This window comes from Microcaecilia unicolor, chromosome 4 (genome assembly GCF_901765095.1).
Source record: "Microcaecilia unicolor chromosome 4, aMicUni1.1, whole genome shotgun sequence".
Lineage (NCBI taxonomy): Eukaryota > Metazoa > Chordata > Amphibia > Gymnophiona > Siphonopidae > Microcaecilia > Microcaecilia unicolor.
The window spans coordinates 310,787,887-310,932,065 of NC_044034.1; the positions used below are offsets into that span (position 1 = coordinate 310,787,887).

Sequence of the window (144,179 nt, forward strand, 5' to 3'; positions counted from 1 at the left end):
GAGGGAGGCCTGGTACTGGGTGGGAGGGAGGGAGGCCTGATGTTGGGTGCTTGGTGCTGGGTGGGAGGGAGGTCTGGTGCTTGGTGCGGGAGGCCTGGTGCTGGGTGGGTGCTGGGTGGGAGGGAGGCCTGGTGCTGGGTGCTTGGTGGGAGGGAGGGATGCCTGGAGCTGGGTGGAAGGCCTGATGCCGGGTGCTTGGTGAGAGGGAGGGATGCATGGTGCTTGGTGGGAGGCCTGCCTGGTGCTGGGAGGGCAGGGGGGAGAGGAGGATGGCTAGACACGGGTGGCTGGAGGGGAGAGGAAGGTGGCTGGACATGGGTGGAGGGCAAGAAATGAAGAAGAAAGGAGGAACGTAAAGAAATAAATGGAAAGGAAGACCTGGAAACGGAGTTAAGAGAACAGATAGAAAGCAGCAGAATCAGAGACTAGGACCAATATGAATAGAAAAACAAAATCACCAGACAACAAAGGTAGAAAAAAATCATTTTATTTTCATTTTAGTGTTTGGAATATGTTCAATTTGAGAATTTACATCTGCTGTCTTATTTTGCACTGGGTATACTGGAACTGGAGCTGTAACAGCTTACAGAAATGATTTATAATGAAAAAAATCATGTTATTTTTTTCTCCTATACTAGTATAATAGTTTCAATGATGTCTGTTTATATGCGCCATGGCTGGTGTAAGGGGTGTGGCTATCATAGGGGTGGAGTCATTTGTGTGACCCCGCCCATAATGAGTACTGGCACCTGCGATAAATAATTAGATTTTGGGTTGCTGTTTGGGCACTCAGTCTCTGAAAGGTTCGCCATCACTGCTATAAGCCATGCCTAAAGTCAGGCACGATTTATAGGATAACACTTACACTCAGGAATTGCACCTGACTTTAGGCACTGACATTTGCACAACTGAAACATGGTGCAAACATATCCCTGTTATTCTATAATAATGCGTGTTAATTTTAGGAATGCCCACATTACACCCATGACTCTCCCATTTCCTCGCCCCCTTTTTTAGGTTGTGTGTAAATTTTAGGATCAGATCCTGTGCCTAAATTTACACACGTAAATGCCAACTAAATCTAATGCCAATAATTGCTTATTAAAAAGCCAATTATTGGTATTAATGATCTCATTATTCAATTAAATTGCAGGCACAAATTGGACATGCACCCAAACTTGTGCACACAATTTTTGGAAACTTTTCTAGAATTAGGGGGTAAATGGAAGAGTTCTCATAATCTTGTTTTCCCATTTTGTGATGAAGCTGATAATAAGAACATAAGTAGTGGGCTGACCTAAGAAGCCCATAAAAAGCGATTTATTCCAATATTCTCACAAGCAATAAGAAGTGCCATATCTCGTCAGACCAAAGACCTGTCAAGCCCAATATCCTGTTTCCCACAGTGGCAGGAAATGGAAGCATTTTTCAGATTGTGTAAATTGCAGTCAATTCTTTTTGCATGGTACTTGCACAATGCATATTCTGATTTAAAACCTATGCCCCAAACATATGCACAATTTGGATCTCAGATTCTAACCACATTTATATTATACCAAAAATTCACTAGCAGCAAATACTGGGTGGTGAGAAATGCATCATGAATATGACAGTGTGCTCTGTATATGGATATGTGTAATCAGATATATGTTCCTGGATTAATACTAGCTCAGTAAAATGCATCCTATATAATAATTTGCACCTCCATCTGGATGCCTGGGTATGTAACACACTGCCCATTGGTCCACCCTGGTCCTCAAGTCACTTCACTGGCTTCCTACCTGTTTCCGCATACAGTTCAAACTCCTCTTATTGACCTATAAGAACATTCACTCTGCAGCTCCTTAGTACCTCTCCACTCTCATCTCTCCCTACATTCCTCCCCGGGAACTCTGTTCACTGGGTAAATCTCTCTTATCTGCACCCTTCTCCTCCACTGCTAACTCCAGAGTCTGTTCCTTTTATCTTGCTGCACCATATGTCTGGAATAGACTTCCTGAGCCGGTACATCAAGCTCCATCTCTGGCTGTCTTCAAATCTATGCTAAAAGCCCACCTTTTTGTTGCTGCTTTTAACTCCTAACCCTTATTCACTTGTTCAGAACCCTTATTTTTTATCATCCTCACTTTAATATTCCCTTATCTCTTGTTTGTCCTGTTTGTCTGTCCTAATTAGAGTGTAAGCTCTGTCGAGCAGGGACTGTCTCTTCAGGTTCAAGTGTACAGTGCTGCGTACGTCTAGTAGCGCTTTAGAAATGATAAGTAGTAGTATTAGTATATTATGTTTTTTAAGGGAACTGTTAGGAGAAATGATCTGTCATGATAAGTAATAATTATAATTGGGAAGGGTGTATAATGAGTAATATGCTCCAGGGGTATGAGATACGGATTGTTTTATCTTTTTTTTGTTTTATTTTAATCTTTTTTTGTGATTTTTATTTATAGTATTTTTTTTAAAGATAAAGAGTACATAGACTCCATCCATGTCCAGCATTTCTCCTCTCTTCCCTCCCCTCAATCCATGTACAGCATTTCTCCTCTCTTCTCTCCCCTCCATCCATGTGCATCTCCTTCCTAACTTCCCTCCCCTCAATCCATCCATGTCCAGCAACTCTCCATTCTCGTCTGCCCTCTCCTCTATCCACCCATATCCAGCAAATTTCCTCTCTCCGCTGCCCCCTCCATTCATCCATCCATGTCCAGCAATTCTCCTCTCTCCCTGCCCTCCCCACCATCCATCCATCCATGTCCAGCAACTCTCAATTCTCCCCTGCCCTCTCCTCCATCCATCCATGTCCAGCAATTCTCCTCTCTCTCCTGCCCTCCCCTCCATTCATCCATGTCCAGCAATTCTCCTCTGTCCCCTGCCATCCATCCATGTCCAGCAATTCTCCTCTCTCATGCCCTCCCCTCCATTCATCCATGTCCAGCAATTCTCCTCTCTCCCCTGCATCCATCCATGTCCAGCAATTCTTCTCTCTCCCCTGCCCTACCCTCCTGTCCTGTCCAGCGATCTTTTCTCCCCCTGCCCTCCTCTCCAATTCCAGCCATCGCTTCTCTCCCCCTGCCTCCCTCAGCTCCCTGACAGCCCTCCTCTCCATTCCACCCCCCATGCGTTTAACCCTTTTAGTTTCAGGTGCAGAGACGGCAGTAAAGAGGACAACACAGCTTCTCCCTTCCCTCACACTGTGTCCCGCCATCGCGGAAACAGGAAATGCATCATCGTAGAAGGGGGACACTGTGTGAGGGAAGGGAGAAGCTGGAGGCAAGCCCGCTGTGTTGTCCTCCTCACTGCTGTCGCTGCGCCTGAAAGTAAAAGGGTTGAACATGCGCAAGGGGGGGGGGGGAGGAACGGAGAGGAGAGCTGTCCAAGGAGCGGAGGAACCGTCCCAGTGCTGCCTGGCTGCAGCGCTGCTGTGCCAGGCAGCCCTGCATTTGGGGGGGGGGGGGGGGCAGCAGCCAGGGGAAGGTCACGGTTGGGCTGGGGAAGCTTAGCCTCCCCAAGCCTCTTATACAGGGCACCCATGACTGTCCTCCAATCCCATCCAATCCATGTCCATCAATTCTCCTCTGCCCTGCCCTTCCTCCCCTCGCTGCCCTGCAACTCTCTCCTCCTGACATCATCTCGCCTCCAGCTTTCCCTTCCCCCTCATTGTTCCGCCCTCTGACGTCATTAGGTTTTGCCACGAGGGCGGGGCAATGAGTGGGAATGGATGTTACCAACCCAGGCATCCAGAGGTAGAATGTTGGAGGTGCAAATTATTATATAGAATGGTTGTCCCTCTGTCACTGGAGCTGTCCAGGTTATGGTGCTGAACAGCAGCAAAAAGTGTTTTAATAACTGTTCAGCTTACTGATCCCTCTTTATTAGGTTAGTATTATTATTTTGTAATCACTGCACCTCCACAAAACTATTAATATATTATAATGGTGCAAAAATATCAGTGCAAACGCCTTAGACACGTACTCTGTGGCCAATGGTGGGCTCATCATACAGAACGTTATGGCTTTACTGCACATGGGGGATGCACACGCTTTCAAAATTGACAGAGCCCTGCAGCTTTTCCATGGTTTGTGCTGAATCTGCCAAAATAAAAAAAGGAAGTTCAATGAAATGAAATGTGATGATGGAGATGGGTAGCCCGCTGTCCGTTTGCACCAGGTCTCAGATCTGCTAGGGCGAAAAGCCTCCCTGCCACCAGCCTTCATTTGAACTTCAGTCATTGCACTAGGTAACATTCTAACTCTCTATCGACCTTCATGTTAGTCTTTTCCTGGAAGAGAAGGAGGATTCAGGATCGAAAAGATTAGAAGAAGCAGTTAGATTAATAGATTGCCTAGCAATTGCAGAACAGACAGCAGCATGCTTTGAGGCAGCCTTGAGACTGCGGTTCCCTGAAGAAGGCCTGACGCCCCTGTGGCCGGGATCCGCCGGGCTCCACAGATCCCGCATTGCTCCTCAATCCTGGCAGATCTGCAGAAGACAGGATGGTGCCCGGAAGACAGCACCTTAAAGGTACAGTAACAGGACTCTCATGCAGCCATTGAAAATGACAGGATATCTGTACGCCTTTCTAGGAAAAAAAAAACCCCTGTGGGATGATGTTCTTTCCTCACACTGCATTACCTTCCAAAATATATCCGAAATAGGATATAGCCTTGCGATCTTTGGTGCAAAACATCAGAATTATCATTGTTCTCAGCATTTGAAATACTGCGTTCAGTTATTGCACAGTCACTCTTTTTCCCCCCTAATGCTGGGCAACTGGCATTTTTCTTTTCTAAATGTTAAACTGTCAATTCATAATAGACTATTAGACCCTCATAATAGGTTCTTATAATCAAATCACATATCCGGAAAACTATTCTCCAAAAATGAAAACATAGGTCTATACAAGTGTATTTTTTTTAACAATTTAATAAAAATATAACATTTCATTTTCCATATAAGAGATCTACTGGCAGAAACGACCCCCACTTTAGTACACCCATCCTTGACATCCCCGCCATTGCTTGCTTGTTGCTAGCTTTGTGGGCAGAGGAATGATTGGATCCCCATAGGATACAGCAGAAAGAGGTAGTGGGGAGTCCAAGCGTCGAAATGACAAGGCTGGTGTCCCGATTCTCCCAGACTTCTTTTTGCAACTTGTAGGAACATGCACTATAGGAAGGGGGGGGGGAGCAAGATGATAGATTTAATTCGCCAATAGCAGAGTCGCATCATTTCCGGATCGGCTTCCAGTTCTGCAGCAGAGTTTATCCTCTGGATGCTGGGAACTTGGCGAGCTCATCCTGTGAGACGGCAGAAAGCAGAGATCATAGCCTCCTTCCCTCCCCTTCCCCCCACAACTTTTCATTTAAGAAAAATACCATAAATTGATAATCATGTTATAATAGGCTGACCAGGAAAGCGAAGCTCATTGTTTGATCTCAGCCTGCAGTTCCTTCCACTTCCTCACCCTGTTTCTTGGTTTTTTTTTTCTCTCTCTCTCTCTCTCTCTCTTTGCCTGTATTTCATAAGCAGAACTGGTTCATTCCAGGAGCCTGGAAACCTCTTGACTATGGCCGAAAGAAGAGTCTCAGGCAGGTACAATGAGGAGCAAGAGGTCCCAGCGTTTTTCAAGGGCCTGGGATCAGGGAGCCCAAAGCCCAGGCAAAAATTCTGTGGCATGTTCTGTCCAGTGGAGGGCTCTTCGGAGAACAAGACCATTGAATTCGATGCCCTGTCGTCTGGGCGCGGTTCCAGTAAAATCGTGGCCAGGCAGAGGGACATAGCCAATCTCGGCCCCGAGACCCACTCCACAAGCCTCAAACAGCAGAAGCAAAATGCCGATAGAGATCCATCTGTTGATCTCGGGAGGAAGGTGGAGATCAGGTGTGCCACGGGGAAGGAAGCCCTGCAAAATATCCACGATAAGGTATGTTGACAGCTGGAGTGCAATCAAAGTCGCGTTTAAAACATAGTTTGAGTTGATTTTGAGTTTGCATGCTTTTTTAAGGGGGAGGGGGGTCTTCTTATTACTTCCAGTTGACTTCCCTACCTTTCTTTCACTTGTAGTCCGACAGTGATCAAAAGGTTGGGCAACAACTGCAGTCCCAATTACTCTTAATTAATATAGTACTACAGAAGACCACTGCCTCGATTTAAAATAGGAGCTGGGTGTGCTTATTCCGACTGTCTTTCCCTCAGAGCTATAATAGCATGACAGCCACACCCTTATCATGCAGCTGGGATCAGAAAAAAAAAAAACACCTGCAAGTCGCCAGGCAGAAGGGGGTTCTGGATACCAGTTGCACATAATAAATCCTTGGTCATTATTTTCGAACTATATGCAAGGTTTGCCAAACACCATCAAGGTAGAATTGTTCTAAGCTATGTTTACTGAACTCATTTATAATACCGAAACATCATTTGTCCCAAAGCCACAGTACACCCGGCCCTATAATCATATTACTATCCTGTTTTACCTCTCTTTGGAAATCCAATTTTGCAGCTGGAGTTGATGTTATTAAAACAAAATGTTAGTACTTTTAAGAAATTAAGTGGAAAAGTTTTAGAGTTTTCTTTAATGCCCAAGAAGTCATGCACACTATCCTATGTGCCAGAAAAAATCCATGCCCCACATTTAATCATTTCTAAATTAAAAAAAATGAATCAGTATAATTGTTCCAAGTTATTATGTAGGATCAGAGCTTCAACTTGCATATCTGATGTATATGAGGGACTAGTATACTATGATAGGTCACATTTTTTTTTTAGTTAGGCTGCCACAAACATTCCTCAAATAATATTTTTTATTTTACAATGGGATTTTTGATATATTTGTAGCATTCCAGAAATGTGTGCCCAAGCAGCTCAAGTAGATTTCAGTACCTGATATCTGGAGTGAAGTCACTAAGGAAATCTACTGTAGCAGCTTTTAATTTTCAAAAGGGCAACTATGACAAAATGAGGAAAATGGTTACAAAGAAGCTGAAAGGATCATCCGCAAAGGTTAGGACTTTAAATCAGGTATGGACGTTGTTTAAAAATACCATCTTAGAAGCTCAGACTAGATATATTCCGCATATTAACAAAGGTGGAAAAAACAGTAAACGACAGCCAGCATGGTTAAAAGGTGAGGTGAAAGAGGCTATTAGAGCCAAAAGAACATCCTTCAAAAAATTGGAAAAGGATACAAATGAAGAAAATAAGAAGTAACATAAGCACTTTCAAGTCAGATGCAAAACATTGATAAAGAAGGCTAAAAGAGAAAATAAAGAAAAACTTGCCACAGAGATAAAAACTCATAGTAACTTTTTTTCGAGGGAATCTGTGGGACCATTAGACCAGGAAGGAGTGATCATGGAGGGCAAGGCCATAGCGGAGAGATTGAATGAATTCTTTGCTTTGGTCTTTATGGAAGAAGATGCAAGAGATCTACCTATACCAGAAATGGTTTTCAGGGGTGACGAAGCGGAGGAACTGAAAGAAATCTCAGTGAACTTGAAAGATGTACTTAGCCAAACTGACAAGTTAAAGAGTGGTAAATCATCTGGACCTGATGGCATACACTCCAAGGTATTGAAAGATCTGTCGCTAGTGATCTGTAACCTGTCGTTAAAATCATCTGTAGTACCTGAAGACCGGAGGGTGGCCAATGTGATGCCGATTTTTAAAAAGGGTTCCAGGGGTGATCTGGGATATTACAGACTGGTAAGCCTGAATTCAGTGCCGGGCAAAATAGTGGAAACTATTATAAAGAATAAAATTACAGAACACATATATAAACATGGTTTAGACAGAGTCTGCATGGATAGATTTTCAGAAAGCTTTTGACAAAGTTCCTCATGAGAGACTCAAGAGTCATTGGATAGGAGGCAATGTTCTTCTGTGGATTAAGAATTGGTAATTGGACAGAAAACAGAGGGTAGGGTTAAATGGCCATTTTTCTCAATGGAGGAGGGTGAATAGTGGATTGCCACAGGGATCTGTACTGGGACCAGTGCTATTTAACATATTTATAAATGATCTGAAAATCGGAATGACGAGTTGAGGTGATTAAATATGCAAATTTGCAGATGACACGAAACTATTCAAAGTTGTCAAAATGTGAATTGTGAAAAATTGCAGGAAGACCTTAGGAAACTGGAAGACTGCGCAACCAAATGGTAGATGAAATTTAATGTTGACAAATGCAAAGTGATGCACATTGGGAAGAATAATCCAAATCATAGTTACCTGATGCTAGGGTCCACTTCAGGAGTCAGCACTCAAGAAAAAGACCTAGGTGTCATTGTAGACAATACTCTGAAATTTGCCCAGTGTGCAGCAGCAACCAAAAAAGCAAACAGGATGCTAGGAATTATTAGGGTAGGGGTGCAAAATAACACCAAAAATATTATAATGCCTCTGTATCGCTCCATGGTGCGACCTCACCTTGAGTATTGTGTTCAATTCTGGTTGCCGTATCTCTAAAAAGTTATAGCAGAATTAGAAAAGGTTCAAAGAAGAGTGACCAGATTGATAGAGGGGATGGAACTGCTCTCATATGAGGAAATGCTAAAGAGGTTAGGGCTCTTCAGCTTGGAATAGAGCCGGCTGAGGGAGGGATATGATTGAAGTTGCCATCTGAATTGTGGGAGTTAATACTATTTTGGTATGGCAGGTTCCAAGTGTCATTTTATGTTACTTTGCAAAGTGTTTCTAGTGGAGATAAGTGTGTTCCCAAGATGACACTACAGTTATAATATATATTGTTGTATGCTGAATTATAAAGGTAATTATCCTAGCTTCATTGTTGGGAATGTGTAGTGTGTAACAGAGCTGGGAGGGCCGGGTTTATATTCTGTCCCATCCTCTATAGTCTCCAGATTTCACTCCCATATGGAATAATTCATTGAATTATTGACAGCTAATGTCAATAAATCCCAATAAATAAATACATAATAATAATAATAATAATAATACTTTTTTATTGGATGTTTGAAACTGACTAAAGGAGCTTCAAAGGCTTTTGAGACTTCTCATAGTATCTTTTACAGTCAATTTGAAGGTGGGGGGAGGGCTGTGATATGCAGAAATGTCACTGTGGGATTCAAGATGGCTGCTGCTGTGGTATGACCTATCAGTTGCTCTCTCTGATTTCCGCATTTCGGGATGCCGAAGAGACGAGGCCGCTAATCCTCCATTGCTTCTCAGCGGCAAAACCCGCCTGGTGGTAACATTCGAGTATTTTTTCAGGGAGCAACAGTCCCAACAACGTTGGAGAGGAACCTGCCAGAGAGCCCCGGAATGAATGGAGATTCCGCAACACTCGCTAGGTTAGAGCTTTTGCTCTCCCCCGACATGACAGCCCCGCCCCCGCAGCCATCTGGTGTTAGTACTCCACTAATGGCGTCTCCAGCCCTGCCGCCGAAGAGCGGTACAGGGGAAATGAGACAGGAGGAGATACAATCAATCAAAGAAATTCAACAAGTGGGAGAACAAGAATCCCTGGAGGAAACATTGTCTTTAATAACATCTACGACAACGCAGGAAAAAGGATCTGTTTGTTTGGAACAACTTTCCTCTACAAAAGAGACTGAGGTAATATCACAATTATTTTCTACTAAACCCAATGAAGTAACTTTGGATACTCTGTGGCACTCAATAGTTGACCTGGGAAAAGTTATGTATTCTCAAAATAAAATGTTAAATCAAGATTTTTCTACATTAAATTCAAAAGTTAAGGAACTGGACGATAAAGTAGAAACTTTAACACAAGCTGAAAAGGAGTCTGAGAAAGAGTTACAAAAGACTAATTCCTATCAAGCAAATATAATGAAAGATTTGGTATCCTTAAGAAGGAAAACAGAATTTCTCGAGAATGCTGCAAGAAATTATAACTTACGTTTTTTGAATTTTCCTAGAAGAGACATTGAGGCTCATTTTCAAAGCACTTAGCCTTCCAAAGTTCCATAGAAACCTATGGAACTTAGAGGCATATTTTCAAAGCACTTTGGGAGGCTAAGTTCCATAGGTTTCTATGGAACTTTGGGAGGCTAAGTGCTTTGAAAATGAGCCTCTTGGCCTCCCAAAGTGCTTTGAAAATATGCCTCATTATCTCCCCACGGGAGATGTTAAAAAAATATTTGAAAGAAATATTTGAAATAGCTGAAGAGATTATGCCTCCCTTTACCCGGATATACTATCTACCTTCTAAATCACGGCAGATTCAGAAAGGTAAAGAATTGGATGTCTCAGCATTTCTTGAAACTTCTGATATTAGTGATGTAACACCAGCGACTTTAATAGCAACGGTAACATTATTACCTGACGAAGAATGGCTAATGAAACTCTTTTTCAAAAATAAAAATAAGACCTTTTTGGGTCAGCATATCCAAATTTTCCCTGACGTCTCTAAAGAAACTCAGAAGAGACGCCAGCAGTTGTTATTGATGAAACCGGGGGTTTTACAATTAGGGGCTACTTTTTTTTTAAGGTTACCCTGTAAGTGTGTGGTTAACTATCAGTCTAACAAATTTGTTTTCTTTGAACCGTCCCAACTAACAGCCTTTATAACAGCTAGGAAAATGTAGTGAGGGCAATCTCTTGAATAAATATTAGTTGGCACTGTGATAGGTTATACCAAGTAAATTGTTCAAAAATTGTTGTTACTAATGTAGCAGGGGGTTAAAGAGGGAAGAAAAATTAAAAATAAACTTTTTATAAATAAACTTACCTGGGGTCTGAGGGGTCCTACCATTTTCGGGGGGTCCATGTTGCAGGGGGCAGAGTTGGGATGTTCAGGGCCGATTTTAGACCCATTCGGGAAGTGGGGGAGCGCTTTGGGGTTCGGGTGGCGCGGGCTCATTGATACGGCCAGAGGCGCATTGTTTTGTATGGCCGGGGACGATTGGGGACGTCCCCGGACCAGGAAAGTTGGGGTCGGGTCTGGTGGTGGGCGCAGAGGTGCCGAAGAAGCCGGCGAGGCCCGTTTTGCAGGGCCGGAATGAAGAGGAGAGGTGGGAGGAGCGAAGGAGTTCGTGCATCAGGCAGCGCGCGAAACTCCGTGAAGGCCGAAGCCGGGGGCTAAATTTTGGGCCCAGTCACGGAGGTTTTTTTTGTTTTTTCTCCGTTTTGGACTGAGGATCATCGGGACCGGAACCAGCGGGGGTCGTCGCGAAAAAGGAAATTCTTCTTTCAGGTAAGGGGTCGTTTGACTCGAAATTTTAATTTATTGAATTTTAAAATGTGGAAATAGCGTTTTTTATTTTTAAAAATTCGGGGTTTTGAGTTTTTTAAATTTGGTTTTCAGTTTTGGGGTCGGGGAATTTTTGGGGATTTTTGTGGCGGGTTAGATTTTGAATTTGCATATTTTAAGTGGGAGTTTTTGATAGGGTGCTGTTAAAAGGGGTTCTGAAAGGGTTAATTTTTTTTATTCGACGGGGTAGGTTTAGAGTGGGGAGTTTGAATTTTGGGGATATTTTTTGAATTTTGTTGGGATTTTTAAAAGGGGATTTGGGGGAAAATAGTGAGGTATGGTTAAGAAAGGGTTAAATTTAAATTTTGAAATTACAGCTAGGTAGGGAAAATAATGGGGAAATCAATAATTAAAATGGGGATTTAGCACTGCTGGCCAAGATTCCGCCGGTCAGCAGTGAAGCTCGGAATGTTGAGGGAGAGGGCTGATTGGTTGGGAAGGGCTTGGAAGGTCACTGAAAGCTCCGTATCCTTGGATACGGAGTCGTTGGCGGTTGGCAGAAGGAGTTGGGATCTGGTGAGGAGAGGGTGTGTTTTGGAGTGGCTGGTGGAGATAGGTGATTTGAGGGTGAGTGGTGTTGATTTGAGTTGGAAGAAGGGAGTGATTGGTCAGGAGGAAAATGAATAAAGAAGGATTTGGTGTTAAAGGGTGAATTAATGCTGGTGGGGCTGATTTGTATATATTTGGAGTTGAATGTGAATGTTAGGGTTGCTAGGGGGGGAAAGAGTGATTGTGGGGTGTTGTGTTGGGTTCCTGTTGATCACCTGATCGCTCCTTTATTAGTTTAGGGTCTATAATAAAATAAGGTTAGGTTTTTTTTAGACTAGGGAATTATAATTATATTTGTTTAAAAGTTAAATAGAACCAAAGTTTTGATAGTGTAATAAAGTAGTGTCATTAAGTGGGGGTACCTGAAAGGGAGAGAGGGTCTTGCCTCCTTTTTGGTTTTTAAGGGTGAGGTTAGGACGAAAACGCGCTGGAGGAGTGAAGCAACTGAGAACACGGGCCCCCACGCAAGAAAGACCAGCGACCTGCTAACAGGAGCGTAAGGAAAAGACTGCATTGCTGCACCCGTTTAGGAAAACGGGACTTTTGAAAAGGGAAAAGGGGAGGGGAATAGGATATAATAAAAAGAGTAATACTTACCTGGTTCTAGGGAAGGTTGGTCCGGGAATCCTGTAAAAGATAAAGATCACACAAAGGATCAAAATCCTTATATGAAAACAATTCTGGAAAAGAAATTGAATAATTTTCAGTTACATTGTAAGGTATAGGAATAGAGGTTAAGGATAAGGATACTTATCTGAGGCTGGGTGATGTGGAGAGAAAACCTGTGAAAGGAAAAGAGAAATAAAATTACCTATTTGATTGACATTATAAATTTTATTAAAGGTTATGCGAAATGTTACATCTGTTTAAAATAAATTCCTAATCGTTTACAATTTTATATGGTGAATTGGTGATTTGTGCTCTCAAAGTGGGAAAATCTTGAAATTAGTTTCCATTCCTCTCTTGCTTCAGAAGCAAGGGACGAGGTTAGTGATTGTTGTCTGCTCCTCACTCCTGGGAACTGGTTCCTGAAGAGTCGTCACGACTACTTCCATCAGGCTTACCAGGGTCCAGTTTATTTACACCATCCCGGGCGTGAGGGCCGATTAACACTAAGAACTCCATTTAGTTTATCTTGAATCTCCAATTGTGGACTTGAGTAAAGATGGTAGAAATGTTTGTCCTTTAGTTTTTTTTCTTTGTCCTCTGATTTAAGAGGAATATGTATTAATGATTGATGTACCAGAACTTTACTTTTCTGTACAAGTTTAATACTTGAATGTATAATGAAAATCTTATAAATAAAAAAAAAAGAAATGTCACTTTGGCATGCCTCCCCCAATACCTAGATTACCTCCCCTGTACCCCTCCCCAAATAACTTTGTTTAGTGATACCACTGCCCACTGCATGTCTGGACATGTAACTTTGCTTTGGAAAACCAGATCCAGAAGTGCATGCACATGGAGGGCAGTTCTATAAATGGGCATCAATTTGGAGCCTATTCTATAAAGGATAGTAGGTGCCCACTTTCCTTTATAGAATTCTAACCAATAAAAACAAATAGATATGCATATTTTAGGTACAACCACTTACACCAGTCATAGAGCTGGTATAAATGCTTGTGCCTAGATTGAAGTGATACATGTTTTTATTTTGCTCACACCTTTTTCAATAGTAGCTCAAGGTGAGTTCCATTCAAGTATACTGGGTATTTCCTTGTCTCTGGAGGGCTCACAGTTTAAGTTTGTATCTGAGACAATAGAGGGTTAAGTGACTTGCCCAAGATCATAAGGAGTACCAGTGGGATTTGAACCGTCACCTCTGGATGTGCTGTAACCACTAGGTCACTCCTGCACTCCATGTGATTTATAGTACACTAGCCTTTGAGCCCGTAAAAACGGGCTATTATAAGAAGGGGGGGTTGAAAGGCCCCCCCCGCGCCGCCGAGTTCGCCTCTGCCCCCCCCCCTCCGAATCCCCCCCCCCCCGGAGCCGTCGCCACCCACCTTCCACCCGGCCGGGCCCCTCCGCTATTGAAACAGCGAAGGTCCGGGAACGCAGCACTGAGCTTGGCTGAGCAGCCGACGTTGGCCTTCCTTCTTCTTCTCTGCCTGTGTTCCGCCCTCATGTGATGTAACGTCGTTGAGGGCGGGACACAGGCAGAGAAGAAGAAGGAAGGCCGACGGCAGCTCAGCAGAGCTCAGTGCTGCGTTCCCGGACCCTTGCTGTTTCAGTAGCGGAGCGAGGGCCCGACGGGTGGAAGGTGGGTGGCGGCGGCGGCGACTCCGGGTGGGGGGAGCGTTAGCGACGGCGGTGTCCCTCCCTCGCAAATGCGCAGTACAGACCCTCTCTGTTCCGCCCCCGTCATCACGTATTGGGGCGGGGCAGAGAAGGTCTCTACTGCGCATTTGCGAGTGAGTACGACACTCGCCTTTTATATATATATTGATGTTTGTGCTCCGCCCAGACTCCACCCATGTAAACGCCCACTTGTAAAGTTTCCGTTATCAAAGATAGGCACATTCTTGCTGGATTATTGTTATTTACATCCCCAAAAGCACACAGGCAAGTGGTCTGCAAGATCCAGAACAGCAGAAAAAGAAGAGCAGACTCACATAGTAAAGTCCGACAAAATGTATTCAATGCTGATAAATAAAAACAGCGTACAACTCTCCTCTAACCACCCAACATGGCCATGTTTCACCCTCCCAAGGGCTGCGTCAGGGGCTTAACAAACCTGATACAGAGCAATTTCCATATGAAACAGTTTGTCAGGCTGCAGATGTTTGGAGAGAAACAGTTTTGCTGATTGTGAGCTGTACTTCATATGTTGCTCTGTATCAACCAGACAGGGGAAACATTGATTTGATCTTGCTGGTGTGTTAACCCCCTGATGCAGGTTTGAAGAAAAAGCATCACCTGGTGGGGCTTACTAAGGGTGTAAGAGAAGATCTGAGATTGTGGCTCAGAGTGAATTGTTTTATATATCACATTCTTACAGATAGGGAAATGTAAAGCAAGATATTCTCTAGATAATGAGCATTACGAGGGGGTTGTTCAATAAGATTATTCACATATGATGGGGTTTGACCAAACAGAATTTGGTGAATGAAAATGCATAATTGGAAAGATATTCTTTCTCTTCTTGGTAAGCAATGTAGCTAATATAAAAGAGGAGTAGCTTTGGCGAAGCGAAGAGATCTACATATAAGATGAGCAGCAGTATTTTGAGCTGTTTGTCATTTTTTACAAGTCCAGCATAGATGGAATTGCAGTAGTCGAATTTGGTGAGGACAATGGATTGAACCAAAGAACGAAAGACAGATTTAGAGAAAAATGGCCTCAATCTCTTTAGCTTCCAAAGTGAGTGAAAGACACTCAAGCTCAACTTTGAGACTTGGTTTTCAAGGGTGAGGAAATGATCTATTGTGACTCCAAAGATTTTCATTGATGACTCAAGTGAATAGGTTTTGTTCTTAATAGTAAAGTTACAAAGATTCATAGGATGGTGAGGGTTAGTTGTAATTAGTTTTATCCGTATTAAGTTTTAGTTTGAAATTAGAAGGCCATGATTCCATAAGTTTTATCTCTAGACTAATCATGTGAGTTATGTCAAGTAATTCCTTAGAGAATGGGATATAAATGGTGACATCATCAGTGTCACGGTCCCAGGCTTTAAACAAACAGTCACGGACTCTGGAGCAACATGAGCCTTTGGCCTACTGTTGTCGAGCAGCAGCAGGAGGCAACCCCCCCCCCCCCCAACCAGGACTGGACAGGATTCAGGATGCACAGAGTCTTTTCATCAATAAACAAGCTTTTTAAGATTCTTGTTTCCAGAATTTGAATTTCCGTGGTCAAACATCCCACTCTCACTTACACTTGGCTGGAACAGGATTCAGGATACTCAAGCAGAATTCAGGATTCTCAAACAGGCTTGGCTGGAACAGGATTCAGGATACTCAAGCAGGATTAAGAATTCTCAAACAGGCTTGGCTGGAACAGGATTCAGGATACTCAAGCAGGATGCAGGATTCTCAAACAGGCTTGGCTGGAACAGGATTCAGGATACTCAAGCAGGATTCAGGATTCTCAAACAGGACTGGAGCTGAAGCTGAAGGTAGAGGGGACTAGAGCAAGCAAGGCAGACTAGGCAGGACACAAAGCTGACCCACACAGACAAACAGAGAAGAACAGAAGCAGAAGTGCACACAGGCACCCTAAATAAGAAATCAAGACAGAAGTGCCCACGGGCACACAGACTAGAACAAGGCAGAAGTGCTACACTGCACACGGACTAACCTGGAGACCTTTGGCATTGCAAAGGCCCTGAATGAAAGTCCACCACTTCCTTATAAACAGGACAGAGGCAGGAAGTACACTGAACACCAAAGTGAGGCTTGAAACATGCAGGAAGTGGAACCCCTACTACAGGACAGAGGTAGGAAACACATTGAACACCAAAGTGAGGCTTGAAACACACAGGAAGTGGAAACCCTACAGGACAGAGGCAGGAAACACACTGAACACCAAAGTGAGGCTTGAAACTCACAGGAAAGAAACAACAATGCAGACAGGAGCCGGCTCAGAAGCTGACCATCGGTAAATAAGGTGAGTCAAAGAGGGATCACGACCACAGTCGTGACAATCAGTATATATGTATGTTGAAAGACCATGTTTTTCCAAAGGATGACCAAGAAATATCATCATAATGTTAAACAAGATGGGGGAAAGAGGGGAACCCTGAGGGACCCCCATAGTCAGGAGACCAAGTGGAAGAAAGTACACCTGATTGTTTGACTTGATACGACTTAGATCTTAAGAAGCCAGAAAACTATTTCAGGACAACTCCACAGATTCTGTAATAATCAAGACTATTTAAAAGAATATTATGATCAACAGTATCAAAGGCACTGGAGAGATCAAATTGAAGTATCAATATTTTGTTGCCAAAACTTAATTCTCTCCTAAAGTTAGCTAAGAGGGTGGTAAGCACAGTTTCTGTACTGTCAGAGGGCCTAAAACCAGATTGTGAACTATACAAAATGGTATGAAGCTGGAGATACTCCATAAGTTGCATATGGCAAGTCCTTCCATTACTTTAACAAGAAAAGGAATTGAGGCTACTGGTCTATAGTTGGAAACTAAACTTAGGCTAGTTTGGGTATTTTTAGGTACAGGAGTCAAAATAATATTGCCATTGTCAGGGAGAAAGAAACCTTGAGACAACATCAAAGGCTAAGCCTTTTCGAAACTGTTCATCATAATTGACCCAGGCCCAACCACCATAAATCTTATAGGCCCACAGGATTACATCAGAATATTTCAAGAGACCTGGATACAACACCGGTTTAGCTGCCCCAAGGACACTAGCATAAACATGAAAACCTAACATCCATTTCAAAATGGTTTTTGGAACACTATTTCTTTTCTTCTTCCACTCCTCTTTACCCTCATCTTTCTTCTTCTGAACTTCATCCTTTTCTTTTGCTAAAAATTCAAAAAAATCAACATATTTCCCTTTAAAAATCCTTTGATGCCATTTCTTTAAAATGATACAATCGAGGAGAGTGATTTCACATAACATATGACCCACTGGTGATAAATGAGAGACACTATTTCCAGCCCCAGAAGCAGGAGGCACTCTACTATCATCAACTAAATCCCTTCTCTCATCCTATGAAGAAGAAACAGACCCAGAAGATTCAGAAGAGTCCCATTAGTCAGATGACTCCCAAACTTGCATAAGGTCCCCTAAAGCACCCCTACGTTTATACTTTTCGCATCCAATCTTTTTACCACATGCTTCAAGCGACAAAGGAATTTACAGTCATGCAAGTGCTGACCTAAAGACTTATGCTTTCCTCTGAAATCCTGACGTCTGGTCCTCAGTGCTCCACACACTCTCCCCACTCAATGCACCCACCACCCACCTCCTGCATCCCAACCTGGCCAGAATATCCTCCCACTTTCTTAATGACTCACCAGCATTCTCCATAGCTACAGCTCTCAATTCCTGCACTTCATGGGTCAGTCCATTATTTTCAGGTCCCTCCAAACTGCGACTACCATGCTGTCTGCAACTTCCCAATCCAGACAGACCAGCCATAGCATCATTATAACCAACCTCACCTGCATTACAGTTTTGTACAAGAACCTTTCTCTTAGCACTGTTACCAGATTTTAACATTTGCAAAGCTTCAGACAATCTTTTTCCAGCTTCTCAATTCCTTTATCCAAAGATTTCTTAGCTTTGCCTTTACCTTTCCTCTACCAGCACTTTTATCCTTCCCCTCAATACTCCCTTCAGCATTACCAACTTTTTTTTGAAGCCATTTGCTAAATCACATTTATTTCATGAAATTAACAGAATTACTTACATTACAGAAGTAAACAGCAACTTTTACAGCACAACACAGTTTATTACAGATTGTTTAACTGCCCTTAGGTTTCGCCTTTGGATTTAACAAGCAATGCCATGTGCATGTAAGGGCTAGATAAACAAATTAAAACAATCAAAATTTAAATCAAATGCCCATAATGTGTAATACTTGGTAGCAATAATGAAGCAGTGATGGAATTTCCACATAGCAGGCAGCCAACAGATTTATTTTCCACTGAAGAGACGGCTGAGGGGAGATATGATAGAAGTGTATAAAATAATGAGTGGAATGGATCAGGTGGATGTGAAGCGACTGTTCACGCTATCCAAAAATACTAGGACTAGAGGGCATGAGTTGAAGCTACAGTGTGGTAAATTTAAAACGAATCGGAGAAAGTTTTTCTTCATCCAACGTGTAATTAGACTCTGGAATTCGTTGCCGGAGAACGTGGTACGGGCGGTTAGCTTGACGGAGTTTAAAAAGGGGTTAGATAGATTCCTAAAGGACAAGTCCATAGACCGCTATTAAATGGAAAAATTCCGCATTTTTAGGTATAACTTGTCTGGAATGTTTTTACGTTTGGGGAGCGTGCCAGGTGCCCTTGACCTGGATTGGCCACTGTCGGTGACAGGATGCTGGGCTAGATGGACCTTTGGTCTTTCCCAGTATGGCACTACTTATGTACTTATGTACTTATGTACCTTTGTATGAACTTGGCGGCTATTAGTGTGCTGAACTGGACAATGTTTCTTTGCTAAAGAAAAACAACCTTGACCAGGACAAACTTGAAAGTTACCAGCCAGTATCCAACATCCCATAACTAGGAAAACTTATAGCACAAACAATCTGTGTTCAACTCATTGATAAGCTAGAAGAGAGAAACTGGATAGATCCATGTCAATATGGATTCAGACACAATTGTGGAACAGAAAAGGTCCTTGTATCCTTACTAGATGATCTTCTCAGAAACCACGAGAAGGTATTTGCCTCAGTGCTAGTACTGCTAGATTTCTCAGCAGCTTTTGACACTTTGGATCATGATATCATACTAGTATGACTGGCAGAAACAGGTATCAATGGAACAGTACTTGTTTGGTTCAGATCCTATCAGACAGGCAATAGTCCATAATGTTTGGCAGCACCTCATCACCACCATGGGTACCACAAGGATCGATATTGTCACCTATTTTGTTCAATATCTACCTCAAGCCACTAGCCGAGCTGATTCAGTCAATGGACACTAAATTCTACATCTATGCGGTTGATGTGCAGTTACTCATACCCATTGAACCTGACTTTCCTACATCTCTAAATAAACTGATTGCCTGATTAACATCAATTCAAGAATGGGCTAAACACAACAAACTTTGCCTGAATCCAAGTAAAACTGAGCTTCTCTGGGTCCCTAACACAAGCGGGCACATATCTGACATCAAAATCTCTTCTGGGAAGTTTGAACTCCCCCTCAAATCACAAGTCAGGAACCTTGGAATACAGTTAGATTCAACACTTACTCTGATTCCCCAAATCCAAAGAAACTTCAAAAGCTGCTTCTACTATTTGTGACAATTACGCTGCCTCTCTCCTTACATTGAGAAGGCAAATCTTATCCCAGTTGTGCATGCCATGATAACATCAAGACTGGATTACTGTAATGCACTCTACACTAGTCTGACTACAAAGGGTCTATACCAGCTCCAACTGATTCAGAATGCTGCAGCAAGATTAATAGAAGGTTGCAAGCAATGTGACCACATCACACCATTTTTGCAAAAACTTCATTGGCTTCCAGTACAATACAGGGCTAAATTTAAAACTCTATCTGATCTTTAAGGCCCTTAAAGGAAATGGTCCAGAGTAACTGAAAAACAGGATCACCCTCTTCATACCTCCAAGGACCCTAAGGTCCTACCAAGGCGTATCCCTAACCACACCCTCTCCAAAGACATTGCAAAATGTGATACCCACAAGCGAGCCTTCTCTAGAGTAGCCCCCACACTCTGGAATGCACTCCCTTAAAGGCTCCGCTTAAGACTATCTCTACTTCAGGAAGCAGGTGAAAGCTTGGCTCTTCAACCAGGCTTTTAATGGAAGAAGTATCTGACTTGTTAGTCTCACACATGCACACAAGGAGTGACACGGGCTGTATATAATGCAGCAGGACATTTTTATCCACTTCTACCTTACCTGAGACAATATTTAATCACCTCTCTGACCTCATGTGCAACTTTCTTTGAATTAGTTCCTTTATTTTCTAACTCCTTTTACTCTCTTACCTATCTATATATTCCATCCTTGCTTATACCCTACGTTGGTTATGAAAATGTTTTATTATGTATTGTGTTGACATAAGTAGTATACTATCCAGCTTATAATCGAAAGAGAAAAACGCCTATATTGCGACCCAAATCGGGAGATGGGTGTCTTTCTCCCGTGGGCACCCAAATCGGTATAATTGAAAGCCAATTTTGGGCGTTTCCACCTGCAATCCGTCGTGGAAACGGGTAAAGTTGACGGGGACGTGTCGGAGGCGTGGTGAAGGTGGAACTGGGGCGTGGTTATCGGCCGAGGAGAGATGGGCGTCTTTAGCTAATAATCGAAGAAAAAAAAGGTGTTTTACCGCGATTTTGGGTCACTTTTTTATACCCTTTTTTTTCACGAACAGGTCCCAAAAAAGTGCCTCAACTGACCAGATGACCACTGGAGGGAATCGGGGATCACCTCCCCGGACTGCCCCAGTGGTCACTAACCCCCTCCCACCAAAAACAACCCACTTTAAAAACTTTTTTTTCCAGCCTGTATGCCAGCCTCAAATGCCATACCCACCTCCATGACAGCAGAATGTGTTTGATCCTCTCAAAGCCTTTCCCTGGGTCAGATGTGGCTCTCGGGTGCACTATAGGGTCACATCAGCATTGCATTGTGGTGGGTGTAGGGTATTGGGCTCCGTGATTTCATTAGCTTGTGTTACAGTCTCACGATGTTGGTAGTTGGTAGGCTCTTCTCCCATGGTGCTTTTCCCCCTGCCTACTGAGTCAGAGTGTGCCCTGTTGTATTTCCTGTTGTAGTCCATGCGGTAGTGGCCATTTTTGTAAGCCAGTTTTAGTTCCCTTTCCTGTGTTAGCCACGTTACAGAACTTAGTTCTTACCTTGAATGTGGCTGAAAGAGGGCATTGTACAGCATTCTGCCAGCTCTGACCTACTGCTAATCTCAGTACCAGGGAGACTCGTTGCCAGTGGGGCACAACCTCTGATCTGTAGTTAACTGTGAGTAAAGGCAGTTATTCCAATATAGGACGTTTTCGGAGAGATTAGTCTTCAGGTTTCAACTGGTGTGCCAATGTTATACAGCAGCAACCAGTCCTAGAGGCCTGCATGTATGCAGGTCCCTGGAGCACCTTTAGTGGGTACCGCAGTGCACTTCAGCCAGGTGGACCCAGGCCCATCCCCCCCTACCTGTAACACTTGTGCTGGTAAATGGGAGGCCTCCAAAACCCACTGTACCCACATGTAGGTGCCCCCTTCACCCCTAAGAGCTATGGTAGTGTTGTACATTTGTGGGTAGTGGGTTTTGGGGGAGGGGGGTTGGGGGCTCAGCACCCGTGGTAAGGGAGCTATGCATGTGGGAGCGTTGTCTGAAGTCCACTACACTGACCTCAAGGGTGCCCAGTTGGTGTCCTGGCATGTCATGGGGGCGAGTGTACTACAAATCGTGGCCCCTCCCACGACCAAATGGCTCGGATTAGGACATTTTTGAGCTGGGCGTGTTTAGTTTCCATTATCGCTAAAAAAAAAAGAACACCCAGCTCAAAAACGTCCATTTTTCCGAAAATACGGTTCGGCCCGCTCTTTCATGGACCCATTCTCGGAGATAAACGCCCATGGAGATAGGCGTTTCCGTTCGATTATGTATGCCATACTTTGTATTGTTATTTGAATATTTTTACTACCGTAATTGTCTATTGTTTTTGTTTGATTTATTGTTACTGTACACTGCCTTGAGTGAATTTGTTCAAAAAAGCAGTAAATAAATTCTGGCACATTTAGATTTATTCTGGACAGAATTTCTGTATGAAGAAACCCTTTCTCTCATTATTCAGTACCCTCCTGTGAAATAGTAGTCATAAAAAAGGCAAGTGCATTTGTATAATACCACTACATTCCACAAAACAAAAGTAGCAAGTTCCCACATGCCATCTTTAACCTAATTAATGTTTTTTTTAATTGTACTTATAAATAGTCTTATTGTTAAGCATCTGATTTTCATAACATGTTTTGGTGGCCTTTTACTAGGTAAAAACATCTCTGCACGAATACAGGGAGTCCCTATAACCAGCTCCTCCGAATGACACAATGATTTACAATTTATAACTAATTACTACTCGGATGAAACCAATAATTCCTCTGTGTACATATGTATGCTGCATAAACCACCATATTTGAAAATATAAGTGAAATCAAATAAAAATGCTACCAAAAATAAAGAATGACAACGTGGATAGAGCAACAGATAGGTTTGCTTGCTTTGTTTTGGGTGAATGGGGAGGACGGCTGTGTGGAGGAAAGGGAAAGGGAGACTAACCTAACTAGCTTCAGCTTTTTGATGTAATGCCATCTATTCTCCTTGTATCTAGTCCATTATGTGAGCTGAAGCCAGTAGGCAGATCTTTCTTGCTGCTATTTTAGTTCACCCAAAACAATAGCACATGCTCTTGAAAACAATAGCATAAGATTTTTAGAAATAAGGGACTGCCTATGCATGGTCCAGCTGTAAAAAGTCTAAAGCTGTTCCAGTTGTATAGACAGTGCCTTAAAAGGAGGAGGATTAGGGTTACCATTTTTTGTTCTTATAAAAAGAGGACACTTGCCCCGCCCCTTTCACGTCCCCTGCCCTGCCCCTTTCACGCACTCGCCCCGCTCCTGATACATATTCACCTTCCCCGGTCACCCCCTCCTCCCCCCATCACCTTCCCTCCCCCGTCATCTCCACTGCCCCTGTCACCTCCCCTCCCCTTACTCTACTATCCCTGGTGGTCTAGAGGTACCTCTTCAGGGCAGGAAAGAAGAGCCCCCTCTTTCCTGCCCGGAGTGCTGCTGCCAGCTGCCCTGCATCCTGTGAGTCCTGCTCTCGGTGTTTCAAAATGGCCACCGAGAGTTGAAGTCTCGCGAGGCTGCTTCAACTCTCGGCGGCCATTTTTAAATGCCGAGAGCCGGACTCACAGTATGCAGGGCAGCTAGCAGCAGTTCTCCGGGCAGGAAAGAGGGGGCTTTTTCCTGCCCCGAAGATGAAGAGGTACCTCTAGACCACCAGGGATAGTAGAGTAGAGTAGGGGAGAGGAGTTCCGCGCCCGCCAGCCCGCCCGTTTGTCCAGAAATCCGGACAAATGGGCAGGCTGGCCAAATCCGTCCGGACGCCCGGACATGTCCTCAAAAAGAGGACAACAACTCCTAGAGTTGTTGTGACATTCCACCTTCTCCGGATACTGAAAGATGTTCAGGTGAAGAACTTGGAGTCCCCTCTGTCGGTCCTTGTCCTGCCCAAAAAGATAGACACCATGTATTGGATCCAGAGTCCCCAGGGTTGACAAGCCTCAGTTGTCTCATCATTCCCTGGTGATGGAATTCATGCTGAAGAGAGCCAGGAGTTTTAGAGACTATGCTTCGGTGCCCCTTGGCAGGGAAGCTAGAACCCTGGATTCTTTTGGGCAGAAGATGTATCAGGCCTCTATGCTCATCTCCCGTTTTCAATCTAAATGAGCCTATACTTGTGGAACTTGGTGTGCAGCATGTCTGATTTGGCAGATTCACTCCCACAGGAGTAGGTGAATCTCTTCGCCAGTTGGTAAAGTAGCAGAAGGCATGTAGAAAGTTCTTGGCTAGAGGTGCCTATGACACCTTTAATGTTGCATCCAGGATCTCTACCCAGAGTATAGAAATGCGTAGACTCTCATGGCTGAGTATCTCTAACTTGGACCTTCCTTATGGCCCAGCAGAGGTTAGTGGATGCCACATGATGGAGAAACAACCTTTTTGGAGACAAAGTGGAGGAGGTCACTGACACCATTGATACTCCCTTCACTGGGCAAGTTGAAGAGGGGTCCCTACTACTATCAGAGATGTAGGTACATTCCTTCTTCTCCAGACTCAGCAGGCTCAGTCCCAGCATGCTCATTCTTTTCAACAGCCTGCTCCCAAGGCTCAGCCAGCTCCCTAGTCAAAGTCATGGACGAGCTTTTGACTGGCTCCAGCAGAGCACAGCCGCAGTCAAAGTGACCATCCCGGATGACCTACCAGTTGGGGGAGAGGCTCAGTTTTTTCAAGAAAGGTGGCACCTTTTAAGATCCAACCAATGGGTTCTCCAAATAGACTGTCTCAGTTATGCCCTGTGTTGGCATCAACGACCACCAAATTGCCCACTGAGAGCATCTCACTTCAGCTCTCAGCACAAGCAGGTACTTGCAGGTGAACTCTCCGCCCTTCTAAGGGCCAAAGCAGTTCAGCCTGTTCCACCAGGGGAAGAAGGGCATGGATTCTATTCCAGGTACGTTCTTGTGCCCAAGAATACAGGGGGGATGCGTTCCATCCTAGATCTAAGGACCATGAACAAATTCCTGGTCAAAGAAAAATTTAGGATGGTTTCCCTGGGCAGCCTTATGATTCAGGAAAATGATTGGCTATGCTCTCTGGACTTAAAGGATGCTTACACTCATATCCCAATACTTCCAGATCACAGGAAGTATCTTTGGTTTCAGCTGGGAACACATCTCTTCCAGTACTGTGTGTTGACCTTTGGCATCACGTCAACTCCCAGGGTATTCACTAAGTATGTTTCAGTAGTCGCTATGTCGCTTCACAGACTGGGAGTCCGAGTGTTCCTCTATCTGGATGATTGGCTGGTGAACAGCACATTAAGGGACAGTGCTTAGGATTCCATTCCGAGAGCTATTCGGGTTTTGGAGCTACTAGGGTTTGTAAGTCCCATGTCCATACCATTCAATCAGAGTTCACTTGAGCCCTGCTAGACATGCAGCAAGCACAGGCTTTTCTCCCTGTGCTGAGGGTGGACACTGTTGTCATTCTTGCCACTCAGATCTGAGCCAGCTGGCAGGTCACAGCTCAGATCTTGAGATTATTAGGCCAAATAGCCTTCATTGTCCATGTCACACCCACAGCACAACTTCACATGAAAACTGCTTGGTGGAGCCTAGCTTCCCAGTAGTGCCAAGCCTCAGGGAACCTAGCGGATATCATCCGAGTAACACCAGAATTGATTCAATCTCTCCTTTGGTGAACAATTTGATCTAATTTGACTGTGGGACTTCCATTCCAAATTCCTCAGCCCCAGAAGGTGCTGACGACGGATACATGCCACATGGAGTGGGGAGTTCATGTGGATGGGCTTCACACCCAGGGTGCTTGGTCAGCTGAGGAATCAGATCTTCAGATCAACCTCCTGGAGCTACGGGCAATCTGGAACACTCTAAAGGCTTTCAGAGGTTGGCTATCTAACCATATAACATAGTAACATAGTAGATGACGGCAGAAAAAGACCTGCACGGTCCATCCAGTCTGCCCAAGAAATGTGCCAATTTTTTGTGCATACCTTACCTTGATTTGTACCTGTCTTTTTCAGGGCACAGACCGTACAAGTCTGCCCAGCATTATCCCCGCATCCCACCATCGGCTCTGGCACAGACCGTATAAGTCTGCCCAGCACTATCCCCGCCTCCCAACCACCAGCCTCACCTCCCAGTACCGGCTCTGTTATCCAATCTCGGCTAAGCTCCTGAGGATCCATTCCTTTTGAACAGGATTCCTTTATGTTTATCCCACGCATGTTTGAATTCCGTTACCGTTTTCATCTCCACCACCTTCCGCGGGAGGGCATTCCAAGCATCCACCACTCTCTCCGTGAAAAAATACTTCCTGACATTTTTCTTGAGTCTGCCCCCCTTCAATCTCATTTCATGTCCTCTCGTTCTACCGCCTTCGTATCTCCGGAAAAGGTTCGTTTGCGGATTAATACCTATCTAACCATATTTTACTCATTAAGACAGTCAGGTTGCAAAGTACTACACCAAAAAGCAGGGGGGTACCAGATCATGCCCACTGTGTCAGGATGCCATCCGAATATGGCACTGGCCAGACCAGCATGGGATGCTCCTCAAGGCCACTTACCTGGTGGGGAAATCCAACAGCCTGGTCGACAGGCTGAACAGGGTCCTGCGACTGCATGAGTGGTCAATCAACATGGGTATTGCCTGCGAGATCTTCTGAGCATGAAGCTACTATTACTACTTATCATTTTTTTTGTTTTTTTTGTTACATTTGTACCCCGCGCTTTCCCACTCATGGCAGGCTCTATGCGGCAGGAAATGGAGAGTTAAGTGACTTGCCCAGAGTCACAAGGAGCTCCCTGTGCCGGGAATCGAACTTAGTTCCTCAGTTCCCCAGGACCAAAGTCCACCACCCTAACCACTAGGCCACTCCTCCACTATAGCATTACTAGATGTACGCAGCACTCTACACTTGAAAATGTAAGAGACAGTCCCTGCTTGACAGAGCTTACAATTTAGATTGTAAGCAGGGACAGAAAAACAGGACAAATAAGGGATAAGAGAAATACTTAAGGTGGGAATGAGACAACAGACATAGGTACTGAACAAGTGAATAGGGGTTAAGAGTTAAAAGCAGGTTCAAAAAATGGACTTTTAGCCTAGATTTGAAGACGGCCACAGATGGAGCTTGATGTACTGACTCAGGCAGTCTATGCCAGGTGTATGGTGCAGCTAGGTAAAAGGAACGGAGTCTGGAGTTGGAAGTGGAGGAGAAGGGTACAAATAAGAGAGATTTACTCAATGAATGGAGTTCCCGGGGAGGAGTGTAGGGATACTGAGGAGCTGCAGAGTGAATGCACTTGTAAGTCAGTAAGAGGAGTTTGAAACGTATGCGGAAAACAGATAGGGAGCCAATGAAATGACTTGAGGAGAGGGCTAATATGAGCATAGCAACACTGGCGGAATATAAGTCATGCATCAGAATTTTGAACAGATTGAAGGGGAGAGAGTTGGAGACCTGTGAAAAGTAAGTTGAAGTAGTCTAAGCGAGAGGTGATAAGAGAGTGTATAAGGGTTTTGGTAATGTACTCAGAAAGGAAGTGACAAATTTTCGTGATATTATAGAGAAAGAAATGACAGGTTTTAGCAGTCTGTTGGATATATGCAGAGAAAGAGAGAGGAGTCAAAGATGACTCCAAAGTTACGAGCTGATGAGACAGGGAGGATGAGAGTGTTATCCACAGAGATAAAGAACGGGGGAAGAGGAGAGGTGGGTTTAGGAGGAAAGGTAAGAAGCTCAGTCTTGGTCATGTTTAGTTTTAGATGGCGGTGAGACATCCAAACAGCAATGTCAGACAGACAGGCTGATACTTGGTCCTGGATTCCTGCTAAAATTTCTGGTGTGGAGAAGTAGATCTGGGAGTCATCAGAATAAAGGTGATACTGAAAACCATGGGATGAGGTCAGAGCACCAAGGGAAGAAGTATAGATGGAGAAAAGAAGAGGTCTCAGGAAAGATCCCTGAGGTACACCTACAGATAGTGGGATACAGATGGAGAAGGATTCACCAGAGCATACACTAAAAGTGTGGTGAGAGATATAAGAAAAAACCAGGAAAGAACAGAGCCCTGAAATCCAAGTGAGGATAGCATATCAAAGAGTAGGTGGTGATCAACAGTGTCAAAAGCAGCAGATAGATCAAGAAGGATGAGGATAGAATAGAGACCTTTGGATCTGTCCAGGTCATTGGAGACTTTAGCAAGGGCTGTTTCAGTTGAATGAAGAGGGTGAAAGCCAGATTGAAGAGGATCAAAAGCAGCTTCATTTGAAAGAAAGTCAAGATAATGTTGATGAACAGCACATTCAAGTAGCTTGGATAGGAAAGGGAGGAGGGAGATGGGGTGATAGTGGAAGGGCAGGTAGAGTCCAATGAAGGTTTTTTGTGGAGTGGTGTAACTACGCATGTTTGTAAGCATCAGGAACAGTTGCAGTGGAAGTGAAAGACTGAGGATATGACAGATAGAAAGGATGACAGTAGGAGAGATAGTGCTGAGTAGATGGGTGGGAATAGGATCAAAGGGACAGGTAATCAGTTTGGAGGAGGAAAGAAAATGTGCAGTTTCCCCTTCAGTGATTTCAGAGAAGGAAGAAAAGAAGGTACGGGTTGAAGGAGCAATTACAGAATGAACTGGGGGAAGGAGAGGTGGAGGTGACTTGGTTGAGAACTCAAGGTTAATCTTGTGAACCTTATCATGAAAGTAGTTAGACTCCTCCTGAATGGATCTCTTTGCCACTCAATTCAATCAAAAAGTCCCTCAGTTCAGTTTCAGCAGGGCCGTGCCTAGGGTCTCTGGCGCCCCCCTGCAGACTATCAGTTGGCGCCCCCCCCTGCAGACTATCAGTTGGCGGCGGCGCCTCTCCGCCCCCCGTGAAAATGATCGCTCACCACTTGCCACACTGACAGGAATTGTCAGCAATATTCTTAGAAACAAATTGCTATACATTGCAAAATAAGATAGCAGATGTAAATTCTCAAAGTGGACATATTCCAAACACTAAAATGAAAATAAAATGATTTTTTTTTCTACCTTTGTTGTCTGGTGACTTTCTTTTTCTGATCATGCTGGCCCAGTATCTGATTCTGCTGCTATCTGTCCTCTTAATTCCGTTTTCAGGGCTTCCTTTCCATTTATTTCTTTCCTTTCCTCCTTTCTTCTTCATTTCTGGTCCTCAGCTTCTGCCTATTTTCTTCATCCATGTGCAGTTTTTCTCCTCTCTTCCTTTTCCCTCATTTCATCTCCTTCATCTCTCTTCCCTCCCCTCTATGTCCAGCAATTTCTCCTCTCTCCCTGAGCCCTGCCCTCCCATCTATGCTCCTCTGTCCCCTGTCCCCTGCCCCCTCCATTCATTCCTATCCAGCAATTCCCCTCTCTCCCTGAGCCCTGCCCTCCCATCCATGCTCCTCTGTCCCCTCCATTCATCCCTAATTCCCTATCCAGCAATTCCCCTCTCTCCCTGAGCCCTGCCCCTCCCATCCATGCTCCTCTGTCACCCTCCATTAATCCCTATCCAGCAATTCCCCTCTCTCCCTTCCATGACCCCCCCTCGCATCCATGCTCCTCTCTGCCCTGTCCTCCCGCTCCCATCATGTCCCAGTTGGCCTGGCCTGCCCTCTTCTCCCCCCCCTTCGCATCCATGCTCCTCTCTCCCCTGCCCTCCCGCTCCCATTGTTCAACTGCCCGCCCTCTTCTCCCCCCCAACATCCCTTTTCTTTTTTTTTCTTTTTAAATTTACCTCTGTGGTGGTCCAGCAGCGCAGCGTCAGTGAAGGAGGCGGCGCTTCCGACGTCTCTAGCCTTCCCTTCGCTGTGTTCCGCCTTCTTCTGACGTCAAGGAAATGACGTCAGAAGAAGGCGGAACACAGCGAAGGGAAGGCTAGAGACATCGGGAGCGCCGCCTCCTTCACTGACGCTGCGCTGCTGGACCGCCACAGAGGTAAATTTAAAAAGAAAAAAAAAGAAAAGGGATGTTGGGGCGGGGGGGGGGGAAGAAGAGGGCGGGCAGTTGAACAATGGGAGCAGGAGGGCGAGCGAGGTGAGCATGGTGCGGCGGCGCCCCCCAGAGGGGGGCGCTCCCTGCCATGCTTACCCCGCTTACCGTGTTGGCACGGCCCTGAGTTTCAGGTTCCAGACCCACAACAGACTAGCGTCGAATGCCTTCCTCCTTCATTGGGGGACAGGTCTTCTGTATGCGTATCCTCCCATCCCTCTTGTGGGGAGGACTTTGCTGAAACTCAAGCAAGACTGAGGAACCATGATCCTGATTGTTGCATACTGACCCAGGCAGATCTGGTTCCCTTTTCTTCTTGAGTTGTCCTCAAAAGAACCTTGGAGATTGGAGTGTTTTCTGACTCTCATCACACAAAATGAGGGATCTCTTCTGCATCCCAGCCTCCAGTCTCTGGCCCTCACAGCTTGGATGTTGAGAGCTTAGAAATTGTTTTCTTGCATCTTCCTGAGGGTATCTCCCAGGTCTTGCTGGTTTCCAGGAGAGATTCCACTAAGAGATGTTACTCTTTCAAGTGGAGGAGGTTTGCTGTCTGGTATGAGGGCAAGGCCTTAGATCCCCTTTCTTGCCCTATACAAACCCTGCTTAAATACCTTTTACATCTTTCTGAGTTTGGTCTCAAGACCAACTCTGTAAGGGTTCACCTTAGTGCAATTAGTGTTTACCATTGCCATGTAGAGGGTAGGTCCACCTCTGGACAGCCTTTAGTTGTTCATTTCATGAGAGGTTTGCTTTTGACAAAGCCCCCTGTCCCTCTGCCTGTGTCAAAGGACCTCAACATCATCCTCACCCAGCTGATGCAAGCTCCTTTCGAGCCACTAGATTCTTGTCATCTGAAGTACTTGGCCTGGAAGGTCCTGGTTTTGGTGGCTGTTACTTCAGCTAGCAGGGTCAGTGAGCTTCAGGCCATAGTGGTGGATCCAACTTACACTAAATTTCATCATAACAAAGTAGTTCTGTGCATGCACCCTAAGTTCCTGCTTAAGGTTATGTCGGAGTTCCATTTGAACCAGTCGATTGTCCTTCTAACATTCTTTCCCAAATCACATGCCCAACCTGGCGAAACTTGTGGAACTTGCACACCTTGGACTGCAAGCAAGCATTGGCCTTTTACTTGGAGTGGACTAGACCCTACAGACATTCCACTCAGCTCTTAGTTTCTTTTGATCCTAACAGGATGGGGGTTGCCATCGCCAAATGTACAAGGGCCCCTTTTACTAAGGTGTGCTGAAAATGGCCTGCGGTAGTGTAGATGCGTGTTTTGGATGCGTGCAGAATAATTTTTCAGCACGCCTGTAAAAAATGCCTTTTTAAAATTTTTGCCGAAAATGGACGTGCAGCAAAATGAAAATTGCCGTGCGTCCATTTTGGGTCTGAGACCTTACTGCCAGCCATTGACCTAGTGGTAAGGTCTCACACGGTAATTGGGCATAATGGTCTACGCTTGTAAAATGCCAATTACCGCACGCGTGCCAGAAAATAAAAATATTTTCCGGTGCGCATAGTGGGCGCACGTAAAGAATGAAATTACCACATGGGCCATGCGGTAGAAAGGTGGTAACTCAGAATTGCCATGCGTTGGGCGCGTGTAGGCACTTACGCTGTTTAGTAAAAGGGCCCCACAATCTCCAATTGGCTGGCAGATTGCATTTCATTCACCTATGCCCAGGCTGGGCTGACTCTTGAGGGTCATGTCAAGATTCACAATGTCAGAGCCTTGGTTGTGTTGGTAGCCCACTTGAGATCAGTCTCCATTGAAGAAATCTGCAAGGCTGTGACGTGGTCTTCAATCCACACATTCATATCTTACTACTGCCTTAAGCAGGCTACTTGACACAATGTTCGGTTTGGACAGACAGTTCTACAGAATTTGTTTGGGGTCTGGAATCCAACTCCACTCCCTACGCCTATTTTGTTCTGTTCTAGGCTACACTCTCACACAGTTGTATATAGTTACAGGTTATTACTATTTTGCCCTCACTGTTGTGAGGTTCAATTGATCAAAGGTTGTTGTTTTTGGTGAGACTGGTCCTGGATAGAGATAGAGATTCCCACATATGAGAATATGGCCTGCTTGTCCTTGGAGAAAGTGAAGAAACTTACCTGTAGCAGGTATTCTCCAAGGACAGTAGGCCATTCCTTCTCACATACCCTTCCACTTCCCCTTGGAGTTGTTTTCCATGCTATGTTATTATACTGATGGTCTTGCACGCTCGCTGTAGGCGGGATGGCACTCACGCTTTTGCGGTGAGGATGCTGCGTGTGCTCTTAAAGCTATATTAGCTTGTTTAAGCTCCACACCAGGTGATGTGGATGATGTCACCCACATGTGAGAATGAATGGTCTGCTGTCCTCAGAGAATATCTGCTACAGGTAAGGATCTTCGCTTTTTCTGCATGACACAGATCTCACGTGTTTAATATCACTTTAGTTTATGACATTTATGGTTAATAAAAATCAAAGGAAAAAAGTAATATTCAGTCTGCAGTGGTAAGTGGCTTGTAAACCATTCCCAGCCATGGCTGAATTAACTCCAGATATTCAATGCTGGGACAAATGAAGCTCCTGGGTATATGCACTGTAGATGCTGACGAAACTGCTTTTTTCAGTTTTGGCTGAAATTGAAACTGATTTCGGACAAAGCCAAAAACTCAAGTTTAGTTGTGTGAACGTGAGAACCACTGGGGATTTTTAGAGCTTGCAGTCTGCATCGCGAGCAGGAAGGACGTATCTTCGTGTTCTCCTCACAGTGCATTTTTTTCTCTCATATTGCAGTGTCTTCGCGTGTGGATAATTTTCTCTTTTTTGTAAAACGTTTCTCAATAATCTTTATTTTATTTTGCTTCCTTTTAATTTTTGTTTAATATTTTCAGCTTTTCAAGTTTCTTTTCTTTTTCGCAAGTTGCTGGGCTCACTTAGGTCAGAGCACCAAACTCGGTTGAATGCTGCCCCTTTTTACAGTTTACAATTGAAGAGTTTAATTTGGCCATGATTCTTTTTTCGATGTCTAAGAAGACCCCTAGTGGCTTCAAGAGGTGCACCCAATGTAATTGGGTGATTTCTGTGATATACTTTCACTCATGGTGCATCGGGTGTCTTGGGCCTACCCATGAGCCTAAATCTTGTTCTCTCTGTTTGAAAATGCACTTGAGAACACAGAGGGTGCAGCTGGTCCAGCAGGAGAAACTTTTTGGCTCCTCAAAGCCTGGTCCATCAACATCAGCACCAGAAGCATCGACTTCGATGGCTAATTAGATTTTGACTAACACTGGGAGTGCACCGGCATCAAGGAGGTCTCCACTTCTCTTGACATTGGGTGCTAAAAGTAGGCCCTTGAACCGGTCAGCATCAGACCTGACACCGAGGGTGCATATGGGTTCAACGGCGTCCTCATCAGCACTGAAGGACTGCCATGCTGAGCTTTGGGGGGAAGCCCATAAGCATTGGTCCTTTCAACACATGGTGGCAGGAGTGCTGGGACATAGGCATCACCAGCACCTGAGAAGCACCAGCACTGGGAGGAACGCTCCCCTTCTTTGGTAGACGTGCCAGTGCGCAAGTATCCGAGCAGCCAAGTTCCACGTTCCTGCTTCCGGTTTGGCACCAACTCCTTCTCAGGCTGCCTCTATCCTGGCTCCCAAGCCTTTGCCGATGCCTTCCTTTGATGAATGGTACTGAGCAGTGCTCAGGCAAGATCTGGTGCAGATACTACAGTTGCACTGTGCTCAAGCATTGAGGGTGTTTGCACCAACTGCGGATCATCCCCATATTCTTCCTGAGGCTCCTGCTATGACTATGGAGAGATCTTTGGCACTGGCACCTTGAAGGGTGTTGACACTGACATCGACCCATGCAGTAACGCTCTTGACGTTGGGGAGGAAGCTTCCCCGGCATCTGAGGGCAGGACCATACCGTGGCACCCTTTGAGGCGTGGACGTGGTTCCACTGAGCTAGGGCAGGCACAGACTCAGACTAGTCTGAGTATGGTGAGGAGTCTGACTGGGATTGCTCATGGGACTCAGAAGAGGACCCTCAAGAGGAGGAGTCTTATGGGGTCCCTTCTGACCTTTCCACCTGAGGGTCTCTTTTACTGGTTTTGTGAAGGAGGTGGCTTTGGCTATCCCATTTAATTTGGAGATGGAGGAGACCAAGGCAGAGATGTTATCTATTCTGGACTATGTGTCGCTTCCTAAGGAAGGGGTTACAGTACCATTGCACCCTATCTTAAAGATGCACTGAAGAAGAACTGGGAATCTCCCCTCTCAGTGCAGGTTGTACCTAAGAAGGTGGATATGCAGTATCATATCCAGAAGGCTCCCAGGTTCGAGAGGGCACAACTGCCTCAACACACTCTGTTTCTCAAATCCACCCTCAAATGAGCTAGGAGCCCCAGGACTCATGCCTCGGCTCCCCCAGGTAGAGAGGCTTAAACACTAGACTTGTTTGGGAGAAACGTTTATCAGGCATCGTTTATCAGGCCTCAATACTTATTGCCTGCATCCAATCCTACCTTCTCTACACAGTGGCGTAGGAAGGGGAGGGGGTGGCGGTGGGGCGGTCCGCCCCGGGTGCACGCCGCTGGGGGGTGTCGGCGCCTCGCTGGTTCCTCGCTCTCTCTGCCCCGGAACAGGTTACTTCCTGTTCCGGGACAGAGAGAGCAGGGAACCAGCGAGGCGCCTCGGCGGATTGGCTCTCCCGCCCGGAGGGGGGAGGGTGCGCCGTGCTGCACCCGGGGGGGGGGGGGGTGCGCAGCGGCGACCCGCCCCGGGTGTCAGCTGCCCTCGCGACGCCACTGTCTCTACACGAGCCTTTACTTGAAATCTTTGCACACAGTACACTTTGTCTTGTGGATTGTTTCCCTTAGAACAAGCTGCAGAGCTTCAGTAAGCAGCTGGAGTGTAGAAAGCATCTGGCCAGGAGCACATGATTCTTTTGATATTGCGTCCATACTTTCTGTCATGGGTGTAGAGATGCACAGACTCTCATGGCTACATGTCTCTGACCTAGAACCAGCAGTTCAGGAGAGGTTGTCAGATGCACCTTGCTGAGGAGACAATCTTTTTGGGGACAAGATGGAGGAGGTTGCGGACCTCATAAAGAAACATATGGATACCATCCAGACCCTATCTCAGCAGTTTCCAGCTGCAGCCTCCTCTTCTAGAAGTTTTTTGAGTGGGCCTAGGTGGCGACCCTACTGCTCTCAAAGGCATAGGTTTCTGTCTCACTCTGCCCAGCAGTCCCAGGCCCATCGCTGTCAGCCTCGCAAGTCCTGTCCCGTCATCAGAAGTCCCAGCCGGCTCCCCAGTCAAAGCAAGGGACAAGCTTTTGAATGGATCCAGGAGGGAATAGCCGCAGTCCTGGATGGCCTACTGGTAGAAAGGAAGCAGAATTTTTTCCAGCAACGATGGCTTCTTGTAACCTCCAATCAGTGGGTCCTTCAAATAGTCCATCTTGGTTATGCCCTGCATTGGCGTCAAAGCCCACCAAATTGCTCACCAAGAGTATCGTTCATTAACTCTCAGAACAAACAGGTATTTGTAGAGGAAATCTCTACCCTTCTTCAGGCCAATGTAGTCGAACCCATGCCACTAGGGGAAAGGAAGGGATTCTCTATTCCAGGTACTTCCTTGTGCACAGAAAGATGGGGGGATTTCTTCTCATCCTAAACCTAAGGGCCCTGAACAAAATTCTTGTCAAAGAAAAGTTCAGGATGATTTCCCTGGGAACTCTACTTCCCATGATTCCCAGGAAAAAGATTGGCTGCTCTCTGGACTTAAAGGATGCTTATACCCACATTTTGATAGTTTCCAATAACAGGAAGTTTTTCAGATTCTGAATAGGGAAACACCACTACCAGTATCACGTTCTGCCGTTTGGCCTCATGTCTGCTCCTAGGGTATTCACCAAATGTCTAGCTGTATTTACAGTGTGTTTGTGCAGACTGGGAGTATTTGTGTTTCCCTCTCTGAATAATTGGTTGGTCAAGAGCACATGGCAGGAGGGAGCGACAGAGTCAATGTGCCTATTTGGGTGTTGGTTTGTGATAAACTACCCCCAGTCCCACCTTCTTCCGGTTCAGTGATTGGAGTATATAGAAGCCCTGCTCGATACATTGCAGGCTCTGGCTTTTCTTCCCCAAGCGAGAGCAGAGGACTTAGTAACACTTGTCTTGCAAGTCCAAAGCAGCAAGCAGATCACAGCTCAGCAAATATTGAGATTAATGGGCCACATGGCCTCAACAGTGCATGTCACTCCCATGGCATGTCTCCATTTGAGAGAGGCCCAGTGGCCCCTAGATTCCCAGTGGTCTTAGAGAGCTTGGAATCTAGTGAATGTAATTGAGATTCCTCCAGAGTTGACTTATGTACTTCTTTGGTGGACAATTTGGTCAAATTTGACTCTGGGACTGCCATTTCAAGTTCCACGTCCTCAGAAGATGTTAACAATGGATACATCCAACTTGGGATGGGGCGCTCATGTACATGGGCTTCACACTCAGAGAACTTGGTCTGCTCAGGAAACAGCTTACCATATCAACTTCCTCAAGCTCAGGGCCATTTGGAACGCTCTAAAGGCTTTCAGAGATTAGCCACAGAACCAAATTATTCTCAAACAGACAACCAGGTTGCAATGTTTTATGTGAACAAGCAAGGGGGTATGGGATCCTATCCCTTGTGTCAGGAGGCAGTGGGTGCTCCTTCATGGAATGGTCCTCAGAAGCACAAACCTAGCAGGAAAGGACAACTGCCTGGCGGACAGACTTGAGTAGTGTTTTGCAACTGCACGAGTAAACTCTCAACATGGGTGTAGACTGCAAGATCTTCTGAGAGTGGGGCACCCCCTTCAGTGGATCTTTTTTCCACTCATATCAACCAGGTCCCCCCAGGATTAGATCACATGGCAGACTTGCATGTGATGCCTTTCTCCTCCATTGGGTGAAGGTCTTCTATATATGTATCCAGACAGGGTTTCAGGATATCAACAATGAACATGTGTAATCCGTTGGGTTGGTCGTGAGCCCTTGGGCCCTGGCCGAGGCCAAGGGAGACCGACCCACCACCACACACCCCAGCTATCCAATACCCCTAAGCTACCCCTCCCCGCAGTCCCTCAGGAAGAAGGGAAATAGGCATACAGGCGGGCCTCACGGCCGAACCGGAACCCACGCACACAGAGCCACTCGTGCGAGCCTCACGGCTGAACTGGAGCCCAATCACACACAGGGAGGGGTGAAAGAACCCAGAGGGCCCCCCGGGCCCCAAGATGCCAGGCACGCGCTGAACACCAGCAATAGGGCAGAGGGAGAAACAAAGGACCAGAGCGGCCCACGCCCACCCAGGGGACTAGCGCAGGACAGGGGAACTAACACAGCAACCCCCCCCCCCCCCAGGGTAGGAAGCCCCAGGCAGAAGCCGGAGGAACCAGACACAAAAGGAAGGCAGAAAGCCTTTGCCTCAAACCCACTGTAGACAGAGGCAACCAGAACACAAAGGGTTAAGCTTGTAGAGCCAGCAGAGAGAGAGTTCCATAAATCAACAAACAATCAGAGAAAACGCTTCCCTTCCCCAAGAGGGAGCAGGGCCGATAGAACAAACACACTGGCAGAGGCAAGAACACCATACACACAGTACACAAAGGGTTAAACTCACTGAGCCAGCAGGCCGGGACACTGGGAAGAGAAATCCTTAAAACAAACAAATAAAGGAGAACACTCTCACTCAGCCCAGAGCCCTGGTTGAGCAATGCCCAGCCCCCACTAAACAAAGAGCAGCTGACCCTGATAACAGAGCTACGCACACACACACAGCAGCAGCTAACCCAGAGGGAAGGAAAAGAATACTCTAACACAACACAGATCCCTGTCAGAACCTAGAGCACGTTCTGAGAGGCTTTCCAGTTACCACCAAGCGTAAGTAACTAAAAAGCAGAGAAACTCTTCCGCTGCAGGCTAAAGTACTATCCCCTGACGTCAGCACAACCTCTGGCAGCCAATCAGAAGAGACGTCCCCCCTCCCCCTCAGCCAAACCGGCAGAATCATAACAACATGCATGAAAGAGATTTGCATACAATGGAGGAAGTGTATGCAAATCAATCCCATGCATATTTGTTGTGGATATTTCCTGAAGCCCCCACTGGCAAGAGGGTATTCCAGGACCGACTTGGGGAAACACTGGCCTAGATTATAGAATTGCCCCCTAGGTGTCACCATTGTGCAATGACTGGAATTCCCTCCTCCCCTAATTCTGTAGCACTATCAAACCTGATCAACCCAGAAACACAAGTTTAACAATTACCATACTGGATCAGACCAAAGGTCCATCAATCCCTGTCTTCTGTATTTAATAGTGGCCAATCCCAGTCATAAATACCTGGCAGACTTTCCAAAAGTAGGTAGATTCCATATTACTTACCCCAGGGATAAGCAGTGGCTTTTTTTTTTAAACTAAAGTATGCTAACTGCTTTTACTTAGTCTTTGGGCACACCAAGCCAGCTGGGTTTTCAGGATATCCAAAATGCATATGAATAAGATAGATTTGAATGCATTGCCTCTTTGGTATGTAAATAATGTCATGCATATTTATTGTGGGTATCCTCAAAATCTGACTGGCTGGATGTGCCTCAAGGACTAGGTTGAGAAGCACTGATTTAATCTCTCAGCTATGGCTTTGTCTTCCTCTTCCTTGAGTGCCCCTTTTACCCCTTGTCCTTGATCATCTAATGGCCCAGCTGACTTTGCATAGGCTTCTTGCTTTGAATGTATCTGACAAAGTTTTTATTTTGCAAATTTTTGTTCTATGGCAAGCTTCTTTTTGCTGTCTTTATCAGTGCTTTACATCTGGCTTGCTAGTTCTTATGCTGTTCTCTGTGGGCTTCAGGTGGATCCTTATTCCATTTTATTTTTGAAAAATGACCTTTTGGCAATAGTAGCTTCTTCCACTTCACCTTTTATCCATGCTGGCTATTGTATTCAATCTATTAAAAAAAAAAAAAAAAAAAAGAAGAGGCAAAACACCTGGTCTGGGCTTCCAAGATGTTATTTTTAAAACAATGTTCATACCTGATATAAGCTCTGAAGCTTTGCAGCTGTTGCTTTTAGTTTCTTTTTTTTTACCACTTTCTGTATTTTATAGCAGCATTCAACTTTCAAAAATGAAACTAACAGTAGATTTTTCTTAAATGTCCTCACTTCAGTTATTAGGTTAAATCTGATCAGTTTTTAAGTGGCCCTTGCACTGTTAGTCTTGCACCAAATCCTATAGAACTGGAAAACCTGATCTGGTAATGAAGCCTAGGATCCTCCAGTGTTCAGTAATGTCGGCTTGCGCAGCTGTCCAGGATTTCTTAACAAATTAAAATGAGGGTTTCACTTCTGTGCTATTGAGGGAAGAGGCCTAGAACAAACTATGCAGGAAACAGTAAAACAAGGTTTGCTTTTTATTGGCCAATTAATATTTCAGTTTACAAGTGGTTGTCAACGTGTTTTTAAATGTTAAACAAATGTATTTTTGGCACACTACAGGGGTATTGCTCCATCAGATTTATTGCAAAATTATATTAGCCTCATGCATTTAGGGGGAAACCCCCCCTCCCCAAGTGGCTAATGTAATAAAACAGGTTTACCTTATTTTGTGCCAGTGAAAATGCTTAGTACTTGGCTCTAAAATTTACACGTTTGCACACTGTGTCCAAGTTCATGTTTAATTTGGTTTACAAGATTTTTCTGCAATCACCAGAAATGTAAGAATAAGGGAAAACAGCAGGAAACAATTCTCTAAATTACCTACATAACTTTTCATCGCCAGATTCTCGTCCCGATTCTTTCTGAGTGCAAGTGTAAATAAAAAAGCCGAACTATAAAACATTGTATTATTTGATTATTGAAGAATCTGCCAGCTGCTCTGCCGATAGCTCACGCTTTACTGCTGACGTGACGGTGAGCTTTGGTGGTTTGTCCGCAGTTTCCTGCTTTGTCTCGCGCTCTTTCCTCCTCCCCCTACCAATCGCTTCGTTTGATTTGTGGGCTTCAGCAGTCTGGCCACGGCGACCGGTGGGGTGGGGGAGGCTAGAGGTATTGTGCCAGCTATTCTGCTCCTCCCGTTAGACGGCTGATATTTGCATACCCGGGAAGGTCCCAACCAATAGCTTTTTAGTGGAAGCTGCAGGCTTCTCTAACTGAAGCAGGGAGTGGCGGTGCGCAGGCGCGTTGGCAACTGCTGGTAGGGTTTTCATTACCGTAGTCCCTGGCTCTTGCTGGGCGGGCTGGGCAGGCTCTAAGGGAAAAAAAAGGGGTAGCGGCGGGATCTCTACTTACCCCTCCCCACTACAGAATTCTTTCTGACCCCCTTTTCATTTTTTTTGCCTTATATTTTTGTGCACCCTAAGAGGAGCTTGGAAAGAGCTTTTGCATCATCCGTTCCCTCTGATTTGCATCTCTCTACTTTGGGAAATCTGTCGCTTTTTTTTTTCTTCTTCATCAAAGATGTCGGGTTACCAGGGGAAGAAAAATATTCCACGCATCACGGTGAGTTAGAGAGAGCTTGTACGGGAGGTCTTTGTGCTCCAAAGGCTTCAAAAACAGCAGAGGGTGGGGGAGATTCCCAGAGACTGAATCTTCTCTACAGCCTCATCTTTTCGCTACAAAAAAAAAAAATCCACCTGATTGTTATTGTGCACTGTAGAAACGATTGCATTTCTGTCTCTTAAAAAATAATAAAAAAAATAAGCAGTATAGCAATTTATTTTGCTTTACAATGTTTCCAAGGACTGACTGTTGTGTTCTTAATATTGGTGATTATGGTGAAGTAATATTTTTTTTTATCCAGGTAGTCTTTTTTTGGAGGAGACAGATTTCAGAGGATTTTTAACATAGGCTAATGGAAAACGTTTGTAGAATAATGTAGAAGGTGTCTGCAGTAGTCTTCGGCCCTTGGACATTTTGCTTGGATTCTTGCTGCAGGAATGCATGGCTTACACAAGCAGGGTTTGGAGGGGGTGGGGGTGAGGTTTGTAAATACAGCATTTTCTGCTGGAGCTGTGACATTTCCCTCTCTGGAAAGAGCTCAGATGCTGTCCCCAGCATCTCACAATCACAGACACTCTTTGCACAATGGAATAAAGCCCTCCATCCAAAGGCAACAAAAAATAACCTCGAACCGAAACACACTTTACCACGTTGAAGAGTAAACCCACTGTAGGGTTTACTGTTCAAGCTGGCCTCAGGCTTTAGTATGGTGTGTTTCTGGGTTCGAGGTTATTTTTTGATGCCATTGGATGGAGGGCTTTATTCCATTGTGCAAAGAGTGTCTGTGATTGTGAGAAGCTGGGGACAGCATCAGAGCTCTTTCCACAGAGGGAAATGTCACAGCTCCATGGGGTAAATAACAGATGGACTTGGTCTTTTCAGCAATCGATATGCCAAAAACAGTGAGTACAAATGCATGCGAGGATTATTCTTCCTAGGATTCTCTTCAAGGTAGGGAAAAATGTGCTTGATTGATGGAAGGGACAGAAGGATTCCTTTTGACCAGAGTGGTTCTACAGCTGTAATTCTGTAGGTGGTGTATACTATAATGGAATAACAAGATACCAAACTAGATTATAAGGAAAATTAGAATATGGTATGCATCATTACTAGTGTACTCTGCTTGTTGACCATGTTGGTTGGAATATATGTCGGAAAGCTTGTAAGAGTAGTGTAATATGCAAATTTTACCAGAATCATATAGTTGATTTCTTGTTCTTGCTCATAGTATTGAAGAACTTGCATCTATGTCTTGCATGCTGGGTGTGTCTCATTGCCTGACATCATTTTCTTAAGCATTTGGAAGGATAGAGGAGAATGTAAAAATAAGTGGTTGCCAGGCATTTGTGAAATCTGTCGCTAGTTATCCTTTAGTATTTTTGATTTAGATGAATTACATTATTGTAAATTAGAAAATGTTGTTTCCTATTTGCACGAAATAGAGCCTTAATATGAAGAAATTGAATTCTTGTTCTCTAAGTTGTGATTCTGTATTTAACTATTTTTAAAAAGCTGGATGAGATTTGTGGATAAGTGGTTGGTGAAAATGGCCTAGGCCCAAAGTAATTTGAGAGAGTTTTCTCATAAATTAATATTTTACTTCTGTAAATGTAAATACATCTTACTCAGTGTTCGGCAGTGGCTAAGAAAGCAAATAGAATGTTAGGTGTTGTTAGGAAAGGAATGTAAAACAAAAATGAGGATGTTATAATACCTTTGTATCGCTCCATGGTGTGACCTCGCCTCAAATATTTTGTTCAATTCTGGTCACCACATTTTAAAAAAGATATAGTGGAATTATAAAAGATACAGAGAAGGGTGACGGAAATGATAAAAGGGATGGGACGACCTTCCTATGAGGAATGGCTAAAGCAGCTAGGGCTCTTCAGCTTGAAGAAAAGACAGCTGAGGGGCAATATGACAGAGGTCTATAAAATAGAGAAGTGGAACGGGTAGATGCGAATACTCTTTCCAAAAATACTAGGACTAGGGGGCATGCAATGAAGCTACAAAGTAGTAAATTTAAAACAAAAAGGAGAAAAATTTTCTTCACTCATCATTGCCAGAGAATGTAGTAAAAGCAGTTAGCTTAGCGGGGTTTAGAAAAGGTTTTGATGGCTTCTTAAAGGAAAAGTCCATAGACCATTATTAAAATGGACTTGAGGAAAATGCACTGCTTATTTCTAGGATAAGCAGCATAAAAGGTATTGCACTTTTTTGGGATCTTGCCAGGTATTTGTGACCTGGATTGGCCACTGTTGGAAACAGGATGCTGGGCTTGATGGACCTTCGGTCTGTCCCAGTACGGCAATACTTATGTAAAGAGTCTTACTTCGAGTAGAGTGTATTGTAGAGCTAGTTTAAAGTAGTCGAAATGGGCACACATTGAGTGGCTTTATTTTACAAAACTCAGTCAAATATTATTTTGGTTTTACATTGGCCTTTGTTAATATTTTTATGTTCACAGCTCACAGTTTAGAGGATTTCATGGCGTATTCTTTTCTGTATTAGCTTGGTTGGATGTGTTGTGGATTATTTGTAGGAGTGCAGTGCTGATTATTTTGACTTCCAGTGGCTCTTCTTCTTGTGTTTAGAATGGCAGATTGGATATTTAAGAAGTGGCCTTTACTAGAAACACAGTGTTTCAACATGGTAATTGAGTTTTAATAAATCCAGATATTTGCAGTGATAAAATTTAACTGTTAAATGGGTATTTTTAAACAAAAAGGATGATACCAATAATTAAAAAATGTATTTTCAATCGGGCATGAAATATGGAAGTTAGGCCTAGTAGTAATAAAGATGCATCATAGTTGAATTAAGTCTACTTTGGTCAGAGGTGCCACTACTAATCGACTTGGGAAGGCTTGTACAATAAGAGCATTGTTGCTTTTCACGCATTGGTTGCCCAATTTGATTGGGTGACCTCCCAGTTGAAATGGTGCCTCAGGAGAGTCCTTAGAACAATGTAAAACAAGCCTGAACTACTGCTGTGAGTCTTTATTTTATTTGGATTTTGCTCACACCTTTTTCTGAAGATGAGTTACATTCAAGTACAGTAGGTATTTTCTCTGTCCCTAGAGGGCTTACAATCTAATTTTGTACCTAAGGCAATGGAAGATTAAGTGGCTTGCCCAAGATCAAAAGGAGCAGCAGTAGGATTTGAACTGGGCGCCCCTGGCTATCGAGGCTGGTACTCTAACCACTAGGCTACTCCTCTACTCCATTTGAACAGATGCAGCTCTTTTGCTTTCAGTGCTGTCTGGTGACCTCAAAAACTTTTTTTTTTTTTTTTAAAGAAAACTATATGCACCATGTACCCTAACATCTGAAGTAATAATAAATAGTAGCACATGTCCTATATTTAAAGTTTTGTAAGCTATTCTTTTGCAGATTGAATTTGCAGCAGCTTTCCATAACAACCCCAATCATGCTACAACAGTAGGTGATCTTATAAAAAAAAATCATATTTGAGTTGTAGTTTGTTTTGTTACATTTGTACCCCACGCTTTCCCACTCATGGCAGGCTCAATGTGGCTTACATGGGGCAATGGAGGGTTAAGTGACTTGCCCAGAGTCACAAGGAGCTGCCTGTGCCTGAAGTGGGAATTGAACTCAGTTCCTCAGGACCAAAGTCCACCACCCTAACCACTAGGCCACTCCTCCACTATGTGCTATATTAGACCCTTTTCAAGGCGATATGAGACTGTTATCTTGAGCCTTCATTCACAACTTACCCGATTGATTGTTTCTTTCCCCCCCCCCCCCCCATTTTATATTTCTTCTCTCAGCTTACTTTAGTTCAGTCATTGCAGTGACAGTCCATGGCGGGAGGCCATGCACTAGGACTCTTGAATCCTAAATATAGTCGTGAGGTTGAGGGGGGGGGGAACGACAATTCTTCAACTGGGTGCCCCCATTTAGGTGCCTGGAAGGTGCACGGTGAAAGCCTATCCTATAATTGCTTCTGGGTGCCCAGGTTCTGTTCTAGAATACTAACATACGCCTAACATGTAGATCTCATGCATATTCATTGTGGAAATCCTGAAAACCTGACTGTACTGTGGCCCTTGAGGACCGAGGTTGGATATCCCTGATGTAGATGCTCACAGTTACACCAGCCATAGACCGGGCATACCTGAGGGTAACTAAATGCAGCAGGGAAACACCTAACGTACAGTATTTGTCAGATCTCAAAGCAGCAACTAGGTTTGTGAGCCCTTGGGCTGTTGCCAAGGAGCGGCAGTGGCAGGCAAAACCACCCCAACCAGCACTGGGCTAACACACATACAAAGCAGGGACTGCAGACAGGGATAAGCAAAGCCGGAACACACTGGACAAGAACACTTGGACTGGAGCACAGGACTGGAACAAGGATTCACCTGCACTTGACCACCCTTCCCCAGGAGTTGAGCCCCTGGGTGCAGCTGGACTGGGCAGGAACTGGATACCAGCAGGAAACACATCAGAGTCAAGACTACAAGCTGCCAGACTGAAACACAGACAGGAGGGAGTCAGGACTAAAAGCTGCCAAGCAGCCACTAATAAAGAACACAGACACAAGACAAGGAAATGCAGACCAGAAACAAGACTAGGAACTAAACAATAAAACCAAAGCTAACTACACACAAACAAACAAGAACCAAGCAAGAACTCAGAATAAAACTGGACTAGGCAGAAGTGCACAGAGCTCACCCACATACCAGGGACCTTAGGCGATGCAAAGGCCAACACAGAAGTTTCTAGGTGATTAATAAAGCCCATCAGCTGCTAAAGTTCATCTGCAGCAATCACAAGGTAACTACGGGTGCTGTTCAGGTACAAACAAGGAAATCAGTTCTGGCAGCCCGGAAGATCTGGACTGAACTGGGCTGAAGTCTGGAACGGGTGACAGTAAACAGACAGTCCATTGCAGCCACCAGGTCTGGCCACCAGAGGGCGAGGTGAGCACAGACAAGGAAACGGTCACAAATGTGACAATTTTCTCAGTTATATGTAACTGGGAGCCCTGCCTTTGCTCCACCCATTTTTACGCCCCCTTGCATTTACACGCTATGTCAGTTACGCATGCCATTATGGAATGGTGCTTAGGTGCCCTGCGTGCTAGTATTCTGTTTATTTACACTCGTAAGGTACTCAGAATTGCCCTTCACGTGTCATCTTTGCATGATGACTATGATTTCCTCACCCCCCCCCCCCCCAGCACCTGGGCAGTGGACCCTGCATCTGTAGCATCCCCAGTCCTGGAAGACCCGAGCTGGGAATTGAACCTGAATCTGTATATATGTAAGTGCCCAGCTCTGCACCTATCTTGGTTTTATTTATCTACTAAATAAGGTAGAAGCTACTCCCTGCCTTTTAGGAACCCTTTTGCTTCTGGATAGAGTTTTCACTCGCCTATTGTAAACTGCTTTTAAGTTCTTTTTTTGGCATATGATAGTGTGGCTGTTGAAAGTCCCCTCTCTTCTAGAAATTTGTTATGCAAATGCCACTTAAAACAATTGGAGTACACTGTACTGTAGGGCCAAAGCTACAGCGCCCACTGAATTGAGTCAGTTTCTGCATTTGGACCAAATTAGGTCTGTTTTGTTTTTGTATCCCCTGGCAACAGACATTCAGGCAATTTCCTTGACTGCAGCCTACTCTTAGTAAGCCAAGAAGTGTCTTTCAGTTGTGAGGATGCATTTATAACATTTTGTATGAAACCAGAAAAAAATAATTACCTAATCTAGTTTAAAACTTCTTGGCCTTTTGACCAAGATCAAGTGTAGTGATAAGCGTGGGTTGAGGACAGTCCCTTCTTAGCCTTTTGGCTGAGATCTAATGTTGTGGAATGTGGGAGCTTAACACCCAGCCATAAGCCCTATTTGGAACACACTGGTGGAATGACCATTGGGCTGATTGAACCGCCTGTTTAAAACCGGTGGCCAGTCAAGAAATAACTGGCTTGTCTGTGGATTTTCAGCCCTTGTACGGATAACTGCAGGCTGGAAATCCTGTCTGAATGGCCTGATATTATTTCTATAAAAAGAGGCAAAGCGAAGGTGCAGCAAAAGGTCTGGCACATGAGGAGTGGCCTAGTGGTTAGGGTGGTGGACTTTAGTCCTGGGGAACTGAGGAACTGATTTCGATTCCCACTTCAGGCCCAGGCAGCTCCTTGTGACTCTGGGCAAGTCACTTAACCCTCCATTGCCCCATGTAAGCCGCATTGAGCCTGCCATGAGTGGGAAAGCGCGGGGTACAAATGTAATAAAAATAAAAATTACCATTTAGTGTTGATATTCATGTCTAGCTTGGCATTGCTGAATGCCACCTGACTAGGAGGTCTAAACTAAATGGATCACACCGATTTAGTGACCACACTACCCAGTGGCGCTGCTTATATGTATAGCAGTTCTAAATATCTGGATTAAGTTAAAACCTGCACCAAAATCTAACTTAACCAAGTCGCCTCAGTGGCTGAAGTTGACCCCTGTCTGTATAGCCCAGTTGTTCTCGGGACATATCCAACTCTAATTTTCAGGACATCCACAACAAATATACATGAGAGATTTGCATACATGGCCTCCATTTTATGCAAATAATTTATTGGCTGGATGTATCCCAATGACTGGATTGAGGACCACTGGTGGAACACTTGTGTTGCTGTGGGCTGTTTTTAAATACATTTAATTAAATGATTTTCTGTTATGTGGATTACAAATATTAGGGGGGAAGTTATCAAACTGCTTTAGAGTTCTGAGTTGCATTTTTTCCCTCTTAATTATGTGTAAAGGGTGCTAACACACAATTTACTGTTAATTCAGTGATAATTAAGGCACTGCTGGTTACTTAATAATGAGATGCAAAATACGCAAATGCATGAAAACAGTTCACTGCTGTGTAAAATCTATAACACAACTTGCGGTATAGCTGGAGACATAGCCACATCCAAAAGCTGGGGTTATTTTACTATCCTGGTAGCACTGGAACTCAAAGTACAGCCTGATACTCCACAGCTGCCTGATTAAAAGCCCTCAGATCCACTCCCCAAATCCTGGGGGCCTACTGGCCATTACCTGGTGATCTTAGTGCTCTTTTGGATCACTTCTGCCCTTTCCAGTGCCATCACTCAAAATGGCACCCCTAGTCTTATGGTACTACTGCTCAGGGTGCCATTTCGAGGCAGGAAAAGGCAGGATTGACTAGGGATCACTCCTGCTCAGGAAACCACTATGCTGCCAAGTAAGGGCTGGTAGGTATCTGGGGTTTGGATGGGGGGATGGGAATTTGGATCATAGAGTTGTGATTGGGTGGTTGTGGTGCTACTTGAGGAGAGGAGGATGGCATCAAGGCTCCTTTAAGATGCAGCCCAGGAGCATTGGGCCAGTCTTGGTGCAGGGTGGCTGACAGAAAGCATTACTCCTTTTACCACAGGAGTCGGCAACCTGTGATAACAGAGAGGTTGGAAGCTTCTGGGTAAGAGCTCTCCTTTTTATTGCACATTGATAACTTCCTCCCCCCCTTAATCTTCTATACCACATATAATTTTTTTATCACTAATTAATTGGTGCAAACATTCAGACTTTATGATGATTTGATATTGGCCTGTTTTCTGATGGAAAGACAGTGTGCTTGCGTGTTGTGTAGGGTTATTATTATTTTTTGTTCTCTTTAAAATTTAATATTGTAGTTGGGATATTTTTATAAGTGATCTTAATTTTTGTTTAATCTCATTGTCCCAAGGAATCTCAGTTTCTTTGGGATTAGGAGTTGTAGATCTGATTAAATTTGGAGCCCAGGTAGGATGAGGGGTGTGCTGAAAGTCAGCGAGCAGTAATCTAACCACTGCATTAATGGAGTACATTTTAGGTATTAAAATAACTCCCTCATTTATAGATACTTCTTAAAATATGGAGCCAGCGTGTTTAGGGGATTTCAGATTATTTTGTATTTCTAAAGATTCTCCACCCAGGTAGTTCCTGGGTACCTGTTCACTTTGCCTCTTGATTTATCTCCTCTGTTGTTAAAAAGTTTCCGAATAACAATTATGCAGCTGTTATATTGTGTGCTCTGTTTGTCTTCCTTACCCCAGTTCTCTCTTCTTGAATGCTTGCCTTTTTACTGTTCTATTCACTTACTTGGTTTCACCATTGATAAGAGAATTCTCCTGTTGACAGTTTCTCTTCCTCATTCCATCTTAAAGCTCACTTTTACCTGTTTTCTGTTTTATCTTTTAAATCTAAAATAACCTGACAGTAATATTTTGCTGTGAAATCTTTTGCAAGGAGTGTGTACTGCCCAGAAAAAAAGGTTTGATTTGTTCTCATTTTACACACATTTTTCCTGATTTTTTTTTTTTTTTTTGGGGGGGGGGCAGTTTTTTAATGCTTTGTTTCACCTATTTGTTCTTTACACAAGCATTGTCCTGTGGATTCGATATATGGCACCTGCATTTCTGTGCAGAGTGAAGATTCGCATGCAAATAAATTGTTTAATGAGCCATTAACTAACAGTTAATTGATGTTAAATAATTCTTGCGTTTAATTGGCAATAATTGGGATATGTGCATGAATCTGCTCACTATTCTATAAGACTGCCTAAATCTCCTAGTGTACAATGCTAAAGGGGGTGTGGCCAGAGGAGGGTCAGGGGCGTTCTGAAAAGTTGGTGGTATTCTATATAACCACACACATTTCTATGCCCAAATGCCGTGAATTGGGTGCTGGCATTTAAATCAGATTTCAAGTGTTGTAAATACTGGTACCTAACATTGGGTATGGGAATTGGCTCTAAGCACTATTTTACAAAGGGCACTCGACCTGGAATTAGGCTTGGTGCTGAATTTTTCAGCACCATTTATATAATCCCCTGCCCCTTATGTGCACTAGAGCTTTTTCCAGGCACAAATTGATTGTACACACTAATTGAAAGTGCCTTTATATAATATGTAAATAGCTTTGGTTATACCACACAAAGTCGGTGTATGAAATGCATTAACCTTACCCCCTTTGGTACATTTTAAATCAAATCAAATGCATGTTCACAAATGCAGGTACTAGCATTTGGAGGTAGGGATTATGGCAACAAGATGCAATGTCGAATGATACTTGTGCCAGAACCATGAGAAGTTTTCTTTCCTTTATCATGATTCTATGCTGTTATATTGTCTTTTCTTTGTTTCAGAGTGATCGACTTTTGATCAAGGGCGGGAAAATTGTTAATGATGATCAATCTTTCTATGCTGATATTTACATGGAAGATGGGTTAATAAAGTAAGTAGTGTCTCATGGAGGTTTTATTGAAATGGAGGTTTTATTGAAACGGCTGTTGAAGTTCCATGGCATGGTGTCATATTAAGGCAGGAGAACTCATTTATAGTCAGTCTAAACAGTGCAATGCAATGCACCGAGTCCATTAGGTTGCTTCTTGGGATTCTTGAGGCATGAGCTTGGTTGATATCTGCATCTTAAGGTAGCATCAGTGACTTGTGATTTTGCTTGTGTGATATGCAAATAATGGCTGTAGATTGCAAAGGTAAAGTGTGGGGATAAGTTGTATACTGGGGAGGGATGTAAAGAAAAGCAGAGTGGTGCATATAGTAACATAGTAAATGACATGCGTTCCAATGTTGTCATTGGATGACTGTAAAGTTGCAAAAACGCATTAAAAATGCATAAATTATCCAAAGAACTTTAGATAAAAGTTTAAGAAAGCAAAATAAATATGGATAAATAATAAATATACATATACCCCAGATAAAAAATGACAGATGAAAACACCTATACTAGTGTCGGAGGAAAAATCATAACATGTAAAACACCATAGTTAAATGTATGCAAGATCTGTCTTCTTGTTTAAACCATTTGGCTGGACAGTATGGAAACTAAATATGAGTCTCTGCTCTTTCCTAATAAGGATCTTATCGATATCGCCCCCCAGCCAGGGCAATTTAGATTTCTGAAAAACAAAAAACTTATAATCTTCAAATTTATGACCAAACCTTAAAGAATTCTCTACCAGAGGTTTATCAAGAGCTTGTCTCTTAATAGCACTTTTATGCTGAATGATCCTTTTGTTTAATGTCTGTTTTGTCTTGCCTATATACATTAAACTGCATGGGCAGATATAGGCATATATTACACGATCAGACTGACAATTGGAAAAATGTCTCAAAACAAAAGGTCTCTTAGTCACTGGATGAGTGATGGATAAAGTTTTCTTCTTAACTGGACAGATTGAGCACTTCTCACACAGGTAGTGACCAAAGTAAGCGATTTTCTCCTGTACATCCCTATGTACAAAAGTTGATGAAACCAAGAAATCCTTCAAATTCTGTCCCCTGTTATGCACTATTAAAATTTCTTTTCCTACAAAAGCATTATCTGACTGAATCAAGTGCCAGTGTTTCTTCAATATCTTAATAATGCCATTAGAGAGATGGTTTAATTCTAAAGCGCAAACTATTCTATCACTATCATTCCAATCTTTTTTTCTTCAGGAGTTCTTCTCTAGTGTTTTTCTCAGCTGTTAAATACCCTTCATCAATACAAATCTCTGGATATCCCCCTGACTTAAAACGGTCTTTTAAATCCAGTGCCCTTCGTATGTATGTGTGTGCATCAGAACAAATTCTCTTAATTCTTAAAAACTGATTAAATAGTAGATTCTTCTTAAGTGGTCTACTATGGCAGCTACTAAAATGAAATAGTCTGTTTACATCAGTCGGTTTCCTGTATATATCAGTATGAAAAATTAAATTTTTATAAGAAATCAGGACATCCTTTATAAGAAATCAGGACATCCAAAAAAGCAATCTCAGAACTGCTGTACTCCATCTTGAACCTAATATTTTCATCCCATTCATTAAGCCATTTATAGAACTCTCCTAACTCATCCTTACTTTCCTTCCATAACATAAAAACATAATCTATATATCTTTTCCAGATAAGCAGTTGTTCATTAAATGGATGATCTTCCAAAAATAACTTCTCAAAATTAGCCACATATACGTTGGCGATAGAGGTTGCCATCGTAGAGCCCATGCCCATGCCCTTAACCTATAAATAAAATCTAGCAAAACAAAAAAAAGTTATGTTTGAGTGCAATACATTTTCCTTTTCCGGAGAGGGGAAGGTGGTAGAACTAGAGGACATGAAATGAGATTGAAGGGGGGCAGACTCAAGAAAAATATCAGGAAGTATTTCTTCATGGAGAGAGTAGTGGATGCTTGAAATGCCCTCCCGCGGGAGGTGAAAACGGTAACGGAATTCAAACATGCGTGGGATAAACATGAAGGAATGGATCCTCAGGAGCTTAGCCGAGATTGGGTGGCAGAGCCGGTGGTGGGAGGTGGGGATAGTGCTAGGCAGACTTATACAGTCTGTGCCAGAGCTGGTGGTGGGAGGCGGACTGGTGGTTGGGAGGCGGAGATAGTGCTGGGCAGACTTATACGGTCTGTGCCGGGGCTGGTGGTTGGGAGGCGGGGATAATGCTGGGCAGACTTATATGGTTTGTGCCAGAGCCGGTGGTGGGAGGCGGGTCTGGTGGTTGGGAGGTGGGGATAGTGCTGGGCAGACTTATACGGTCTGTGCCAGGGCTGGTGGTTGTGAGGCGGGGATAGTGCTGGGCAGACTTGTACGGTCTGTGCCCTGAAGAGGACAGGTACAAATCAAGGTAGGGTATACACAAAAAGTAGCACATATGAGTTTATCTTGTTGGGCAGACTGGATGGACCATGCAGGTCTTTTTCTGCCGTCATATACTATGTTACTATGTTACTGTGTTTAAAAACTCACTGGTATTTTTCTAGGATGTGCATTAAGAATAAACTTGTTCAGAATAACATTTAAAGCTGCATCTTGTGGGATATTTGTATATAAAGAGTCCACATCTAAAGTAACAAAAAAACCCTCCTAATTGTTTGAGAAAATTAATTATAGCCACTGAATCCCTCACATATTTGGGATACTAATGGCTTTAAAATTTATCAATAAAAACCGGGGTCCCCCAACTGTCTATTAACTTCTTTCATACTGTTGAATATCCATCATAACCACTCCACCACCTTTATTGGTGGGTTTAATAATTATACTCCTATCATTTTTTAATGATTCAATGTCTGCTTTCTCATTGGTACTTATGTTGCAATATTTCCTCTTTTTAGTATTTTCAGGCTGTTCAATCTCTTTTAGAACTATGTTTTTATAATCTTGTATCATTGGATTATGTGTACCAAGTTGCATCCATTTGCTGTCTCTGAGAAATCTGAGACATTAGAATTCTGTCTTGCGAAAAATCATTTGCATAAGTTTCTTCTATATCATCAAGCTGATCAATCCATAGACCGGTGGGTTGTGTCCATCTACCAGCAGGTGGAGATAGAGAGCAAACTTTTGCCTCCCTATATGTGGTCATGTGCTGCCGGAAACTCCCCAGTATGTTCTCTATCTCAGCAGGTGGTGGTCACACACAGCAGCAGCTCTGGCTAGGCCTCCAAGCCTAATCCTTAGGTTTTGTTGAGGCCTGGGGTTGAGGGCTCTTTTGAGCAAGTGCAAACCTGGTGGTGCCAGGTCCCTCCTTTTCTCCCCCCTCCCGCTGGCTCCGTTTAAAAAAAAAAAAAAAAATATATTTTTAAACGTCTTTAAAGGCGTTTAATTCGACGTTTCTTTAAACGTTCATTGCAGCTACTCACTGGGACACCAGTTCGTTACAGCTCGGAGCGGCAAGCAGGTAATTTTACCTTTTTATAGCGGGCAGGGGGTTCCCCGATTCTTCTCCTCGTGGCAATGGCGTCGGAGGGCGAGGGCGCAAAGGGTCGCTCCCCGGATCGCTGGAGCGCTTCTAGAGGGGATGCGGGGGTTTTACAACCTGATTCGCCCTTGATGGGTGATAGTTTAGTGACCGATGAATGTCCCGGTCGTTCCTCCGGCGTGGCGGTTTTTTCCCGCCATAAACGCCCATCCCCCGCTCCTCGCCTCCGCCATCTTGGCCGGCCACGCGGCTCGGACGGCTTCTTCGGGGCCGCCCTTGAGGTTGGAGACATTAATGCCATGAACGCCCTTAATTTGGGCGACGGCACAAAAGCGGCTAAAGTTAAGCGCCGTTCTTCCCGCGCGGCTCCTTCACGGAGTTTCGCGCCGGACGCCATTTTGGATGCGCAGCATGTCTCTCCCCCGCTATTGCGAGCGCCGGTTGAGAGTGCGTCTAGGGCTGTTGCCCAGGCTGCGGAAGTGCACAGTCTGGGGGGTTTCTCCCCCGAGTTTGTTTTGCTGCTGCATCAGGCTTTCCTCATGCAAAACGCTGCCCCTGCTCCCTCTTCTGATAAAGAGATTGAGGTTCCCAGAGGTAAACGCCCTCGGGTTGATTTCCAGGCCTTGGAGGACTTTTGTCTCCTCCGATGTAGATGAGGGCAGCGTGTCTGAGGTCTCCCAACGATCCTTTGCGGATTCCTTGGAGGAGATAGATCCCCGCTCGGATGGAGCGGATGACCCCTCTGCAGCGCGGCTTTTTAGCCCAGAGGATTTGCCCAACCTGTTGTTACAGGCCATGGACACTTTGAAGATTTCCTCTCCGGAGGACGTCTCTCCCTCAGCCCCTGTTGGCTCTGCCATTATGCTGGGGACGAAGCGCCCGCCTAGAACCTTCCACGTGCATGATGCCATGCACACCTTAATTGCGGCTCAATGGGATGTCCCGGAAACGAGCCTTAAAGTGGCTAGGGCTATGTCCCGCCTCTATCCTTTGGCTGTGAGTGAACGTGAGGCCTATCTGTGGCCTACTGTGGATTCTTTAATCACTGCGGTGACTAAGAAAACGGCGTTGCCGGTGGAAGGTGGCACGGCCCTAAAGGACGCCCAAGACAGAAGATTGGAGGCGGCCTTAAGGTCGTCCTTGGAAGCAGCTGCTTTAAGTTTGCAGGCCTCAGTTTGCGGCTCCTATGTGGCCAGGGCGTGCCGGACTATGGTGCAGCGGGCTTCCCCCTCGGATCATTCCTTGAGGGCTGATTGGCCGGCCCTGGAATCGGGCTTAGCCTATTTGGCAGACTTGCTGTATGATGTCTGGAGAGCCTCAGCTAAAGGCATGGCTCAGACAGTCTCTGCGCGGCGGTGGCTTTGGCTGAAACATTGGTCTGCTGACCACGCCTCTAAATCCCGCCTGGCTAGATTGCCTTTTAAAGGCAAGCTGCTCTTTGGGGTCGAGCTGGACAAAATCGTGACCGATCTCGGCACGTCTAAGGGCAAGAAATTACCAGAGGTCAGGGCTCGGGTTAGTACTCGTCCCGATACCTCCATACCGCCCGGGCAAGTCGGGTTCCTCTGCCCCCTCTTCCTTCAAGAGGAATTTCTCCCCCAAGCAGCATTCCTTTCGCAGAGACCGCCGTCCCGGAGGTGCTCCCTCCGGTCCTCCCCCAGGGTCTCGTACCCAATGACGGGGCCTTGGTCCACGCCCCAGTGCAGATTGGAGGACGGCTGTCCTCGTTTCTGGGCGAGTGGACCACTATAACTTCAGACGCGTGGGTGCTGGAAGTCATCAGAGACGGCTACAAGCTAGAGTTCTGCCAACCCTTAAGAGACGGGTTTGTACTCTCTCCCTGCAAGTCTCCGGTCAAGCTGTGGTAGTGCAGCAGACCTTGGACAACCTGATCCGCCTGGGTGCGGTCGTTCCGGTGCCAAAAAATCAGATTGGCAAGGGACGTTACTCCATTTACTTTGTGGTTCCAAAGAAAGGAGGTTCTGTCCGGCCTATCCTCGACCTCAAAGGGGTCAATCGGGCCTGGAAAGTGAGGCACTTTCGCATGGAGACTCTCCGCTCTGTTATAGCGGCAGTGAAGGCAGGAGAGTTCTTGGCTTCCTTGGACATCAAGGAAGCGTACCTGCATATTCCCATCTGGCCTCCTCCAACGCTTTCTGCGTTTTACAGTCCTGAGACGACACTTCCAGTTCAGAGCCCTCCCTTTCGGGTTGGCTACTGCTCCGCGGACCTTTTCCAAAGTAATGGGGGTCATAGCGGCCTTCCTGCTAAAGGAAGGAGTACAAGTCCATCCTTATCTGGACGACTGGTTGAGCCGAGCCCCCTCTTATGCAGAGTGCGGCAAAGCTATGGACCGGGTAGTTGCTCTTTTGAGCTCCCTGGGATGGATCATCAACTGGAAGAAGAGCCAGCTGCGCCCGACTCAGTCCCTGGTGTATCTGGGAGTTCGATTCGACACCCAAGTGGGCAGAGTGTTCCTGCCAGACAATCGGATTGTCAAGCTTCAGGCTCAGGTGGACTAGTTCCTAGTAGCCTCTCCTATTCGGGCTTGGGACTACGTGCAGCTGTTGGGCTCTATGACGGCCACGATGGAAGTAGTGCCCTGGGCCAGGGCTCATATGAGACCACTACAGCTATCTCTGCTGCTGCGCTGGACTCCGATGTCGGAGGATTATGCTGTGCGCCTTCCCGTGGACCCAGCAGTGCGCAAGGCGCTGAGCTGGTGGACGCAGACAGACAAGTTGTCTGCAGGATTGCCTCTGGTGACCCCGGAGTGGATTGTCGTCACGACAGACGCCTCTTTGATGGGCTGGGGAGCCCACTGCTTGAGAAGGACAGCGCAGGGGCTCTAGTCTCCTGCAGAGGCAAGTGGTCTATCAACCTCCTGGAACTCAGAGCCATTCGGTTGGTGTTATTGGAGTTCATCCCGGTACTGGTGTTGAAGCCTGTACGGGTCCTGTCGGACAATGCCACGGCTGTGGCCTATATCAACCGCCAGGGAGGTACCAGAGCGCCCCTCTAGCCAAGGAGGCTATGAGTCTTTGCCTGTGGGCGGAAGCGAACCTGGAGCAGCTTTCAGCGGCCCACATTGCCGGAGTCATGAATGTCAAGGCGGACTTTCTCAGTCGCCATACCTTGGAGCCCGGAGAGTGGCAACTATCTGCTCAGGCGTTCTTGGACATCACGAAGCGCTGGGGCCAGCCGAGCCTAGATCTGATGGCGTCATCGGCCAATGGCCAAGTGCCGCGCTTTTTCAGCAGAGGACGGGACCCTCGATCCCTGGGAGTAGATGCTCTTCTCCAACAGTGGCAGACACAAGAGCTCCTCTATGTGTTCCCGCCCTGGCCCGTGTTGGGCAGGGTGCTAGACCGGGTGGCAAAGCATCCCGGCAGGGTAATCCTGGTGGGTCCGGATTGGCCCAGACGTCCCTGGTATGCGGACTTGTTCAGGCTCTCAGTCGACGATCCTCTGCGGCTGTCAGTGGAGCAGGGCCTGTTACATCAGGGTCCCGTGGTGATGGAGGATCCCTCTCCCTTTGGTCTTACGGCCTGGCTATTGAGCGGCAGCGTCTGAGGAAGAAGGGCTTCTCAGACAAGGTCATCGCCACTATGCTGAGAGCGAGGAAGCGCTCTACTTCTACTGCTTACGCCAGGGTTTGGCGTATCTTTGCAGCATGGTGTGAAGCAGGCTCACTTTCTCCCTTCACTGCTCCAATTTCTTCAGTGTTGGCGTTCCTGCAAGAAGGTCTGGAGAAAGGCCTGTCGCTCAGTTCTCTTAAAGTCCAGGTAGCGGCTCTGGCTTGCTTCAGGGGCCGCCTGAAGGGTGCTTCCCTGGCTTCGCAGCCAGATGTGGTGCGCTTTCTCAAGGGAGTTAATCACCTGCGCCCTCCTCTGCACTCAGTGGTGCCTGCGTGGAATCTCAACCTGGTGCTAAGAGCCTTGCAGAAGCCGCCTTTGGAACCCTTGTCGAGGGCATCTCTGAAAGACCTGACGTTGAAAGCAGTCTTTTCGGTGGCTATCACTTCAGCCAGAAGAGTTTCCGAGCTCCAGGCGCTCTCATGTCGAGAGCCTTTTCTGCAGTTCACTGAGGCAGGAGTGACTATTCGCACAGTGCCTTCCTTCCTGCCCAAGATTGGTTCTCGCTTCCATGTGAATCAGCAGCTCTGTCTCCCTTCCTTTCGTAGGGAGGACTACCCAGAGGAGTACTCCGCTCTTGAATATCTGGATGTGAGACGAGTCATCATCAGATACTTGGAAGTGACCAATGATTTCCGGAAATCGGATCATCTGTTTGTCCTGTTTGCAGGTCCTCGTAAGGGTCTGCAGGCTGCTAAGCCTACAGTGGCAAGATGGGTCCAGGAAGCCATTGCAGCGGCTTATGTGGCCGCGGGGAAGGTGCCGCCTATCCAGCTGAAGGCTCACTCCACGAGAGCTCAGGCGGCCTCGATGGCAGAGGCCGGATCCGTCTCCTTGGAAGAGATATGCAAGGCGGCAACGTGGGCTTCGGCTCATACATTCTCCAAGCATTACCGTTTGACTGTGGCTGCACGGGCGGAGGCCCGGTTTGGAGCTTCAGTGTTGAGGTCAGGGATTTCTATGTCCCGCCCTGGGTGAGTACTGCTTCGGTACATCCCACCAGTCTATGGATTGATCAGCTTGATGATATGGAAGGTAAAATTATGTATAATCATACCTGATAATTTCTTTCCATTAATCATAGCTGATCAATCCATAGCCCCTCCCAGATATCTGTACTGTTTATATTCTGGTTGAATTTTAGGTTCAAGTTTAGCCTTCAGTTACTTCAGGAGGACTTCGTGTTCAAGTTCTTCTTTCACTTGGATTCTTCAAGAGTTGAGACGACTTTGTGTTACAGTGAGCTGCTGCATTCCTCTCCCCTCCGTTTTACGGGGCTGGATTGAGACATAAATTCTGCCGGCACTCCCTCCCGCTTCGTGCGGCTGTAGGGCAGCTTTGTACCCCTCCCGCTTCGGCGGTGTTAGAGTCAGTCAGCTCCTCCCGCGGTTGCGGTTGCAGGATAAGCCAGATCCCCCCGCATCGGCGGGTGTGGTGTCCCTCCCCCGCTCCGCGGGGATGAGCTGGACGGATTCCCCTCCCCCACTTGTGTGGGGATGAGCTGGGTTAATTCCCCTCCCCCGTTTCGGCGGTGGTGAGCTGGGCAGAGTGTCCCTTCGTGGGTGTAATTCTCTAAGTGCTGAGTCCTGCGGATGGAGCTTTGATATCGACATACTGAGGAGTTTCCGGCAGCACATGACCACATATAGGGAGGCAAAAGTTTGCTCTCTATCTCCACCTGCTGGTAGATGGACACAACCCACCAGTCTATGGATTGATCAGCTATGATTAATGGAAAGAAAATTATCAGGTATGATTATACATAATTTTACCTTTTATTTGTGCATATTTTATTACTTGGTAATGTCTTTATAGACTACAGAAGTAATGTCATGTGTATGTTTTTGATTTTTATATATTTGTAATTGCTTTTAAATTTTTTATTTTCAGTTTTTATATTAATTATGCTTTTGTTTTTATTTATCTTGGTATGTTTACCCTGAATCAGCCTTTTTGGCGAAATATGGCCACGTTGAGATTTACTTAATAAAGACTGGTTTGGACTTTTCAGTGTCTGCTTTGGTGTTTTCTTGTTTGTTGCTTCAGACATTTTAGAGCCTCTTTTCTGCTTGATTCAGGGATCTAATTACAGCAGAAGGGTCTCGCTGGACATGCGAGTTGAGAGTTGGAAGAACTTGCCTCTACCTGTTAGTTCCAGAGGAGAAAGATAAATTGCAGCTTCCCAGGGTGGACTCCCTTGTTATGGCATTGAGTAAGAAGACCACCTTGCTGGTGGAAGGGGGGCATTGTCCTAAAAGACCTACAGGATAGGAAGGTAGAAGGCTCACTTAAGCAACCTTTGAAGTGACCTCTTTGGGCCTTCAAGTGACAGTGTGCAGCTTGTTTGTGGCAAGAACATGCCTGAAGTGGCATTAGCAGTCTACAACACAAGACGGGCACCTTGACGCTGAGCTGGAAGCAGCGTTGGCCTACTTTGTGGATGCTATTTATGACATGTTACGGCCTGCAGTATGTCTTTGGCTGTCATGGCACGTTGGCATCTCTGGTTGCGGCATTGGACAGCAGTTGCAGCATCAGATTTGTGTCTATTTAAACTTCCCTATCTGGTCAAGTGACTTTTTGAAAAAAACAATTTCAGTAACTTGGAGAAATAACTGGAGAAACTTAAGCCACAGTGGTTGCTGGAGGATAAGCTGAAAGCTTTTGGTCATCTGTCTTCAGGGGGCTCTCGATTTTGAGACAGCAGATGGTACCAGCTTGGTCATCAGCAATATGGTCAGAAGTCCTGCTTCCAGGCATGCTAATCTCCCTTTTGTGCAGACAGGAAGTTCTCCTCAGACAGCTAGGGCACCCAGTGCCTCTTGAGCTTTGCAATGATATGAGGCTGGTCCACTTTTCTCTTCCTCCTGTGGAAAGACATCTTCAGGAGTTTCAGGAGGAGTGGGCCAAAATCACATCAGACCAGTGGATTCTGGATATTCTTACAGATGGTTACAATTTGGAGTTCTCCTGCCCAGTTGCTCCACTCTTCTTGCAGTTCTCTTGTCAGAAGGGAACCAAGGCGGTCGAAGTTTGGGCTACCGTAGCTTCCTTGCTGGCACTCCGGGCCATTGTTCCAGTTCCCCAGGCTGAATAGCAACAAGGCAAATGCTCCATCTACTTCATTGTCCTCTACCTTTCATCCTGTCTTAGATCTCAAAGGTGTAAACTGCTGCCTCAGAGTGTCTGCATCGAAGTGCTAAGAGCAGTCATAACCTTGGTTCAAGTGGGAGAATTTCTCACTGCCCTCCATCTCAAGAAGGCATACCTGAATATAACTATATGGCCACTGTATCAGAAGTTTCTACGTTTTGCGCTGCTGGGTTGTCACTTCCAGTTCAAGGCTTTGCCCTTTGGTCTTTCGATTTCACCAAGAACGCTTACCAAGGTTATGGTGGTGGTGGCAATCTTCTTTTGGCACCAGGAGAGTTCACCCATATCTTGATGACTGGCTCATTCGTGTGTCATCCTATTCGGACAACATGGTGGTGACAAATGTGGTGTCAGTCTTCTGCTGTCATTAGGTTGGGTGAATATTTTAGTTTCTTTCTGTTCTTAATGTTTGATATTATGTAAACTGCTTTGATCTACTAAGTTGGCAAAGGTGGTATAGCAAGTGCAAATAAACTAAAGTAAACTAAACGAGAAGAGTAGACTATCTTGGCATTCTATTCTACACAGGAGGTCGAAGCTGATTCTACAGATTTGCCTTCTCAGTCATGGCAGGCCCAGGGTCTGGGACTATGTCCAGGTTCTTTTGTCAGTGACAGCAGCGATGGAAGTAGCGCCATGGTCAAGGGCTCATATGCAGCCTTTATAGGAGCATCTTCTCAACCGCTGGTCTCCGGTTTCCCAGAAGTACGACCTTCATCTTCCTTGGATGCTGGTTGCCAGATGGAGTATGCAGTGGTGGTTTGTCGGCCACGAATTTTGACCATCGGAGCTCCCTTTCTTATAACACGGTGGGAGGTGGTGACAATGGATGCCAGCAAGTTGGGTTGGGGAGCTCATTATAAGTTCCATTTGGCCCAGTGCAAATGAATGGAACAGGAGTCTGTAGTCAATAAATTGTTTGGTGCTTAGGGCAGTATGGAATGCTTTATGTGACTTCGTTCCCAGGTCTGAGTTTTCTCCGACATTGTGAAGGCAGTGGCTTATATTAAAAAAGCAAGATGGGACCTGCAGCCTCCCTCATGAATTGGACAGAAAAAAATTTTCTTTGGTTGTTGGCAGCTCATATCACTGGGAATTTGGAAGGGGACTTTCCCAGCAGGCCCTCCTTGGACACTGGAGAATGGGAACTATCCAGTCTTGGTTTTCAGCTTGATGTGGACCAATGGTGGACTTGATGGTGATGAAAAGGAATGCCAAAGTGCCTTCAGTCATGAGAAAGAACCAGGATCGATACTGTAGCCCTGGCCAGAGACACATCTACTGTATGTCTTCCCTCCTTGGTCCAAGGTATGCTGCATGTTGAAAAGGATCACACTGCTGGATAATTCTCATAGCCCTGGATTGGCCACAGAGACCATAGTACGTGGAACTGATTCATCAGCTGGACGGGGATCCTTTTTGTCTTCCACAGGTACACGACCTATTGAAGCAAGGTGTAGTGCTCATAGAGGATCTGTGCCACTTTCGTCGTACGGCTTGGCCGCTGAAAGGGCTCAGTTGAGATGAAAAGGTTATTCTTATTCATTCATTACTACCTTGTTTCAGACTTGGAAATGCTCAACATCCATGGCATATATGAGGGTGTGGATGACATTCGAGAGCTGGTGTTCTGAATATGGACTTTCTCCCTTCTCTGCTCAGATTGTGCACATCCTAGCATTTTTCCAGGCAGGCCTTCAGAAAGGATTGGCATTTGTTTCTCTAAAAGTTCAGGTTGCCGCTTTGGCCTGTTTCTGGAGCTGACTACAGAAGACATCTCTCTTGCAGCTCACTTGGATATTGTTTGATTGATTCTTGTGGGGAGCAAACCTCTTGCGGCATCCATTTCATACACCATGTCCAGAGTGAAACCTTAATTTATGTCTCTGGGCTCTGCAGAAACTTCCTTTTTGGCCACTCTGGAAGTTTGCTTCGAAAGATTTTAATCTAAATACAGCATTCTTGATGGCTGTCACGTTGGGCATGTAAGGTTTTAAGAGCTTCAGGGTCTCTGTTGTCGGGATCCGTTTCTCCGTTTTTCAGAGGTGGGGTCTCCCTCCGCACAGTTCTTTCCTTTCATCCGAAAGTGGTATCAGCATTTCATCACCAATCTCTGAAGCTTCCGTCCTTCTCATGGGTGGAGTTTGGGTGGAGTGTAGGTGGTGTGCATTCTTATACATCTAAGTTATAGAATACTATGATTTATGCCTGTACTTATCCAATTTAGGCATGATTATTTACACCAGCTCTATGGCGTGGCGTAAGTACCAATGAGTTTAAATATACACAAGCATTTGACTGACTGACTGGCTATTCCAGTATTCTATAAAGAAAAGTAGGGGCCTGCTTTTTTTTATTTATTTTTTATTTTTAAATAGAAGATGCTTTGGAGCGGAGGAGTAGCCTAGTGGTTAATGCAGTGGACTATGAGCTAGGGTTCAATTCCCACTGCAGCTCCTTGTGACTCTGAGCAAGTCACTTAACCCTTCATAAGTACCTGTATATACTATATAAACCACTTTGAATGTAGTTGCAAAAACCACAGAAAGGCAGTATCAAGTCCCATTCCCTTTCCCTTAAATAGGTGTGTTCTTGTCTAAAATTAGGAGCCCTCTTTAGAATTACCCTCCATGTGTAGATAATTGCATGCTATTCTTATGTACTCCGGAGCCCCAAGTCCAGAGCAATTTATGCAAACCCTATTATTACCTTTCTTTTTTTTTGTCCTAACAGGAGTACAACATGCTAAATGTATTAATTTTTTTTTCTGAAATGGTACTTGGCATGATGGAAGGTTGAAAACATCATTCCTGTCTCTCTCAGGCTCCAGGCAGCAGATCTGCTTTTCTAATTAGAGTCACAGCGTAGAGGCACTGAACAAGGCAGTCAGTTAACTTTAACATCCTCTGCAGTATCAAGGTTTAAATACAAGCAGTTAGCAAGAAATTTACATGGACGGAGTTTTGAACCTGATGTGCCAGAATTTGTGTGACTTTAGTTTTTATTTCTTTTCTGTGCCCTGTATAGTGGAAAAGATCCATCAGTCTGTGTTTTTCCATCCTCTGAATTTTCCTTATTTTAGATAAGAAAAATAAGTGGTATTTAGTTCAGCTATTTTAATTAGATAAAGAAAGTCCATTCTGAATTGAAGCTGGCAGTCCAGGGGTGTCCTCTCCTAAAAATCTGTATGCTCTGTTAAGCCCATTGTGTACTGGGGAAACTGGACAGCTTACTGGTCTAGTTGAAGGATTTAACACTTTTGCCTCTAAGCTAAATGGTTCAGAGTCTTGACTATGGATGCAGAACCTTTTGGATAGAGCAATTCAGTGAGCTGTCACCAGGGTACTGAGCATTTTGCTCTCAAGGTTGTTAGTTTTGTGCATTGGCATCCTAAAGGAGATTCAAAGCCATTAACATTTCAAAGTTCTTTTGTAAACTGAAAACATAGTGGTCTTGTGCCAGTTTCCAGTGGGCAAGTGTCCCTGAAAGAAAAAAAATCGAAAAGCAGCAGCTGACAGCTTGAGAGGTCCATCTCAGGAAAAAAAGACTGCAAGCTGATTCCACATGGAGATTGATATTGTTGCTTTCTCTAAGGACAAGCAGGCCATATAATTCTCACATGTGGGTGATGTCATCCATGGAAATCGGTGCAGAAATGCTGCCCAGTATAATTTTTTTAACAGCTTGAGGCAGCACTCCCATCGTACATGTGCGAATTCCTTCCTGTTAGACTACTGAGCTTGGGACTAGCAGTCTTTTCTCATCCATGGTGAGGAGAGGATGTGTTTTTTTTTTTTTTTTGCGGTCTCTTCAGCGCGTTTGTTCTTACCTTCTTCGTGCCTTCCCTCGTGGGTTTTTTTTCTTTTGCTTTCTTCAGTATTTTCTCTCTCTCTTTTTTTTTTTTTTTTTCCTAATATTTCTCCCTAGTGTGTTTTGACCCACTCTGAAGTTTTCTATATGTTTTCGGCTCCAGGGCCTTCTTAGGCCTGAGCATTGGCCGGGTAACATTGTGTCTTTTTTTTTTTAATTATTTTTTTTTCAGGTGAGCTGTGCCCCTTTTTGTTCTCATCATTAAGTTGTTTGATTTTGCTTCGGTCATATTCCCTTCCATGTCATCTGCTTTAAGTGCTGTTCCCAGTGCAGTCGGACCGTCTCTGGGTCTGACACTCATTCCTGGTGTATCTAGTGTTTGAGGCCAGACCATAACCATCTAAATTGTGTTTTTGTGTATACAGAAAAGAACCCAGAAATCCAGTTTGGGGGCCAGGTTTGAATCGTCTGTGTCGGTGTCGTTCCCTATGGCTACTAGACCGGTATTTGACACTGGGAGTAGTCAAGCATCAAGTGGGTCTCCACCTGCCTCGGACCTGACACCGAGGAGATGTGTGGATTCAGCCCTCCCATGCGGAGTATTTGCCGATTCTGATTTGGACTGTTCATGGGAGTCTGATGAAGATCCAAGGTACTTTTCAGAGGAGGAGAGGCATAAATCTCCACCTGAGAGTCTCTCCTTCCCTGTTTTGGTAAGGAGATGGCAGCTGCCCTCCTTATTAAATTAGATGTTGAGGACGAGCCCAGGGCTGAGATGTTCGAGGTTCTGGACTACAACACTCCTCCTACACAGAAGCTGTGACTATCCTTCTTCACATGATACCATGTGATATTCAGGTGAAGAATTGGAAGTCCCCTCTGATTGTCCCAGTTATGCCCAAGAAAATTTACATTATGTATCAAGTTCACAGTGCACCGCAGTTTCCTTATCATTCCTTGGTGGTAGAGTCTGCACTCAAACGAGCCATAAGTTCCAGGGTCTTTGCCTCATCTCCCCCAGGTGGAGAAATCTGGACACTGGATTCATTTGGATGTAAGATGAATCAGGCCTCAATGCTCATCTCCCATATCCAATCAAACCAGTTCTACATGAGGCCTTACTTGTGTTTCTTGGTGTGCAGTATGACTGACTTGGCAGACACGCTTCCTCTAGAGCAGGCCGAGCCTTTTCACTAGTTGGCCAGAAAGCAGAAGACCTGTCGTAAATTACATGCCAGGGGTGCTTTTGACATAGCATCCAGGATCTCTGCCAGAGTATAGGTATGCACAGGCTCTCATGGCTGCATGTCTCTGTCTTGGATCCAGCAGTCCAGCAGAGATTGGCGGATGCCTCTTGCTGTAGAGACAAACTTTTTGAGGGAAAGTGGAAGAATTTGTGAACCTGATTTAAAAACAAAAAAACACACACTGATACCATCTATACCTTCTCTCGGCAGTTTTTTGCAGTTGGTTTTCTCCAGGAGGTTTTTTGACAAGTCAAAGCGAGGTCCCTACTATCCTCAAAGGCGTAGGTACACTCCTTGCCCCGCTCAGCCAGTTCAGCCCCAGTGCGGGAAGGCACCCATGTATGTGCGGTGGGAGTGCTGCCTCAAGCTGTTAAGAAATAGTATGTTGGGCAGCATTTCCGCACTGGATTCTGTGGATGACGTTGCCCACATGTGAAAATTAGCCCGTTATCCTTGGAGAATACCTCCTACAGGTAAGTAGCTTTGCTTTTCCAGAAAAGGTTGAGCCTTATTGGCAGAGCAGTGGACAGAGTTGTGCACACCTGGTGCCCAGATTAGATATTTTCTTAGATAATTAAGAAATTTAGCTTTAGGTCAGTCTGATACTTCATAACAGTAAATTAATAAGAAACTATAATGTTTGAAACCTTGGCTAAAGGATTTAAGAATTACCATGCTTAAGAATAATTGTATAACAGGTTTACATTACATTTACACATTAATCTTGTAGTCCTCAAAAGCCTTCGCAGTTCTGTGTGAATTACAAAAAGGCAAAAGACCGAGACAGTTTTGAGAGTTACAGACTAAATATAGTTAATTATAACTCAACCTGCATATTTTTTAAAGAGAAATGTTGTTTTTAATTGTTTCCTAAAGGTTTGATAATCCCTTGATGACCTGATTATTGTGGGGAGAGAATTCCAAACCGAAGCAACCTTTATACAACAGGCATGAAGCTAACTTCTTCCTAAATTTAACCATAAGTATTGATGGAAATCTCAGAGCTATCTGACCCCGATCTTACTGTCTGTCTAAAAAAGAAAAAAAAACTCAACCAAGTATAGTGGAGGATCCCCCATATCGCGCCTTAAAAACCATAGTACATAATTTAAAGTGAGACCTTGCAACAACTGGTAGCCAGTGAAATGGTCTTCCTTCCATAATGAAGAGATAACTCGAATTGCAAGATTTTGAATCGTTTGGAGCTTTTTTAAAACCTCCTTTGTGCAACCAGTATAAACTATGTTGCAACAATCTAACTTTGAAAGCAATAATGCACTACGAGTCTAAAACAAGGTAATTCAAAATGTCTACTTATAGTTCCTAATTTCCTTAATCCACTTCAACACCTAGTATACGAGTATTAAACTAAAATTTAAATGTATTATTCCCAATAACAAAGGTCGCTTTGTTTCCTGCTATCAAACCAGGTTTACATATGGAAAAGGCGTTTTATATAATTGTGCAGCAGTATATGCACATAAGTGCAGTGACAAAATGTCATGAGTACTTTATATGCTTACCATGAAGTAGGCATGTGGAGGGCATAGTTTGGGCAGAGTGGAAATTGAGATTTTATAAAATAGGTGCATGCACACACACGTTTATACCAATTTTGGAGTAGGTGTCAATGTGTGTGTCAGGAGTTACACTCTGTTAGGGTTGGTTCTGAGGGCTTATCATATAAGAACATAAGAATAGCCATACTTAATCATACTGGGTCAAACCAATCGTCTATCTTGTCCACTACGCCGCTTCTAACAGTGGCCAATCCAGGTTACAGGTACCCGGCAGAACCCCATTTAGTAGCAACATTCCATGCTACTAATCCCAGGAAAAGCAATGGCTTCTCCTATGTCCATCTCAATAACAGAATAAGGTCTTTTCCTCCAGGAAGTTGTCCAAACCTTTTTTTAAAACCCAGATACGGTAACTACTGTTACCACATCTTCCGGCAACGTGTTGTGAAGATGAGGCTATTGTGAAGATGAAGCTCCCACCTCAGGATCCCAGGTCCCTCTTTCACTCAGGGTGAGCTGGTTCTCAGTATGCAGATTTTATGCAAATTATTCTACTACCCCTTTCTGCTCAGGGTGACCTGCTTCTCAAAAGGCAAACACAGTCAGGTCTCACCAACAGGATATTTCTCATACAAATCTTTTATTTCCCCTTCCTGGGGCACACTTCTTCCAGCTTAAAACACTTTTACAAGCTTAAACAGTCCTTCCAGCTTAAACATTGCTTCCTACTCAGTTCAATCTTCCAGCTTAAGCACCTGGACACTCAGTCCTTCCTTGTAACCTGGACACCCAGTCCTTCCTTGTAACACACAGTTCTTATACCTGACACTCTAGGGCCTTCTTACCCCAGCCAGCTTCCTTGCTTTGCACACAGTTCACCACCAGTCCAAAGGGCTCAGCCAGTACTTCTCATGGGGATCCTCCTGCTTCAGTTACCAGCTCTCTTCTTCAGCTGCTAGCTCTCCTCTCTCCCTCACACTCCGGTGGGGTCTTAAGGGGTTAACGGCTAAACAGGACCCAGCCCATAACCTGCTGCACCTGTTTCTATCCCCAGGACTCTCCTCGGTCCTAGTGACCTCCTGCTATACATCCCCTTACTGAATCCCTTTAGTGACTCACCCAGCCCTTCTCCCTGGACATTTTAGGGGAACAGCGCCCTCTAGGGGCCTAACCAGGGTAGGACAGCCTCTCCCTTCTCACAGTGTTCCAGAGGTTAACTATTCTTTGAGTGAAAAAAATATTTCTTCCTATTTGTTTTAAAAGTATTTCCATGCAATTTAATTGAGTGTCCCCTGGTCTTCACCTCCACCTGCTTCACAACACTCAGGATTTTGTAGACCTCAAATCATATCCCCCGTCAGCCGTCTGTTTTCCAATCTGAAGAGCCCTAATCTTTAGCCTTTCCTCATATGGGAGCAGTTCCATCCCCTCTATCATTTTGGTTGCTCTTCTTTGAACCTTTTCTAATTCCACTATATCTTTTTTGAGATACGGTGACCAAAATTGAACACAGGTGCCTAGGCTTTGTTAATAAAATAGGGGACCTAGCAGAGAAGTCCAAAAATGAGTCTCTTATAAAATTTGGCTCTTCATGTTTGTTAGTACTATTGTTACACATGTGCAGATGACTCCACGTTTTTGTGATGGTCAGAGTTGTAAAATAACATGTTTATTTGTACAGGCAAATAGGAGAGAATCTGATTGTACCCGGAGGAGTGAAAACCATTGAAGCCCACAGCAGGATGGTGATACCCGGGGGTATTGATGTCCATACTCGCTTTCAGCTGCCTACTCAAGGAATGGTTGCTGCTGATGACTTCTACCAGGGAACAAGGGCAGCCCTGGCAGGTGGCACCACCATGATCAGTAAGATGGTTTGTTTTTCTTCTTACGATGATGACTGAAGCAATGTATCCAATCTTCATCCTTTGTGTTTTTTAAATCATATATGTATCCTCTGTGTACACTTGAGAGAGAGAGTAGAATTTAGTGTCCATTTTGCCCTTTCTTATAATCGTTTCTGTTGCTCTACCAGATGTTCACAGAGCTAAACTGAAATTTGTAAGAGGCAGTCTGTGGAACTTAATACAGTCAACAGACAGACAAGAGAAATAGGAACCCCTTGTAGTACAAATGTGTTTTGTTCTGCCATGATGCTCTGTTTGTAGTGCATGTTAGAAGTTTATACATGATCTTCTCTGTGAGACGTGAGACATGATTGCATGTGCAGGAAGACGAGCTGTAGACGATTTTGATCTGTGGGGCAGAAGAGGTTGCCTCGCTGATCGCCATCATGTGCTCACTGCTCATAATTGTTCAGTTACAACTTGCATTGTAGTGTTTGTTAATAATGCATAATTAAGAAACTGGGGGGGGGGGGGAAGAGGAATGGAGGGGAGGGGTCGGGAGATTGTTTTTCATCAGTATGTATGAGGATTGGGGGGGGGGGGGGAAGAGACAGAAATAAAATTTCTCACTCTTTTTTTTGTTCACTAAATCAAGGTAACACCCTTTCTTTCACTTATTAATGATACTGGAATTTAAACGGTAGCATTCTGCTTTGCATTACCAAACGGCTGGCTGGCAATAACATTGTTTCCCTGCCATTGGTACCTGCTGGCTGTTGAATGTTACAAAATTACGGCCGCACAACGATAGCTTTTTAGCCTACTTTCCTGCATGAAACTGGCCCTATAAAGTCATGCCTCTGTATCTACTGCCTGTCTCTGGCATCCCTTTCCTGGTGATTTCTTATTCAGTTTCATTCAGATTTCTGCCACAGAATATAGAGCATCCAGTGACCTCTGGTGCCATGTGCTTTTAATGCTCCCAACACTGAGAATACTCATGTATTTTTTTTTACCAGGTTAGTTGAAATTTCCACTATGTCAAGGCATGTTGTGATGTAATTGGGTATTTGGAAATTTCTCTACCATTGGCTTGTATAATCGTGTGCAGATTTCTGTACCACAAGGGAACTTGGCGTCATGAAATATTCATGCATTGCCTTATTTTTCTTTTTAATCATGTTAAATGTCAAAAATAAATACAGAAAAGGCGTCTAAATATAAATGCAGACCAAGAGGGAGATTTGTTGTCTTTAATCCTGTACCTTTGTTTTTCTCTCATTTTGCACAAGTAAACATTAAAATAGATTCGGTGAGGGTTAAACTATGAACAGGGTACAGCAGTACTACGATACTTCCTTTGCAAGGGTGACCTTTGCTAAATGCAGTGTGTTGGGAGATTCCCCAAAACAGTGCTGCTTAATCTTGGGATAAAAGCAAGGAGAGTCTTAAAACTTCTATTAGGAGGTTAGTACATTGCAGTTAGGTTGCTCATTGTATTGGCCTGAAACAGAAGCTTGGTTTACAAGATTTACAACAGAAACTGGAAAACAAATGATCAGCTAGTGTGATTTAGTTCATAGCGATGGATGGTCCCATTGCATATTTAAAGTTGAGTGTATTCCTAACAGAAAAGTAGGTTAGAAGACCAGTCCAAACAAAGCTCTTGATAGGTGAGTCAGTGATAGGAAGAGTATGGGTAAGTAGGCTAAAGGGAAATGGACTGCATCCTAGTTTTCCTAAGGAGCTGTCTCAGCCAGTGGCTTAGCTACGGGAGTCTGAGGTCCCCCCCCTGGGTTTGGCTGGTGGGGGTCCCCAACTCCCACCAGCTGAAGCGTTTGTCCCGTGCTGGTATCGCTGCATTGCCTACCCTGCTGTTCTCAGTCGCACTGTGCATACTTGTTTTAGTGAAACTGAGCATGCGCGACACCTCCTGCATGCTGAGTTTCATTAAAATGAGCGTGCACGGCGCAACTGAGAACAGAGCAGGGCAGGCAATGTGTGACCAGTGCGGGACAAACGCTTCAGCTGGTGGGGGTTGGGGACCCCTGCCAGCTAAGTTACCATCATGTGTCGGCAGGGGCGGCAGGGGGAAGGGCAGCAGCAGTGTGGGGGGGGGGGGGGAATATGCCCCCCCCCCCCCCACACACACACACACACACACTTTGGGCTCTGGTCCTCTCGCAGTTGAGGTCTGACTAATAGGAGCCAACAAGTTGCAAGTTCAGATTCTGAATTTATCTTTTTCTGTTAACTGAAGTACAGTCTGTGTCTATGGTGGGTTGCAGCAGAAACAGAGCACTTTGTAGTGCCTCCTGATTTCTTGCTGTATTTCAACTGATTTGTAAAGGAGTTTTTTATGCTTTGCAGGGTTTAGTATCTTCTTTTGCTTCTGTGATTTGACTGAAGTCCGATTGTTGTGATCTACAGACAAGCTGCAGAGCCTTGACAAGAGAGGTTCCATTCTTTTCTCGGTTGTCTGTTTTGAATGCAAGTTCTATTTCAGTGCAAGAAACAATCAAGTCCCAGTGTATCAGAGAATAGGCATTTTAAATCTTAGGCTGTATCTGAAACATACATTTCTAAAAATTTGGGAGCCTGGAGATCTGCTTGCAAACATTATATTTACTTGTAAGCTTAGTCTAGTGCAGTAATTTAAAATCGATGGAGGAGGACTCTGGGTTGACTCATCTGAAGTTGAGGAACATGGAGATGTTTCTGTTCATTGTGTAATACCCTAGTTATATTTATCCCCTTTGGCTTACCAACTGCAGCAGGGCAATAGTGGGATAATGTCTTGAGAAAGCAGAGGTCTGTGAAGTCCAGAGTGGAGCTGGGGGTGTCATCACACATGACCTCACTTGAACTCTGTACCACAGTACCTATAACAGGCAAATAAATCTTTGTACTGGGAATCTGATGAGAGCTTACAATAAGGCAGTAAAAAAGCAATTTTCATTTGATACTATATAGAATCCTTTGTATGTTGCTCCAGTATGATAAAGCAGTCTTGTAACTAGCATTATGAATCCTTTCATAGAGAGAGCTGCATTTTAGTCAAATATAATGAAGAATAGAAATGTCTTGATGAAATTAGTGTGAGAATATTGTTAGGCTGTGCTGACATCAGTGACGGCTGTGTGCATGGTAACAAGAATTCTTTTTCACTTACCACTTCTGAATTTCCATCCATGCTCTCTGGCTTTCCATTCTAAAGATAGCTGCATGTGTCTTTATGAAATATATAAATTGCTAAGGTTATTGAACTCCTGTTTGAATAAAGGGCACTAACCTACTAATTAATGCTTGAAGATACATTTTATTTTACTCCATTAGTTTCTGGTTTTATACAGCTGTTCCGAACAAAAGCAATGTTGAGATTAGTGTAAGTCGTAGTGATTCCTAGGATGACCTGTGATTTGTTCTTTTGTTGCTTAGGCTTAAAGGTTAGATTGAAACTCTAAATTTCAACACATTAGAAAGCAAAGGCAGCGTGTTTGTGACTTTTGTGTCCGATATGTCCTTTATGAACTTACTATGCTGTATTTGTGTCTGGTTGTATTTTGGGCCCGAGTGTGCAAGTTAGTTTATTGCTGTCTTTTCAGTCCTGGAACCACTGTTTATTGTCGTGCTTGCAATTGTTTCACCTGCCAAATCTCATAAAATTTATTTACCTACATACACCGTGCTCAAGACGAATTGAACAGATAAATGCATAGGCCTGTATAAAGAGGGAGCAAAAATTACAATTTCAAAATTTAAACATTCAAAATCAAAGCTCTGTATAAACAGGACTTGAGGTAGCTACTTGGTGAAATGTTTCATTAGCCTCGATTTGAACAGTCGTGCAGGGTATGCTTGTGGTTTAAAAAAAATGATTGAATCGGTAGTTGACCAAGTGCTGCTCATTAATCTTGGATGATTTTTCAACTCATAATCAGACTCAATAAAAGGATTAAAAGCTATGGTAGCAGCATGAATCCGACTAAGAAGCCGATTTTTCATTTATTGAGTTGGGATGTTCATGCCAGTGGCTGGTGGGGCCTCCTCTGGCAGTCTCACAAGGCTGCTGTGGGAAGTCTTGGCAACCATTTTAAACCAGCTGTGTCACTAGGCAGGAAAGATTGGGGTCTTTCCTGCCTCCGAATAGACCACTGGGGTTTGTCAAAGTAGGCCTAGAGAGAGAGAGAGAGCCTACTGATGCTTGGGGGACCTAAGGCAGGGGTGGCAGCCCAGAAGGACATTTTTTTCTGTCCATGGGGAGGGGGGTGCAGGCACGACATTTTTTTATTCCGGCCGAAACTGAGCCATCAATTTTGGCCGCGGAATCAGTTATGGCTGGAACCAAAGCCACTGGTTTCTGTTAGCCTGTACTAGCAGTAGTGGTTGGTGGGAGGCCATTCTATAGTGGAACTGTCAGCAAAAGATACAATAGGTGACAAGGGAGGTTTGGGTCCACCACCTTGAAAAAGGTGGAGTGGGTGGGACACTGAAGTTAAGGGATGAGGTTCCCACTTCAACAGCTGAAGATGCAGCTGAATATGGTAGGGCTTGAAAGCTGAGTGCCAGAGAGGGGTGGGAATGTCACTGGCTGAAGGCGTGGCCTGAAAGGTAAAGTAATTACCAGAGTAGGAGAGAGGAGAGAAAATGAGGTAGGAAGGAAGTGGAGCTGATTGCCACCACCACACACAGCCCCCTCCTACTGCAGTCATACTGCCCTGTACCCACAGCCTTACATCCCCGCCTCGGTGAGTTGCCTAAATACATGTATGTTTTTGTCTTCTACCTGTGCCTTTAGCCCTTGTGTTTTGAAACCTAATAACTTGGTCCGTCCTACTTCTTCACAATCGGTTTTAGACCACATGTGGTTGTGGTAACCACTTGTTCTGCAGTTGATGGTTATATACTGTCACTATTCATGGTCTTCAGTGATAACAGTAACCCTGTATGCAAAAGTTACTTCTCTGTGTCCTCTTGGAGGTAATAGTCACTGCTCCTGTTGTGTTGCAGAAGAGAGCAGATAATTATAGACCACCCTGCAAAAAATACACAGGAAATGGCTTTCTGTTTGCATCTGCTTCTGAAGATTTTGGCATGATCTGAGTTTGTCATGTTGGAATGCTGCCTTGATTTTTCTAGGTTTAGAGCCCCTTTTACTGGTGTGTAATCAGTTAATATGAGACATAGTACTGCTCATTGTTAGCACAGCAAATAAAGTAGAGCATTTAATGCTACTTCAGTAGGTGGCGTTGTGATCCTTGTTCAGTTGTCATGCCTTAATGGCCAAAATTAATGTGGTAACTGTAGGACTGCGCCTGCTACTAGATGGACTGAGTGTCTACCTAGGGAGGTGATGTGGCAGGAAAATAGGAAAAAAATGTCATCCTAACCAGGCCAGTCCAGAACCTGTGGATTATGTCCATCGACCAGTAGGTGGAGACGGAAGTAAAAAAATCCTTCATGCTTCGCCCTGCATGGGCGCCGTGCTGCATGATGTCATCAGTATTTCTCTGTCTCCGGTGGATGGATGATGGGCTAACTGTGTGGCTCCTGAACTGGTGATTTAAAATACCAGTTGGGAAACCGAACGCCAGTTGAACTAGGTGTGCCTACTTAAGTCTGAGCTCTATTTAAAAAAAAACTTGAAGGGGTCTGAGGTTTTTGTACTGTCTGAGAAGCTCATTAGCACTTTCTATGCTTTGTAGTCTTGGGTCAGCATTTCCAATTTTGTGCACACCCTTTTGGTCTGGCTACCACTCCCAGGACCTTCTCCAAGGGTTTTGTAGTGACTGCAGTGGCATTGCACAAAGAAGGTATTTTAGTTGAGCCTTACCTAGACAACTGGATTATAAGAGCAAAGTCTTTCCAGGAGACTGAGATTGCCACAGCATGTGTAGTGCAGTTTTTACAGGATTTAGAATAGGTGATTAATCTATCCAGAAGCAACCTTTCTCTAGGATAAGTATTTGTATACTTGGGAGCCAAGTTCAAAACACACCTGGGGAAAGTTTTTCTCCCAAGGGAGAGAGCAACGACATTGCAGAGCCAGATTTGCAACCTCGTTTTTCTTTTCAGTTGCCGTGGGGTTTCTCGAGCCCTGGTCTACAATCCTGTAGTTCCACCCAGACCATTAACAGGGAAAATTCTTTGCTACCTGAAGGGTTTTTTTTTTTTACCCTTTCTCATCTGTTTGCTACTACTTATGATTTCTATAGCGCCACTAGACATACACATCGCTGTACACTGGACATGAAGAGACAGTCCCTGTTCAACAGAGCTTACATTCTAATTAGGACATATGCTGCCGCTGTAGCATCATCTAAGAAGATGCGTACTGCTTTTTGCTGAACCAAGGGAAGAAAGTCCAGTAGTGCTAGACGAATTGCCCATGTCTCTGGATGACTGTCTGACCGCTGGGTTTCCGATGATGACCACTGGCCCTGTGCCCAATTGCCTAGGCATTGATCACCCCAGCCAGTCAGACTTTTATACTTTGTTACCAAAACCCAGTCCAGAGGATCCAGTTTTTTCCTCTGAGTAGAGGAGTGGAGCAGTGGCCTAGTGGTTAGAGCACCAGTCTTGCAATCCAGAGGTGGCCAGTTCAAATCCCGCTGCTGCTTCTTGTGATCTTGGGCAAGTCACTTAACCCTCCATTGCCTCAGTTACAAACTTAGATTGTGAGCCCTCCTAGGACAGAGAAATATATAGAGTACCTGAATGTAACTCACCTTGAGCTACTACTGAAAAAGGTGTGAGCAAAATCTAAATAAATAAATAAATAAACAAACCACCATTCCAGACTTTCGCACCTCTTGAGGAAGATGAAGCTTTCCATCTAACTCTGATACTGGGAGACCAATGAGAGAGAAGGAACCTCTGAAGAGTTCTCGTGTATTCTGGCCTATGGAACGAACACCAAAGTGGTCAATAGAGAACCAAAAACTTTTATCTAGACAGAGGGGGAAGATGGGCTGGGAAGGGTAACAGAGTGGGAAATAAACATTTAAGTAGACATGGGGTGAAAAGAAGAAAATTACAGACTGGGAGGGAAAATATGGTAGTAAGATATGAAGAGGTGGGCTGAGTGAGTAAAATAAAAGATGGGAACAGTGAAGCATAGTACAAGATAAAATGGAGAAATGGAATGGAGGGATGGGAATGAGAAGAGATGGCTGGTGATTTAGAAAGGGAATATCAGTGTGGGGATGACTAAATCCATGAATAGAAAGAGCGAGGAGAGAGAAGTGGAGTAAATTAAGATAAAAAGTGACAGATCAACGTCCAGTTGGTAGGGGAAGATGAGAGAAAAATAGACAGTGGACCCTGAAAAAGGATTTAAAATCAACAGACAACGAAAAAAAGACCAGGACCAAGGTAGAAGAACAGTGTCCAGATGGCAAGGGTAGAAAAAAGCATTAAGACGCTCCATTTTTTCGGTATATTAAAAGCAGGAAGCCGGCAAAAGAATCGGTTGAGCTGCTGGATGACCGAGGGGTAAAAGGGGCAATCAAGGAAGATAAAGACGTAGCGGAGAGATTGAATGAATTCTTTGCTTCGGTCTTCACCGAGGAGGATTTGGGTGGGATACTGGTGTCGGAAATGGTATTTCAAGTGGATGAGTCGGAGAAACTTAATGACTTCACGGTAAACCTGGAGGACGTAATGGGGCAGTTCAGCAAACTGAAGAGTAGCAAATCTCCTGGACCGGATGGTATTCATCCTAGAGTACTGATAGAACTGAAAAATGTGCAATTTATCGTTAAAATTGAGCGTGGTACCGGAAGATTGGAGGGTGGCCAATGTAACACTGATGTTTTAAAAAAGGTTCCAGGGGAGATCCGGGAAATTATAGACCGGTGAGTCTGACGTTGGTGCCGGGGAAAATGGTAGAGGCCATTATCAAAAACAAAATTACAGAGCACATCCAAGGACATGGATTACTGAGACCAAGTCAGCACGGCTTTTGTGTGGGGAAATCTTGCCTGACCAATTTACTTCAATTCTTTGAAGGAGTAAACAAACATGTGGACAAAGGGGAGCCGGTTGATATTGTGTATCTGGATTTTCAAAAGGCGTATGACAAGGTACCTCATGAAAGGCTACAGAGGAAATTGGAGGGTCATGGGATAGGAGGAAATGTCCTATTGTGGATTAAAAACTGGTTGAAGGATAGGAAACAGAGAGTGGGGTTAAATGGGCAGTATTCACAATGGAGAAGGGTAGTTAGTGGGGTTCCTCAGGGGTCTGTGCTAGGACCGCTGCTTTTTAATATATTTATAAATGATTTAGAGATTGGAGTAACTAGCGAGGTAATTCAATTTGCTGATGACACCAAGTTATTCAAAGTCGTTAACTTGCGACAGGATTGTGAAAAATTACAGAAGGACCTTACGAGACTGGGAGACTGGGCGGCTAAATGTCAGATGACGTTTAATGTGAGCAAGTGCAAGGTGATGCATGTGGGAAAAAGAACCCGAATTATAGCTAAGTCATGCAAGGTTCCATGTTAGGAGTTACGGACCAAGAAAGGGATCTGGGTGTCGTCTCGATAATACTCTGAAACCTTCTGCTCAGTGTGCTGCTGTGGCTAGGAAAGCGAATAGAATGATGGGTATTATTAGGAAAGGTATGGAAAACAGGTGTGAGGATGTTATAATGCCATTGTATCGCTCCATGGTGTGACTGCACCTTGAGTATTGTGTTCAACTCTGGTCGCCGCATCTCAAGAAAGATATAGTAGAATTGGAAAAGGTGCAGCGAAGGGCGCCTAAAATGATAGCGGGGATGGGACGACTTCCCTATGAACTCTCTACGTCTTCCACCTCCCATTCAACAAACAGAAAGTTGGTTGCTAATGCTGTTTGCTATTTTCTCTTAAGATCCTTCTCTCAAGACTCAATATGGCCCATGTTTCGCAATCCGCGTCCTCAGAGGTCGAGACTTAACATTGCAAATATCTATCATCGGCCACTAGGCAGTACATAGCACCTTCGACACTGCCTGCACCATATAGTCAGCTACACGACAACATCTTCTGTGTACAAAGGAAAAGTGGGACTGTGGGATGATTGTGTCCGATGATCTTAAAGTTCCAAACAGGTGGAAAAAGTGATGGTTGTAGCCAGAAGGATGCTTGGGTGCATAAGGAGAGGGATGACCAGCAGGAACAAAGAGGTGATAGTTTCCTTTTTTATAAGTCTCTGGTGAGGCCTTATTAGAGAAGTGTGCAATTCTGGAGACTGCACCTATTGAAGGATATAAACAGGATGGAGTTGGTCCAGAGGGCGCCTGTAAAATTGGTAAGCGGTCTTGAACATAAAACATATATATGAACATAAAACTTATATGGACAGGCTCAGGATCCTCAACATGTATATGCTGGAAGAGAGTAGGTAGAGAGGAGATACGATAGAGATGTTTAAATATTTCAGGGGCATTAATGTACAGGAAGTGAGCCTTTTTCAAATGAACGAAAACTCTGGAATGAGGGGGCATATGATGAAGTTAAGAGGAAATAGTCTTAGGAGGAAGGAATCTAAGAAAGTATTCGTTACGGAGAGAGTGGTGGAAGCGTGGAATGGCCTCATGGTAGAGGTTATGGAGATGAGGACTGTGTCGGAACTTAAGAAAGCGTGGGATAAGCATGTGGGATCCATTAAGAAAAGGAAGTTAGTGGTTACGGAGCATGGGTAGAGTGGCTGAGCCATTTGGCCTTTATCTGCCATCATGTTTCTATGTTTCTTTGTCTTCCGGACGTATGGTCCCTTCCCCTTTCTCATGCTTGAGGTTTGCTGCAGCAAGGTCCGGTCCTAATAGAGGATCCATCCCCCTTTGGTCTTATGGCATGGCCATTGAGGGGTTGCAATTGAGGCGCAAGGGTTATGCGAGCCCTGTGATTACTATGCTTTTGGCAGGCTACTTCGGTGGCCTACAAAACAGTATGGAGAACTTTTGAGAGTTGGTGTGCAGAGAGGGATATTTCTCCTTCCTCTTCCTCTCTATCTCTCATTTTGGCCTTTCTTCAGTCAGGATTGGAGAAATGTTTTGTGCTCGGGTCATTGAAGGTACAGGTTGCGGCCTTGGCTTGTTTCCCGGGCAGATTGCAGCATTCTTCTTTGGCAGCTCACGCGGATATCATCAGGTTTTTGAAAGGGATTAGTTGGCTTTGGCCTCCCTTCTGTCCAGATTGGAATCTCAACTTGGTTCTTCGAGTCTTGCAGAAGGCTCCCTTTGAACCTCTAAAGAAAATTTTGCTAAAGGACCTGACATTAAAGACTATTTTCCTAGTGGCTATTACCTCAGTCTGCTGTGTTTCAGATCTTCAAGCCCTCTCTTGCCGGGATCCCTTTCTCCGTTTTTATGGAGGCATCGGGTTTTGCTGCGGGCTCTTCCATCATTCCTGCCTAAGGTAGTCTTTGCATTCCACATTAATCAGTCTGTGGACCTCCTTTTTTTCGGAAGGAGGTGTGTGGGGTGAAGTTTTTGTCCCTCAGACTTTTTTTTAGATGTGCAACAGTCTCTTCTCTATTATCTGGAAGTCACGAATGAGTTTAGGAGGTCTGATCACCTCTTTGATGTTCTTCAGCAAGTAGAAATGGGGTTTGGCCACACCTAAGCCCACGATTGCACAATGGGTGTAGGAAGTCGTTTCTTCGGCCTACATTCATGCAGGAGAGCAGCTACCGGCTGATCTGAAGGCTCCTTTTGCAAGGGGAGTTGTTACTTCCTGGCTGGATGCCTCCTTGTTCTTCCAATTGAGATTTGCAAGGTGGCAAAATGGTCGTCTCTGTTTTCCTTTATTAAACATTATAGGGTAGCTGTGTTTGGGGCCTCAGTTCTGCAGGTGGCAGCCCCAGGAGTTCACCCTCATTAGGGACTGCTGTGAGACATCCCTCAATTCTGGAATAATGTAAGGATGATAAGGAAGGAGAAGTTAGGTCTTACCCTATAATTTTCTTTCCATCAGTCGTTGACACTATTCTAGAAGCTTGCCCGTTGCTTGTGACTCTACTTCTGTGTGGAGGGTCTAGGCTTTCTTCTGCTTCTCTGCCTGCCCTTGCTCCTTTCTCTGTTGTTTTGCTGAGACACCAGGCTCAGCATTCTTTGCAGAATGTTTGTTCACAAAAAACATGGAACAAAAAGGTTTGGTTATGGGTTTTGTTGTTTGAGTCTTATTATCTGTCGGTCACACTGCTTGTCTAGATAAATAATGAAGGGCTGAGCTTCCTGGCTGTGGCTATATACTTTAGCTCACTTCTGTGTTCTCTATATCTACCTTCTGGTCAATGGATGTGACTAACCTGCAAGCACACAGGACTAATGGAAGAACAATTATCAGGTAAGATCTCAAATTTCCTTGGTATAAAACCCCAGCCCTATTTGAATTTTTTGGTCATTAGTTCCTACTTTCATGGTCATCATACTGCAGAGTGAGAGGAAGAGTCTTTGACTTTGATACCCTGAACATTTTACCAAGTTCTGAAGTAAAGAAATGGTGAGCAGTGACCGGGCTGTTGAGGCTTCAGGCCTGGTTTGGAGGTCTAAGCTGCAATGGGGAACCAACCCACCACTATTTTGAAGGAGAAAGGAAGAAATAGCTAAAGAAAGAGGAAAAACAGGGGATCCTAGTCTTAGGAAGCAGGAGGGGGGAACACAGAGGACATCCCTGGAATCTGCAGCAGTGCTCTCATCTGGGGTAAATTGGTATCTGAAGGTGTGCTAAAAATAACAGGTGCAGTAGAAATAACAGGAGTCTTTCAGAAGTGGAGGGTTCTGAAGGAGCTGGTAAATGTTTAATGCTGCTTTTGCTTTCTGCCTCTGCCTGAACCATTGTCAGTGAGAATTTGTGTCCCCCTTTTGATTAGACTCTAGTTTAAGTAAACCCTTTTGGTTCAGAACCTTGGTTCTGGCCTGGACTAAGCTATTGTATACTGGTAGAATATGGATTGTTATGCCAGCAGACCTTCAGTGATTACTGGACTGACCTGGACGCATGAAGAAAATACATACATATATCTTATGTAAGTGCCCTAACTCAGGGGTAGGCAACTCTGGTCCTCGAGAGCCGCAGGCAGGTCAGGTTTTCAGGATATCCACAAAGAATATGCAGGAGATAGATTTGAAAGCACTGCCTCTGTGGTATGCAAATCTATCTCCTGCATATATTCATTGTGGATATCCTGAAAACCTGACCTGCCTGCGGCTCTCGAGGACCGGAGTTGCCTACCCCTGCCCTAACTGACCCAGGCAGGAAGGAGTTACGCTGATAATGGAAAGTTATATAAATCTCTTATCCTTTGTCTATAACAAGAACCAGAGCTGGGAGCTATCCTCTTCAACCCATTAGCACTCTGCTAAAGTGACCCATTTTCAGCTCACTGTTTCTGCCTTGAATTTTAAAGTGCATATTTTCAGACTTTTCTCTCTTTGCAAATGTCTTTTCCAGCATGTTGTGCCCAGTTTCAGTTCTTCTTCCTCTGTTTGAAGTCATTTGCAGCTTTGGGATTTCTGATAGTTCCTCTCTTTTTTGGCAGATGCTCTGTAGCTGCAGTTTTTCTAATACTGCTAATCTTTTAAAAAATCATTTTTGAGGGCAGCTTAGTGTTAGTACTGTGCATTATCATGTGGAGGATCCAGGTTTATTTCCTGAGCTGGCTGGGGATGGCTTAGCTCTTGGGACAGAGAGGGTATCTGTCATAGCTCATCAGTGACACCAAGTGGCCAAACTCATGGTCTACATAGACTGTGTTCTGGAAGGAGCTGTGGCTTCTGGTTGAAGATTGCTATGACAACAATTAGGCCAATTAAATAAAGAGGGGGTATGAAATAGGGAACAATACCAGCATGTGACCACATCTCAACAGAGGTTACTGTGGATTGATCTGGAAACCCAAAGGAACAGTAAGATACTTCTGGGCTTAAAAACCCCCAAACAAACCCAGTTTTAAATCGAGCCTTGGAATATGTGGGGAGTTATTGGGGGTGGGGGATTAATAGCTACTCTTTGGAAGAGGAATGGGTGTTTTAAGACCTTTCTGTCATTACGTTGATTCACTCCTTTCTCCAGTCCCTGCCACTTAGCATTGAGAGGAGGAAAGTGGTGGTACAGCATTTAAGGCCTCGATCTGGAATGTTATGGTTTGAATTATAGAAGACACCATAGTGTCATGTGGTTAAAAGTGCTATTGTCTGACCATATCTGGCAGAGAAAGATGAAGTAACCCAAGGTGCTGCACCATATCGTTCTTCTAATGCCAAGCTTGAATATGTGTGCATTGGGGATGAGCGCTGGCTAATGGTACTGCTTTCTGCTTCATCCTGGCCCTCGTGGCATGTCGTTATCTGAAAGGAATAGGGAAGTCCATAGCAAAGACCAGGATGTCCCAGTTGATGTACTGAGTTCTAAAGGAGGTAGGGAAATAGACACATTTAGCCTGAAGGATTGTTGTCTTGTGTCTGTCTTGTCCTTTTTTTTTTTAATTTAATAAAATGCCTTAAAAGCTATTGAAAGCCAAGCTTTTTCCTGTTTAATCACCATCTGCCTCTGGTAATCATTTTTTAAAGTGCTTCTCATGAATTTGGTGCTGCAGAGGAGGCTCCAGCGATTGCACATCTCTCAAGTATATTGTGTGAGTTGCAAGAAACAGGACCGAGTACCAAAGAATACAGCTGGCCTCTGAAATCTGTGAGGAAATCAGAGAGGGGAAGCTCTTCTGAAAAATACCAAGATGATTAATACACTTGGGAACGCAAACACTTGTCTGTTGATTCCTCACAAATCTTAATGATCTTAAATATTAGAGGCAAAAATTTAAACACTTTATAAATGTCCCCATTTTCTGGGATGTATCTTAGAAATCTGTTTTAATGTTGTGTTTGCTTTCTGTGCTTTCATTTGAATAGTACACAAAACGTTTCCTGATAAGTTTTTTTGGAATCTTAGGACATAATAGTCTACAGTTTTATTAATGAAATGATCTGTTTGACTGGTTCTGGGAATCATTTGCAATTAACGGAGAGTTGTTCAAAGTGTCTACTTTTCTCATTTTTTTATGCAACAGATCCTAGTCACTGCACTTCATGCTCCTACCACCACCTTTCTCTTTGGCCTGTAATTAGATTGCACAGTTTTTCTTTAAATGCAAACTAGAAATAGCTAACCAGTTAAGTGCAGTTAAGTGTTAGAAGTCAGAACCTACTTATAGAGACTTGCTGGAGATATTTTGTAGTTGACTTAAGACCTTCAGGCACAGAAAGTAGATCACGGTCTTAGCACTCTGATTCCCATGGGATTTTGTTATTGTTTTTACAGTTGATCATGTGGTTCCAGAGCCTGGGACCAGCTTGCTTGTTGCATTTGATCAGTGGAGAGAATGGGCAGACAGCAAATCCTGCTGTGATTACTCCCTACACGTGGACATCACGGAGTGGCATAAAGGCGTCCAAGAGGAGATGGAGGCATTGGTTAAGGATCACGGTAAGTTCTTGTTGTCAGAAGAAACTTTAATGCTAAGGCAAGCATCTGTACCCACTGTACACTGCAAAAATTTCCATGTCAAGTATAACATAAAAAGGGCAATTCTCTAAACTGGGTATTCATATTTGTGCATGTGTTATGGGTGTAAATGTTTAGAATACATAAACCTGTGTAAGTGCTATTCTGCAAATGTCTGCTTAACTTACATAGCACATATTTGCAAGGGGACAGACACATGGGTGGGACATAGGCGGGGCTTCCACTTTAGTGCATAACTTACAGAATACTGCAAGTTACGTGCATCCCTGTCTCAGGTGTCCAAACTTACATCAGCTCTATGGCTGGTATAACTGCAGGTGCCTAAATATTAGGCGTGCTGATACCAGGTTATGCTTGGATTCTATAATGGAATCTAGGTGCTAATTTGCTGCTACTACTACTACTTATAATCATTTCTATATCGCTACTAGATGTACACAGCGCTGTACACATTAGGTAGGGGGTGAGGGAGCTATAAAAAAAAAAGTGGGTGGAGGGAGGCTGGAAAAAGATTTTGAGGGGAGGTTCATAAAAAGGGAGATGAGAGAGATGGAGATGACAGTAAAATAGAAGGATCAGTTTGAAGAAATGGAAATGAGATCCTGGAAAGGGATTTGGAGAAAAGCAATGAAAGGAAGTAGTAAAGAGGGACCAGGACCAACTCGACTGGAAAACTAAAATGGCCACAAAACAAGCATACAAATTTATTTTTGATATTTAGAGAGAACGTCTTGTGTTTTGTTCCATATTAAAGGAAATGCATCTCTGTTTCTCTAGGATTTCACTGCTCACAGGTCGGATTTCTTTTCTTTTCCTTTTTTTTTGTCTTCATTATGTTTCTAGTTTGTAATCTCTCTCTCTCTCTTTGCTACATGATGGCCTGTGTTTTCCTTGTGCAACAGGGATGAGGGATTCAATTGATATTTAGGTTCGTACAAGAATCTGTAGTGGTCCATCTTTTCTAGCTAGAAAAGAGCTCGTCACCCCCTATGCTTAATAAAAGACCCACACCATTGATCCCTGGAGGGGTGCTGGTACTCTAGAAAATTTGCAATGCTAACTCTTCATAGGTGGGGTTGGTGCAGTTTGAGTTCTTAACTTGGTGCTAGTATGGTACGGTAAGCTTCTGAAGGTCTATTTGCAAGGTTTTGTCTTACATCACACAATGTTTGGTGGGTAGAGGGAATTTGTATTGCTATCCCTGATTTGATACCAGAGTTTGTATGTTGAGTTGTAAAGTGAAATATTCTACTTCTGCACTGTACTTCTTGTTGGGAGAGTTTTTTATTGGCTGATCTGGGAATACCCATATGAATGAATAATAATACCCATGTGAATGAATAATTAAGTACAGTCTGTGAGTACTTGTACTCCTCACCCCAGGCCTCGGAGGTGTGCAGCAAGGTCCTGGCATCTGCCAGCACCAGAGGACTCAACCCTGGTGGAAAGAACAGGACATTTTTCTTTTGTGTGTTGCTTTACTCCATTAGGTTGTCTGACTTTGGTTTTATGTGTATATAATATCTCTCTATATAAAAGGCAACCCCAACGTTCTGAAGCCTCCACGGAAGTTGAGGCGCCCGAGATATCCGGTGTGCCCTGGAGTGTCTGCACCGCCCTCGCGTCAAAACGTCATGACGTCGAGGGCGGAGCTATGACACTCGACGGCCGAAACGGAAACTGTGGCGAACAAGGCAAGTACCTCGGAGGGACGGAGGGAGGGGGCCCCTTGCTAGCGCCTGTTTCATTGCGTTCTGAAACGGGCATTTTTTCCTAGTGTGTATATAATATATAAATATGATTGTAGCTCTGAAGGGGGGGGGGGGGGGGGGGGAAACACCATCTTATCCCTTACCTCAGACAGCAGATTGGCTTTAGCTGCCCCTTCCTCCCTGTACTCTCCTCTTTCCCACTCTGGTCTCAATTGATACCTGAACCAAGGAATCGCAGGTTGTGTCTGTATGCTCCAGTGGTTCTGCTCCTGGTCTCTTCCCCTAGTGTATGCTGTTCAAAGGAGGGGACATAGGGAGGGGGGGATGAAACTGAAGTGGACACAGCAGAAAGCAGTTGGTTCTTCTCCTTTTTTGTAGCCTCTCCTTTCTTTGGAGAAGATGCTGCAGAAAAGAAAACAATGGTTTGCTCCCTTCCCCAGCTGCTTACCTCTTGTTCTTGCTAGCTGCCTGTCTGGGAAGGTTGGAGCAGAAAAAAGTTTTACTCGGACATGTCCTTTTTTTTTGAGGACACTGGGGGACGTCTGGGTGGGTTTTGCCAGCCTGCCTGTTTGTTCGGGTTTGTGGGCAAACAGGAAGGCTAGAATCTCCCACCAGGACGTCCCCCAGTGTCCTCAAAAAGAGGACAAGTCTCCCGCTTGCTACTGGTGCCGCTTCAAAATGGCTGCCGACACTTCAAGCGGTGGTCTCGCAAGACTTCTGGAAGGGGTGGGTATGGGGCATGGCTATTGGTGTCCTTTTTTTTTTTTTTTTTTTGTCAGGGCAAATATGGTAACCCTACCTATGACTAATGACTCGTTGGCACATACTGCGTTTCAAACAAAATGCTACTTGCACGTACTTTGTTCTTGTGCAATGTGCTGGGTAAAGGGAATCCTCTGAAGGTGGGGAAGAGGGTGTTATATTTGCTGGTGGTCACTAACAGTAGAATTCTGGCCTTTCTGAAAGCTGTGATCATGTTTCCAAGACTTTGTTTTCTATCCTTATTCTCCTAGGTGTGAACTCTTTCTTGGTTTATATGGCCTTCAAAGATCATTTTCAGCTGACTGATTCACAGGTAGGAGAGCTTTTAGATTTGTTTTTCTCTTGCTAACTCATTGTGTGGTAAGGTTTCCAGTTACACATTTGAAGAGAGAATTTCATGTATGAATTTCAAGCATGCCATTTCTTGGGAAAAGTTGAGTATTTGGAACTGCAGGTATAGGGCAGCACATTTTGGTATGGTAGGATGGATGCTTTTGTTACTACTTACAGTGCCACATATATTGTAAGAGGATTTTCTGGGCAAGTGGAAGGATGTTCATGTAGGGGTGGAATGAATAGTTGCTTTTCCCTCTCAGATATATGAAGTCCTCAGTGTGATCCGTGATATTGGTGCAATCGGACAAGTTCATGCTGAAAATGGCGACATCATAGCAGAGGTAAGAATTCAACAGAAAACAATTGGGAAATATTAAGGGGCAAGATCTGTATCTTACCATCATATTACACAACTCTCATAAGATCTCTTGAAGTCTGCATGGCACAAAGTTTAATGACATCTGGGTCTTGCAGATGAAGGTTCATGTGATTATAAGAATGTGTGTTTTGTCTGTATGTGAAAAGAACTGCCATTTACATCTCTCTATATCTGGCATGCTCGCTTTCTTGAGTACATCTGTGTGCAGAATGTTTTGTACATTGATTTAGTTCTTCTGTTAGTACAGCAGAGGCTGAACTTTCACTTCTTTGGGCTCTCTTTGCAACTTGCACATTGTTTGGTTTTCTTTTGTACTACCTTTTAAAGATTTGCAGTCAGCGAAGTAAGAACTAAAATACGGCATTAAACTTATTACGTGATCCATTGTCCTCCTTTTTTGGCATTAGGAGCAGCAGAGGATCTTGGAACAGGGAATCACTGGTCCAGAGGGGCACGTACTGAGCCGGCCCGAAGAGGTGAGTGTGTATGTAGTATTAATTCAGTTTTGTATTATTTATTTATTTGTAACATTTGTATGCCGCATATTCCCACATATTAGCAGGCTCAATGTGGCTTACAAAATACCGTAATGGTGAACGCCAAGTACGGTAGGTATTAAACAAATACAATTAGAAAAAGGGTCAAGTAAGGTAGGGGCATATAGTACAGTATGATAAATTGCATGTTGCTGAAATACTTGATTCCCTGCAGTGTCTCAGGGGCAGGTTCTTTTGCAGGGGAGACACAATTCTTAGCACATTTGCACAAGTGTGCTTCCCTGTTCTGGAACTTTCAATAAAAACTCCCCCATCATACTGGGTTATTTCTCAGTGCTGATCATGCAGGCTCAGGAAATGCTATTTTATCCTAGTATCAGGTACCTCATTCTCACAGCATGGATTGTGAGAGGCTAACCTTAACTGCTCTGCACCTACCTGATAGAATCTGAAACATTTTGGCTTCAGGGGGTATTCTATTAGACAGCCATGGAAGTGCTTTTCTGTCTGGTGTGATGGAAAAGCATTAGATACCTTTTCCTGCCTCACACAAAAATAGCTTGAGTACCTTTCTACATCTTTCTGGGTCAGATTTGAAAACCTGCTGCTGTTAGGGTTCACCTTAGCACAGGTGATGCTTATCGCTGTATAGCAGGTAAATCTACTTCTGCTCAGACTTTAGTTTTCCTTTTTTGTAGGGCTTGTTACTGTTAAAGCCTTCTGCCAGTCCAAAGTGTGCAAGACGCATTCACTTTCTGTGCATATGACCGAGGGTAAAATGTTGGCAGGACGATTGACTGATTAAGCTAGAAATCTGATACCACCTTAGGAAGGAATTTTGGATCAGTGCACAGAACCAACCTATTGTTGAAGAATGTGCTCACTAACAGTTCATAGTAAGTGCTGAAGTTGCTGCTGCCAAAATACCTTAAGAACATAGGAGTAGCCATACTGGGTCAGACCAATGGTCCATCAAGCCCAGTATTCTGTTTTCTAAACAGTGGCCAAGCCAGATCACAAGTACCTGGCAGAAACCCAAACTGTGGCAACACTCCATACTGTTCAGTGTGCTGCTGCGGCTAAGAAAGCAAATAGAATGTTAGGTGGTGTTAGGAAAGGATTGGAAAACAAAAATGAGGATGTTATAATGCCTTTTTATCGCATCATGGTGCAACCGCACCTCGAATATTGTGTTCAGTTCAGGTCGCCGTATCTCAAAAAAGATATAGTGGAATTAGAAAAGGTGGAGAAGGTGAAGAAAGGCTAAAGCGGCTAGGGCTCTTCAGCTTGGAGAAAAGGGGGCTGAGGGGAGATATGATAGAGGTTTATAAAATAATGAGTGGCGTGGAACGGGTAGATGTGAAGCGTTTGTTTATGCTTTCCAAAAATGCTAGGACTAGGGGGCATGCGATGAAGCTACAATGTAGTAAATTTAAAACCAATCGGAGAAAATTTTTCTTCACTTTGGAATTCGTTGCCAGAGAATGTGGTAAAGACGGTTAGCTTAGAGGAGTTTAAAAAAGGTTTGGACGGCTTCCTAAAGAAAAAGTCCATAGACCGTTATTAAATGGACTTGGGGAAAATCCACTATTTCTGGGATAAACAGTATAGAATGTTTTGTACTTTTTTGGGATCTTGCCAGGTATTTGTGACCTGGATTGACCACTGTTGGAAACAGGATGCTGGGCTTGATGGACCTTTGGTCTTTCCCAGTATGGCAATACTTATGTACTTATGTAACAGGTAGTGGGGGTATGGGTCTGGGTCCACCTGTCTGAAGTGCACTAAACTATTCCAGGGACCTGCATACTGCTGTCATGGACCTGAATATGATATCTGAGGCTGGCATAGAGACTGGCAAGTAATGTTCTTCACCACACATTTTGGTGGGTGGGAGGGGGTTAGTGACCACTGGGAGAGAAAGGGGAGGTCATCCCTGATTCCCTCCAGTGGTCATCTGGTCACCCCAGAAATATAAGGCTTTGTTCTGTTTCTGTGAGTCTGACGTCCTTGTGCGGGATTAGGAAGAAAATGACCTCTGCTCGGCTGGCGGGGGTTGGGGTCCCCCGCCAGCAAAGGTAGGCGACGGCGGGTTGGCGGCGGGAGGGGGAGTTGAGAGGGTCGTCGGCAGGAGGGTCCAGGGGCAAATCTACAGGGGCCCAGGCCCCCATGGCCCCATACTGGATACGCCACTGGTTCCAAATATGATGAAAAGATAAGAGTTTATTCCTGTCGTTTGCTGTTAATGTAGACATCAAATGCACATAGTTCAATTTGGACAGTAATGCAGTGCGACCAGAAGGCTGATCGCCCGCCTTCCAAGAGAAGGCCAATAATAGACGTTCAGCTGTAACAATGATATGGACCAACTTCCTCTTAACACGCGGGACCAAAATTAAGTAGGCAACCTGCAGCTGTTTTAGGGAGTCAGACCTAAAATGTCCGATGCTAATTGCATAGCCTGGTCCCCCAAAAAATTGATCAATGGGGCATGACCATCAGATGTCCAAAAAGGTTTCTTGTGTCCCGCAACCACGTCAGCACAAATCGCTACCTTGCTCGTAGATGGATTGCAGATAAGCAGGGCTATAATACCATTGATATAGCATTTTATATCCATTCTTCACCATATTGGAAGCTATGGAAACACGCAATAATGAATTAACATGTTTTTCACAAGCTCAACCTCAAATTCACATCCCAATATGGATTCCCATGTCGTTTAAAACAAATCGGCAAAAATATTTTTTCACTCAACATGTAATTAAACTCTGGAATTTGTTGCCAGAGAATGTGATAAAAGCAGTTTGCTTAGCTAGGTTTAAAAATTTGGATATTATTCCTAAAAGAAAAGTCCATAAGCCATTATTAAAATAGACTTGGGGAAAATCCACTGCTTATTTCTGCTGCTACTACTACTACTTATCATTTCTATAGCGCTACTAGATGTACACAGAGCTTACAATCTAATTAGGACAGACAAACAGGACAAACAAGAGATACGGGAATATTAAAGTGAGGATGATAAAATAAGGGTTCTGAACAAGTGTAGTAAATTTAAAACAAATAGGAGAAAAGTTTTCTTCACCCAACACGTAATTAAACTCTGGAATTTGTTGCCGGAGAACGTAGTGAAGGCGTTTAGCTTGGCAGAGTTTAAAAAGGGGTTGGATGGTTTCCTAAAGGACAAGTCCATAGACCGCTACTAAATGGACTTGGGAAAAATCCACAATTTTGGGAATAACTTGTATAAAATGTTTGTACGTTTGGGTAGCTTGTCAGGTGCCCTTGACCTGGATTGGCCGCTGTCGGGGACAGGATGCTGGGCTCGATGGACCTTTGGTCTTTTCCCAGTATGGCATTACTTATGTAGAAGTTAAAAGCAGCATCAAAAAGGTGGGCTTTTAGCTTAGATTTGAAGACGGCCAGAGATGGAGCTTGACGTACCGGCTCAGGAAGTCTATTCCAGGCATATGGTGCAGCAAGATAAGAGGAACAGAGTCTGGAGTTAGTAGTGCAGGAGAAGGGTGCAGATAAGAGAGATTTACCCAGTGAACGGAGTTCCCGGGGAGGAATGTAGGGAGAGATGAGAGTGGAGAGGTACTGAGGAGCTGCAGAGTGAATGCACATATAGGTCAATAAGAGGAGTTTGAACTGTATGCGGAAACGGATAGGAAGCTAGTGAAGTGACGAGGAGAGGGCTAATAGGAGCATAACGACACTGGTGGAATATTAGTCATGCAGCAGAATTTTGAACAGATTGAAGAGGAGACAGATGGCTAAGTGGGAGACCTGTGAGAAGCAAGTTGCAATAGTCTAAGCAAGAGGTGATAAGAGTGTGGATGAGGGTTCTGGTAGTGTGCTCAGAAAGGAAAGGGCAAATTTTGGTGATATTATAGAGAAAGAAACAACAGGTTTTAGCAGTCTGCTGAATATGTGCAGAGAAGGAGATGGACGAGTCGAAGATGACCCCAAGGTTATGAGCTGATGAGACAGGAAGGATGAGAGTGTTATCCACAGAAATAGAGAATGGGGGAGGAGGAGAGGTTGGTTTAGGGGAAAAGATAAGAAGCTCAGTCTTGGTCATGTTTAGTTTCAGATGGCGCTGAGACATCCAGGCAGCAATGTCAGACAGACAGGCAGGCTGATGCTTTGGCCTGGATTTCGGCTGAGATTTCTGGTGTGGAGGTAGATCTGGGAGTCATCAGCGTAAAGATGATACTGAAAACTATGGGATGAGATCAGAGTACCAAGGGAAGAAGTATAGATGTAGAAAAGTAGAGGTCCAGGACAGATCCCTGAGATACACCAACTGACAGTGGGATAGAAGTAGAGGAGGATCCACTAGAGTATACACTAAAGGTACGCTGGGAGAGATAAGAAGAAAACCAAGAAAGAACAGAGTCCTGAAATCCAAGTGAGGACAGCATATCAAGGAGTAGGCTGTGATCAACAGTAAAAGCAGCAGATCGAGAAGGATGAGGATAGAATAGAGACTTTTGGATCTGGCCAGGAACAGATCATTGGAGACTTTAGCAAGCGCTGTTTCAGTTGAATGAAGGGGGGTGAAAGCCAGATTGTAGTGGATCAAGAATAGCTTGAGATGAAAGAAAGTCAAGGCAACGGCGGTGAACAGTACGTTCAAGTATCTTGGATAGGAAAGGGAGGAGGGATATGGGGCGATAGTTGGAAGGACAGGTAGGGTCCAATGAAGGTTTTTTAAGGAGTGGTGTGACTACAGCATGTTTGAAGGCATCAGGAACAGTTGCATTGGAAAGTGAAAGATTGAGGATATGACAGATAAAAGGGATGACAGTAGGAGAGATAGTGTTAAGTAGATGGGTGGGAATAGGATCAGAGGAACAGGTAGTTAGTTTTGAGGAGGAAATAAGATGTGTAGTTTCCTCTTCAGTGATTTAAGAAAAGGAAGAAAAAGAGGCAGGGGTTGGAGTTTTGAGAGAATGGACTAAGGGAAGGTTGAGCATTCAAGTTTAATCTTGTGAACTTTATCATGAAAGTACTCAGCCAGAGTTGGGGGGGGGGGGGGAAAGTGAATGGGGAGTTGGAGGTGAAGGCACTTTGAGGAGAGAGTTCAGTGTGGCAGAGATGTCGAGGGTTTGAGCCAAGATAATTTGTCAACTGGATATAATAGTCCTATTTGGCAAGTAAAAGAGCAGACTGGAAGGAGGTCAGCAAGAATTTGAAATGTATGAAGTCAGCATGGGCATGGGATTTCAGCCAAAGGCGTTCGGCAGAGTGGGCACAGGAACATAGGTAACGGATTCTAGAGGTCAGCCAAGGCTGGGGTTTGGTAGGTTTTACAGAACGGGGAATGGGAGGAGCGAGAGTATCCAGAGCAGAGTAGAGAATAGTATTATAGGAAGATACAGCCTCATTGACAGACTTGGATAACATAGTGGTAGAGAAGAGATTTGAAACACTGGAGGACAGAGTAGAAGGGTCAATAGCCTGATGATTCCTAAATGTATTGGTTAAGATTGGACGGGACTGGGGAGGAGGGTGTTTAAGTGTGAAAGTTATCAGATGATGGTCAGAGAGGGGGAAGAGTTGAGGCACAGATACTGGAGAGTGAGCAGTTTGAGAAGAGGATAAGATCAAGACAGTGGCCATTCTGGTGAGTGGGGGCAGTGGAGCACAGTTGAAGATTGAAAGAGGATGTTAAAGCAAGAAACTGAGAAGCATAAGAGTCAGAGGGATCATTAGCATGAATATTAAAATCCGCAAGAATGAGGGAAGGAGATGAAGATTCAAGAAAGAAGGAAAGCCAGGCATCAAAGTCAGTGAGAAAGGAAGAAAGGGACTTATCAGGGGGGGTCGATAAATGACTGCTACTCGGAGAGGCAGAGGAGCAAATAGACGGATGGAGTAGACTTGAAAGAAGAAAAACAGACTGAGGTGGAAGAAGAGGTTGAAATCTACAAGAGGGTGAAAGTAGTAACCCGACACCACCTCTGTGGCCAACCGGGCGAGGAGTATGGGAGAAATGATAACCTCCATGGCATAGGGCCGCGACTGAAGCAGAGTCTTCAGGGTAAAGCCAAGTTTCAGTTAGGGCAAGCAGATGGAGAGTATGAGAGATAAAGAGGTCATGGATGTAGGAAAATTTGTTACAGACAGAGCGGGCATTCCACAGAGCGCAAGAGAAAGGCAGGGAAGAAGGGGGGAGGAGAGGAACAGAAATTAGATTGGAGATATCACGGTGTGACCTGCACAAATAGGATGAGAGCTGATATGGAGGACCAGGATTGGGATTAATGTCCCCAGCGGAGAGCAGGAGAAGGAGCAAGAGAGTACGAAGAAGAGTAGGAGAGATATGACGACAGCGATGAAGGTGAGATGTACTCAGATAGAAAGGAGATGGATGAATGGAAGGAAGGAAGGAAGGAAGGAAGGAAGTGTTGAAGGTTGAGAGCTGAGAAAAAGGAAGAGGAAAAAAGAGATGGTGAGATGATGAATACAGAGGGTTGGCAATGTGTTCCTGCAGTGTACAGTGGTTTCAGATGGAGAAACAGATTAGGAAGGGACAGTACCAAGAAGAAAAAGTGTACTGGAGCCATAAGTAGTAACTGGGAGAAAAATAAATGTAAAGGGAAAATGCCCTGGCGTGTGGCACCTAGAGCAGGAGCCCTGAGTGGATTGGAGTGGACCTTGGTGTCACCCCAGAGAAGGCTGTAAAGGATAAGCAGATGAGCTGCAAGTCCTCCCCAGCACCTGAAAGGCAGCCGGTGGTAGAGCTGGGCACCTCTCAGCCAAGGAAAGGTTTACCAGGGGTTAGGCCGAAGCCAGCATTCCTCCCCCTGAGGGTCGCCTGATCCTACTACTACTACTATTTAGCATTTCTATAACGCTACAAAGCATACGCAGTGCTGCACAAACTAGCCAAAAAGCACCTGGAAACCCTGGGCACCTGGAGCGAGGGCCCTGGGAAGATCGGGATGGACCTGGGAGTCACCCGGATACAGCTGTGAGGATATGCAGAAAGGCTGCAAGTACTCCACAGTACCTGGTAGGAGCGCTGGGCACCTAGAGCGGAGGCCCTGAGTGGATCAGAGTGGACCTAGGAGTCACTCCGGAGAAGGCTGTAAAGGATATGCAGATGAGCTGCAAGTCTTCCACAGCACCTGGAATAAGCAGCATAAAATGTATTGTTTTGGAATCTTGCTAAGTACTTGTGACCTGGATTGGCCACTGTTGGAAGCAGAATGCTGGGCTTGATGGACCTTCGGTCTGTCCCAGTATGGCAACACTTATGTACTTACATTTTGTAAAAAATTGGTACAGGAATTTGGAGCAATAGAGCTCAATAAAAATCTATTGAAAATCCCTCTGCCCCTGCCTCTCTGCACTGTCTGTTCTAGAAGGATTTCCTCCAACAGGAGCTCTGACCAGGCTGTGCGGCAGATAAAGTCTGCACCTGTCTATTTTAAAAAACATTTCTGTGTCAAAGACCACATTATTCTTGCAGCTCATCAAAAGGGAAGTAACCCTTCATTCTCAAGCAGTTGGCCTAAGGTAAGTTGGCCACTGCCCATCCATCTTGTGTAAGTGTTATCCTGGTGGCCTGGGATGAATCCTTCCGCATAGCAGATGGAGGTGGCAGAAAAATAGGCCCTATTTTTCAAATGTTTTATACGAACTTTAAGCCACAAGCCACAGTTCCATAGTCAAGTCGAGGATAGAATTCTCTGCCCACTTCAAGCAGCAAATGGAATCTAAAGGTAGCCAGGGGAGCACCATCCGAGGTGCCTCTCCCACCAGATTCTGCTAGTGTAGCAGCTTCTAGAGAGCAGCAGAAAGCAGCTGCAGTCAGAGCAAAAAAATAGAACCTGACAGCACCCATACTGGGTATGGGAACAAGTATGGGGTAGTGCATTTGATATACCACCTTTCTGTAGTATAACCAAAATTCTTTACATATTAAATACAGGTACTTTCTCTGTCCCTGGGCTCAAAAGGTTTTTTTTTTGTATCTGTGGCAGTGGAGGTTTAAGTGCCTTGCCCAGGGTCACACAGATTCGTAGTGGGAATTGAACTGGATAGCACTGATAAGCTTGGAATGCAGAATATTAGAAAAAGCACAGTAATCTCTCTTCAGAAGACACATTAATTTTTTTATGTGAATTTTTTTTCCTGTTGTTCTTGTGCCAGTCTGTGGCCTGGGAACAGTGTCACTTATTGGAGATCCAGAAAGACATTGGTTGTCACACTGAGGTAGAAACTCTGAAGACCTGTGCTGCTGCGTCTTGTTCTCTCCCGATCGCTCATCAGCAGGGAGCTGGAACAGCTAACATAGGTCTCCAGAGCATTAATTGCACGTATGATAGAAGTCTTGTTGATCTCAAGATCCCCAGTGGTTTGCTCTGTACTTATGATGTAAACTGCTGTGAGATACTACTGAACAAACGTTTGTTATAACAAATCTTTTAGCTGTGGAGTAATTTTAGAATGGGTTGTCAAAACCAAATGTCACTAGAATGGCTTATATTCCAAATGAATAGGCTGTCTTCCAGTTTGTGAGCTTGAAAAGGAAACCAGTGTGTTATATGTCATGTTATTCTTGAGATGCTGCCGATATCCATTTCCCATGATAAGGTTTGAGTATAAATGCACAATTACTTTTTGTGTTGTGCAGAACTGCTGTCTAGTGTAATCCAGTGGTGAGCATAGTGGATATTAAGAATTACAATAGTACACGTGTGTGGATGTATAAACTCCATGGTATCAAGATTTTGCTGATAGTTCCACATATAGTTTTGCTAGAAGTTAAGGCATGAGGCAGTTATATTTATATTATGTTCAGTGAAGCAATGGCCAGAGTCATTGATGTGTAAGAGAGAGCGAAATAGTTCATAGATGCTTTTGTGCTGCTATGACTTGTTTCACTACAGCAAACCATAGGTCTATTCAGGGAGCTGTTTGGAGTGGGGAAGTTTTCCATTTAGCAGTATCAGCATAATTAACTTCCTTTGGGACCGTTTCATTTTGAAACCCCTTGATTTTTATTTCTTATTGGCTATTTTCTTGGATACCACCAAAATTGACTGTTGTACCTGCCTGTAATGAAGCCAATGCTACTGCTTGAGGTAGTTTACCCATAGGAAGTTCGTGGCTGGGGAAAAACAATCATAAATGCAGTGCATTTGAATGTACAGGGAACTGCTCAACTGCATGAATGTAGGAGTTCTCGATTTGTAAATACAGCTTCTGACTGAACGTATGAATTCTGAGAGAAGGACTTTTTTTCATGGATTGGTGGGATATAAATGACAGTGAACTAAATTTTCCTGAGTGATAGACTTTAATGAGGCTACAGATGGACTTCATGTAAAAACTTCTTAGGAAAGTCTCATGCCCAGTTTCTTGTTGTAGCTTCAAGTAAGGCACATTAATATTTTAATTTACTAATTTTTTATTACTCACAGATTTTTATGTTTGATTAATACATAGTTGTTACTCAGGAATTATAGGGGGTCCTTTACCAAAGCTTAGCTCAAATTATCTACAGCAGGGCCCATAGGAATAAAATGGGCCCTGCTGCAGATAACTCAAGCTAAGCTTTAGTAAAAGACCCCCATAGTTTGCATCATGTTGTGACTAAATGATAAATCATGGGTACAGGGAAAGCCTTATATAATATTTCTTGCCTATTAAGGTTTTTTTTTTTATAAGGTCAGCACGGCAATCTTGGGATCAACAGCATTTATCCTGAAATATACTGTAGCACTTCTCGTCTCCATTCAGAGATCAATTTTATTGGTTTAATGAAGACCTTTTTCTCAATGAGTATTTCACCCCTACAAATAATTAAAAGTTGGGTCTTACTAAACTGGAACTAAGATCATGGTATCAATTTTTGCTTCCTCTGACATTTAAGGATGTCATTTTAAAAGTATTTCCACATGTACATAGCAGCAATTATATGTGGAGATCACATACTCGTGCAAATAGCAGTTTCAGATAGGCGTTATTTTTACATGCAGAGATTTTCAAGGGGGTATGGTATGGACTTGGTTTGGGAGGGCCAAAAATTGTGTATATACAAACAAATTTCACCATCAGGCATCTACTCAGAAACATACACAGATTTTAGTGTTCATTTTGGCCAGGGCTTTACATGAGGTATTAAGGGAGTAATTCTCCTTAATTCCCTGCAGTGTAAAAAATTCTGCTTTCACATTTATTAAAAAGAATTATGGCATCACTAGGTAATTGGTGGCACTTCTGCTTGGAATTTGTGAAAATTACCGGTTCTGTAAATATGGTGCTGGTAATTCTATGTGGAAGCTGAGTTGATGCTGCTTTTTTTTGTGCACATATATATTTGCAAATAGCTGCTCCCACCATGTGTGCACTCCTTAACATCCTTGTACATATTTTACAAAAGAATTGGGGGTGAGCACATCCTGACCTGTATGTCTCCATCCTGATTTCAGCAACCTGTGTAAAATGAGCCTTTTCATGTCACATCTCATATGTACTTCAGTAATTGCTAGCTTTTTGTAAAGCCATAATCATATATACATTAAATTGTTTCTATGGTTTTATTTACCAAAATGTGGTGATAATGATAATTGCCATTACTTTCCATGATGGTACATTTGCATAATACATGGCCTTGCATCTAAGTGTAGGAACCTGGCCAAGAGCAGTCAAAGAATCCAGTTTTCTGACTCTGAAACTACTCGATGCTTTTTGATTTCATTTACTTCCTACTTCATGACATTGTCTCCTCTTTGTATGTTTATTTGGCCTTTTAGGTTGAGGCTGAGGCTGTCAACAGAGCCATTACAATTGCCAATCAAACCAACTGCCCTCTCTACATTACTAAAGTGATGGGAAAAAGTGCTGCAGATGTCATTGCTCAGGCCAGGAAAAAGGGTAAGTCAACTGGAAAGAGAGGCTACATGCCATAAGGGCACTTTTAAAAGCCATTTCAGTTCATATTTCATACATAAAAATGAAAATTTACTAAAGTTTTTTTTCTAATTCTGTAAAACAGCTGGTATTTATAATGCCAATAAAATTAGAATATCTGACAAACAGTGTTCCACGCAGCTTAAAAGATTCTAGTTTTACTATTTGTATTAAATTGCACTGTCTATTTTAAATATTTTTTTAATAGCACCGCAAACTTGAACCCCACAAAGGGTGGTACATCAGGGGTGGCCCAAGGCAATGTGCCGGCCAAGGCAGGGATGAGATGCTGCCCTGCCCTGCGCCGAGTCTAGCATCTCTCCTCCCCCCCCCCCCCCCCCCCACATTCCCCACATTTATCTTGAATTTATTTCTTTTTTTTTTCCAAAAGGCAGCAGCGATTCTTGTAGGCCGCTCTGCTGACTGCACCGGCCTCTTTGCTACTGCATTCTGCCTCTGAGGAAACAGGAAATTATGTCAAGAGGCGGGCTGTAGTGGAGGCTAGTACCAGCAGTAGGGCAGCCTTTGGGAATTGCTGCCACTGTTGATTTTTGGAAAAGAAATATTCAGCTGTGAGGGCCAGCGTTTGATTTAAACGCTGACCAACGTGGATATTTCATACCTGGATATTTGGCACGTGTATTTGGATATCTGGGTATAACTTAGGTGCCAGTTCTTATCTGGGTGCTGGTGGTATTCAGACTGATATCTAGATAAGTAGTTGGTTACATTTAGGACAGCCTGCATGTTGGCTTAGCTTCATCTGGGCAAGTAAGTCTTCTATTAACCTATAAATGTACTCACTCTGCTGCTCCCCAGTATCTCTCCACACTCGTCCTCCCTACACCCCTTCCCGTGCACTCTGCTCCATGGATAAATCCTTCTTATCTGTTCCCTTCTCCACTACTGCCAACTCCAGACTTCGCGCCTTCTGTCTCGCTGCACCCTACGCCTGGAATAAACTTCCTGAGCCCCTACGTCTTGCCCCATCCTTGGCCACCTTTAAATCTAGACTGAAAGCCCACCTCTTTAACATTGCTTTTGACTCGTAACCACTTGTAACCACTCGCCTCCACCTACCCTCCTCTCCTCCTTCCTGTACACATTAATTGATTTGATTTGCTTACTTTATTTTTTGTCTATTAGATTGTAAGCTCTTTGAGCAGGGACTGTCGTTCTTCTATGTTTGTGCAGCGCTGCGTACGCCTTGTAGCGCTATAGAAATGCTAGATAGTAGTAGTAGTAGGATTGAAGATCTCCACTGACCATTTTTGTAAGTGGAAACTCCGCCCAGGTTCCACCCTGACACTACCTGGATAATGCCGCTTCAAATCCAGGTGTGGACCTGGTAAACAGGACTTATCCTTGCAGGAACCATTCCTGTGCTGAATATCAGCCCCTGCCTATAAGGGGGAAAAATATAAATAGACAATGCATTGCTTGAGTTGAGCAGTTTTCTCCCATATTGTGCTTACAAAATTTCTTGATATGGTGGCGGTGTACATCAATGGCTATGGGAAATTAATTTCTCATGGTCTTAGTAACAAATCTTCTTTGTTTCCTATCAGCATTTGAGCCATAAAATCTTGCTGTCATTAAAAATACAAAACACTCTCGCAGACAGAACAAACACAGATGGTGCTCTGCAGGCTTCCTGTGACTTTGAGGAGCATCAGGCCATGGTCAAGTCATGTGAGCCTGTTCTGCCAGTGAGCTGCCTTTGTATATATGGTTTTGTGGTGTGTCCTGTAGCCAGAAATGTTTTACACCACTTTGGTGTTTTGATCTTGGGAGACTCGCGTGACCCAGTTGTAAATAGAGCTTTTGATTCTGAATGGGAAAGATTTGGCTTTACTGTGTGTTGACTTTTCTTTGTTAAGATCCAAGTGAAATTTGACATAAGCTAGCAACTATTAAAGCTACTGAGTCTGTAGTGATATCAAGCGGTCCTTTTACTAAGGTTCGCTGAAAAATAGCCTGAGCTGGTGTAGACGCGTGTATTGTTTGCCTGCATGTCCATTTTTTAGCGCACCTGCAAAAAAGGCCTATTTTGGGGGGGGCCGAAAATGGGTGTGCGGCAAAATGAAAATTGGCGCACTTCCATTTTGGGCCTGAGACCTTACCGCCACCCATTGACTTAGCGGTAAGTTCTCACGCGTTAACTGGGCGGTAATCATCGGCACGCGTACAATGCCTATTACTGCCCAGTTAGCGCTGCACGCTGGAAAATAAAAAAAAATATTTTCCAGCACACATAGTGGACGCGTGTCAAAAATGAAATTACCACCCGGGCCGTGTGGTATCCGGGCGGTAGTTCAAAATTGACGCACACAGGACATGCATACATGTCTACGCAGCTTGGTAAAAGGGCCCCCTAATTTGGTAGATAAATTTGACCTTTTTTCTTTCCTGGTTCTATGTTGTGAACTGCTGCTTTACACTCGGATCTGTTTGTCATGCGCATTTTTCTCAGTTTTTCAATGTATGGATGTTACTGTTGCATGAATTAAATGAGAAAAAGCACAAAGCTTTGTGTTTTTATTGTTGGTTCCCATTTGATTTGCTTGTTGTAATGGTGGAACAGTGGATATCAAGAAACATCTTACGTTCTCTTCAGCACTGCTAGTTCCTGAATTGACCCTGTTAGAGGAGTCTGTGCTACTGGAACTTCCTGCAGGGAGTTAGACGGCAGACACAGCACAGCTCCCAGAAAACCTTGTGGTTATGAGCAGGGGCGTAGCCAGACCTCGCCGAGGGGGGGGGGGGGGCAGAGCCCGGGGTGGGGGGGGCCACTGTTTAGCAGCCCCCCCCCCCGAGCCGCCGCTGCTGCCACATTGGACCCCCCTGCCGGCCTGCCCACGATCCCCCGCCCTACCGCCGCATCAGATACCTTTTTTGCTGGCGGGGGCCCCTGCACCGTACATGTAGCCCCATGCAGTATGTAAGGCGTCGAAACAGCTGATCGCAGGACGACGTAAGGCGTCGAAACAGCTGATCGCAGGAACTTCGTTGAACGAAGGCGCTACTCTGGCGCTGAAGAAGACTTTCTTCGGCTGGCGGGGTTCGGGGACCCCCGCCAGCAAAAAAGGTATCTGATGCGGCGGCGGGGCGGGCGGCGACGGCAGGGGAGAGTTGGTGGCGGGAGGGGGGTTCAAGGGGATTATCGGCAGAGGGCCAGGGCCAAATCTACGGGGGCCCAGGCCCCTCAGGCCCCCTCAGGCCCCACGTAGCTACGCCATTGGTTACGAGTGCAATTTTATATTTGCTTACATCTTGACACATGATACTGTATGATATTGCTGTACACTCACAGTTATGAACTTCTTAGAGTGCAGTATACTTAGAGATGACTTAAGCTGCACTAGAAAGGAATTTAGGTTCAAGTATATTGAGCCTGGGTTGCATAGGTCTTTGATCCCCCAAATAGAAAATCCTTGCATGTCTTAGCAATAGTGTGGTCAAGTCTTAAGGAGCACCAGTATTTGCACAAAAACTGACCGTTCGTGGTTGACCTAGGATTGTCAGTTTTTGAGGGAGGTGTCTTGTCCATTCTTTGCAGCTGAGGTTCTGGTATTTAAAAAAAAAAAAAAAAAAAAGTGAATCTATGCAAGTATCTGTTTATAATTTTGTTACTATTCTTTTATTCATAGGCAGCGTAGTTTATGGTGAGCCTCTCACAGCCAGTTTGGGTACAGACGGATCTCATTACTGGAGCAAGAACTGGGCAAAGGCCGCAGCTTTCGTCACCTCTCCACCTCTGAGCCCTGATCCTTCCACTCCTGACTTCCTCAATTCATTACTTTCCTGGTTAGTAGCGGAGACTTCATGTTCTCAGTGTATCGCGTATTGCTTACAGTCATTGACCGGTATTAAGGTCATTCTGTTCTCATGATTTTGGAGACAGAGCGATAATAAAGTTGTCTTTTTTTGTTAGAATGTTTCTGTTTGATGATAAGTCTGTCACAGAAGAAACAGAAGGCTGGCAGGACCTAGACCAGCATGACATGAAAGGGAAGGCCTACAATTAAATTTGGTTCCTTGAGATAGCAGTTTGAAAGCCTGAAAACTTCAACTGTGTAATGGGCAACATATAACTTTCTCTCTGTACTTCTGCTTCTGTGCTGTAACTGCACCAGCCAACAGTCAGCAGCTCTTTAAAGCAGTAGTTCCCAAACTGTGCATCGTTACACCGGATGAAGTCGCAGAAACAGCTGCTTCCCCTCCCTCTGGACCTCCTTGGTGACCTATGCACAGTAATGGGAGTCAGAATGGGGTATGAGTCAGAGGAAGTTTCCAGGCCTCGATACCTCCTCCTATCTGGGCTTCCTGTTAGATTGGAAACCCATGTGGGGTATTTGTGGTCTGTGCTGGCTGCTGCTACTGTTGCCTTCATGCTTTGGATAAGGGGGGAGGTGAGAGGAGGAAGTGGTTGAGGGAAGGGAATGGAGGTTTGTCATTTTATTTTAATCATTATGTAGGGTTATGTGAATTTTAAAAAATGTTAAAATGGGGTCATATTGGATAAAAGTTAGGAAGCGCTGCTCTGAAGAGTGCAGAGGAGTGTCCAGCTGGTGACCTGAGGCATTCTAAGCTGTGGTAAATTATGTGTATACAGTGGATGTGATCCTAGATCCTGGTCCCCCATTGCCAGGTTGTCTTCATGTTCTGGTTCTGCCATGATTGTAGTGTGTACTTGTCTTTGGATTTCAGTGGAGATCTCCAGGTTACTGGTAGTGCCCATTGCACCTACAACACTGCCCAGAAAGCTGTAGGGAAGGACAACTTCATTCTGATTCCTGAGGGCACCAATGGAGCGGAGGAAAGAATGTCAATAGTCTGGGATAAGGCTGTGGTAAGGACTATTTTTGTGCTTTAAAGAGCTACTTTTTCCTCTGCATCAGGAAGTTGTATTAATTCCACTAGTTACTCTGTAACATGCTAGAAAGAAACTCCAGCTCCACAGGCTTTTAAAAAGCTTTATAGCCATTTAGATGGCTCAGGGGTAGAAGGCAGCAACATCTTATTCCTGATTGGGGTTCTGGGAGGGATGGAGGTGTCTTTGGCCTTTGGGACCTGGAAAGCATTAGCGTCTTTTGGCTGTCGGGGGCGGGGGGTGGTATTGGCATCTTTGGAGAATGGAGGAGGATACACTGCCTTCACCTGAAATTAGGATCCAGGAGGAAGAGGCAGTTCTTTGGCCCTAGTTGGGCCTTGAGGGGTATCTGCAGGGCTAGAAGGGTCTGGGGGAAGAAGATGGATGTCTTAAGTAGAGCTGGGTGTAAGAGAATGTAAGAGGGTTCAGAGGACTGCATCTGGATGAGTTGGGGAGGGGAGGAAGAGAGTGCGGGGGTAGTACTGTGGTGGACTGAAATATTTGAAAGGTATTAATCCGCAAACGGACCTTTTCCAGAGATGCAAAGGCGGTAGAACGAGAGGACATGAAATGAGATTGAAGGGGGGCAGACTCAAGAAAAATGTCAGGAAGTATTTTTTCACCGAGAGAGTAGTGGATGCTTGGAATGCCCTCCCGCAGGAGGTGGTGGAAATGAAAACGGTAACGGAATTCAAACATGCGTGGGATAAGCATAAAGGAATCCTGTGCAGAAGGAATGGATCCTCAGGAGCTTAGTCGAGATCGGGTGGCAGAGCCGGTGGTGGGAGGTGGGGCTGGTGGTTGGGAGGCGGGGATAGTGCTGGGCAGACTTATACGGTCTGTGCCAGAGCTGGTGGCGGGAGGCAGGGCTGGTGGTTGGGAGGCAGGGATAGTGCTGGGCAGACTTAAACGGTCTGTGCCAGAGCCAGTGGTTGGGAGGCGGGGATAGTGCTGGGCAGACTTATACGGTTTGTGCCCTGAAGAGGACAGGTACAAATCAAAGTAGGGTATACACAAAAAGTAGTACATATGAGTTGTCTTGTTGGGCAGACTGGATGGACTGTGCAGGTCTTTTTCTGCCGTCATCTACTATGTTACTATGTATGACTGGAGAGGGTGCTATTGTCAGCAAAAAATTTACTCACCAATACTCACCCTCTTCCATTGAACTTCATCTTAGTAAGGGTTGGAATACCTGACCTGTACTTTTCATCCCTGGCTACTGTGGCCTGGAGGAATTTTTAAATCCCTGACCCTGCTATTGAGCTGCTGTTAATAATGATTTGGTATTGTCTTTCCATTAGTAAACTTCAAACTTTTGTATGTAGGATTGGCATAGAATTAGTGCTTTATTAGAAGCTTTTTATGATGGATTGTGTTATTCTTTGCCAGGTAACTGGTAAGATGGATGAAAACCAGTTTGTTGCAGTAACCAGCACCAATGCAGCAAAGATCTTCAACCTTTACCCACGGAAGGGCCGCATTTCTGTAGGCTCTGATGCTGACCTTGTTATCTGGGACCCTGACAGTGTGAAAACAATATCGGCTAAAACTCATAACATTGTAAGTTGTGCTTTGTTGTACTGGCAAAGTGCTGACAAGGTTTAGGCCTGTTTCATCAGCACCAGGAAAGTGTTTGTAGTGTCACATGTACATCCTTATGTTGCAAGGAGAAAAAAAGGACATTGTGTGCTGTACTACCAAAAACATGAAAGGGTTGATAAAACAATTTAAACGGGCAGGAAAGTCTGCCCAGCTGCCGACATTCAGCAGCACTGAACCGGACAATGCCACTGAATGTTGGCACTCACCAGCCATGTCCCAAGTAGATAGGTCATGGGTGTTACAAAAACTGGGACCAGGGAGTAGCTGGGCGTTATGCAGGTGCTAGCATTAATCACTGCTAGCACCTGCATAGCTAACTGGGCATGTACGACCACATAAAAAGCAGCCCTAACTTTGCCTGGTTAGCTGTGCAGGTGCTGCACTGGATATCGGCTAGCGTATGGTTTTATGTCCTTCCCTCCTTCCCTCCCTCCCATCTCCACCCCCACCCCCAACAAGGTTTGATTGCTCCCTCCTACCCCTAGACTAGTAAAGACCCCTCAGAATGGCACTTCCTGTCTTAGTTGAACCAGTTGGGCAATGGGGGCAGTAGTAAAGCCTACTCACTTCTGCCTGTAGTAGGTCTATGGTAAAAATGTCTGCTGAAACCTCTAGCGGTAGGCTTAGAGTATTACTGCAATAGTACCTGCTAGAGGTCGCAGTGATCATTTTTACCATAGAGCCACTAGGGGCAGGAGTGAGTGAGGTTTGCTCCTTCCCCTTTTGCCCCAGTTCAGGTAGGCCCTAGAGGGCCTATTCCGACTAGGAGTAGGTGAAAGGGGGAATCTATACTTTTTTATACTGCTTACATGTTAGGAGGGGAGAAAGGTGAATATTGGCCAGGACCTGCATAAGGACCGAAAGCCTGACATACTCTGGTCAGCGGCTGATGTTCATGGCCCAGCATTGAATAATTCTGCCCGCAGCGGTCAGTGTTTAAAAAGCTGCTGACTGATGCTGGCTGAATGTTGACATGGAAGGAATTAATATTTTGGAAACTATAGAAACGCTGAGTCCAATATTCAAATTCTTTTACCCAGGTAAAAAAATAAGGGGCAGAATTTAGCTGGTGGCAGTCAGCAACATTTTTATCACCAGCAGAAATGTGCCTAGACTTTCAGTACTGGGCCATGTCTGGATAATGGCATTGAATATCCGGGTATGCATCCGTTTAAGTGCCGATATTCAGCTCTTTACCAGATAAGTTAAAACGAACAAAGATGGGACTGTTATTTATGCAGATATTCAGCTGACTATTGGGCCCTAATTTTATCCACAGAAATTTGGGGTTTAAAAGTTGCCCAACCATTCAGCTATGTACATGTTTTCATATAGAAATTATATACAGAGAAAGTAGGAGTAAATTTCCTGGGGACCATAATAGGAGCCAAAGCCTGTGCAGAATTGTACACGGATTATTGGTGCAAATTCTGGGCTTGAAATTTTTATTTTGGTTATTGTCCCAAATATGGGGCAATTGCAGTGAAGGCTTTCCATACAGTTTAGCTCAGCTTTAGTGCACAATTTTGCAGGCACACAATGTAAACAGCTGTGCGTAAAGCCTCAGGTTGACAGCGCAAAGCACAATTAAATCCCATGGCACTGAAGATGTTAGGTATTCATCACAGATGCAGAGAAGTAGGTGGAAGACCAGAAGGCTGAGTTCTGGGTTCTCTAATGTGGGATTTTAATGCAAGCCCTGTTCTGTTCTATTTACTGCAAGCATACGGCTTCTAGCAGAGGAGGAGCTGAGAGACGAGGTGCACTGGAACAAAGAAATACTGGACTGTTGACAAAAGTGATATTTGCAAAAATTGTGCATTGGCACTCAAATTTCATGTGAATCTATCGGCGCCTGTGCTGGAATGCTGTTCTGTATAAATAATAGTATTGCAAAATTGTATGCATACAGTAGCATTTGTGCACATGCATACATGTGTACACATGAGTTTTAAAATATAGTTTCTGTGTATTTGTCCAGTGTGCTCCCCAACATTAGTGTACCTTTTTTGCACACAGCCCTTTGCATTTGATTTGTTTATTGCATCAAGGAGCAATTTTTTTTTCTTTTACCTGTGTATTAGAAAACCCTGCACTGAGCTTTGGCACAAAGTCTTAATGCATGGCTTTCTACATTGGCACCTGTGTCTTGCATGGCAGTGTTTTTTAACATCTCCTTGGTGTGGTATTCATCAGTCAAGGGCAAGGGCACTGGATGCTGTAGTGCTGAAGGCTGTAGCTCTGTATAGTGCCAAATTCTTTTTATTTTTATTTTTCTACTCAGTTGGGGCCCTCGGGCTTGAGCCTTTGAAACCATAAGGCCCTAACCACAGAGCTCTATTTGTTTAAAAACATGGGTGTCTTTTCAATCTCCTTATCGGTCACCATAAAGTCAAATGCACTAAATATCTCTGTAAAACAGTAATGATATTTATTGGAGCAATCATGACTATATAGTGTTCTTATTAAAGAAGTCCCATGGGTTAAAGTAGTAGCAGCATTTGTAGTATTTATTTTTATAAGCTCAGTCTCAGACTTACGGTACCATTTGTTTCCATCCCAGTCTGTGGAGTACAACATCTTTGAAGGCATGGAGTGTCGTGGGTCTCCGCTGGTAGTAATCAGCCAAGGGAAGATTGTCTTGGAAGATGGGAACCTTCATGTGACTGAGGGCTCAGGGCGGTATATCCCCAGGAAACCCTTTCCTGATTTTGTTTACAAGCGCATCAAAGCAAGAAGCAGGGTAAGTGACCCTCCCCATCAACTCCAGTCTGCATTCATGGGAAAGGATAGACTAAGGGCATGCTTTGACAAATTGTCTTAGGAACATAAGTCATTGCCATACTGGAACAGACCGAAGGTCCATCAAGCCCAGTATCCTGTTTCCAACAGTGGCCAATCCAGGTCACAAGTACTTGACAAGGTCCCAAAAGAGTAAAACAGATTTTATGCTGCTTATTCTAGAAATAACAGTGGATTTTCCAAAGCCCATCTCAATAATAGCTTATGGACTTGGCCTCTACCCTATTCAGCATCTATATGGCCCCTTTCTTAACCCTCATTCAATTGGTCTCACTGCATATGTATATGTATATGCTGACAATATACAAATCATAGCCCCTCTTGATAACATTACCTGTTCTATAACTTCTCTCAGTGGCAAGCTTTCCTCAGTGGCTGGTTTGGTCTCTTTGTCTAGAATCAAACTTAATCCAGAAAAATCTAAGGCCTTACTTTTGACCCGCTCTGGTGACTCCCAACTGGAACCTTTCATCATTCTAGCTGGTTCCCTTATCACTTTTCAATCTACTCTCAAAATCCTAGGAGTTACATTTGACCCAGCATTTACCTGTCATGCCCACATCTCAACCAAAATTCAATGTAGCTTTTATAAACTTAAAATGATTTATTCTGCTCGCCATCTTTTCACCAAATCGGCCTTAAGGGTTTTTATCCATTCGCATATCATATTCTCTCTAGACTACTGCAACAGTCTTTTACATGGTACAACTCATTGAAAAGCACCATCTTCAGTTATTCCAAAATACAGCCATAAAACCTTTGAGAAACTCTAAAAGATATGGCCATGTCACACCACTCCTTATAGATGAACACTGACTCCTTATTATACATCAGATAACGTACAAGAATCTTGTTCTGACCCACAAAATTGTTCAGTCTAGTACACCTTTATATATTCCTGACATTTGATTTCTTATACCCCTCCCAGATCTCTATGCTCCTCATCTAACCTACTGCACATTCCCTCACTACGCCAACTTCGTTTTGGTTCCATCCAGTCCAGATCCTTTAGTGTAACTGCCTCCACCCTGTGGAATTCCCTACCTATTCCATTGTGTTCATTGACCAATCATGCTGATTTTCGTACGGCTCTTAAAACCTTTCTCTTTAAAAACACTTAATCGCGCCGATAAAGCCTAGGATTTTCATCACTGTGGTTTCTAGGCCGGCAGCTAGCAGCTGTGTTCAGAGAGTACACGCCCTTATCTCCCTCCCACTTCGAATCCTTTTTCCTGTTGAATAAATGGAGTTCACCCCTCCCCTCCTGTCTCTTTTCCATCTTTTATCCTCCACTGTAGTTTCTCATGTACTCTTTTTAATTTTGTAAACCGCTGTGAAGTCCTTTGCATTGGGTGGTATATCAAACTGTTAATAAACTTAAAACTTATAGGAAATTTTTCAAACCTTTTTTAAACCCTGCTAAGCTAACTAATTTTACTACATTCTCTGACAATGAATTCCAGAGTTTTATTACAAGTTGAGGGGCCCTTTTACAAAGGTGCACAAGCATTTTTAGCACGTGCTAAAAGTAACCATGCGTTAAACGCTAGAGACACCTATAGGAATATGTTGGTGTCACTAGAGTTTAGCGCGTGCTAAAAATGCTAGCTTGCCTTTGTGAAAGACCCTCTGAGTGAAGAAATATTTTCTCCAATTTGTTTTAAATTTACTTCTTAATAGCTTCATTGTGTGCCCCATATTCCTATTTTTGGAAAGAGTAAACAAGTGATTCATGTGTACTTGTTCTACTCCACTTAGAGGGGCATAATCGAACGCCCATCTCCATGGGCGTCTGTCTCCGAGAACGGGTACGTGAAGGGGCGGGACAAACCGTATTTTCGGAAAAAAATGGACGTCCATCTTTTTCCGATAATACGGTTTGTGCCAGCCAAATGCATCGGATTTGTGCGGATTTGAGCTGGGCGGTTTCGTTTTTCAGCGATAATGGAAACTGAAGGCGCCCAGCTCAAAAACGAAGAAATCCAAGGCATTTGGTCGTGGGAGGGGCCAGGATTCGTAGTGCACTGGTCCCCCTCAAATACCAGGACACCAACCGGGCACCCTAGGGGGCACTTGTAACAATTAAAAAAAAAAAGTTAACTACCTCTGAAGTCCATAGCTCCCTTCCCTTGGGTGCTGAGCCCCCCAAATCCCCCGCAAAACCCACTGCCCACAACTCTACACCATTACCATAGCACTTATGGCTGAAGGGGGGCACCTAGATGTGGGTACAGTGGGTTTTGGGGGCGGTTTAGAGGGCTCCCATTTACCACCACAAGTGTAACAGGTGGGGGGGGGGGGGGGGGGATGGGCCTGAGTCTGCCTACCTGAAGTGCATGCACCCACTAACAACTGCTCCAGGGACCTGCATACTGCTGTGATGGAGCTGGGTATGACATTTGAGGCTGGCATACAGGCTGGAAAAAAAAGTTTTTAAAGTTGTTTTTTTTGGGTGGGAGGAGGTTAGTGACCACTGGGGGAGTCAGGGGTGGTCATCCCCAGTTCCCTCCAGTGGTCATCTGGTCATTTATGGCACTTTTTTGGGACTTGTTCGTGAAAACAAAAGGGTCCAAAAAAAATGACCCAAATTCGCGCTAAAAACGCCTTTCTTTTTTCAATTATCGGCCGAGGACGCCCATCTCTCCTCGGCCGATAAACACGCCCCAGTTCCGCCTTCACCATGCCTCCGACACGCCCCCGTTAACTTTGGCCGTTTCCGCGACGGAGTGCAGTTGAAGACGCCCAAAATCAGCTTTCGATTATACCGATTTGTCCGCCCACGGGAGCAAGACGCCCATCTCCCGATTTGGGTCGAAATATGGGCGTCTTTCTCTTTCGAAAATAAGGGGGCTAGTATTTTATAGACCTCTATCATATCTCCCCTTAGCCGTCTCTTCTCTAAGCTGAAGAGCTCTAGCCTCTTAGCCTTTCATCATAGGGAAGTCATCCCATTCCCTTAATCATTTTCATCGCCCTTCTCTGTACCCTTTCTGATTCTGCTATATCTTTTTGAAATGCGGTGACCATAATTGCACACTGTATTCAAGGTGCAGTCACACCATGGAGATATACAATGGCATTATAATCCATTTTTGTTTTCTAGTTCTTTCCCAATAATTCCTAACATTCTTTTTGCTTTCTTAGCCGCTGCTGCACATTGAACAGAGTGTTTCAACGTATCATTGGCGATAACACCTAGATCCTTTTCTTGGATGGTGAATCTTAATGTGGAACCTTTAAAAATTGGCGTTACATTGGCCACCCTCCAATCCTTCGGTACCATGCTTGATTTTAAAGATAAATTATGTATTACTAACAATAGCTCTGCAAGTTCATTTTTCAGTTCTGTCGGTACTGTGGGATGTATACCATCCAGTGCAGACGATTTGCTACTTTTTAATTTCAAATTACCCCATTAAATCTTCCAGGTTTAGAGATTTGTTTCAGTTTCTCTGACTCATCAGCATTGAATACCATTTCTGGTACTGATATTTCCCCCACATCTTCCTCTGAAGATTGAAGCAGAGAATTTATTTAATCTCTCCACTATGAACTTGACTTTCCCGAGTGCTTCTTTTATCCCTTGGTCGTCTAGCGGTCCAATTGATTCTTTTACTGGGTTCTTGCTTCTAATATACCTAAACAAGTTTTTATTATGTATTTTTGCCTCCAACTCAATCTTGTTTTCAAAGTCTCTCTTTGCCTTCCTTACCAGTACTTTGCAGTTGACTTGCCATTCCTTATGCTGTTTCCTGTTATTTTCAGTCAGATCCTTTTTTCATTTTCTGAAGGTTGTTCTTTTAGCTCTAATAGCTTCCTTCACCTTGCTTTTTTAACCATGCTGGCTGTCGTTTGGCCTTCCTTCCATCTTTTTTAATACATGGAATATATGTGGTCTGGTGTTCCAGGATGGTGTTTTTGAATAACATGCCTGACGTAAATGTTTGACCTTTGCAGCTTCTCTAATTTTTTTTTGATCATTCTCCTCATTTTATCATATTCTCCTTTTTGAAAGTTAAATGCTAACATATTGGATTTCCTGTGTATACAGATCTGATCATTATGATCACTGTTGCATTAAGGAGCCAGCTGAGAGCTCAAGCCTTCCTGCTAATTCCACTGAAGTTGAAGCATGAGGTGGTGGGGGAGGGGGGAGGGGGGGGAGGGTCCCCCATTGACATCTGAAGCAGCTGATTCTTTGCGTCACCTGTCACTGTAGCTCTGACCTCCCCCCCACCCCCCCCCCCCCCCCCCATTCTTCTCTCTCTATCCCTCACCCTGTCTTTACCAGTCTCTCTCTTTTAAAACCTCTACCTCACTCTTACCAATCTCAACAGTCCATCTCCCTTACTCTGGTCCCTACCAGTCTACTTCTCTCTTCACCCTCTACCTCAAACAGGCTTCTTTTCTCTCATTTCCCAACCCTATTCATTACTGTTTCTTTCATAACACCTCCAGCAGTCTCTTTGTAATCCTCACCTCCTCCCCATCCTCTCTAACAGTGCTGTCTTCTGTTAGTGCTGGACAACATTTTGTTTTGGCTCTGCTGGAAGCAGACCACACCTTTATTTTGGCCTGTTCAGATGCTGATATCACAGTTTCCTTCCCACGCCGCCCTTTGTCTTTTTTGACTGTTAATCCCGCTCGCTCTTTGTAGTCCCATATGGGTCTGCCATTGGTCTTTTTCCATTGGTCCACACAAGCGGTGACATTGTGGTCTCCTTTCAGCTGTGTGGGTGCTGATATTGCTGTCTCCTTTGTGGTCACATTGCAATAAGGATTTGGCAACCAAGGTTCCTTCAGCCCTGTCTTAAGGACTTTGTCTGTGTTGCAGCTGGCTGAGCTGAGGGGCGTTCCTCGGGGTCTGTATGATGGCCCTGTCTGCGAAGTGTCTGTGACGCCAAAGACTGTGACTCCTGCTTCCTCTGCCAAAACATCACCAGCCAAGCAGCAGGCGCCACCCGTCCGGAATCTCCACCAATCTGGATTTAGCTTGTCCGGTATGTTCTCTGTAGTTAAACTGTTACCTTTTAGGGTACTGGGAAATATGCTCTGTAGTCTGAATTGTCCATATTGGCTATGATGCCACAATTGTCATCAGACTCTATGTAAACCAGTCTAGGCCTCTTCATAAGGGGTATCTTATTTCTCTATAATTTGCCCTCTTTGGGTGAGCTGTCAGTTTGCTTCCTCCATCATAATATGGAATCTGATTTAATGTATTGAACAAAACATTTACTGTACTTTTAATATAAAAAGGCAAAGAGGGCACAAGGTCTTTTTTTTGTGGTGGTTGTCTCTAGTCCTCAGACCAACATCATAGTTCAAAGTTGACGTGTGTAGGATGCGCATAGACGCTTACGTGGCTTAGTAAAAGGGCCCCTCAGTGTGACTTTATAAAGTAGCTTTATTAACAGGTTTCGATCACCTTCAAGGTCCCTAAGTACGTTCTCCCTGATATTCAGTGCTATTTAACTGGTCAGAAACGGCTGCTGACCTTTTAAATAGCGTTTTTGCGACTAACTGCTGGCTATCTCCCACTGAATATGCATGGTTAGCACCTACCACTAAACTGACTATATTTCGTGACTTATATGGTTAGGTGTGGACATTCAGCTCCAGACCGAATAAGATTAGCAGTTAAATCGAACCTCATTAATAGCAGTCCTGTCTTTTAATACTAGAACTTAACCAGTCAGCCGCTGAATCCGGATAAGCTTTTAGCAGCCAAAAAAATACCGGATATTCAGTGCTGGTCGCCAAAAATGGTCCGGCATTGAATATCCAGGTTTTTAATGCCACCACCGGCTGAATATTGGGGCCCCTTGAATTTTGGGATTCTTGATGTGAATATTGGAAGGGTCTTTGGTCTGAATCTGAATTGCCCATAGATTATTTTTTATCTTTTTTGTCTCCTGTAGGTGCCCAAATTGATGATAATATTCCACGCCGTACAACTCAGCGCATTGTGGCACCACCTGGTGGCCGTGCCAACATCACCAGCCTGGGCTAAACCTCCAGCTGTTGCCATGCAGCTTGGAGTGGAGGGGGGAGAGGGTGGCACCCTAAGACCATTTCATTTGGAGAGCTTGTGACAGTTACTGTTGGCAGCCAGTCTGTGGGTTCAAACCAAGCCTATTCGCAGACTTCCCCTACCCCGTACTTATTTACAAGTATTTCCCTCTCTTTTTTGTCCTAACCTCATGGACATGCAAAGAAAAAAAAATGGACAATTGTTTTATTTTTTATTTCAATTAACATCTTTCTTTTCTCCAAGGAAGGATGAAGTGAACTTCCAGGAGCTGCCTTTTATTGTTTACATTTATTGTTAGTGATATGATTTAAGAGGTCTCGCTTAAGAGCTATTCCAGGGTTTAAACTGGATGTTCTCTGACCGAAGTGTTCTCTTGGCTTGTAACAATTACATTCCTAACTGCCCTCGGATCTGAGTGTCTTTAGAAACATCTTATGAGGAACAGATTGACAGAAGCTGCATACCTTTTAACAGGTTTTTTTTTTCCCCTTTAAACTGGGAGCCTACTTTGCCCATGTGTTTTCAGAAGAAAGCAAGAGCAGTGCTGAGCTGCACTCCTGTCTCAGCTGTTTGCACACCTGCCTTTTCACCCAGTGTGTAATTTTGTTAGTGTATGTTCCTGCTCAGATTCAGAAATTGTGCCATTAGCGAATGTGTGCAGGTGACTGAGCTGGGCAGGCAGCTTGTCTAGATTGCTTCCATTTGAAAAGTACAAAGCACTTTGATTTCCCTGTGCTTCACCATCCATGTGACACTGAATTTAATTTGCAGCCTGGCTAAGACAGGTAATGCTCATTGCAGTATGGAGTAGAAAAGGGGATCTTCAGGTGCCCACCCTGTTTCCCCTCCTCGCCTGAGTATACAGTCTTTACCCATCTGAGTTAAGGAAAGTTGATCTACCCTCTTGGAGAGTACATTCAGTTTCTGTCTTTTTTTGAGATCTCTTTAAGGTATTAGACCTCAAGAGATGATACAGATGTTAAATTTTAGTGTATGGTGATAGAGAGAAAAGTGACTGACATTGCAAATGTCCAGTTTATTTTTTTATTTAATGAACAGCAGTGCAGTTTGCATTTCAGTTTTCCCCTGAAATCCATTGCCTGTTTAGATGGGTGTTGGTGCAGAGTTTTGTATAAGGCAGGCATTAAAAGTGAAGACTTTGATTCTGCAAAATCCATCTGCATATGGAAATGTCTTCAACAAGGTGTTGGAGGTAATCAAAGCAGAGTGAAGGCATGGATGGTTGCATGCCTTCTGAACCTGGCTCTGATGATGGGCTGAAAGAGGAAAACAATGTCTTTTGGATTTAGAATGTATGAAATGTTTTGGACAAGTCAGTGGCATGAAAGTATTTGTTCTCCAGCTGTAGCTCTGCCAAATATACTTGACAGGTTAGGTCAGTGGTTCCCAAACTTTTTCGGTTCAAGGCACCCTTAGTGTCCGAGCAATTTTTTGTGGCACCTCCTCCCCCCCCCCCCGGCCACATAGATGCCCGCCCACTAGACACATAGGTCTCCTTCTCTACTGCCTCCACCTGGAGCAGCCCTGGGGGGGCACCTCTGCCCCCCTGTGTCTCCATCTCCCCCTTTTCCTGTCCCAATGTGCCTCCCTGCCCAGCATTTTTTCTTTGTCCTTGTCTCTCCCCATATTCAGCTTCTCCCTTCTTTTTTTCATTCTTTCCGTACTATCTTGCCTTGCCCATCCTACCCTGTCCATCCTACCCCACTCAAGTGAAATACCTCTTCCTCTCTCTTCCGGGCCTGCCCCCCCCCAAACAGTCTGACTTCTCTCCCCTTCAAAGACTTCCTCCTTCTCTAATCATCTCTCTTCCCCCCCTCCCAGTGAGCCCTGTATCTCTCCCTCTCGCCCACTATCCTCCTTAGCCCCAGGCCCCTGTACCTCTCCAGCAGCGGCAATGATAAAGAAAGTTTTCAGTTAGCGTCAGGACCTCTTCTCAGGCGCATTCCACCTACGCAGATAACAGGAAGTTGCAACAAAGGCGGGACACTCCAAAGAAGAGGGCAGGCTCCGACGCTGGTGGAAAGCTATCTCAGTCGTTGCTACCAGAGAGGTACAAGGGCCTCGGGCTATGGAGGAAAACCAGTGGATGGGAGAAAGAGAGATGCAGGACTCGCAGGGCGAGGGGGGGGAGGGAAGAGAAAAAGAGAAATAACAAGGGAGCAGTGGCGGTTTGGGTGATGGCAGGAGGGGAGGTCAGGATTTGCCACGGGACTCCTGAGAGTTTGCTGCGGCGCACCAGGGTGCTGCAGCGCACAGTTTGGGAACTGCTGGGTTAGGTAGTATACAGACAGGGAAACAAACATGTTTCAGGTGATAAACTAGATAAAGTAGCGTGGTTGCTGGGTTAGTCCACTCAAATGTGTGGAAACATAAGCAAAAATTATATTAATGCTACCTTGAAGTAGCTTAATACATTTCTTGACTAGCTTTTGGGAATGTTAGAAAAGCATGCCTACAAAAATTTACAAAAAAAGTGCCCCTTTTTTTCTTCTTCTTTTTTTTTTTTTTAAATAAAAGCAACATAGGCATATATGTACCTTTTTGTATAAAATGGGCTCTACAATAATCCCCAGTAGCTCACAAATCCTGTAAATCAAATTTAACTTTCTCTTCGTAAGTGTCCTGTGAATGTACACTATGCTTATACATGTGTATTTTATGAGATATACGTATTCATTGATTGTATCTCTGCCCAAACACTGCCTTGAAAAATGCCTTCATGCAGACCATGTAAACCCATATGTATGCTCTTGTCAGCATGCTTGCTTGTGTGTGCGTATTCAGCTGTGCAGTTTTATGATGAGGTGTTTTCTGGATTGAAAAGTCTCTGGGGAAGGGACTTGTCATACCTGAAAGTCAATAAAGTTATAAGATGCCTTTGAGCATCATTTGAAAAGGAAGACAAAAGGTCTTCCTAATAATAGTAATGATAAATAATTATTGTTCATTTGAAAATTACAGGCAAACTATTTTTTCTCTTGTGATTTGGATCCTAACCAAGGACCTAAGAATTGTGGAGGTAGCTTCATAATATTTAAGTAGTTCCAAGTAGTTTTTTTTTTTTCCTAAGTCAGTGGTGTCAAGTCTGGTAGGTTTGAAATTTCCAAATAAACAATTGGTATTAGTCAATTTTTTTTTCTTTCATGGTTTTCGAATTCAGTCTGCAAATCCCAATACTTTTACTTTCTCCATTTGTTTTTTGTTAATTCTAGCAGATCCAGGCAATGTTATGTGACTATACAAATATCATTGTTCTTTGTCTTTTATTTGCTTTGATTTAAGGAGGGAATATCACTTTCAAAAGCTAGTCAAGAAATATTGAGCTAACAAAACAAAAAGATATCTCCATTAAAAAAAATTATATAGTTCTTTATTTACAGCAGGCAATAAACTGGAAAGGGATATGACTTACAACTTATTTCGTGACTTTTTCTTCCAAATATTAGAAAAGAAAAAAGAAGCAAATGTAACATTGGGTTAAGTTTGAGTTTGAACATCTTATAACAAAAAAGAGGAGTCTGGTCTTTTGAACAAAATTGCTTTAGGTCATACTCTATATAAAATCTGTGAGACTATTCTGCCTAACAGGGGGAAAAGAGAGAATTTTTAAGTATGAAGACATGCTGAAGATTGAGGACATCATGCTTTTATCTTGGTGGAGAAATGAGGAGATGGGGGCAGGGGTGATTCTCTTCCTCCTCTGATGGAATGCACTGATCAGGAAAACATACACAATTGGTGTTGGTGATATTTAAGCATGTGTTGCTATGAGAAACTATACTCTGACATGAATGCCTGTAACTCTGAGAATGGGATGCCTTGAACTTAGATGAAATAAAAAAAGGAAACAATTAGATGATAAGTGTGTGTGTTTGCTCATAGACTCTTTTTATATGGTTTCCGTGCTAGTGAAACTGAATCTGTAGAGCTAAATGTCATCAAACAGGTTTCAAGTAATGTCTTTGGGCAGCTTTGTTCATTAAAAAGGATGTGTAACCTGTGAGTTATTTCCTGACCTTTATTTCTAAGTCTTTAATAAGAAACACATGACTGTGATAAGCTACTTTGGATTAAGGCACCGTGCTTTAGGAAGACCTGTAGGGAAGGGTTAGAGTTAAAGTAAGGATTGAGTCTATGTGAGATGGGGTGGGAAGAGGGTTAGAGCTGTGTGGCACCAGCTAGGAGTTGAATCACGGTTCATTTGCCTCATATTGGATATAGGGATGCCGGTGGAGGAGTGGCCTAGTGGTTAGGGTGGTGGACTTTGGTCCTGAGGAACTGAGTTCGAGTCCCACTTCAGGCACAGGCAGCTCCTTGTGACTCTGGGCAAGTCACTTAACCCTCCATTGCCCCATGTAAGCCGCATTGAGCCTGCCATGAGTGGGAAAGCGCGGGGTACAAATGTAACAAAAAAAAATCCAACATTCTTAATGGCTCTAAAGTAGTCATTCAGTATTCCAGCTTGATTACGGGAAACGGGGGGTGCTTCTCTCTCTGATGGTAGGATGCATTGACCACCTTGATGAAGGTACTCTATAGTATACCTTAGAAATTAGGAGAAGCCAGAGTCCTGCTTCAGTGGAAAAATGAGGATCGATCTTCAGTCCTTGAAACTTCTCCTGCCCAAAACAGGGTCCTGCTGCACCCCTAGGACAAGATATGCTCATCTTAATGCACAATACAGTGCTGCTGCCCTACAAAGAGGAATTTGTTCTTTCTCACTTCTAATCTTCTTAATTAAGTTACTAGTTGAATATATAGCACAGAACGGGGAAAGCTGTACTCCTTCCCCCTTGAAGAAGCAAGGATCCTTCTCCACTTCAATGCTAGGGTTTTTAAAAACAAAACAAATACAACAACAAGAAAATAAAAAAGTGACATGTATGTGTGTGAGGTAAAATGTAGGTAGAACATGTCTCATGGATTCCAGTTGGGCTATGTAGGTTTAGACCATGGTCATGTATGTTACTGTTGACATAATGATGGAAACAGAGGTGTTTCTGTTCAGTCCATCTAGCAAGGCCTGATCATTACAATAAAATTACTCTGAAGCACATACGCCAGAATGGGGGATACTGTAATTCTGTCCCTCCAAGATAGCAGGGGTCTTTCTCTTCTCAAGTCCTGGGATGGCCTAATGTCAAAAACGAAAACAGAAAAGTGATAATGGAAAGAGTGTGTCTGTGTGGGTATGATGAAGTATAAGAGAAGGTTTGGTTTCTACAAGAGGTACCCTTCTGATTCCCATAGGACTGTGTGGTTTTACACTGCAGTAATAGTACTTGTGACTTAGTGGAAATGGAGGTTCTTTTCCTCTTCATTCTAGCTAGGAAGGCCTGTTCTTGTCTCTCTATGGGAATAGGAGTTACTTTCCCACTTTTATTGTGGAATTCATTGATCTTAATACAATTACTTTTACGCACACAACACATACCCGGGGAAAGCTGATCTCCCACCCCTCTGAAGACTTTCCACTCTAATACTAGGCCGATCTGATCTTTAAAAAACAAAACAAAGCCAAAACGCAGTTATTTAAAAAAAAAAAAAAAAGATTTTGTATTGGTGTCATATGTGTGTTGTGAGAGAGGAAAAAATATTCCATTATATAAATGTCACTGGTCTTTGGAAGACAGGCATCGAAAAGATTGCCATATTCACTTAAGTAGAAACAAATGTTTTTAATAGGTTTTGGGGTAGATCCTTTTCATTCAGTGAATGTGGAAACGTATGACAGACCTTCTTTCTTTAGTTCTGATGTCATATAAAGAAGACAAGATGGGAATATGATAGTGAGATGAGTTTGGGCAAAAGATTCTTGTGAGGAGGTGTGGATGGATATTGACAAAGAGAAGAAGAGCTGGGCAATCATCAGAGAAGGCTGAAATCTAGAAAAAAAAAAAAGGATTCAATTGAAATTTCTTGTTACTCTTATGAGGGAATTGGGTGCTTTTTGATATGGTATCAACTGATCTTTAAAGAACTGTATAGATATATACATGTGTATATACTGTAGTTAATTTTGTGACAATTGTGCGTTTGTTGCTGTGGGAACTATACTGACTGCATGAATGGTTCTGGTTTCCATACATTATTTTTTTTCAGTTTGTAGATATCATCATCACAGTAGTCCAGTTAAATATGTGGTGTGAAACGTCTTCAAATAAGTCTGAAAGGATGCTTTTTTTTGTTGTTGATCGAAGGTGCCAGCAGAAGATTCATTGCTGGTCTTTCTATGTTCTTAGAAAAGAGGAAAGAGATAAATATATTGAATACTAGGGTAGTAGTAGAAGGGAGGCAGTTTGGATGGTTGTACCATTTTAGGGAGAAGAAGGAGCAAATAGGTGGTATATAGTTGCAGAGACGGAACAAATGTAGGAGGGAATTGGTGGTCTGCAAGATGGGTCTGTTCATTTCTCTGGAGCTACTTTGTATCAGATAGTGATGAAGTTGGATTGGGCAAGATAAGGGGACTGGGTTTGGGCCATTGACTTCATTCATTCAGGGCATGGTATTGGAAACGTGTTTCTTTTCCCTGATGGAGAGTTCTGCACTCTAGACAAGCACGCTTACCAGCAACCAGTCAGACAGGAGGGGTCTTGGGATTTTCTGCATTCTAAAGTAAATAAGAAAGAATGCATGCGCATGAATTTTCCAGCATGCTTTTCAAGTTTTTACCAATAGAAGAAGACTTCACCTTTAACGTTGAGGTCCCTTACCCCAAATTTAATCGTAATCAGTTTTCTGTGATTATGCCAAAGGACACAGATTTGATCACCACATAAGCTCTGTTCCAGCTCTTTAAATGTGCTAGAAATCCACTTACAGAAATGTTATGCAACTCTGGAATTTTGCAGAATGGGGGACATAAATGAGTTTAAAATGTACTGGCTCCTATTTTATTCTTACAACATATTATGGGAAACTCCTCTGCTTTCTGCACTGCTCTTGCTGTCTCCCATATTACCCCACATGTGATGTTAATTTTCATTCTAATTTAAATGTATTTACAGTTTTATTTTTTTAAAATTTCTATCCTCAATAATATTGTGTTCTCAGACCTGGAATGCTAAATCAGCTTTTATAAAGTTTGTGACATAAGCACCCTTGGTTACCTTGTAGTCAGTTTTGCATTTGGTTGTTGCTTGCTTTCTGTAAAATTATTCATAATAAAATACACTTCAGTAATAAGCAGTTAAAGAATTACTAATCAGTGATTTACTGTATTTTAGATTTCTGGTAACTTTCCAGTATTCCCTTGAGGCCTCTCTTTTCTGTGCATCTCAGTTTGTGTTATTTTGTTAATAAGGAAAATATAGTCTGCAGACCTTAAGCATGATCTCCTGTTCTTTGTGTGTCTGTTGGTGAACAGCATAGGTATATTCTCCAAGGCGATAAAAGGGACTAAGGGGCCACAGTGACTTGATGCTCTGAAACAACATAGGACTTCATTGTAGCTGTGATTTTTCTTTCTGTTTATTTTTAAACCCCTGGGTCTGTGATTGTAACCCTTGAGTGGAGCAGGTATAATTAATAAAAGCTGAATAATGTGTGTAGACAAGTATCAGTTTTGACCACTGTCTCAATAGCCAGTTAATTATGGTAAAGACAAAGTCCTGTGTTTTATTCCTTAAAAACGTTTGTGTTTTATTATCATGAGACCCTAATACAATAAAAATGTTGTTTCACTAGGTATGCTTATCTGTGCTGGCTTTATTCTGCAGTATACTTGTGTTTTCATATGGCATGTGGGAAATTTCCTACTCTGCATGACTGAAGGTATAAATGCTTTATATCTGAAGAATCAAGTAAAATGTTATGCAAGATTTTGGGGGGGGGGGGAGGGGAGTTATCATCATGGGCTACCGTTAAGATGGGTTATTTTACCATAAGTCGTGCTATTTTAGCAGAGTCTCAGTGCATAAAATGGGACCCTGTGTTAAAATAGCACTATTGTGGTAAAATAGCCCGTCATAATGGTAGCCCATGCTAATAACTTCTCCCCTTAATCACCTTAAGTAAGTCTTCATATGTTTCAGTTTGAACATTTTTGAGGTAATAATTTAGGACTTCATAGTCTTGAAAATACCTGTGATTCTTGAATGATTGATGTGTTATTTAATTAAAAAAAAAATCAAGCTTCCAAGACTCCAGTTTGATTGTGAGGGGAGTAGTAGCTAATCAGAGGAGGGGCAGAGAGGGGGACACTAGTTATGGGGGGCAGTTAAAAGCCCTCTCATTCCAGAGTTGTCCTTCATTTGAAAAAGGCTCACCTCCTATACATCAGTGCCAATGAGGTATTTAAATGTCTCTATCATATCTCCTCTCTCCCACCTCTCTTCCAGTTCATACATGTTGAAGCTTATAACACTGTCGCTATATGTTTTATGACAGACTGCTTACCAATTTTGTAGCCACCCTCTGGACCGACTTCATGGTGCAGTTTCCAGAATTGTACACAGTACTCTAAATTGGGCCTCACCAGAGACTTATACAAGGGCACTATCACCTCTTTTTTTTCCTGTTGGTCATCCCTCTCCTTATGCACCCAAGCATCCTTCTGGCATTGACCATTGCCTTTTCTACCTGTTTTGCTATCTTAAGATTATCAGACACAGTCGCCCCCAAGTCCTGCTCTTCTTTCATACACAGAAGCACTTCACCTTCTATATTGTATCGTTCCTTTGGATTTTTGTAACCCAAGTGCATGACCCTTCATTTTTTAGCATTAAATCTTATTTGCCAATTATTGGACCATTGTTCAAGCTTCACTAGATCCTTCCTCATGCCATCCACACCCTCTGGAGTGTCCATCCTATTACAGAGTTTGGTATTATCTGCAAAGAGACAAACCTTACCAGATAGTCTTTCCACAAGATCACTCACAAAGATGTTAAAGAGAGCCAGCCTGAATACCAATCCCTCTGGTACACCACTGAAAATATCCCTTTCCTTGGAGCAAGCTCCATTTACCACTACCCTCTGTCTCCTTCCATTTAACAAGTTTTTAACCCAGTCTATCACTTTAGCTCTGATACTGAGGGCACTCAGTTTATTGATCAGTCATCTGTGTGGAACCGTGTTGTAGGCTTCGCTAAACTCCAAGTAACCACATCTAGCGCCCCTCCCACGTCTAACTGTTTGGTCACCCAGTCAAAAAAATCAAATTTCTCTGACTTGACCCACCTCTAGTGAAACCATGCTGCCTCGGGTCCTGTAGTCCATTAGATTCGAGAAAGCGTGTCCATTAGTTTACTCACCACTGAGGTGAGACTGACAGGACTGTAATTCCCAACCTTCTTACTTCCTGTCTTGTACAGAGGGACCACATCCGCCCTGCGCCAGTCCTCCAGGACAACTCCAGATTCTAAGGAAAAATTGAAGATCTTAGACAGCGGAGCTGCCAGAACTTCTCTGAGTACCCTTGGATATATCCTATCAGTCCCCATCACTTTGTATACTTTTAGTTTAGTTAGCTCCTCACAAACACAGTCTTCTGAGAATTGGTCCTGGTTTACCATACATCCATCCCCATTAGCATTTGTTTTCTGTGGTCCTACCTCTAGCCTTTCATCCATAAACACAGAGCAGAAACAATTAAGCAGTTCAGCTTTATCCTTAGCTTCTACATATTTTCCCCCTCTGCTTTGAGCCTCACGATGCTATTATAGCACTTTCTTCTGTCACATATATTTGAAAAATGTCTTTCCTCAATTTTACCATATCAGCTATCTTTTCCTCGATTTGCCTCTTTGCTTTCCTGACAAGTTTTCTAGCTTCTCTTAGCTTTTCCCTATATTAAAGGTTTGCCATCTTTAAAATAGCTCCTTTCAGTTTTGCCCACTGATGTTCTACTTCTATCAGCTGTTCCCATTCAACTAACTCTTCCTTGAGAAATTCCTCTATCTCTGCAAAATTCTTTTGAAATCTAGGACCTTTAATCTTGAATAAGCCTCTCCTCCTGTGTCTTAATATTGAACCACATCATTCGGTGATCACTAGGTGCCAAATTTTCTCCCACCGTAACATCATAAACATTCTCCCTGTTGTTCTGTTACCCACAGCTGAAACAATTCTTACTGTAGAGAATCCAAGAGCCCTTTGCTTCTAGGTGACCTTGAAGTAAAACTGCCCCAATTGACATCGGCCATATTAAAATCACCTATGAGTAGTACTTCCCCCTTTCCTAGTTTGGATGTCTTCAATTAAATCTGTCTCCATTCTTCTGACTGTGAAAGTGACCAGTATAAATATATTTTCCGTGTTTCCACTCAGTGTTTCTTTTTTACGCCTTTCACTTTAATATTATTCTTAGCATATGATGCCACTCCACCCTTTTTTCCTACCCTGTCCTTCCTGAATTGATTATAGCCAGGTATAACTATATCCCAGTCATGGTTCCCTGTAACTCCACCACTAAATCCAAAGGTGTTTGATGTCTTACCTTTTTGAAGGTTATTAATGACTTTGGGGCTTTTCTCACCCATCCCCAGCAAATTTAGTTTAAAGCCCTCTTATCTTTAAAATTGAGCGTGGTACCGGAAGATTGGAGGGTAGCCCATGTAACTCCGATATTTAAAAAAGGTTCCAGAGAGGATCTGGGAAATTATAGACCGGTGAGCCTGACGTCGGTGTCGGGCAAAATGCTAGAGACTATTATAAAGAACAAAATTACAGAGCTTAGGCAAAAGCATGTATTAATGAGACAAAGCCAACATGAATTTAGTGAAGGGAAATCTTGCCTCACCAATCTATTACATTTCTTTGAAGGGGTGAACAAACATGGATAAAGGTGAGCCGGTTGATATTGTGTATCTGGATTTTCAAAAGGAGTTTGACAAAGTACCTCATGAAAAGACTCCAGAAGAAATTGGAGAGTCATGGGATAGGAGGTAGTGTCCTATTGTGGATTAAAAACTGGTTAAAGGATAGAAAAGAGACAGTAGGGTTAAATGGTCAGTATTCTCAATGGAGAAGGGTAGATAGTGGGGCTCCTCAGGGGTCTGTGCTGGCACCGCTGCTTTTTAAACATTTATAAATGATCTAGAGATGGGAGTAACTAGTGAGGTAATTAAATTTGCTGAAGACACAAAGTTATTCAAAGTCGTTAAATTGCGAGAGGATTGTGAAAAATTACAAGAGGACCTTACTAGACTGGGAGACTGGGCATCTAAATGGCAGATTTTTATTTATTTATTGCATTTGTATCCCACATTTTCCCACCTATTTGCGGGCTCAGTGTGGCTTACAATACATTGTAAATAATGGAAATACAATTTGTTACAAATCAGTTATGGATTACATTGTGAGAAGTTAAGCGAAGACAAAGTCAAAGTATCGGGGAATAGGACAAGGAAAAGAACAATGGAACAGTGGAAAGAGATAACGGGAAATTGATAGGGTAATAGAACAAAAGAACATTCGGTATAACATTTTCTGTGAGTGAAGGTATAAATGTGATAAAATTACGGGGGATGGGTGTTCAGAAGAGAATGTATGGTTGTATTTCTGAAACAGTGAGTGTGTTCAATTCTGGTCACCGCATCTCAAAAAAGATATAGTGGAATTAGAAAAGGTGCAGAGAAGGGCAACGAAAATGATAAAGGGGATGGGATGACTTCCCCATCAGGAAAGGCTAAAGCAGCTGGGTCTTTTCAGCTTGGAGAAATGGCAGTTGAGGGGAGATATGATAGAGGTCTATAAAATAATGAGTGGAGTTGGACGGGCAGACGTGAAGTGTCTGTTTACACTTTCCAAAAATAGTAGGACTAGGGGGCACGCAATGAAGCTACAAAGTAGTAAATTTGAAATGACTGAGAAACGTTTTCTTCACTCAACGTGTAATTAAACTCTGGAATTTGTTGCCAGTGCATGTGGTAAAGGCGGTTAGCTTAGCAGAGTTTAAAAAGGGTTTAGACAGCTTCCTAAACGAAAAGTCCATAGACCATTAATAAATTTGATTTGGGGAAAACCCACTATTTCTGGGATAAGCAGTATAAAATGTTTTGCACTTCTTTGGGATCTTGCCAGGTATTTGTGACCTGGATTGGCCACTGTTGCAAACAGGATGTTGGGCTTGATGTACCTTTGGTCTGTCCCAGTATGGCAATACTTATGTAGGAACAATCAACGAGAACATTGCCTGTGCACCTAGGTGCTTCACCCTCTGACCCAGAGCCATCGTCACATTTGATATGTTCAGTAGTATATCTAGCAGTATCATTTGTGCCAAAATGGATGAGTAGCATAGGATAGTGGTCAGTAGGCTTGATGAGTCTCAACAATCTTTCCACTACATCTCAAATCATGACACCAAACAAACAGTGTACCTCCCTGGACATCATGTCTGGTCGGCAGATGCATGCCTCAATACCCCTCAGAAGAGAATCACCAACCACCACAACCTTTTGCTTCTTATTGGCCACCAATCTAGTGGCTTTGGGATTTTTGATAATTGTTTCCTCCTGTTCTTGAAATATTTTCAACTCTTCTGCCTCCAGGGCTGTGAACTGATGCTTCAATTCAACAGAAGATGGAGTTGGACGGGTTGATTTTGCAGGAGCTGGTGACCTGTGTCTAGCTGTCCTCTTTCTTCACAAGAAGATCTCTCTCTTTTTAGGAGATTTCCAATGTTTCAACATGCATCACTGGGATGAATATCTGGTTGTCACAAATGCTTCTTAGTCTTGCCACCTCCTCTCTTAGTTCTTGCACTTCTTTCACAAGCGTTCAGTGTGCATACATTTGTGACATAAAACCTGAATCTTGCCATGGACCAAGCATTCAGTCTGGACAGAGGCAGAAAATGTAATGAGAGCAGTAACTTTAGGGGCCTTATGTTTCTTTGTCATACTTCCAAGTGTAGGAGCTTTTTGTATCTGTGGATAAAAAGAGAAAGGCCTACCAATGTCCTAATTCTATGTTTTCCTTCACTTGTTCTGTAAGTTACAGGAAGCAGCTAGATTTATTGTGAGATCTAAGAACCTGTTAGATTTAATTTGTGGGCGTAGTTCAATGTACTTCCTTGCCTGTTATTGGGATATACAGTGATTTAGCTTTTTCTTTCAGGGTTTAGGATTTTTTATGTGATGTGTAGTGTGTTTGGTTGTAGGTTTAATGCAAGGGATTAATTTTACAAAGTAGAGACCCAGGAATAAAAATGATCTCAATTTATAGGTAACAGTTAAGTGGCAATGATTTCTTGATTATCCTTACAAATATTCTACTACTGCTAACAGTGCCAGAAGGGCCAGATCTCTATAGAGTATACATAAAGAATATGACTTCTTTTCTCCTTTTGAAGTGAGAGTAAAAGGAAAAGCCTCTCAAGTTGATGATCAAGTTTAAGGGAAAGAGAAGATAAAGAAATATCCTATCAGAGGTATATAAAAGAGTAACAAACCTGTGTTACTTATTGGTGTGTGTGTGTATATATATATATATATATATATATATATATATATACTGTGTTAAAAGAAATCCTTTAATCTAAAATGGGAAAATCATGTGCTGCAATCGATAGAATTAATTGTTGGAGATATGACAGTGTTGCAGTATATGAATGGCTGAGTTGTCCAGATGCCAGCTATCTGACAGCAATCTCAGTTTAGGATTTGAATCTAGGTCATGGGTGCACAATGTGGGGACAATCACACTTTACCAAACCTCAGGAGAGGGTTGACAAAACATGAGAAGTAAGTTTAACCTAGTGCTCTGGCGTGGCTAACATAAACAAACTTCCCACTCATATTCTGAAAGTCCTAAGTTATAGATACCTTATACTGAGAGTAATTTACACAAGGTTCAAATGTTGTTATAAAAAAATGGGAAAGCTGTTTATTTTACAGTACTGGCAGCAAATAAACATTACCAGAGATGGTGTATTATGCAAAATTACCCACAATGATGGTATAGTATGTTAAGTACCTGTCCAGGCAATTAAGGTAGCACACACTAACCTAAGCCTGAACTATAGGATACCTAACAACCCAGGCAGTACCAGACACAATGGAGATATCAGGTCAAACTAACAGGTGATCACTCACGAAATTTGCTTTGCTGTAGTCAGGAACTGATGATGGGCCACAATCCAGAAAACCAGGCACTCAGGCAGAACATAGCTCTTCCCAGCTGGGCAACAGCAACCAAGAGAAGAATGCTACAGTTTAACGAGCCTTCATCCTGTGGCAGACTTGGAGCCAGCTGATGGCTGTTATCGTGGTCCTGTCAGATAACAGCTCATTGGTCAACTAGCTGATAACACACTCAAGGAAGAGGTTCTTATACCCTCTCCTCGGATCTTGTGCCTAGGTTGACTGGAACATGATGACATGATGTTCTTGTTCTGTCCCAGGTACAGTAAACAAGAGGTGGTGTTGCAAACAGTTGTTTTGCCTTTATCAGCTTGGATGTCTCCACATTGTCCTAGAGGCCTCTGATAGTATCAAGCTTCTGCAAGAGAGCTGACAGTGTCCAAGTCTGTAAAAGTCAGGTTCACAATGTAGACTAGTGCTTCATGCATGGATTTGTCTCTACACACATGCCCTGACTTGCTCCATTCATTCAGAAGTATCTTATAATTAATTCAGTATTTTCTGTGCAAAAAACCTCTGCATGCTATCAAGAAATATCTTTCATATTAAAATTTGTGTTGGAAACTAGAGAATGACATGGGGACAAAGTTTGGCCTCATCTCCACCTTATCCTTCAAATTCAAACTCTATGCCCTCTCGAACATAATGAAACCACAGCTTTATCATTCATTTTCTGTATGAATGGGATTTTGTACTGGTGCGGGGATGGGGACGAGGTTGGGGACAAAGTTTGTCCCTGTGTAATTCACTATTGGAAACACAAGAAATATGTAACTAGTAAGTAGTAGATTTCAGGGGTGGGGAAAGGGAGGAAATTCTCTCGTGTTTTACAGTGCCTAAATTGAGCCACTCAGAAATTGGGTGGCCCTGGGTCTGGAGATAGACATTCCAGCCTAAATTCTGCAATAAGAAGCTTAAACCTAGGTGGTCTGAGTTGTGATAAATGTTGAACTGCATGCATAGCATGCATGTCTTAAAAAATAATCTGCACCATACCACATGCATGGAATTAAGAGCACACACTGGCTCTTTCATATCTCTCACCATATAAAATAGATGGAAAAGATTTAGTGAAACTGATTGTGTGCGTTAAAATTTAATTGTGTTGTCCAGCAGTTATCCATAATGGGCATTCCATTCATGGAGAGAGTTTTTGATATGTCAGAATTCTGCTCACTTAGATATTGGGGTCAATATTCAAAGCGATTTAACTGGCCAGAAATGGCTCTTGGCTGGTTAAATCACTTATTCAGGGCTAATTGGTCATATTCAGTGGCATTTAACTGGTTAGTGCCACTAAAAATCTCGCTATTTAGCACTTAACCGGCTTAGGTAACTGCATAAGTAGGACCACATAAAAATCAGTCCTGGCTTTGGGGCCCTTTATTAAAGAGTAGCTGCGTGGTAACCCGGAAATACCGGCGGCTCAACGCGGGTGCCGTGGTGGTTCCACCCCCAGCATGCGCCATTTCTGGCACTAGTGGAAATATTGAAAAAATATTTCCTCAAGGGGTTACCTGGTGATAATTGGGCAGTGTCGGGCACTACCCGGTTACTCGTGGGTTAGCGCGGGAGCCCTTACTGTCACCTCAATGGGTAGCAGTAAGTATTTCTCCCCCAAAATGGCTACATGGCAAGTGTCAACTTACTGCACAGCCATTTCATTTTTGGCTATTTTCACCTGCTGCGGTAAAAAGGTCCATGGTGTGCAGCAAAAATGGCTACTGCCACTAGTGCAGGGCTCTTTTTACCACAGCTTAGTAATAGAGCCCCTTTATGTGGTTCACCATAGCCGGTTAAGTGCTGAGTCTCATTGAACCGGCTATGGTTTCGCCATCTCCATAAACCTGGAAATTCAGTGCCAGAGCCCAGTCATGGCTCAATGTTGAATTTCCGGGTTTATGGAGCAAAATGCTAAGTGCTGCTGGCTGAATATCTACCATATTATTTTTACAACACTAGGAAATGAACTACACTGTATCCTGATCAGCTCAGAAAGAAGTTAAAAATAGGAGAGCTGTATAGATAGGTAATACATAAATAAACTAGAGGAATGGAGGAATTGAAATCCAGCATACATCATCAGCTACTCTCCATTTAGATCATACAACAATAGACAAATTTAAAGGTGTAATGTAATACACCACTGTGTCTTTAGGAGGAAAAGGCCTCATGGAAGCATAAGCATTCCTTGTATTTATGCTTTTACTATCATCAATCATCAACATAAAAACTCTTCAATCTTCACAGATCTCTATTAATGTTACTCCATAATTGAAAAATAGTGCTTATCAAATTAAGGTCCCCCAATGATGGCCAGCATTTCGTGCCCAGAGACCACTGTTTCTGGGCTTTGGGACCATTGTTGTTAAGCACCACCTTTCCAATTTCAAGATATATTATATTTAATAGTAATAGAATTGATAGATGAGGGTATTATGCCACCATCTTTAAAACAGGCCTCGATTTATCCAATTTTGAAATCAGGCAGAGAAAAAACAAATGTATGCCTACCGGCCTGTTGCTAGTATACTGTTCTTGGCCAAATTGATTGACCATACAGTATATTAATAACTGAAGCAATATATTGATCAGACAAATGCTCTGTGTGATTTTCAATTTGAATTCACCAAATTATAGCACTGAACTGTTGTTGCTTTCACATATGGTTCACTATTTTATAGCCATCGAAGAAAATGAGACATCTTGACTGCTTTTGTTAATGTTATTCATCAGATACAGGTACATCAGCTTGAAATGATGGGAATAAATATGTTGGTTCTAAGATAGTTTTGGTTCTACGTAATAGGATCCATGAAATGTGGAACCAATCAGACAACTTGGTTTCCATCTTTGATAGGTTTTCCACAGATATCTCCAGTGGTGTGCTGGTAAATGTTTAACAACAGGCTCTCTCCCCGGTCCACCTCTGCGCCCCCCCCCCCCCCCGTCCACCTCTGCGCCCCTCCCCGTCCACCTCTGCGCCCCCCCCCAAATTGCAGAGCTGCTTATAGCCGGGGAGAGAGCCTGCGGGGGGGGGGGGGGGGGCAATCTAATTCATGTTTAATGTGGGATAAAATGCCATAAATAAGTAAATAAAAATAAACTTTTAATGTTGAGCACCTGATTCTCAAAGTGGACATATTCCAAACACTATGAAAATAAAATGATTTTTTCTACCTTTGTTGTCTGGTGACTTTGTTTTTCTGATCATGCCGGCCCAGTGTCCGATTCTGCTGCTATCTGTCCTCTTAACTCCATTTCCAGGGCTTCCTTTCCATTTATTTCTTTCCTTTCCTCCTTTCTTCTTCATTTCTGGTCCTCAGCTTCTGCCTATTTTTTTCATCCATGTGCAGTTTTTCTCCTCTCTTCCTTTTCCCCTCTCCTCATCTCCTTCTTCACTCTTGCCTGCCCTCCATCCATGTCCAGCATTTCTTCTCTCTCCCTTCCCTCTCCTCCATCCATATCCAGCAACCCTCCTCTCCCCCTGCCCTCCATCCACCCATGTCCAGCAATCCTCCTCTCCCCTCCACCCACCCATGTCCAGCAACCCTCCTCTCCCCTGCCCTCCATCCACCTACCCACCCTTGTCCAGCAACCCTCCTCTCCTGCCCTCCATCCATCCATGTCCAGCGACCCTCCTCTCCCTCCTGCCCTGCATCCACCCATGTCCAGCAACCCTTCCTTCCCTTGCCCTCCATCCACCCACCCACCCATGTCCAGCAACCCTCCTCTCTCCCCTGCCCTCCATCCACCCATGTCCAGTGACCCTCCTCTCCCCCCTGCCCTGCATCCACCCTTGTCCAGCAACCCTTCCTTCCCCTGCCCTCCATCCACCCACCCATGTCCTGCAACCCTCCTCTCCCCTGCCCTCCATCCACCCACCCATGTCCTTCAACCCTCCTCTCCCCTGCCCTCCATCCACCCACCCATGTCCAGCAATCCTCGTCTCCTCCCTGCCCTCCTCTCCGCCATCTTCCAGCCCTCTCCGCTCCCCTGGTCGTCCGTCTGCCCTCTGCTCATTAGAGAGTTATTGACACTGTTATTGCAGGGAGGGAGGGTGGAGATATTATGAAATTATAAAGAATAATGATGGATGGATGTTCTTGATACACTGCGCCCTAAGAGTTTGAATAGTCAATTGGATTGGGCATATTTGCTGTGACATCTAGATTGCTAATTGGGTGGATAGGTTTCAGTTTCCATTAGTTGGGGGGTTGTTTATTTATTTAGATTTTGCTCACACCTTTTTCAGTGGTAGCTCATGGTGAGTTACATTCAGGTACACTGGTATTTCTCTGTCCCAGGAGGGCTCACAATCTAAGTTTATACCTGAGGCAATGGAGGGTTAAGTGACTTGCCCAAGACAGCAGTGGGATTTGAACTGGCCACCTCTGGATTGCAAGACAGGTGCTCTAACCACTAGGCTACTCCTCCACTCCACTTGTTTTTGGAGGTATTTAAATACATAGAGAATGAATAGCAAGGTAGACAATAGAGATGTCCAGTGGTGTACTGGAGCCGGCTCGCACCAGCTCGCAAGAGCCATTTGTTAAATTTACTGGCATCTTGCGAGCCGGTTGTTGGCCCGTGCGAGCCGGCTCGCCTCTGCTTCCCCGCCCCGCTAATCCATCTTTCGTCTGCCCTCTACTCCCCGATAGTAGCCCTGCTGGTTTCCTTTCTGCGCTGCCGCCGCCGCCCTGCCTTTAAAAATTTTATTTTCCCTCGAGGCGCGCCAGCGTTGAAGCGAAGGCAGCAGGCTCAGCTCGGTTCCTGCCTTCGTTCCGTTCCTTCGCATCATGGCTCCGCCCTTGCCTGACGTATTTCCTGTTTGCACAAGGGCGGAGCCATGATGCGAAGGAACGGAATGAAGGCAGGAACCGAGCTGAGCCTGCTGCCTTTGCTTCAACGCTGGCGCGCCTCGAGGGAACATAAAATTTTTAAAGGCAGGGCGGCGGCGGCAGCGCAGAAAGGAAACCAGCAGGGCTACTATCGGGGAGCAGAGGGCAGACGGAAGATGGATTAGCGGGGCGGGGAAGCAGAGGCGAGCCGGCTCGCACGGCCAACTAATGGAAACTGAAACCTATCCACCCAATTAGCAATCTAGATGTCACAGCAAATATGCCCAATCCAATTGACTATTCAAACTCTTAGGGCGCAGTGTATCAAGAACATCCATCCATCATTATTCTTTATAATTTCATAATATCTCCACCCTCCCTCCCTGCAATAACAGTGTCAATAACTCTCCAATGAATATCTGATAAATCATGTGATTTATCTAGCCAATGTTGTACAATATTCATTGGAAAGTTCTTTTGGTTTGCCTGCATATGGATGTGTGGTTTCCAGTTCCCGTTTCAAACTTGGTAAAAAAAAATGCAGGATTATGCTTTAGGGCTACAAGAATCCAAGGGAGTGGAACATTTTAGGTGCTTAAGTACTTTTGTGCATGAAAGAGGAGCAGGACTTGGGTGTGATCATATGTGATGATTTTAAGGTGACCAGACAAGTAGAAAAGACAACAGCAAAAGCAGGAAGGATGCTTGGGTACACAGTGAGAAGAAAGGCCTTCAGGAAAAAGGAGGTGATAATGCCTCTATATAAGTCACTGGTGAGACCTCATTTAGAGGACTGTGTACAATTCTAGAGGCCTCACCTTCAAAAAGATATAAACAGGATGGAATTGGATGAAATTGGTCCAGAGGGAGGCAACTAATTTGGTCAGTGGTCTTCATCACAAAGCATGTGGGGACACAGAATGCAATATGTATACAGTGAAACCTCGGTTTTTGTTGATAATCTGTCCGAAAATAATCGGCAAAAACCGAAACCGACGAAAACCGAGGCAATAAGAAAGTTTTTCTTTTACATGAATAAAAAAGACAAATGTATAGAATAAATGAACGCCGCAGGAGAACGCAAAATTAGCAGTGTGGGCACGCCGACGAAATCCAAAGCAACCAACGAAAACTGAGACAAATGTTTTGCTAATAAATTCGACAAAAACCGAGAACGACAAAATCCGAAGTCAACGAAAACCGAGGTTTCACTGTACTTTGCAAGAAAGGCGAGAGAGGGGAGATGATATAAAGATATCTGGGATGTAAATGCACAGGAGGTGAATCTCAATTGAAAGGAAGCTCTGGAATGATGAAGGTGAAAGGGGAGGAATAACCTAAGGAAATACTTCTTCACGAGAAAGGGATGAATGCATGGAATGGCTTCCTGGTGGAGGTGGTGGAGACAGACTGTATGGGACAAGTACATAGGATCTGTAAAGGAGAGGAAGGGATAGTAAATATCATGGATGGGCAGTCTGGATAGGCCATATGGTCTTTATCTGCTTTCATTTTTCTCTCTTTATGTTTTCTAATGCACAATAAATTAAGATCATAACACTCAGAATGTGTTCTGGCAATAATGTTGTCATTATCCTCTTCATCATGAACCAGTGACTTACCTGGCAGCCAAGCAGAAACACATCCAGGGCTTCCATTTTCAGTATCTACCTAAGCAGGTCAATAGGACACTAACCAAAACATTTCACTGTGACTTCAAGTACCTCAGAGACATTTCAAACAATTTTATTTTTTTTTTGCTTAATTTGTAAGTGTCTCAGTGCTCAAGGCTGGCTCTGGACTGGAATATTCTGCATGAAGTTAGAAATATTACAAATCCATGCGTGCTGGAAAATTATTAAGCAGCTCAGTGATTCATGAAATGCCCTTGTTAACCTCTGTGACTGATGACTTAAAATGAATTATTAATGTTTCATAAAATAAGTATTTTAAATATTAAGCCATGATGTTCCATAATACATTACAAACATTTAAGGGCCTCTGTGGGCTTGACATTATAACAAGACTCCAATGTAAGATGTCCAACCAAGGAGTCTGTTTAAGCCTACTTTATAAAGGCTGAAACCACAACAAAACACTCACTACTTGTTTTTTTGTTTTAAGAAAAATGTACTTTTAAGTACCCCCAAATCATGTATATTTTTTTATATTAGAAACACTATACTTAGAATGCCAGAACATAAGAATAGCCATACTGGGTCAGACCAATGGTCCATCTAGCCCAGTATCCTGCTTCCAACAGTGGCCAATCCAGGTCACAAGTACTTGGCAGAAACCCAAATAGTAGCAACATTCCATATTATCGATTCTAGGGCAAGCAAAGCGAATGATACATACCTGTAGCAGGTGTTCTCCGAGGACAGCAGGCTGATTGTTCTCACGACTGGGTTGACGTCCACGGCAGCCCCCACCAACCGGAACAAAAACTTTGCGGGCGGTCCCACATGCAGGGCACGCCCACCGCGCATGCGTGGCCATCTTCCCGCCCGTGCGCGACCGTTCCCGCTCAGTTGAATGACAAGCAAAGGAATGAGGAAAAAAACACAACTCCAAAGGGGAGGAGGGAGGGTAGATGAGAACAATCAGCCTGCTGTCCTTGGAGAACACCTGCTACAGGTATGTATCATTCGCTTTCTCCGAGGACAAGCAGGCTGCTTGTTCTCACGACTGGGGAATCACTAGCTCTCAGGCTCACTCAAAACAAGAACCCAGGTCAATTGAACCTCGCAACGGCGAGGGTATAACAGAAATTGACCTACGAAGAACAACTAACCAGAGTGCAGCCTGACCAGAATAAATTCGGGTCCTGGAGGGTGGAGTTGGATTTAAACCCCAAACAGATTCTGCAGCACCGACTGCCCGAACTGACTGTCGCGTCGGGTATCCTGCTGGAGGCAGTAATGAGATGTGAATGTGTGGACAGATGACCACGTTGCAGCTTTGCAAATCTCTTCAATAGTGGCTGACTTCAAGTGGGCCACCGACGCTGCCATGGCTCTGACACTATGAGCCGTGACATGACCCTCAAGAGTCAGCCCAGCCTGGGCGTAAGTGAAGGAAATGCAATCTGCTAGCCAATTGGAGATGGTGCGTTTCCCGACAGCGACCCCTTTCCTATTGGGGTCGAAAGAAATAAACAATTGGGCGGACTGTCTGTGGGGCTGTGTCCGTTCCAGATAGAAGGCCAAAGCTCGCTTGCAGTCCAATGTGTGCAACTGACGTTCAGCAGGGCGAGTATGCGGTCTGGGAAAGAATGTTGGCAAGACAACTGACTGGTTAAGATGGAACTCCGACACCACCTTTGGCAGGAACTTAGGGTGAGTGTGGAGCACTTCTCTGTTATGATGAAATTTAGTATACGGAGCATGAGCTACCAGGGCTTGAAGCTCACTGACTCTACGAGCTGAAGTAACTGCCACCAAGAAAATGACCTTCCAGGTCAAGTACTTCAGATGGCACGAATTCAGTGGCTCAAAAGGAGGTTTCATCAGCTGGGTGAGGACGACGTTGAGATCCCATGACACTGCAGGAGGCTTGACAGGGGGCTTTGACAAAAGCAAGCCTCTCATGAATCGAACGACTAAAGGCTCTCCAGAGATGGCTTTACCCTCTACACGGTGATGGTAAGCACTAATCGCACTAAGGTGATTCCTTACTGAGTTGGTCTTGAGGCCAGACTCTGATAAGTGCAGAAGGTATTCAAGCAGGTTCTGTGCAGGACAAGAACGAGGTTCTAGGGCCTTGCTCTCACACCAAACGACAAACCTCCTCCACTTGAAAAAGTAACTCTTTTTAGTAGAATCCTTTCTAGAGGCAAGCAAGACACGGGAGACACCCTCAGACAGACCCAACGAAGCGAAGTCTACGCCCTCAACATCCAGGCCGTGAGAGCCAGAGACTGAAGGTTGGGGTGCAGAAGCGCTCCGTCGTTCTGCGAAATGAGAGTCGGAAAACACTCCAATCTCCACGGTTCTTCGGAGGAAAACTCCAGAAGAAGAGGGAACCAGATCTGGTGGGGCCAAAAAGGTGCTATCAGAATCATGGTGCCGTGGTCTTGCTTGAGCTTCAGTAAGGTCTTCCCCACCAAAGGTATGGGAGGATAAGCATACAGGAGGCCGGTCCCCCAATGGAGGAGGAAGGCATCCGACGCTAGTCTGCCGTGTGCCTGTAGTCTGGAACTGAACAGAGGCAGCTTGTGGTTGGTCTGAGAGGCGAAAAGGTCCACCGAGGGAGTGCCCCACTCTCGGAAGATCTTGCGTACCACTCTGGAATGGAGCGACCACTCGTGCGGTTGCATGACTCTGCTCAGTCTGTTGGCCAGACTGTTGTTTACACTTGCCAGGTATGTGGCTTGAAGAAGCATGCCAAACTGGCAGGCCCAACGCCACATCCCGACGGCTTCCTGACACAGGGGGCGAGATCCGGTGCCCCCCTGCTTGTTGATGTAATACATTGCAACCTGATTGTCTGTCCGAATTTGGATAATTTGATAGGACAGCCGATCTCTGAAGGCCTTCAGTGCATTCCAGACCGCTCGGAGCTCCTGGAGGTTGATCTGAAGATCTTGTTCCTGGAGGGACCACAGTCCCTGGGTGTGAAGCCCATCGACATGAGCTCCCCACCCCAGGCGAGATGCATCCGTCGTCAGCACTTTCGTGGGCTGCGGAATTTGGAATGGACGTCCCAGGGTCAAATTGGTCTGAAGTGTCCACCAGTGCAGCGAATTGCGGCAACTGAGGGACAGGCGGATGACATCTTCTAGATTCCCGGTGGCCTGGCACCACTGGGAAGCTAGGGTCCATTGAGCAGATCTCATGTGAAGACGAGCCATGGGAGTCACATGAACTGTGGAGGCCATATGACCTAGGAGTCTCAACATCTGCCGAGCTGTGACCTGCTGAGACGCTCTGGTCTGGGAAGCGAGGGACAGGAGGTTGTGGGCCCTTGCTTCGGGAAGAAAGGCCTGAGCCATCTGTGAATTCAGCAGAGCTCCTATGAATTCCAGAGATTGGACTGGCTGGAGATGGGACTTTGGGTAATTTATCACAAACCCCAGCAGCTCCAGGAGGTGAATAGTGCACTGCATGGACCGGAGAGCTCCTGCCTCCGAGGTGTTCTTGACCAGCCAATCGTCGAGATATGGGAACACGTGCACTCCCAGCTTGCGTAGATACGCCGCGACCACCACGAGGCACTTCGTGAACACCCGTGGGGCAGAGGCGAGCCCAAAGGGCAGCACACAATACTGAAAGTGCCGTGTCCCCAGGCGGAATCTGAGATACTGTCTGTGAGCTGGCAGTATCAGGATGTGAGTATATGCGTCCTTTAAATCCAGGGAACATAGCCAATCGTTTTTCTGAATCATTGGTAGAAGGGTGCCCAAGGAAAGCATCCTGAACTTCTCTTTGACCAGGTATTTGTTCAGGCCTCTCAGGTCTAGGATGGGGCGCATCCCCCCTGTTTTCTTTTCCACAAGGAAGTACCTGGAATAGAATCCCTGCCCTTCCTGCCCGGGTGGCACGGGCTCGACCGCATTGGCGCTGAGAAGGGCGGAGAGTTCCTCTGCAAGTACCTGCTTGTGATGGGAGCTGAAGGATTGGGCTCCCGGAGGACAATTTGGTGGAGGGGAGGCCAAATTCAGGGCGTATCCGCACCGCACTATTTGGAGAACCCACTGGTCGGAGGTTATTAGAGGCCACCTTTGGTGAAAATGTTTTAACCTCCCCCCGACTGGCAGATCGTCCGGTACGGACACTTTGATGGCGGCTATGTTCCCATGGATCCAGTCAAAAACCCGTCCCCGGTTTTTGCTGTGGAGGCGCCGGGGGCTGCTTAGGCGCACGCTGTTGACGGGAACGAGCGCGCTGGGACTGTCCCTGTGCCTGATGAGGCCTTTGGGCCGGCTGGGTGTACCTACGCTTGTTGTAGGCGTAGGGCGCAGCCTGCCTGGCCCGGGAAAAACGTCCACCTGCTGAGGTGGATGCTGAAGGCGCCCGGTGGGAGAACTTGTCGAGGGCGGTTTCCCGCTGGTGTAGTTGGTCCACCAACTGCTCGACCTTCTCACCAAAAATATTATCCCCCCGGCAAGGGACATCGGCCAGCCGCTGCTGGGTGTGGTTGTCCAGGTCAGAGGCACGCAGCCATGAGAGCCTGCGCATCACTATACCTTGGACCGCAGCACGAGATGCCACATCACAGGTGTCATATATACCCCTGGACAGGAACTTTCTGCACGCCTTCAGCTGCCTGACCACCTCCTGAAAAGGCCTGGACTGCTCCGGGGGGAGCTTGTTGACCAGGTCCGCCAGTTGCTTCACATTATTCCGCATGTGTATGCTCGTGTAGAGCTGGTAGGACTGGATGCGGGTCACAAGCATTGAAGATTGGTAGGCCTTCCTCCCAAACGAGTCCAGAGTGCGAGACTCCCGCCCCGGGGGCGCTGAGGCGGTATCCCTCGAACTCCGTGCCCTCTTGAGAGCAGAGTCCACGACCGCCGAGTCATGAGGCAATTGAGGCTGCATTAACTCTGGGTCTGAGTGGATCCTGTATTGGGACTCCGCTTTCTTGGGGATGGTGGGGTTAGATAAAGGTCTCAACCAGTTCCGAAGCAGTGTCTCTTTGAGGACATTGTGCAATGGTACCGTGGAGGACTCTCTAGGTGGTGATGGATAGTCGAGGACCTCGAGCATCTCGGTCTTCGGCTCATCCACAGAGACCACGGGGAAGGGAATGCAGATAGACATATCCCTGACGAAGGAGGCAAAAGAGAGGCTCTCAGGTGGCGAGAGCTTCCTCTCCAGTGAAGGAGTGGGGTCGGAGGGAAGGCCCACAGACTCCTCTGAGGAGAAATATCTGGGGTCCTCCTCCTCCCCCCACGAGGCCTCTTCCTCGGTGTCGGACATGAGCTCCTGTAGCTCAGACCTCAACCGGGCCCGGCTCGACTTCGAGGTACCGAGTCCTCGGTGGTGTCGTCGAGCGGTGGACTCCCGCGCCGGTGGGGATGAAGCTCCCTCCATCGACGTCGACGGGGACTCCACCTGCGTGGCAGTTGAGACCGGCACCGCAAGCGGCGTCGGCATTGAAGGCCTCGGCACCGGGCTAGAGCACGCCGGCACCTCCATCAACGGCGCCGGGGGCGCTGGCACAGTCTGGCGCATCAGCCCTTCCAGGATCCCCGGAAGGATGGCTTGGAGGCACTCGTCAAGGCCCGCTGTCGGGAAAGGCGAGGGGGCTGGTAGAGGTGCCGGTGCCGGAATCTGCTCGGGTCCAGGAGACGGCACCAAAGTGCTGGTGCCCTGACGTAGCGATACCTCTACCACCGAGGGGGAACGCTCCTCCCGGCGCTGCTGCTTCCTCGGCGTCGAGTCATCTCTGGAGCCGGTAGCCACATGCGCCGTGGGCGACCGATGACGGTGCTTTTTTGCCTTTTTCCGGTGCCCGTCATCGGCGCTCGGCGGTACCGAAGAGGAGGAGGTAAATCCCCCTCGGCCTCGAGGGATCGGGTCCGACAGGGTTCGGTCCCGAGGGCCCTGGGTAGAGGGAGTGACCGGGGCCGATTGCCCACGCGGCCGCTCACCCCTGCCATCTCCGGAAGACCGGCGGGCCAACGGGACCTGTGCTCCTGGGGTCGGTGCTGATTTCGTGGACATCGGTACCGGTACCGAAGATCCGGCCGTCGACACCGATGCCGTCGAAGTCGACGTCGAGGGGCCGGCGCAAGTTCCGAAAAGACGGTCCCGAAGAACTTGCCTCGCCACCTGTGTCCGTTTCCGTAAACCGAGACACAAGGTGCACGTCTTGGTATCGTGCTCCGGCCCGAGGCACTGGAGGCACCAAGCGTGAGTGTCGGTCTGCGAGATATGCCGGCCGCACCGACCACACTTCTTAAATCCACTCGGGACCTTCGAGGACATAGACGGAAAAATCACATCGGCGAAGTCAAAGTCGTCGATGGTGGCGGTAAAAATCACACCTCGAAAAATAAATCGACCGCGCGGCCACAAGGCCGCAATGAGGCGCCCCCGCTAAAAGTACGAGGGAAAAAAAACAATGTTTTCTTTTTTTTTTTTTAGAACAAAATAAAACAATCAAAGAAAACAACGAAGAAAACTCGCGTCAAACGCGCGGTCCGGTTTCCGGGGCTGACAGAGAGAGAGACAAACACGGCTCTCTCCAGCGCGGAAAAGAAAAGACTGAGCGGGAACGGTCGCGCATGGGCAGGAAGATGGCCGCGCATGCACGGTGGGTGTGCACTGCGTGCGGGACCGCCCGCAAAGTTTTTGTTCCGGTTGGTGGGGGCTGCCGTGGACGTCAACCCAGTCGTGAGAACAAGCAGCCTGCTTGTCCTCGGAGAATGGCTTCCCCCCCATGTCTATCAGAAGACTTACGGGCTTTTTCAGAATTTGTCCAAACCAGTTTTTAAACCTAAATACACAAACTGCAGTTACCACATCCTGCGGCAGCGAGTTCCAGAGCTTGACTATTCTTTGAGTGAAAAAATATTTCCTCTTATTTGTTTTAAAGGTATTTCCATGTAACTTCATTGAGTGTCCCCTAGTCTTTGTACTAAAAAAAATAGTTTCACTTTTACCGGTTCTACACCACTCAGGATTTTGTAGATCTCAATCATATCCCCCCCCCCCCCTCAGCTTTCTTTTTTCCAAGATGAAGAGCCCTAACCTCTTTAGCTTTTCCTCATATAAGAAGCATTGCATCCCCTTTATCATTTTGGTCGCTCTTCTTTGAACCTTTTCTAATTCTGCAACATCTTTTTTTGAGATATTGTGAGCAGAATTGAACACAATACATAAGGTCACACCATGGAGTGATAGAGACATTATAGTATTCTTGGTCTTATTTTGCATCCCTTTCTTAATAATTCCTAGCATCCTGTTTGCTTTTGTGGCTGCTGCCACCACACACATTGTGCAGAAGATTTCATCCTATTGTCTGCAATGACACATAGATCTTTTTCTTGGGTGCTAACTCCCAAGGTGGGCCCTAGCATCAGATAACTATGATCCAGATTATTCTTCACAATGTGGATCACTTTGCATTTGTCAACATCAAATTTCATATGCCATTTGGATGTCCGATCTTCCAGTTTCCTAAGGTCTTCCCGCAATTTTTCAGTCTTTGTGTGTTTTAACAACTTTGAATAATTTTGTGTCATCTGCAAATGTAATCACTTCACTTGTTCTGAATTCCAGATCATTTATAAATGTTAAATAGCAATGGTCCTACTACTACTACTAATCATTTCTATAGTGCTACTAGATGTACACAGCACTGTACACATTTTATGCAGGTACTTTCTCTGTTCCTAGTAGACTCACAATCCAAGTTTTGTACCTGGGGCAATGGAGGGTTAAGTGGCTTGCCCAAGGTCACAAGAAGCTGCAGTGGGAGTTGAACCCAGGTTGCCAAGCTCAAATCCTGCTGCACTAACCATTAGGCTACTCGTCCCTGTATTAGGCTACTTTTCCCAGTACAGATCCCTGTGGCACTCCACTATTCACCCTCTTCCATTGAGAAAAATGGCCATTTAACCCTACCCTCTGTTTTCTGTCCAATAATCAATTCCTAATTCACAACAGAAAATTGTCTCTTATCCCATGACTCTTTAATTTTCTCAGCAGTTTCTCATTAGGAACTTTATGAAAAGGTTTCTGAAAATCTAAATACATTACTTCAACCCAGTGGTGTATCTAGCTTGATTGCCACCAGGGGAGGAGCACTCCTCTCCTCTAGGCACATCACACCCCCCCCCCCCCGCTCCTCCAAGCAGTAAGGGGGTGCGTTGAGCAGTTAAAGAGCTGCACTCTACAGGTGTGTGTGACTGTCTGCTCTCCTGGTCCCCTGCTCTGGAACAGGAAGTTGACATCAGAGGGGGCAGGGGACTGGCAGAGCCAACAGCTGTGTGCCTGTGGACCTCCTTATTGTCTTCACTTGGGGTGGACCGCACCCTTGCCCTGCCTTTGGTATGCTACTGCATCAGCTGGCTCACCTTTATCGACATGTTTATTCACGCCTTCAAATAAATGAAACAAATTGGTGAGACAAGACTTCCCCTGGCTGAATCCATGCTGACTCTGCCACATTAAACCATGCGTTGCTTGAATTTGAGGGATTTGAAAGGGCACTTTTCTTGCCAGATTGGAACAAACACTCCACCAGGACAGAGTCCCTGAGAGAACTGGTGACAGTTATGTGACAAAAATGTATTCATTGGACTGGCCTTAAATGAAGAGCCAAGGGTGTCATGTGCACTGTAGAGGCCATGTGGCAGGACTCCTGATGCAACAGTTGGTCTGGCCCTGACAATCCTACAGAATCTAATTGGGTTTCAGAATCCAACGCCATATCTCCTAGACCCATTTTTTTTCAGTCACCAAAAAGCAGCAGGGCACAGAAGATTGCACATCACCAGAAACATGTATTCACCACATAAATAAAACACATTAAAAGCCCGACATGGCCTTGTTTTGCCCACTTCTGGGCTGCATCAGGGGCTCAATTATAACAGTTAATAAATAGAAAAACACAAGTTAGTAAAGTCATAATAAATTACACCAATGACAGCACCTTCAGGCATTGCATATATAATATTATATTAGAAGACTCTATATTTTATTTTTGTTACATTTGTACCCTGTGCTTTCCCACTCATGGCAGGCGCAATGCGGCCAGGTACTTATTTGTACCTGGGGCAATGGAGGGTTAAGTGACTTGCCCAGGGTCACAAGGAGCTGCCTGTACCTGAAGTGGGAATCAACCTCAGTTCCTCAGGACCAGAGTCCACCACCCTAACCACTAGGCCACTCCTCCACCAATCCAAATCAATTAAAATACAAAGTAAATCAATTTCACATAAAAACAAGAGGTGGAATAAAGAGCCAACATACCTAAGTGGTGTCTTTTAGAGGTCTTACCAACTTAGTTCAAAGCTAAAAATGAAATAAAATAAAATAGACAATAAGCCATACTTTTCAATGCTCATACAGCATGTATAGATTCACCATGTCCACATACTGTGCGCTGGAGAACGTGCTGGTAGGTGGTTTTGCCTCTTTTTTATTTTTTTATAGATATTTTATTTGACCCACAGATTAAGTATGGATGGCTAATAGTTTCATGGTTGTAAAGATGATGTTCAGTTGTACCCAACAGCTTTTTCCCCTCCTTGTTGTCCACTTATTTTGTTATATTTGTACCCCATGCTTTCCCACTCATGGCAGGCTCAATGTGGCTTACATGGGGCAATGGAGGGTTAAGTGACTTGCCCAGAATCACAAGGAGCTGCCTGTGCCTGAAGTGGGAATCAAGCTCAGTTCCTCAGGACCAAAGTCCACTACCCTAACCACTAGGCCACTACCTTCTCTTCCCCTCCTGTTGCCATACCTTTTCCTACCCTAAACTCCCACACTCTCCTATCTGTCCTCATCTCTTTACTCTTCCATTCTTGTTCCCTAAACTTGCCTCATTCTGCCCAACACTCCACTCTGTACCCCCGTTTCCTCCCATCCCTTCTCTCTTACCATCTCAAGATCCAACCCCATCCCATACTCATCTCTTTAGGTCCACTGCCCCCGTCTCTTTTTCCTGTCTTGCTCCTTAAACTCCCCTCTCCCCTTTACACTTCACCAGTTCAGTATCTCTCTCCTATTTTCTCCTTATCCCCACAGTCTGGCATCTCCCTCTCTCTCTCCCCCCCCCCCCAATCTGTTATCTCCTTCTCTCTGTCGTTCCCTCTCATATGTCTCTTCTGTCCCTCTCCCCCCCCCAGGTTCAATACCTCTTCCTCTCTATCTATCTATCTATCTATCTATCTATCTATCTATCTATCTATCTATCTATCTATCTATCTATCTATCTATCTACTTATCATTTCTATAGCGCTACAAGGCATACGCAGCGCTGTACACCATACACAGAAGACAGTCCCTGCTCATAGAGCTTTCCTCCATTTCCCCTTCTCCCTCCCCCCTCTGGCAAGTCCCTTCTGCCTCCTGCGGGTGCAGCTCTTCTCTCTTTTCCTCCCTCAGCCCTCCCCCCGGTCCTTCAAAACTGAGTTCTTTGTCAGCAGCAGTGATAGCAGACTGCTGGCCTGGGCCATTCCTGGATCCTCCCCCTTGTTGCGTCCTGCCCTTTTGATGCAGCTTACAGTTTACATTTGGGTTGGAGACAGCAAAGAGAAGAATCCAGGGCTGTACAAACAAACAAAAAAAAATGACAGTGTCTTGGCAATGCTGGGAATCCACTTAATCCCTTGAAGGTCCTAGCGTATGCCACTAGGACAAATAATGACATAACGCCATATATCATTCCAAGCACATCCTTTCCCCATCATTGCTACTCCCCCTATATTCCATGGATGCAGCCATATCTTTCACAGTCCCTTCTTCACCCACCTCTGGCACCCTTGGCTGTAACTATACCTTTCAGCAGTGAATGAAAAAATGAAAAGTTTATCAGCATGGTGGTAGTTTGCCATTTTCACACATGAGGGC

At 44.4% G+C, this 144,179-nt stretch overlaps 1 protein-coding gene across 3 annotated transcripts; it reads left to right on the forward strand.

Annotated features, from left to right (window-relative positions):
* Positions 1-5,438: 5,438 nt before the first annotated feature.
* DPYSL2 (dihydropyrimidinase like 2) lies at positions 5,439-116,545 on the forward strand. Of its 3 annotated transcripts, none has more exons than XM_030201839.1 (14): positions 5,439-5,917; positions 49,469-49,557; positions 68,082-68,266; positions 82,559-82,723; positions 85,488-85,549; positions 85,833-85,913; positions 86,359-86,427; positions 97,227-97,347; positions 101,034-101,190; positions 102,094-102,235; positions 103,649-103,819; positions 106,425-106,604; positions 111,498-111,663; positions 112,585-116,545. In XM_030201839.1, exons 1-14 carry the CDS (start codon positions 5,561-5,563, stop codon positions 112,674-112,676), a joined length of 2,037 nt encoding a protein of 678 aa, XP_030057699.1. In that variant the 5' UTR covers positions 5,439-5,560; the 3' UTR covers positions 112,677-116,545. The 3 variants fall into 3 exon arrangements, with proteins under 3 accessions (XP_030057699.1, XP_030057697.1, XP_030057698.1); XM_030201837.1 differs by lacking the exon at positions 5,439-5,917 and adding an exon at positions 40,033-40,303; XM_030201838.1 differs by lacking the exon at positions 5,439-5,917 and adding an exon at positions 41,064-41,205.
* Positions 116,546-144,179: the final 27,634 nt, after the last annotated feature.

What these genes read in the sequence shown, in the direction of transcription:
- DPYSL2 (XM_030201839.1), top strand. Translation starts at nt 5,561, where the DNA reads ATGGCCGAAAGAAGAGTCTCAGGCAGGTACAATGAGGAGCAAGAGGTC. An exon ending in AGGTGGCACCACCATGATCA is followed by an intron (nt 68,267 to 82,558) that starts GTAAGATGGTTT and finishes TTGTTTTTACAG; the next exon opens with TTGATCATGTGGTTCCAGAG. An exon ending in TGCTCAGGCCAGGAAAAAGG is followed by an intron (nt 97,348 to 101,033) that starts GTAAGTCAACTG and finishes TTTTATTCATAG; the next exon opens with GCAGCGTAGTTTATGGTGAG.